Here is a 122,445-nt window from a genome sequence, read left to right on the forward strand (position 1 = left end):
GTTATAAAACACAAATCATTGCTTCAAAATCGTTAAACGATCCATTGGGCGAATAATCGCTCGTGTAAACGCAGCATAATAGGGCCCTAAATCAACGATCAACAACAAAAGAACGTTTTTTGATCGTTGTCTGCAATTACACAGAACGATTATCGTTTAAATTCGAACGATATAACGTTTTTTGGCACGATAATCGCCCCGTGTAATAGGGGCGCCATCATGAGGGGGCAAACGTGATATTTTTCTTTTATCATTTACTGAGGTAACAAAAAGCCAAAGTTATAAAACTGTGACTTATCGCCTGAGAGAGAAGAAGAGAACTTTCTCCTATCCGGCTGACACCTCAGTTACACACGGTGGAGGGTACAGCCTGCCCGGGCTCTCTCCTCACACACACTGAGCGGCCGCCATTCCCGGAGCTGCCGCCCGTCCTGCGCCCTCCCCGCCCCCTCAGCGCTCCCAGCATTCCCGGCCGCAGATCCCTCCCTTCCTGTTGATGCGCCAATCTGTGCGCCTCTATGGAGAGAACCTGGCAACGACCCCCTCCCAGTGTCTCCCCGAACAAGCACAACAACACGGCTTCCGACTGATCGAGCGCTGAGCACCGACTATTGCTGCGCAGCAGGGAAGATGGTGCGCGGGCCGGGCAGTGCAGCCGCCGAGCTGCCCGGGGAGCTGAGCTGAGGAGCGATGGACGCCTAGTGCAGGTGAGAGCGCTATCCGCTTTCTGTGTAATGTTTCCTCCTCCACGTGTGCCGTGTTGTGGTGACGCAGCATCCAGCGTCGTGTGAACGAGTTCCTGAGTCCGTGTACTTTGTTGTCTCTGATAGGAGGAGAGGCGCTGTAGGTGACCCCTTACTATATATATATATATATATATATATATATATATATATATATATATATATATATATATATATATATATATATAGCATAGGGCATAGAGCTCATCTATATACTGTATCTATCCTGCAGTATATGAGCAGCCTCCTCAGTCCATGGCTAGTACTAGTCCCATTGCTGGTATCACAATTCTATAAGGTCCGAAAGGTGACTGAGCATTGGTGCTTATTGCAGCGTGTAAAAGAGCCGCCGAGCCAGAAAACACTCGATCGCCTCTTATGTGCGACCGATAAAATAACGATCAGCCGCACACCCTCTTGTGTATGTGTGTAATGCCCCCAACAATGATGGCGTTTAGGGGCCACACACACACTATTCAGGTCACATGTCCGATCGATCCTTGTGAAATCTCAAAGTGACGATCAGCCATTGTAAAGGGGCCTATGTGTCCGCGCTGTATTGTAGCCGCCAATGTGACCCCATTCCTGTGCCACTGCTGCCGAAAGTAATTTTTTTTTAGCCATTTTAGCCACACGTGTTAAGGTTTAGGGAAGGGATGGGGAACCTTCGGCCCTCCAGCTGTTGCAAAACTACAATTCCCATCATGCCTGGACAGCCGAAGCTTTAGCTTCGGCTGTCCAGGCATGATGGGAATTGTAGTTTTGCAACAGCTGGAGGGACGAAGGTTCCCCATCCCTGGTTTAGGGGTTAAGTCATAGAAAATGGCCGATGCCGGGCAGATGTGGATCAGGTACAGAGGATTTCAGTCAGCCTGTCCCTTTTGTTCTCAGGAATAAGGACTCTGTTACACGGGGCTATTATTGTGCAAATTATCGTCATGTCGTTAGAATTTAAACACTAATCGTTTAGTGTAAATGCAGCCAGTGGTCAAACTGCCAATGGGACATCGTTCATCATTTGTTTGGTGCCGACACCAAAATCATTGTTAATCTTGGCTGTAATTCCACATTCGTTCTGTGTAATTTCACATCGTTCCTTCATTTGCTGGGATCAGATGGCGCGAACGTCCGAGGTAACGATCGTAACTAACGACTATTGTTCTGTGTAATACATTGAACTATTTCAAGTTAACGATAAACCATCCAGTTTGCGATCGTTAATCGTTAAAAGAACGTTAACCGTTTATCTAACCAGAAGCCACTCCAGAGGAGTTGGACAGCGGCTTACCAACCACCTTACTCATATTTAGGCTATGTTCCCACACAGTATTTTGCCATCAAAACCAGGAGTGGATTGAAGACACAGAAAGGCTATGTTCACACACTGTAGAAATGAAGTGAATGGCTGCCATTTAATGGCAATTAACGGCCGTTGTTTTAAAATAATGGCCGTTATTTGCCAATAAACAACCGCCATCCACTTAAAGGGGTTATCCAGTGCTACAAAAACATGACCACTTTCTTCCAGACACAGCATGACTCTTGTCTCCAGTTCAGGTGCGGTTTGCAATTTAGCTCCATTCACTTCAATGGAAATGAGTTACAAAACCCCACCCAATCTGGAGACAACAGTAGGGGGGAAGTGGCCATGTTTTTGTAGCGCTGGATAACCCCTTTACTTTCAACAGTGTGTGAACATAGCTTTTCTGTATTTTCAGTCCACTCCTGGTTTTGGTTGCAAAATACAGTGAGTGAACATAGCCTAAAAATGTCCGCATGCTCAGCTGATCAGCTGTGGTAGATCATGGTTGAGAGATATTTTAGGTGTATGGGCAGCTTTATGCTACGTTTACACGGAACGATAATTCGCCCGATCGTACGATTAACGATCTCGGGGTAAGGTTGTTTTTTTTTCATAACGATCAGCATTTAGACGGTACGAGATATCGTACGGAAATTCGTTTTGTGATCGCTTAAAGCCTATCTCACTGATTGCTTAAATCGGCGAACGACTGTTCACATGGAACGATCTGTGAATTTTTTGTGAACGCGTTTGCTGCGTTTACACGTACGATTATCGTTCGAATTCGACCGTTATCGTGCAAATTCACACGATAATCATTCCGTGTAAACGCAGCATTAGATATGCCAGAATAATAGAGCCAAGTGCAAGTTAATAGACTATTTTTCGACTATTTTTCATCGTTGCCATGCAGGGTACGACATGTAAACACTATAATTATTGCCATATGTGGAATTGTCCAAACTATTAATAATCATTTTTATTTGTATAGCGCCAACAAGTTCCGCAGCACTCTTATTTTAATTCTTGTAAAGCATTCTTGTTGATCCCGTGTGATGTGAACAAAAAAACAACAAACGCTACAATTGCTAAATTTTGGTTACGTCACATACAAGAGAAGAAAAATTAATAAAAAGTGATAAAAATTTCCCATCTACACAATAGTGTGGATAAAAACGTCAGATCGTGGCACACAAACGTGCCTTTACCCCGTACTTAATCATAAATGACTCCTCAACCCCACAAAAAAGTGTCGCATTTTCTTGCAAACTGCTGTCTACTGCGTGTTGTTTGGGGAATTCTGTCTCTAGCAGCAGAGAGACTAGGATAGATTACACAGAAAGATTACATGAAAAGATTACACGGAAAGATTACACGGAAAGATTATCGTCCATATTCGGCTGATAATCGTCCTGTGTAATAGAAGTTAACGATCAACTGACATGAATCATGTCGGCTGATCGATGTAGTTGTGTGTCTTTCAATATGTTGAAAGACAAACAACTCATATAGCAGTGATCTGCTACCGTCGCTCCGTGGAATAGGAGCGGCGGCACCAGACCGCTGCTATATGCTATGGGCTGCCCGGATGATCAAGCAATCACCCAGGCGGCTTTCCCCCGCCATGTGTAATAGCTGCGTGACAGTGCTCATTTGCTCCTCACAGTTGCCCCGTGTAATAGGGACTTAAGAGTAAGCCAGCCATTATGTTAAAGGGGTTATTCAACATTTGAAAAACGTCCACTTTCTTCCAGAGACAGCACCTCTCTTGTCTCCAGTTTGGCCGAGGTTTAGCAACTCCGTTTCATTGTAGTGAATAGAGCTCAATTGTAAACCGCACCTGAACTGGAAACAAGAGTCGTGTTGTCTCTGGAAGAAAGTGTCTATGTTTTTCTAATGCTGGGTGACTCCTTTATTGGATCCTGAGCATGTCTGCTGCCTCTGGAGAGCCCATGCTGTGCCTGGGAAGTAAATTAAGGGCTTCTCTTTGGTCTTTGACCACCTATAAAGTTCTGGGCAACTATCCCTGTAAATACATTTGCTTTTATCATGTACACAGTGTTGCCTCTTGAGTGTAACCACCCCCTCCCACTTTTCAGTGTCTAGTGACCATTTTTTGCAGCAGTTCACTGCTTGGACCAGGGCTGCATTTGTGATGTAACCCCTGCTTTGCTGTGATGTTGCTTCTTGTTTTCTTTTTGCTCACACAGTACCATGTCATGGGACAGAAAAAAGAAGTGGGTGCGGTCCTGTGATTAGTCAGAGTTGAGTTGAGTTACTGGCAAACAGCCAGTACTCTGGTCGCACCCCTTGAAATCTATAGAATGATGTGCACCATGAAGGCGGCTCTCATTGGCCTTAAAACAGCAGTGACAGCCCAAAGATGGCTTTTCTGAAGAATTACTATAAAGTAATCATAGTCTTTTAAAGTATTTTTCACTTTGCATTTACACTTTAAAGAGGCTCCCGACCCCCCGCTAGAGCCCCATATACTTACCTGATCGCGCCGGGTCCCGCTTCTTGAGATTTCGGGCCCCGGCGCGCGCACTCCTGAGATGAGTCCGACGCTCATAGACAATGAATGGTGAGTCCGACGCTCCATTCATTCTCTGAGCGTCGGACTCATCTTAGGAGCGCGTGCGCCGGGCTTCGGGCACTGAAATCTCCGTCACCGGACCTTATCAAGAAGCGGGACCCAGCGCGATCAGGTAAGTATAGGGGGGCTCTACCGGGGGGTCGGGAGCCCGTCACCCCCGCACGGGGGGTGACAGGTTCCCTTTAAGGGGTGACTTCATCAATGGTGTAGTCTTGGGGTTTTGTGTTGGTTGCAAATTTTTGCACAGTCATTTGCTCAAAAATATTTTTGTTCCTGGTCCACATTTATGGCTAGTCTTAGTCTTAGTTCACAGTACGTCCAGCACGTGGACTCTGTGCCAAATTCTGCCTTCTGTCTGTTTGAATGAGAGCCCTCATATTTTTGCACAAATCTATGAGCGGTCTTATTTTTTAAAGTTTTTAGCGCAACTTTAGATTGGGTACACTTATCACGCTGCAGGTGACTTCTTGTAAATTATGCACAAACTACACAAAAGTGTACGTTGGTAAAACACTACAGGTGATAAATTCCCTCTAAGTTTTTAGATGCTTTGCAGCAAAAAATAAAAAAATGGTTGTATGTTAAAGGGGTCTGTCCTTCACTATTCAAACTCTAGTCAAAATAATGGTCAGTCAGTCTGCACAGCACTTGCTTTTCAGAAGCTGCTGCCGTCCCCGGTTTCTTCTGTGGGTCACGTGATGGCTGCCGCAGTGTTTGTCCTCATTTGCTGATTCCCATACTTTGGTCCAGTGGTTAGTATCTCGCATTCCACTCCCACCAATATACAGGGCGTCAGCAGTGATGTAATTACAGGGGGGCTGGGAATTGTAGTGGCCACAACAAGCATATGCAGGTCAGGCGGTGCATGCATGTGTAATAGGCTTGTAGCTTTAGACAATGGGGGAAGGGGGTGCAAAGGACACTACTCCTGGTGTGTTGCATGCAGGGAATTTTCGTTTACTGCTTCTACTGACTGCAGAAGAAACCTGTTAGAGCAGTTTTTGGTTTTATTTAATTGTTTGACACCTCTTTAAATTGGTAATTATATTAACGACTAAATATCTTATCTATTCAACCATCTACAGAATGTACAGGTTACATATGCTATGGTGTCTGAGACATATCCAGTGAGAGGCAATCCAATCTTTACCTTACCCCCACTCCCTGTAACATGCATTAGACTTGTATAACATCTCCTTTTGAAGCGCAATGTGGAAGAAAACTTTAAAAAGTACAGAAAAATCTAAACAAGTGCATGAAACGCATTATTATATTGAAAATACAGCTTTACTTTTACCAAGAAATCGCTGCTTTATTTTATTGTATGTGAACACAGCCTAATAGTTGTCCTGAAATTATTGTTGATGACTCCATACAGCTCATTGGGAACCAGCCAGCACTGTGCAGATCGATCCTTTCCTGCTGCCTGTTCTGGTGCCAAGGTGGAGGAAGCGTAACGTTTTATTGAGGGCACAACAGGTGGCACAAGCCTGCTATAGCTGCTCTGCCTTCACTTATGCCAACAACTGCAACCAACAAAAATCTTACCAGATTGGTTTTTCTACAGTATATTTCTCCACCTTTGGTTGTCCTGTCATGAAAATGTGTTGACGGTCTTAAGTATACCCGAAGGGTCCTATTACATGGAGCGACTTTTAACGATGAACGATCGCAAACGAGATTGTTTGCCTACAAGTACACAGCACGATTATCATTTAAATTCGAACGATTTAACCATTTTTCCCACGATAATCGTCCCGTGTAATAGGGCCCTAAGACTCCATGGTATAGTCAAGGTGAAAATGCAGAAAACTGAGGCTGGATTCTCATGGCTTCCCTAGCCACAGGATAAGGGATGTGTCAGATGAGGTCACCATTTCTAAGATTGTGGGGGTCCCAGCAGTTAAACCCAATACAATCTCAAGAAACGTGATTAAAGCGGGTTGCTGCGGGAGAGAGGGCTCCCCGGATGAACTTTACATAGTCGCAGTCTGCCAATGCTCCTGTTACACGGAGTGATGGCAGTAGATCGTTGATGTATAGTCATTTGTCTTTCCACATGTTTAAAGACATAGATCAGCCAACATTATGCATGCCTTTTATTACACAAAACGATTATCAGCCATAATGGCTGATAATCGGCCAAATACGGCCAGTTATTGCCTTTACACTGGGTGTCTCCCATTGCTATGCAATCCACTATCGGAGACACATGCCGTTACCTTTTAGAGCACCTCGCAGTAGGCGTCTCATGATGTGTATATACATTGTATTAGGGTTCTATTACATAAAGTGTTTTGTTTTGTTTTTGTTCCCACCGATTAACAGTAAACAATTGAAAACGAGCGCGTTTAAGAGTGACCTGAAATCATTCACCATAATACACGGAACAATAGTCGTCCGTTACTATCGTCCACATAATTACGATCGTTATTGCGACGTGTACATACACCGAAAGATTTGCAAACGATTAAGGATGATTTTATGGTCGGCTCAAAAGATGCGATCGATGACATACAAACAAATTTTCCTTTGTCGTTTGATTGTTGCCTGCATACACACGGAAAGATTCGACTAATATAGCAGTTTTTTGCAATATTAAACTTTCCAGTTAATAGGACCCTTAGGCTGAGGTGTGAAGTCCACCCCAATGCTATCTTTAGAGCAAGCATTCCAAGCGGTATACAATGAACAATTTAAAAAAAAATAAACACTATTTGCAACAAAAAATCCACAAACGGATTGCCAGTACAAATGTTGTGTGGCTAGAAAACATGCCGTAATTTATTCTTTCTTTATTGCAAAGAAGTTTATAAAAAAAAAACAAAACAAAAAAACAACAATTTGGCGCTGTTCACATATGATTGGCATTACTTTTTTAGTTATCTTTTCACTTTTCTTGAATGTGTTATACCAAGTGCTCATCGTTTCCCTATAAAGATGGACAAAGGGTTGTTGGGTTTTCTTGTAAGATCACAGTGGTTAATCCCATTCATTTGAAGGAAGAGGTCAGGAAACAAAGGATCCTGGCAGAATAAGGGGGTGGGCACCAGAGGTGGACCTTTTGTTCTCTTGTAAATGACTTGGGGGGTGGATGCTGTACACTCATGTGATGCACATTTTATACATCTCATTTGGCTCTCAGCATGAATAGACAATAATCTAATAAATAGACGTAATGAATCTTTCTGCATGTGATCTCACACTACTGGTAGTCAGATCATCTGGAACTGGTCTGGGAGCACAAATGTGTACAGTGTTAGATACTCGGTGAGCAGATTTGATATAAGCCAAGATGCCGAGAATACTAACTTATATCTTTAAAAAAGTTCATTCGGTTCTTAAGCATTATTGATTGCCTTGCATCAATAAAAGTCTAAACCTGACCACAGGTAAAAAAACAGATTGATTGGCGATCATAATGATAACCTTCACAAAACGGATGACTGTATAGCTAAAAGGTACTCTATTACTGGATGTACCTAAATGATACATGTAAAGGGGGATATGAAGTGGTAAAAAAAACTGCAGCTGTTAGTTTTCTTTGGGCATCTTACTTTTAATACATCAGTGACATTTTAAAGGGGGTTGTCCCTGGAGAAATATTGTTTAATTTGAATATAAATATTTTCCATAGCAATTGAGTTAAAAAAAAAACAAAAAAAAAAAAACTCTTTTTGTTATTCAATATCTCATAGTGCTGTCAATGGTAGCCCAGTGGTGGACCGACAGTTTTTTGGCCTTTTTATCCGGTGCATTGATACTTTTGTACATTTGTATATTCTATACGTTCAGCAGGCACTTCTATAAGTTTGTATATGTAAACGTAGAGAAAATATTACTACACAGGAATATATAGATATCTTAAAGAGGGAATTGTTTGTGTAGCACTATTATGTAGTCTTTGCTACCAAATCCATCCAGCATGTTGTTGGATGACCACATGACATGCTAAGGGGCTTATTACACGGAGCGATTTTTAACGATTAACGTCTAACGATAAACAATCGCAATCTAGATTGTTTATCGTTAACCTGAAATTGTTCACCATATCACACAGAACGATGGTCGTTAGTTACGATCGTTATTGCGATCGTTACTATGATCGTTTATTCCTTCTGATCCCAGCAATACAATGGACAATGTGCAATTGCACTGAACGATTAGTGAACAAATGCCGAACTTGAGGGAACGAATGTGGAATTACAGCGGACGATTAACAATAATTTTAGGTTCAGATCTAAATCAACGACATATGAACAATTGTCCGATCGTTGCCTGTAATTACACAGAACAATTTAAATTTGAGCGATATAACTCTTTTTTGCACAATAATCCTGTGTAATAGGGCCCTTAGGCATTTAGGTATGTGGACCATATCATTGACACCTAATTGTTTAGACGGTAGAGGGCACTGATGCCGGACCACTCAGTCAGTACATCAAAGCGCTGTTCAGCATGATGGGGGTTGTACTAAACGAGCAAAGAGCCACTTCTAATACAATAACTATTGCAACATGGAGGCAGGGCTGGCAACTGTTTTGTTTGCATAGAATAGATCAGCACATAGGATAAGGGAATCCTTACATAGGAATCCTATGACTCGCGGGTGGAGTAGACAAGTAGGCCACATGCAAAGGCACCGCCACGTTGGCTGATGCATTCTGATTATATCTACATGATCATAGATACCGTATTTTCCAGTGTATAAGACGACCCCCAGCTTTTCCAGATATACTCGCTGTATAAGACTACCCCTCTTCCAACGCACACCAAATAAAGATTTATTAAAACACCAGACAGCAGTGAGATCTGGGAGACAGAAAAAGGTGTGTTGGGAGACGGGTGAAAGAGGTGTGTTTTTCTTGGCACAACGCCAGTTTACTATACCTCTTCTTTTTTTTTTTTTTTTTTCTCCCCCATACGCCGGACGCCTGCAACTTGCTCTGCCCTTCATATGGTCACCACATGAGGCGGGGATGCATTTTAAAGCTCCCCCCACTGTATGCAGCGACCGCAGATTCTCCAGTCTGGTTCTGATTTTTTTCAGCACCCGCCCTATAAGACGACACCCGCTGCATAAGACAAACTCATACTTTTCATACTTTTTTCCTGGGTTAAAAAGTAGTCTTATACGCAGGAAAATATAGTATTTTTGTTTATAGATTGCAGTTGCTGTCCTGGTATAGGAACTCTGCTCTTAAAAAGGGTTGTCCAGGCTTCCAAAAATATGGCTGCTTGCTTCCTAAAACAGCACCTCTCTTGTCCTCAAGTTTGGGGCAGGTTTTGCAGATTGTTCCATGTAGATGAATGGAGCTGAACTGTAGTACTGCACACAACATGTGGACATGTGTGGAGCTGATTTATTTATTTTCTTCTTCTTTTAAGTTGGTGCGTTTTCCATTGCAGTCACTGTCCTGGGGTGGCTTATCTACTAGTTTATGAATATTCAAGAATCAGGACAGAGAAGAGCAGACAAGTGGGTAGGGATTGCATTATAGTGGCGTAAAGCACTGGCGCGCTTTTTGGGATTTTTATGGAGAAATGCCAGTGATTTACAATTTAAATATTCAGTTGTGGCTATTTTTGTGGTTTGTGGGAGCAGAACAAGCTGACATATTTTCTTTCCAATTTCTGTATGGATGCAATGAGATGTGCGCTACAGACATTGCATTTGTATAACACCTATAGTTCCCACCCAAAAAGAATACACACAATACTATATTAATTCATAATTTGTGTTTAGTTGTTGCTATCCTCTTAAAACAAATTAAAATTGCCCCATAAAAACAAAAACAGCACGTTCACAAATGAGAATATCTTGTGGCTCCAGATTGTATATCACTAGTGTGTTTAAAGCCAATATCACAGAATAAATGCACTAATATAAACAAAGTGCAATGTTTACATGGGCGACTAGAGGAGCAAACGAGTGCTGTCAGCACTCATTTGCTCCTCAACCCCCACTCGCCGACGCTGCTACTATATGCGGCGGTGTCATGCTGGTAAGTGCAGGGGAGGTCGCAGGGGGCTGCCCGGGTGATCGCTAGAAGGTAGCCCCCCCCCCCTCCCTTATGGCGGTCTGCTGCTGCCGCTCCTGTTCCATGGAGCGACGGCAGCAGATCGTTGCTATCACAGTAGTTTGTCTTTCAAAATGTTGAAAGAAAAACAACTGCAACAATCAGCCGACATCGTTCATGTCCGCTGAACGTTGCCTTTTATTACACTGGACGATTATCGGCCGATAATCATTCCGTCTAATAGGGCCTGAAGTACAGTTGGTAATGCCAATTTAATATTACAGTACCTAGACTTTTGCATAACGTGCAATATATATGGCAGGGATAGTGCAATATTCAAATAATACTATAAGGTGCAATATACAGGGCAGGAAAAATACAGTACTGGATTGCCATTAAAATAAAGTGCCAAGTGTACATCAGTATATGCTCTCCTAGGGACTTCCCCTAAGTACATCCGTTGATGTTTATGCACCATCCCTATGCACCAACAATACCCCTGACACCATGGAGCTATGTACTGTGCAGCAGGACCCCACCTCTAACCTCAATGCACTTTTCGTCCGCAAAGCTTTCTCAAGTATGCACATAATATAATGTCCATCCAGTCATGTACATACCTTATGCACTTTTTATTGTTTTTATGGGGTGATTGTATGGGGTTTTAAGCGGATAGCAATAAGTAGAGAGAAATTATGAATTAATATGGTATTGTGTGTGGTTTGGTTGGAAACTATAGGCGGTATACATTTGAATTGTATTTGCACCCTAGTGGAAAAATTTATAAGAAAAAAAAAAATACCCTGAGAAGAATCGTCTACATATCTATATCTAGTATAGAAATATTACATATTGCAGCTTTTAAACTGGAAAGATTGTTTCCCTTTGTTTTAGACTCTAACTTTTTTTTTCTTTTTATGCAGAAAATCCGAAGAAAATACAATTTTCAAGATACAGTTCTAATGAAAATCACAACCTGCCTTATGCTTCCACCCTTCTAACTGGACAATGTCTCCCACAGCCACCAATTCGTCTGGTGTGTATCCAGAAGACACTCCAGGACTTGTGTGTTTGCCTCCCATTTCTGATGATCTTCAGTTGATTTGGACTCAGGCAGAGCTCACCAACGAGTTGGATGATCATCCACAGCTAATCCACACTTTTAGTTACTTTCCATACCCTACAATGCCAGAGATTGCTTTGCTTTGCTTACGATATGGACTACAAATGGAGAAAGTGAAAGCCTGGTTTATGGTACAGCGTATTCGCTGTGGTATCAGTTGGTCCTCAGAAGAAATTGAAGAGGCACGTTCCCATTTGCTCTACAATCAGGATCAGCTACACTTTAAGCCTCTCATTGCAGTAGCCAAGAAATCTAATATTTTAAGGAATTTAGAAAAGCCTCCAGTTGCTTCACCAAAGAGTGATGCAGAGCAAGCTATACTTCCACACTCTCCTTGTTCATCTTCAGATGAGATGGCTCCACATGCAAAGAAACCAAGGTTAAATGATAAAACACCTGAGACACATGGGCGAAGGACTACAGAGCTCACCAATGAACAAAAAAGAGAAAGCTCAGGCTATGACTCAGCAGGCACTTACAGACAATGTAAAACAGCTACTGACATGTCTTCTGAGCCAAAACAGGTACTTAGAAACCAGGTCAAGCATCCTTCAGCGAGTCATGTGTTTGCAGTAGATGACGCTGAAAAGAGCCCATCTGTGTCCTCTCCCCCGACAGATGAAGAAGCCCATAAAATGTCTTTATCCTGGAGTTTGGACAATGGCACCGAAATGCAAGCTCATGGGTCCAACGATACTAGTGGTGGAACTCCCAGAGAAGACTATTACACACGAGCTATACGGCGACAGCGAAAAACCAAAGAACAGTTGGCAGTACTAAAATCTTTTTTTCTGCAATGCCAGTGGGCTCGTCGCGAAGACTACAAACAATTGGAAGAAATAACTGGATTGCCAAGGTCAGACATCATCCAGTGGTTTGGAGATACGCGCTATGCACTTAAACATGGACAGCTAAGGTGGTTCCGTGATAGTGCCCATGAGCTCCCCAAGTGGTTGGACGAACCACAGCATCTTGTAAGTCAAAATGGAAGATCTGGCGGACATGATACAGTTGTAACTTTGGATCCTGATTTAGGAACCCCAGAAACAGAAAGCAAGCCTGTAGTTAAAGTGTTAGTAAAGTCATCAGAGCGCTCTACTGGCGTACCGCCAGTAGTAAAGTTAACAGAACCAATGAGTCCATGCTCAGGAAAAACTATGCAAAATGTTCCAGAAATAGATGTTGATAGATATGCAACTACTTCAGGAACACCAAAATCTGCACATAAATTAAAATCCGCTTCTCCAGTAGTAACCCCTTCACAGTCACAGCCTTCTCATCAGGACCGTTATCAGCCAGCTTCTCAAAAAAAGTATAATGTACTGGACAGCTACTGGTGTACTCGTCAGCACATCTCTGAGGAAGACATACAGTCACTTATAAGAAAATCTGGTTTGAGTCGGAGGGAGGTAATAGATTGGTTTTGTGAAAAATCTAAAGAACCTGCTGAAGTGGAGATATGCCTGGATGAAGAGGAAGATGAACTGGCAGAGGTGAAAAATGAGGAAGAAGAAGTCCTTATCATTCAGGAGTAGTGCAGTGATTACAAACATATTTTTCTTAGGAATGGTCTATTTGAATAAAAAAAAAAACAAGAAAGTTTATGTTCTACCTATAATATACCTTGTTACAACTTTTGTATTTATTACTTACCTGTAATTTAGTTTATTTTAGCCTACAAAGGACTATCTCACATAAATGGGCTGTGTTTCCCAAACCTTAAAGGTGTTCTTTGGGATATAACTGTTGATGGCCAATTTTTTTAGGATATGCATTGAAATGAATGGAACAATCTACAGTAGTGTGCACAGGTACGATAGAGCTGCTTTGTCGTGTATGGGCCCCTTCATTGTGGTGACTGACAAGAGTGCCAGATTTCACCTTGACACTGATTCCACATTGATGGTCTATTTTAAGGCCATCAACATTTGTGCCCCAGAGAAGCGCTTTAAAAGGTACCACTTATTTGCATCACGCGGCAGGATAATATTTCAAACTCCCAGCAGGTCTTTAGTCGGCTCCCAAAGCGAGTAATATATGGAATGCTGGAAGCCCCACAGTTTTGTATTGTAATACACTTATAAATGCAAGTCTATGAGGCTTCTTTTAGTTCTGTACATCACTTTCTAGTGGATGATAGACCTGCTGGGATTTTTGAAAGGGTATCCTTCTGTGAGATGAGAAGTACCCTTTAAGGCTGGGTAACCCCCACTTGTTTTTCTGTAGTTTGTTTGATTGAGTAAAAAGGAAAAATGCAGTCATGGTAGTGGGAAGGCAAAAGAAAGGACAAGTCATTTCATTTTGTTGGTGCAGTTTTATATTTTTTTAGTTTTTTTTTTTTTAACATACACTTCTGGGTTTTTTGTGCAGACAGTTTAAGGGTATGTTTACACTCAGCACATTTGGTGCGGAAATTTCTGCAACTGTAAGTCTCCTGTAATCCTAGTGTGCTTGTTTAAACATCATACACTTGGATTTTTGCTAATTGTTTAGATGGATGAGACCGTTGCAGACATTTTTGCGGCGAATTTACCATGTGTGACTATACCCTTATGCAAATTAACAAAAATAATTTAAAGTAGTACAGAGCCATTGTTAGTCAGTAGGGAGATCTACACATCTGCTTCATATCAGTGTTTTAATAGTCCACAGAACTTGGCACATGGCATGCACTATCACATAGTAGATCAGTTAGACGGATGCATAATTTTCAGTTGTGACATCCATGTTACAAGAAACTGCAGAGGTAGGTAGGTAAATTACACAGGCTCTGTACAAGTAAGGAAAATTCACAGCAGACTCTGCAGGAGCGGTGGAGAGAATATCCCCATCTACAGCACAGCTTTCAAATAGAGATGAGCCAACCAGGTTCGGGTTTGAGTCCATCCGAACCCGAACGTTCGGCATTTGATTAGCGGGGGCTGCTGAACTTGGATAAAGCTCTAAGGTTGTCTGGAAAACATGGATACAGCCAATGACTATATCCATGATTTCCGCATAGCCTTAGGGCTTTATCCAACTTCAGCAGCCCCCGCTAATCAAATGCCAAACCATCGGGTTTGGATCGACTCGAGCATGCTCGAGGTTCGCTCATCTCTAGTTTCAAACGCGCAGCTGTTACAAAACTACATATTCCATCATGCCTAGACAGTTTCATACCTGAGTTCTACAGCATCAGTGTCTATCAGCACAGAGGAGAAGATCTTCCTCATGGGCTGTAGAAGAGGAAACCAGTCCAGCACAGGAGATCAAGTGATGGCTAGATGTAGACAAAAGCATTAGCAGTTGATGTGCCATTTAGCTCTACATTTTGACTTATTTAACTAGAATTTTGTGCATTAGGCCCTGAGCAAAGCCCATGTTGTTCACTGCCATTAAGTGTATTCAGGGAAATTGTACAGCATACTTTGTAATATGATTCCAATGTGCAAATGGGAATGTAGACTAACCCAGATTGGCTCACTACTTAGAAATGAGCAAATTTACAATATTAACAAAGGGAAGTGCTATGTTAGCTCGGCAGTCGGCTTATCAGCCTGCTGCCCTTAAGCTCTGAGACGCTCCATTCCAGCTGTCTGGAAAAGCTTGATCCAGCCCTTTCCCAGGACTGGACCCAGCTTTTCCAGGCACGCAGAGCAGCACAGAGTTCAGAGACAGTCAGATGCTGAGCTAACAGCACTTCATAGCTTTATTAATATTGTAAAATCTCTCATTTCTACTCACTGCTTACTAGTAATCATTTGAATCCTTAAAATAGCCATGTTTGGAATATGCAATTTTTGCCTAACCACGTCTTCAATGGGTATTTCCATCTTCCGCTTACTGTTAACATTCCATTTAACATGTCATAAATTCCCCACCGAAAAAGCCAAAGATGCAGATGTGCTTGCTTGGAGGCCTCTCCATTGAATTCTGTGTTCTCCGCTGGTTTCCCCTACATTTAACATGTATGTTAGGAAAGCTCCTAACATATGCACTAAACGGCTTCATGTGGGTCTATTTATCAGATAGAAGCCAAAAGTGCGTCCTTTTTTTTTTTTGTCCCATTGCTAGTAATAGTCTGTATACTAGAAGTATGCAATAGAGTAGTAGACTACATTACTCTAATAGCATTCTATGGAATAAGGTATGCTTTATGCTAGGGCTACACAGAAATGTTGGCCATAACACAGGTTGCATGCTGCTTTGTAGTGCAGGAGTTGCACAGCGTTCCACCTAAGGTCACTGTCACTAGGACCTGACTGTTGCAAGAAATCCATCTTTACCCCACGATCTGACATTCGATGTGACAGTCCTAGCCTTCAACATCTGTCATAGTCTTCCTTTTAACAGATCCTACCATCATAACTTTCCAAGATGTATCAGTTAAAAGGATGCCATTATACCCATATGGGTAGGGATGCGATAAACAGATACCAGTGGCATCTGTCATCCAAGGGCTATAATTGCATCTGTTCAATAGATGACTCATGAAAAGTTTATAAGGTATCTAGTAGAGATCTCATATTAGTCTATAGGTGGCAGATGCCACTGTTCAATCATAATCCCTTTAATGAATTACGTTGGAGCCCCTGTATCGATAAATGAGTTTGACTGAGCTGCATATCCATCCTAAAGCTGTTTCATTAAGTATTAAAAAATGCATTTTATAGAAAATTTTCTACCATTTTTATTTAGCAGATATGCTCCAGTTTAGTTAGGGTAGGTTCACACTACGGAATCCGACGGACAGGCAGCTACTGGTATGGTGGGTCTTCTAATAGCAAGTTGCTTTAACTTTTCTTTATCTGGTTGTTCCCTTTATTTTGCCAATTTTGATAGTTGCTCTGAACCACTTTTGGATTTGTATTTGCTGACTACAGTTTTTACACTTGTGTATTGTCACATCACATGAAATGTGAACAGGTATTCTAGAAGGAGTTTGCTTGAGTGTACAAGATCACTTTGTTTTGATCACTGTTGTAATGAAGAGCTTTCAGTAAAGTGTCATGGAAATTTTCAACTGAATGATTTTTTTTTTTCTATAAGCTGGCTAATGTTATGTCTGATCTATTTACGTTTATGTTTATATCCAGGCTCTACAACATCCAACACTGAAGATCGTAGGTTAACCAAATGACAATGTATACACTGGGGTTGTTTTGCAATATCTTCATTAATACTGAGTGAAATCTAAGAGGATATTATATTTTATTAGCTTATATTAAAATAAGTTGTTTAGCAAACAACTGTGTGGAAAAGAAAAAAAGTTAATAAGATGAAAAGTCTTCTTGTTGACCCAGTACTACAGTCAATGATGTTGGTAAGGTTGCAATCTCCCTACTCCTGTCAGACCCCCTGAATAAAAAACATAAAGAATCATAAATAAGTACAAAAAATAGTAAAAATAAACCCTTTCCTTTTAATAGAAAAAGACACAGAAAACTGGTTAAAGGGGAACCCCAGAGACTAAAAATATATTTTCTAATACATTGCTTTAATAAAGTTATATTACTTTGAAATAGAACTTTATAAAAAAAAAGTATAGTTTTTTTTATTTACATATACAGGAAACTGGAACCTCTGTGACTAATGTACAGGTCTCAGAAATAAAGGACCATTCTGTGTATTTTGACGCTTTCTTTTTATGAGGGTGTTTATTCAGGTACCTTTTATTGGGTCTTCAAAGTAATTGAGGTGCCAAAACATTAGAAGCACCTACCAAAAGACTTTATTTTGGAATCTACACCACTCATGAAATATAGTGGTGCTAGTGAGCATTAGGTTTGACACCAACAGCCATTTTCATAATATTTTTATTTTCTTTTTACAGTTTGACTCTAAAATGAAAATAAAAACTAAAACTTTTGCCTTGGTATACTACTTTTTTTTTTTTTTTTTTTTTAAGGGCTTTAACAATTTTTAATTGTAAAGTACGTAACAAAAGTTCTCACACAGGCAATGAGTACTACGAGTCCAACGACGGGCAGTCTCCCGAGAGTCCATCAATAACATTGTAAAGTAGGATTAAGCATGTGCATCAAACAATAACACTAATGGTGCATTTACACAGACAGATTTATCTGACAGATTTGTGAAGTCAAAGCCAGGAACAGACTATAACCAGTGAACAGCTCAAAAAGGAATGACTGAGATTTCTCCTCTTTTGCAATCCATTCCTGGCTTTGGCTTCAAAAATCTGTCAGATAAATCTGTGTAAACGCACCCTAACTTGCATCCATACACTCATCCAGTCACACTAGCAGCTCTAGGCGCACAGAAACACTTCAGTCAGTGGTGACATCTAACATAAGACAGTGTATTCAAATTTTCTTGAATTTTTGTGGACATTTACGATTGTCATTATGAATTTGGTACAGAGGGACATACTTGTTAGAAAATTGTATCCTATCTATTCAGGGCCGATACATCATTACTTTTCTATTAATAGCTATTATGTAGCACAGAATGGAAGTAATCTTATAGGCGGTAGTATGAGCTGTTTGTTACTTTATTTATAATACTCAACAAACAAACAGATGGAGTACATAAAAAAAGGGAAATCAAAGTGATCGCATAGAAGTTTTATGACTGATCGCCAAAAGGGCTGTATTCTGAGGCAGTAAGGTCTCAACAGCTGTCTGGCACCTAAAACAAATATCAGAAGTGGAAACCTCCATTCTCCGCAGTCGCTCAGGAGTATGGTACGTCCTTTGCAGGAACCTAAACTGAATCACAGTCCCTAGCACTCCCAACCTCCTTCCACTGCTCTTTAGACAGCGAGGGAAAGTCTACCACCCTTTTCGTAAGGGAGAACCCTCTTTTGACTGTAATAGATAATTCTGAGTCACTGGTTTGAGAAGGTCTGTAGTGCCCAAGAGGTTTTTTTTAGCATGGGAGATGGTCCAGGGGGCATAAAGACTACCGAATTGGGCTTTAATGGCATGTCTTAGTTGGACATAAATTAACTCCCATGTTTACTCCACAAAACTTTTTAATGAAATAAAGAACAAGAGCTCTTTTACACTTAGGGGGAAACTTATCAAGGGTTTTGCACACATTTTCAGGTGAATATTTGGACATTTCACCCATTTTTGGGTTCTATTAAGTTCTATTTATGAACCAGTATTCGACCGGCGAATATTTTTTTAGATGCAACTTTTTTTAATCTGTTTTGAGTATTCACCCAAAAAATCACATAATCCGGGATTAGCGCCCAATTTATCATTTGCGACTTTTTAAAAAATCACAAAAACAGGTGCAGGCTTATGTTCCTTCAGTACCAGTTGAATATGCTTGTGCAATTTTTGCGACTTTTTACTTAGATACATTCACTATGGCAGTGCAACATTTAGTAAATCAGTCATAAGATATTGGTATAAAATATACACCGATCTTCATAATAATACTCACACACAATAGACTCCTTAGTAAATGTCCCCTTAGCGTTAAACCTGCGGACATTCCAGCTAAAGACTTTGAGAGGCCATCATGACAGCCAAGATGGAAGGAACAGTCACTCAGACTGTTGTACGCTAGGGGAGGAAGGCACCAACATACACATGCACACAAACCACACAAAAACAGCAGCAAGGAAAAACAACATAATTTAGAAACAGAATATGGCACCACCCTCACACTAAAGTAAGTTAAAACTAAGAAGTAAATTAATTGGCTCCTGCCAAGTCTCCCTGACCAAGTAAGAAAAAACTGGAACCCCAAAATAGAAAAAATAAAACATAGCATAATAACAATTAGCATCTGACTGGCACTAAGGGAACCCAAGCATTCAATTAAAGTCACCAGAGCATAGTCTGTCTTGAAGCAATCACTCAGGTGGGTGAGCCGGAGGAGAAGCTTCCACCCACCGCAGGGCATCAGCTGGAGAGGTGAAGAATTTTGTGGTGCCACCATGAATCACCCGCAGCCATGATGTTTCATTATGGAGTACTGGTAGTCTTTAGCATGTAGCTTAGTGTTGGTCTCTGAGAATTGAGTGCGTTGCTTACGAACTTCCACAGAAATGTCAGGGTAGAAGGAGACTCTTATTATCCACCATAACTTCCCCTTTAATTCTCACTGCTCTCAGGATTGCATCAAGGTCACAAATGTGCAAAAGTCTCACCAGAAAGGGACGGGGAGGGCCGCCAGGTTACAACGGTCTCATAGGTACTATATAAGCGCGTTATTTAACAGTGTATTCAGCCAGGGATCGTGGTAGCCACACTATGCACGTCTGCTCAGATGGCCATCCAGCCACGTCCCCTCATACTTTTCTGTTCCATGGATATTTGGCAATTACTGAGACATATAAGTGAGTCAGTAAATGAAGCATGTTTTGGTTCCTATGTGTTCTGTAATAGTGATGTTAATGAAAAAGAAAGAAGCAGCTCACAATCACCCAAATGGGGTGCAGCGAAAGACAACCTCATAATACACTACTCAAAAGAACATAGGGTCCGCCTGAGGTGTACGCCAGGGAGAAGGCGCAGATTTGCCCCTTCTCCCTGGTGCACGCCTGCCGTATCCCCTGCTTGCCCGATGGGTGGGCAGGAGGGGTGTGGAAAAGGGGGTGGGGCCTACTTCATGAGTACATCCGTTTTAATAAATGCGCCCCTCCCCCCCCCCCCCCCCCCCCCCCCCAAAATAAAAAAATTAAATGTTCAAAGCTGTAGGCATGTTCTTTTCATGAAATGATGCAAACTCTCAAAAAAATCCATTTTAAACCCAGGTTTTGAAATAGCAATACCAGAAAAATATCGAGGGGGAATATTTTTACAACTCACCGTATATACCGGTGTAGCTTCTGACAGGCCCACTTTAACACTTGAAATTCATCAGACCCAGGATACACCAGAATTAGTTTTTGGTTTAAACATGGAGTAAATAAGGGACCACTTACACACACACACACCAGATTTTTTAACCTAAAGCTAGGAACAGACTATAAGCAAAGAACAGGTCATAAGGGAAAGACTGGGATTTCTCTTTTCAAGTCCATTCCTGGCTTTAGCTTCAAAAATATGTCAGATAATCTGTCGGATATGTATGTGTGTAAAAAGACTTTAACCCCTTAGCGACCCATGACGTATCTGATACGTCATGGTGCTGCTCTGACATGTGCAGCCGGGCAGTGCCTCTATTAGCCGGCGCGGGTCCCGTTGCCGCGCCGGCTAATTAAGCCTCTAAGTGCAGCTGTCAGGTTTAGAGGCACTGCGCCGCACGTCCCTGGTGTCTAGTGGGACGGATCTCCCCCCCGCGATGCGATCGCGGGGGGGAGATCCGTTCTGCCCGTGCCGGGCCTCAGCGTCGGAATGACGCTGATCCCGGCTCGGCAATAGATTGCTATGGCCTGCAGCAGGCCATAGTAATCTATGACCGATCTAATCGATCGGTCATAGAATCGATTAGAATCTACACCACTCATGAAATATAGTGGTGCTAGTAAGCATTAGGTTTAACACCAACAGCCATTTTCATAATATTTTTATTTTCTTTTTACAGTTTGACTCTAAAATGAAAATTAAAAAAACTAAAACTTTTGCCTTGGTATACTACTTTTTTTTTTTTTTTTTTTTTTTTTTTTAAAGGGCTTTAACAATTTTTAATTGTAAAGTACATAAAAGTTCTCACACAGGCAATGAGTACTACGAGTCCAACGACGGGCAGTTCCCGGACTAAAGCTAGGAAATGCAGTCTCCCGAGAGTCCATCAATAACATTGTAAAGTAGGATTAAGCATGTGCATCAAACAATAACACTAATGGTGCATTTACACAGACAGATTTATCTGACAGATTTGTGAAGTCAAAGCCAGGAACAGACTATAACCAGTGAACAGCTCAAAAAGGAATGACTGAGATTTCTCCTCTTTTGCAATCCATTCCTGGCTTTGGCTTCAAAAATCTGTCTATGAGAGATCAGTGCTGTCTATATACAAGTCCCCCAGGGGGGCTTCTAGTTACAGTAAAAAAAAAAGTAAAAAAGTGTTTTTATTAATAAAAAATCCCCTCCCCTAATAAAAGTCCAAATCACCCCCCTTTTCCCATTTTATAAATATAAATTATAAATAAATAAACATATTTAGTATCGCCGCGCGCGTAATCGCCCGAACTATTAATTAATCACATTCCTGATCTCGCACGGTAAACGGCGTCAGCGCAATAAAATTCCAAAGTGCAAAATTGCGCATTTTTGGTTGCATCAAATCCAGAAAAAATTTAATAAAAAACGATCAAAAAGTCGTGTATGCGCAATCAAGGTACCGATAGAAAGAACACATCATGGCGCAAAAACTGACACCTCACACAGCCCCATAGACCAAAGGATAAAAGCGCTATAAGCCTGGGAATGGAGCGATTTTAAGGAACGTATATTTGTTAACAATGGTTTGAATCATATCATAGTAATCGTAACGACTTGAGGAACATGCATAACAAGTCAGTTTTACCATAGGACGGACGGCGTAAATGCAAAACTCCCCGAAATCAAAACAAATTCGTTTTTTTTTCAATTTGACAGCGCAAATGATTTTTTTCCGGTTTCGCAGCATATGTTATGGAAAAATAATGCCTGTCATTGCAAAGTACAATTGGTTTCGCAAAAAAATAAGCGCTCATATACGTCTCTAGGTGAAAAAATGCAAGCGCTATGGACTTTTAAACTTAAAATGGAAGAAGCAAAAGCGCAAAAACGAACATAGGCTTTGACCTTAAGGGGTTAATGTTTAGTATTTTTAATTTTAGTGCTGGATTCATCCACAACTCAAAGACTTGTCCAGCTGTCATGTCTAAGGCAGGATCCATGGATCAGTACCTACATTTCTTCTCAAAGGACTTTTCGTTTTATAATCCTGGTGAACTGTATTAAATATTTTTACCAAAGGAAAGTTCATTCTACCTCTCAGAGAGAAACATTTATGTAACAGCCTTGGGCGACAATCACACAGTTTTTTTGGCTGTTAGACAGCCATCATTTCTTGCAGACATAACAGTTGTTAATCTAAAAAAAAACAAAAACAAAACAAAGGCATGTTGTAATTCTTTAACCAATATGAGATACATATATACTTTTCTGCTGGACACAGGAATTTTTTTTATATATAATAGAGAAATGCATAGCTACATTACAGTCATATGTAACATTGGATTTGTTTCCTGGTACAGATTATCTTTTTTGGGCCGTTGTAGTGTTCGTGTAGGCACTAAAACACAAGTAGACATTAATCACTTTCAAACAAATAGTTGCAAAAATATTATGATTTATAGACTTTAAAATAAAAAGGATATGATTTACTAAAATAAGCAATTAGCCATCACTAACATCTGCATTTGGAGGTCTAAGTAAGGGTTTCATTAGGCCCACCACTTTAAATCAAGATAATAGAAACCTTGCCAAAATCTCATAAACCTATAATCCGTAAACCTATCTTTTTCACTATCTTTCCTAAACATTCTACCAAAATCTGATTGTACACATAAATGTGAACTAAAGCCACAGAATACGTTGCATTGGGAGGCACTCTATCTTTGTTCCATATGTAGGTGCAGGTTTCAACTAAAATAGTAAAAATGACTTTTTTTTTTTTTTTATACTTTAGTTATATTACTTAATATAAGGGCTAGTTATATTACTTAATATAAGGGCCAGTTCACATGGGAAGGCTTGCGCCCCTCCTCTCTCTGTTCGGAAGAATTGACATGTCCATTCTTCCGCGCGAAGAGAGATCACGCTAGCCCTCCCATAAACTGTCAGTATGACATGGAGGCTGGCGGAATTCCGCCAGTTTTACTCAGTGTGAACTGGCCTTAAATGTATACTTTTTATGTATACTCAACTTCCACTGAGTAGCAGCAATAAGGAAAGACACAGGCCCCTCTGCTGCCACCAATGTTTATGTTGGGAACTGCAAAGCTGCCTAAGCCCTGCATTTCCCTGAACATATACTTAAATCAAGCACTGCCACACAGGTGTACTGTATAGTCTTATTAAAATATGCAGTATTCAGGGACAGCCTGACCATCACTATCGCTGAGAGCGGCAGCCTCTTGCTATCAATAGTGCAGTGCTGAATCAAAGCAAAGGATCGGAAACACTGTTGGCAGCAGAGGGGCCAAAGTCACCCCTTACTGCTACCACTTAATGGAAGTTGAGTAGTAAAGCAAAAATTATACATTTATTTTAATTAAGTTACCTTACAAAGTAATATAACTTTATCAAAGCAATATAGTAATGGAAAAAAAAAATCTTCGGAGAACCCCTTTAACAATTTGACAAAATCAAACATCCTTTTCACTTTGGTCCCACAACACTAGGCCTCTCAACAGCCAGCACAGTGCTCTAGACTGACAAGGAGCAATATTCTTGAAACAGCTGTTTGCAGAACGGTATTCTTTCCTGCTGGAGAGAGTTCTGTTTTGTTCTATTCCTAGCTAGTGTGAGAGAATTACTGTGCAAAAAATGCATTATTTCATAGCTGCGGCCACTAGAGGTCATTATTCAACTATGTAATGTTTTGTTGTGAACGTCATATAAGAACATGTTAAGTCCTTGGGCTAGGTTCACATTGTGTTTGTGTTTACATTTATCATAGAAAGTTTTAATATTGTTGAAAAGTAAACACATTGTGTAAACCTAGGCGTTAAACACATTCAGTTGTATGCCACACAGAAGAATCCTATTGAATTACATTATTAATTGCTGTACATAATTGAACAAACTACAGTAAATAGAAAATAACATAAAATCAGTAAAACACAAATAGAAACAATTTGTTTATATTATACCATAAAAGTCAATGTTTACATTTACATACACATTTGTCTAAGTTTCAATGGGATAGAAATATGCCCGTTTAATGTGAGCACAGAACTCAGTATGAACCTGGACTTACTAGTACAAAAATAAGTAATCCTATATAAGGCCCGAATAGTGCGGTCTATGCGCACCCAAAACTGTCCAACATAAAAACCAAATGAAAAAACTATGAATGCAAGACCAATAAATATATAAATACTTTATTTTTTATTGTTATTAGAATATCAGAAAAAAATTATTTCAATTAAAAATATATAACAGGAGCTAATACAAATCCCCATAAAGACGGTGGATTAACTAGGTTCTTATACATAAGATATGGTATCACAAAATAGATAACAGTAGAAAAAGGGGGAACCTATATATACACATATATACTGGGCACTGGGTTGGTACTACATACAAGAAATAAATATAACTCACAGTGAGCACATAGAAAAAAATATACCATCCACATATAGTAAATATTACCCATACGTATCCTTAGTATACGAGTCCACCTCACCATACACCCGACGCGCGTTTCGCGTGTTGCTTTATCGAGGGTGATGTCCCAAGTACTGAGCCCAAACCTTATAAACCCCATGTAGCCAATCAAGCACATGCCCATCATGTGTATCACATGAGATAATCAGTAATGTCGGAAAACCGGAAATGATATCTCTCGGTCACATGATCTTGTTTCGTCACATGATAGGCAGACATTCATATATCTATGTTATTCCTATATGTAAATTCATTATACCCCTGTCTAACTTCCCCCTTCACCCATCATATTGCTATCCTATTCCTCTCGTTTGCAAATAATACTGAATACCTTAGTTGCTGCATCCGTGGACCGCATCGTAAGACCGGAATCCTGAGGCAGAGAGCACGACATCAGGCAAGTTCCCGAAGTCCCTTCTCACTAGATCGAAGAAATTTCCCCCCCTAAGTACGTGTCCCACAATAGATCTTTTTATTAAAATGGTGTCACAAGAAGTCGAAAAAATCCCTAAACATGTGACTAATGACAATTTAACACGACAGCAGAGACAGGCCTTACAAGATTTATCTAAGATGAAAGATGTGGTGATAAAACCCTCTGATAAAGGGGGCAATGTAGTAATATGGCCGACACAACTCTATGAAAAAGAGATGTATCGCCAATTAAGACATACTAATTGCTACAAAAAACTAACATTTAACCCCCTTTCTCGTTTCCAAGCAGAGTTATCACATCTTATGATGACAGCATGTGAAAGGGGAGCATTAACCAACAAACAGGTGGAAGCTCTTACAGTCAAAGAACCCATGATTGCAACAATATATCTTTTACCGAAAATTCACAAAGACATCACGAACCCACCAGGACGACCCATTGTCTCAGGTAATGGAAACTTTTGCGAACTATTATGCAAATATGTGGATCACATGTTACGCCCACTTGTGGAGATTTTACCTTCTTACATAAAAGATACTACAGATCTATTGACGAAAATAGACGGTATACAATTGGAAGAGGAAATGTACATTGTGACATGTGATGTCGAGTCATTATATACATCCATTCGGCATCATGATGGTATAACAGCGGTGCGTACATTCCTCCTGGCAAGTGGATATCCATCTGAACTACAGGCTTTTATTGTGGAAGCATTGTCATTCGTGCTGACACACAATTTCTTCCTTTTTAAAGGAGCATACTACCTACAGCTCCAGGGAACGGCTATGGGGGCGGCTTGTGCGCCCTCATATGCCAATTTATTCCTGGGGCTGTGGGAAAGGGAAATCTTCCAGGTTGATCCAGTATCTGGGACAGAACGAGTATACACATGGGGCCAGTATATAGATGATGTGATTTTCATATGGCAGGGAAATACATCAGAATTGGAAGAATTTATCCTCCGCTTGAATCAAAATAACCGTAACATCAAGCTTACTTACCATTACAGCCGTAAGGTAATAGAGTTTCTCGATGTTTCCCTGCAGGTCGACTATGACGGTTTTATACAAACCGACCTATATAGAAAGAAGACATCCGCGAATACGGTCCTTCATGCCAAGTCCTCTCACCCTGAACATCTCATAAAAAACATACCCGTTGGTCAATTTCTAAGGGCAAAGAGAATCTGCTCAAATGACGAACTCTTTGAAATACAATCACGAGATCTGATATCCCGCTTTCACGAACGAGGATACAGCAAAAGGTCAATAAAGAGAGCATACAATAGAGCGAAGAATTCAGAGAGAAGAATGTTGCTGCAATCTAAGAGTAAAGAACAAAATGACCCACAGGTAAGATTTATTACCAATTACAACTCCCGGAGTCGTGAACTCCATGCAGCCATTGATAAATACTGGCCAATTTTATTGACAGATGCTGCGCTAAGAAATGAAATCAGTGTGAAACCTTCAATTACATACCGAAGGTCCAGAAATCTACGAGACCACATGGTAAGAAGTTTTCACGATCCTGCCCCAATTAGAGATGTATTTGGTTCTAAAGGCCCCAGATGGGGATCGCGAGCATGTGGGAAATGTATTGCCTGTCCCAACATGGACCGTGAAGAAAAATTTTGCAGCTCAGATGGTAATAAGGAATATAGGATGTGTCACTCCATTACTTGTGAGACTAAGGGTGTCATATACTATGCCGTATGTCCCTGTTTGAAAATATATGTAGGTATGACTTCACGCCAACTTAAAAGAAGAGTAAGAGAACACGTCCTGGACATACGTGTCGCAAAAAATACTATAGACCCTGCTGGCCTGAAGACAATACCCAGACATTTTAAACAAATGCACAATTGTGATGAAAACCTGTTGAAAATTAGGGGCATTGATTGTGTCTATTTGAATGCCCGGGGAGGTGACCTTAAACAACGCCTGGCCCAAAAAGAAACTAAATGGATATATCTACTGAACACAATAGCCCCAAATGGATTAAATGAGGGCAACAGCTTTGCATCATTTTTGTGAATACTTTTTTCTACCAGACATATGGGCTTCCTCTCCGCTCTTTCTCTCTTTTCCTCAGATTCGACCATGATGATACGTAGTATCCATCCATATATGTATGGAGACTCTTAGGACAACATTCTAAATTATGATCCATTCTCTCCAAGTAACGAATCACCAAGCACAGTCCTTTGTGCTACTCTTATGTCAAAGTAAGGGGCTTTCCTTTATTTTATTTTATTTTATTTTAACTTCTTTCCCCTTTTCCCTGGTCTTAATCGATTTTAGTCTGTCTTTTTCGAGGCATTTTATATTCTAGTTTTCATTAAAAGTGTTTTTATGACTCCTTTTTTGTAGGTGCTCTATGGTTCAGGGATAGACCAATCTGCTATCCCCCTGCTCCTCCCTCCCCCTTTCATCCCTCTCATGCGGATTACATGGATTGGGACTTTATGCATCCATTCGACGCTTGGACTTACTTATCTCCCCGATGTATTATTTGATGACATATAGGATTGTGTGTGTAGTATTGTCTCTCTCTCTATATATATATATATATCTTGTATGTACAGCACTTGGCACTTTCGGATTATTCCGGATAGACGCAGTGTTCTATATTATTAGAACACTTTATTATTACAGATCTCTAGGGTACCTGGTGTACACCTTTAAGAACGGTTTTCATGTATTTGTGGTTTACCCTTTTGTACTGTGGCACTGGGTTGAACATGATATGTAATATCACTATTGTATGGACTATATGTATGCATTCAATTTTAATACTATGAATATATATCTATTATATTATTTTTCACTTGCATCGCTTTACATGACTCCCATGTTACACTTTCTCTTCATATATATATGGAGGGATATATTACAACAAATACGCATAACCTATTACATACGTATAACTTAATACATCTATAATCAAATATTATTTCTTAACGAATACATACTAACTACACCACTTGGATGCATCTCATCTTGATTTCAATTTTAATGTCAATGATCATGCAAGATGCATTTTCTCTAGTCGCAGAAGGTGTACTACCTCATATAGCGCATGTATATATCCTTGGGATATTATTAGTGGGCACATCAACGATTCACATACTCACATTTACTTTATTTGGGCACTTATATCTAATCATGTCACTCACACATTCATTCACACATTTACACGCTTTATTTATTAGGGCACCTATATTTAATTAATCATGTTATACACATACTATTTGGATATAGCTCACTAAGTGATGACACTTTTCACATATATTTTCTTACACAATTCATTCATTTTCACTCATCATCTACTTTTATTTCCATTATTCATTTTTATTTTTTGTCACTAATCTTCTCCGTCACCTACATTTCATATATTTACATGTTTACACATTTTTTATGGATATACATTTATAATAACAAATGATGCACTTTACCAAATATGTAATTAATTTATATATATATCTTTTTATTTTTTATTATATATATATCTATGTATATTTTATTTATTTGTATGGTTATATATTTTTATAGATATATATTACATTATTTATAGTACTTATATTTACAATGATGCACTTTACTAGACATGTAATTAATTATATGTGTATTTTTACTTAGCACATATATTTGTTTTGCCCTTATTAATATAATTAATTGCATGTGCATTTTTATTATATTTATTTATTTTGCTTTCATTTATATAATCGATTAGGTAAGTATGGTTTGGCACTTTCTCAGGCACGGCACGGTTTTGCACTAATGTTCACATTTCAGCACGAGTTGCACCTTTTTTCTGGCACTGCCACTTAAACCACTTCACATATGCCGATATAACATTACTGCGTCCATTATCTATTCTCTCCATCTATTTTTTATTGTGTATATATATGTTGTCTTTTTCTTGTAGTGCACACATGATGTAAAATTAAGACCGCAAACGCGTAATGTCCATTTGACATAGGGCCATGTTTACATTGTGTGCGGTCATGTGACTCCAGGCTGGTCAGGTGACCTGCGGGATGTCACATGGCCGCACATACAACCTCGCCCCGGATGACGCTCGTTGAGTGGCAGTTCCGGCGCCGGGTTTCCGGGAATGACGCGGTCACGTGTCGCGCGTCATTTCCGGTCTTACGATGCGGTCCACGGATGCAGCAACTAAGGTATTCAGTATTATTTGCAAACGAGAGGAATAGGATAGCAATATGATGGGTGAAGGGGGAAGTTAGACAGGGGTATAATGAATTTACATATAGGAATAACATAGATATATGAACGTCTGCCTATCATGTGACGAAACAAGATCATGTGACCGAGAGATATCATTTCCGGTTTTCCGACATTACTGATTATCTCATGTGATACACATGATGGGCATGTGCTTGATTGGCTACATGGGGTTTATAAGGTTTGGGCTCAGTACTTGGGACATCACCCTCGATAAAGCAACACGCGAAACGCGCGTCGGGTGTATGGTGAGGTGGACTCGTATACTAAGGACACGTATGGGTAATATTTACTATATGTGGATGGTATATTTTTTTCTATGTGCTCACTGTGAGTTATATTTATTTCTTGTATGTAGTACCAACCCAGTGCCCAGTATATATGTGTATATATAGGTTCCCCCTTTTCTACTGTTATCTATTTTGTGATACCATATCTTATGTATAAGAACCTAGTTAATCCACCGTCTTTATGGGGATTTGTATTAGCTCCAGCCCCCCTGTTATATATTTTTAATTGAAATAATTTTTTTCTGATATTCTAATAACAATAAAAAATAAAGTATTTATATATTTATTGGTCTTGCATTCATAGTTTTTTCATTTGGTTTTTATGTAGTACAAAAATAAGTAGCACACCAGTATGTAGTTTGAAAACTTATAACTAATGATAAGCAAACACCAGAAAAGTGCCCGGGTTTGGCTACGGGGCCGAACCCTTAGCAGTCATCTCCCGGGATCTAGAGTAATTGGATGCCGCCCTAGGGCCACCAAGAAAACATGGATATGGCCTATGTTGCTACACTCAGAGAACGAAAAGCTGCAAATATTAACTTTTTAATCTCCATGGTCCTTTCTAGAGCTGAGATATAAACCTTTTTGTTAATATGTAAAATAAGTCTCAGGTGCCCAGTGGGGTTTTTCCCAGCATGGCAGAAACCCAAGGTTAGCTAGTCTATTGGCTGTCAATCAAAAATGGTGTAGGCACTAGAGTGGCACAGAGGTGATGAATAAGAAGAGGTGGGATGGCTAAACCAAGGCTCTTGTAGTTATAGAATTACTCTGGGCATATCGTGCCTCATTTACATATTAACAAAAATTGTCCCTACACTAGAAAGAGGAGAAAAAAGTAAGGGGCCTATTCCACAGAGCAATAATCGGCCCGATTCGGCCGATTATCGCTCCGTGGAATAGAGAGAACGATCAGCCGATGATCGTGTCATCGGCTGATCGTTCATTTAGGTTCAGACCTAAAATCATCGTTCGTCACCAGCGCATCACTACGGTGGAATAGTGGTGCACTGTGGCGACATTTTCAGCAGCATCATACATTACCTGTCCGGGCTGTAGGTCTTTGTAACGCCTGGAGTAGTGGATCCACTGGACCGGCACCAGCGATGGCACAAACCTCACCAGGGAGCGGAGTCTAAGGGGCCGCTGGTTTTCACCAGAGCCCGCCGCAAAGCGGGATGGACTTGCTGCGGCAGACGACCCCCAGGTCGCTACCCCTGGCTTGGTTGCTGGTGACGGCAGGCGAGGCGTGGCAGGAGTAGGTACTGACAGTGGCGTGTAGGCGTACCGCAGGTGACAGGCTGAACACAGGAACAGCAGTGAGACGGGAAGCAGGAACCAGGGACTAGGAGTAGGGACTGGGTAGCGGGCAGGAAACAGGAACAAGGACTAGGGACCAGGTAGCGGACAGGTATCAGGAACAACAGGGAGCTGGGCCAAACGCTATGGGAAGCATGTAGAGGCTCCAACACCAGGGACATGCTGGGATTTATAGGGGAGTGATTGGGTGCAACTACCAATTAGGAGCGCACTGCCCCTTTAAATCTGAGACAGCCGGCGCGCGCGTGCCCTAGGAGGCGGGGACGCGCGCGCCGACCTGGCACAGCGAGAGACAGGAGCGTGGAGAGGTGAGGCGCCCCCCGGGGCCGAAGTAATAGCAGCGCCGGGTCCCTGACTATGGACACCGGCTGCTGCATGGGGCAGGAGGCGGTCGCGGCGGCGGCCCGGAACGCGGGACGCCGCTGCGGCCGTGATAGTACCCCCCCCCTTTGGCCTCCCCCTCTTTCTTGCCTGCAGATGGCACAGGAAGCCACAAAGTCTTTGACATCCTGGAACAGACTGGACCACCAGTAGTGGCGGGAGATCCGTTGGCCGGTCTTACGGACTTCAAAATCCCTCTTCGAAGCGCAGGGTGAACATGGGTCTTTCCGGGGGGTACTCTCCGAAGAGTAGAGGTGACGACTGGTACTAGACGATCAGGAGATATAACGTGGCAAGGGGATGTGGGTTTGTGGAAGAGATCCTTCTGTAAGTTCTCCCGGTGGTAAGAGGACATAGAGTGCTTGGTGAGGTGCTGAGGTGACTTGAGACACTGGCTGGAACAGTCCTGACCCCAACTGAGAATCTCTCCGGTTCTCCAGTCCAGCTTAGGGGCATGTAATTGCAGCCAAGGGAGTCCCAGGAGAACGGTGGGGGAAGAATGGGGCAGGACGTAGAAGGATATCTGTTCCTGATGTAAAGGACCCACCCGGAGGACTAAAGGTGCGGTCTGGTAGTACACACGGTCGGTAAGAATTTCGCCCGTGACCGAGGAGATAGTCAGGGGCCTGGCTAGGCGGGTCACGGGTAGCTGCCATCTTTGGACCAATGTAGCCGCAATAAAACTGCCTGCTGACCCAGAATCGAGAAAGGCAGTAGTCTGGTGATTTTGTCCTGAGGGAGTCCGGATGGAAACTGGCATAGACAGACTTGGAAGGGTGGCATTCACACCTAGGGACAGCTGTCCCACCGGACCTAGGTGCGAGCATTTTCCGGACGTTTGAGGACGTAGGGGACATCTCAGCCGAAAGTGATCTGAACCACCGCAATAGAGACAGAGATTCAACTCCAGACGACGGATTCTTTCATCAGGCGTCAGGTGAGCCCGTTCCACCTCCATAGGAATATCAGGAGAGGGCTGGGACATCGGAAAGTCAGGATTCTGGAAAACCGGCGCCAGCTGGGGATGGCGACAGGAACGGCTTAGTAGATGTTCATGCCGAACCTCCTCCTCCCTCTCCGAAAAACGAGTATCAACTCTGGCGGCCAGTAGGATGAGTTCGTTCAGGGAGGTAGGTAGGTCTCGGGCGGAAAGCACGTCTTTCACTTGACTGGATAGGCCCTTCTTGAAGGTGGCTATTAGAGCGGCTTCATTCCAGTCCAATTCAGCCGCCAGGGTACGGAACTGGATGGCGTAGTCACCAACAGAGGAGCTCCCTTGAGAGAGGTTGAGGAGAGCAGTCTCGGCTGAAGAAGCACGGGCAGGTTCCTCAAAGACAGAGCGAAACTCGAATAGGAAGGCCCGGAGATTGGCAGCAACAGGATCATCACAGTCCCACAGTGGCGTGGCCCAGGCCAGGGCTCTACCCTCCAATAGGCTGATGATGAAAGCCACTTTAGAGCGCTCGGTGGAAAACTGACTACTTAAAAGTTCAATATGCATGGTGCACTGAGTCAGGAATCCTCTGCACAACTTGGAATCACCAGAGTATTTGCTTGGGAGAGCAAGTCGGAGTGTAGAAACAGCGTCAGGAGGTGGTGTGCGCTGTAAGGCGGCAGTGAGTTGCTGGATCTGCTGCGACTGTTTCTGGATTTGTTGCGCCTGTTGAGCGACCACTCTGGCGACGTCACGGAGATCAGGCACCTCGCCGGGATCCAGGGTTGGAGCCTACTGTAACGCCTGGAGTAGTGGATCCACTGGACCGGCACCAGCGATGGCACAAACCTCACCAGGGAGCGGAGTCTAAGGGGCCGCTGGTTTTCACCAGAGCCCGCCGCAAAGCGGGATGGACTTGCTGCGGCAGACGACCCCCAGGTCGCTACCCCTGGCTTGGTTGCTGGTGACGGCAGGCGAGGCGTGGCAGGAGTAGGTACTGACAGTGGCGTGTAGGCGTACCGCAGGTGACAGGCTGAACACAGGAACAGCAGTGAGACGGGAAGCAGGAACCAGGGACTAGGAGTAGGGACTGGGTAGCGGGCAGGAAACAGGAACAAGGACTAGGGACCAGGTAGCGGACAGGTATCAGGAACAACAGGGAGCTGGGCCAAACGCTATGGGAAGCATGTAGAGGCTCCAACACCAGGGACAGGGCATGCTGGGATTTATAGGGGAGTGATTGGGTGCAACTACCAATTAGGAGCGCACTGCCCCTTTAAATCTGAGACAGCCGGCGCGCGCGCGCCCTAGGAGGCGGGGACGCGCGCGCCGGCCGGCACAGCGAGAGACAGGAGCGTGGAGAGGTGAGGCGCCCCCCGGGGCCGAAGTAATAGCAGCGCCGGGTCCCTGACTATGGACACCGGCTGCTGCATGGGGCAGGAGGCGGTCGCGGCGGCGGCCCGGAACGCGGGACGCCGCTGCGGCCGTGACAGTCTTCTCCTGGTCCTGTGCCGCAGCAGCTTCGGAGCGGCCTGTCTGAACTGACAGACAGCTCAGCCAATCACTGGCCGGAACAGCCGCGGCCAGTGATTGGCTGAGCGGTCTGTCAGTTCAGACAGGCCGCTCTGAAGCTGCTGCGGCGCGGGACAGGGAGAAAGAAGGAGAAGACCTGCAGCCCGGAAAGGTAATGTATAAAACAAGGGCTGCAAGTACATGGGTAACAATGTCCCTGCAGCCCTCGCTTAACGATCATCAGGGCCGTTTCATCAGGGCCGATCGGCGCTCATTTACATTGTTGATCGGTCCCCGCTCAGCCTGTGGAATAGGACCCTAAGCCTGGAATCCTGATGTGAAGCCCTAGCTAGCCATAGGATTTTTTTTTAATCCATGTTTAGTTAGTGAAAGGTCTACATTATGGCTCTTTTCACATTATGCTGATCACCCTTGTCCATATGCCAAATTAAGGCATGGAAATTGAATTTTTTGTTTCAGAATGGAGAGGTGCACATGAAATGTATAACACAATATGGTTAAAGTGTCACTGTCATTTTCTTTTTTTTTTTTGCAGAAATCAGTAGTCCAGGCGATTTTAAGAAACTTTGTAATTGGTTTTATTAGGCAAACATGCCATTATCTGCATTCAAAAAGGCTTTCCCCAGGTCCCCCCCCCTTCTCTCTCATTCACTGCTCATTATCAGGAAATCTCGACTCTTTTACATCAGTTGAGCCCTGTGTAACCTATGGAGGGGGGAGGAGGGAGATTATTTGCCAGCAGAGAACAGAGAAAGATTACACTTTGGGAGCTGTGTGAAAACCGGTATTCAGAGGTCAGAGAGATCAGTGCTGACTTAAGAGGCATTTTTAGGCTAATAAACCCAATTACAATTAACAATTAATTAAAATTGCCTGTACTATTGATTTCTGCAAAAAAAATTTAAACAACAGTGACACTTTAACCTTGGTGATAATTGCTATTCCCCTGTATGTATAGACAGTCACTTACCTACTTATTTTCTCAGGTTGAGTGATCCTGTTATTTTAGGAGTAAATTTAAGCTGCAAAACAATGTAACCAATCTTAATCATGATACTGGTCATATACTTGTCTTAAAAATAATATATAACATGTAGTTGATTCTATTCAACTTTTTCCATTCATTCATTTAATTCCTCAGGCCTGACAAATAATATAAAATTAGCTTAATCTACTCTATTTGCTTCTAAGCAATCTATACACATGCTACCGATTGCTATCAAATGTTTACAGGAGTGGAGACCACTGGATCTTATTTGGTTTGAACTGTAGTGTGGTCTCTATGGTATTTCTATAAAGTTTCGTCTTATATCGACTAATAACCTATTGTCACGGCTGCGGCGGCGTCCCGTGCTCCGGGCCGCCGCCGCAACCCCCCTCTGTCCCATGCAGCCTCCGGGGTCCATGTGCAGGGACCCGCCGCTGCTACTAGTTCGGCCCTGGGGGACGCCTTACCGCGCCCCGCTCCTGTCTCCGTCTGTCCCGGCCGGCGCGCCGGCTGTCTCAGATTTAAAGGGCCAGTCCGCCCCTAATTGGAAGTTGCACTAATCACTCCCTATAAATCCCAGCATGCCCTGTCCCTCGTGTTGGAGCCTCTACATGCTTCCCATAGCGTTTGGCCCAGCTCCCTGTTGTTCCTGACCTCTGTCCTTGTTCCTAGTTCCTGTCCGCTGTTCCTGTCCTTAGTCCCCGTCCGCTGCCTAGTCCATTGTTCCTGTGTTTTGCCTGTCATGCGCGGTGACGCCTATCTACCACTGCCAGCACTATCACCTGCCTACTACTCCTGCCACACCTCGCCCGCCGTCACTAGCAACCAAGCCAGGGGTAGCGACCTGGGGGTCGCCTGCCGCAGCAAGTCCTTCCCGCCACGGCGGGCTCTGGTGAAAACCAGCGGCCCCTTAGACTCCGCTCCCTGGTGCGGTTTGTGCCATCGCTAGTGACGGTACAGAGGGTCCACTACACCAGGCGTTACACCTATTAATACCTTATCTATTTCCATTGTTCCATTGTTACTAACCATGTTTAATTATTTATTTTGTTGATTTTTTTTTTTAATGGTAAAGGGTGGGTGTTTTACAGTTATATTATTTTTGTAAAGAAAAAAAATATAAATATTTTTTTAATATACACTTTTAGTCACCCTAGGAGTTTTGATTATGCAGGGGGTGGATGTGAGACCCATCTGTCAGACCACCTGGATGTTAAGCTCCTTAACCCATTCCATACTACCTTAAAGCAAACCGGTCAGTAGCTTTTTGCTGACTAAAGTAAAGGCAAAGTACAATAGGGCGTGAATTAGAATATTTAGGAGTTTTTGTAACTAAAATGATAAAGCACACAGGGCATCTCCCTGTGTTGCATGGGCCCAATTACATTTGGCCTGCCAATCTAAACAAGGTGGGAGTTTGCTTGTGGGCATAGAGGCATCAGGAGAGAAGGAGACAAACATTGCTGGGCACTGGCGGCCAAGGGGAAGGCCCTGTGGGCGGCCTTATGACCTAATTTCCATACAACTTCTTAACGTGACACTGTCATCCCCATTTTGCATTCTGACTTCTTCAAGTAAAAAGTGATCTTTTATCAACTGCAGATTGTGCTAAGTGGGCTGGGCTTCACGGCAACAGCGCCACTTAGCCCTGCCCACAGCACCACTGTTGGCCCCACCGCTCTATGATGTCATAGGCAGATAGCCCCCCCCCCATCTAGGTCGGTCCATACCAATGGGTGTCGAGGGGGTGGGGCCTATGTACTGATGACGTCACGGAGGGGGTAAGACCAATGGTGGCACTGTAGGCGGGGCTAAGTGATGCAATTGTTGGGAAGCCCCGCCCACTTATAACAAGATCACTTTTTACTTGAACAAGCAGCATGACGTATGATATAAAATAAGGTATGGAAACTGCTAAATTTACCTTTTACACATGTGTAGAGAAGTCAGAATGAAAAAAGGGGTGACAGCGTCACTTTAAGCTTATTTAGATCACAGCACTGGAGCAACAAATTGAAATAAGAGTTACGTCTCCTAATTCAGGATACAGGTCCTTTTACACATAACAGTCTTCGGCCGCCCGTGGCGCTGATTAGTGAGATTGTTTACAGTGCCTTAACATGGCACAATTAATAGGGAGGCTAGGCCGCACAAATGATTGTATCATTCATGTGGCCATTTAATAAAGGAAAACTGACAACAAAGATATGCATATATCTGTGGTGCCAGCTTCCAGATAACTAGGACAGAAGCAATGCATAGATACTATCAGGTGAAGATGCCAGATCACATAGTGGCACTGATGGTATGTATGAACAGCTTGTCTGCTAGGCATCTGGAAACTAGCAGCTTGGATATATGCATATCCGTGCTGTCAATTTCCCTTCTGCTATCGGACACATATTTCCTATTTATACAAGAAGATGTGCGGCCAGTAAACAATAATTTTAAGGGTGCGTTCACACCTACCGCATCCGCAGCTTATTTTTCCGCGGAAATCCGCAGGTCGGGTAGTGCAGATTTCAACCTGCGAGAAATCCGCGTATGTGTGCGTTTTGCTGTTTTTCTGCAGCAAGTTTATCGCAACTGAAATGTCCGTTTAGAATGAGAGACATTTTAAACGGACATTTCAGTTGCGATAAACTTGCTGCAGAAAAACCGCAAAACGCACACATACGCGGATTTCTCGCAGGTTGAAATCTGCACTACCCGACCTGCGGATTTCCGCGGAAAAATAAGCTGCGGATGCGGTAGGTGTGAACGCACCCTAAGGGCTGCACAAAAGATGCGATCAGGCGAGGATCAGGCATTTCCCCGCCCCTTGGTTGATCGCTGTGACTAGGAAGTTTCTTGGCCCTAAAAGGCCCTTAAGAAGTCATATTACTGCCTTTACTTTAGTCAGCAAAAAGCTTCTCGTTAACATCTCGTTAACATCTCCATGACATGTAATGGTATTATTTAATGTTAAGTGGTTAAAAGTAAGATGCAAGACGGCTGTGTCAGTACACTCCCGCAAAAATGTAAACACTTTTGGCGCTCCCGCCATCAGAATGATATATGATATGGGGGGGAAGTTGTTATTCATTCAACTGCGCAGCTTCACCATCAGTGGTTCTGTGTTTCACGTGTAAATGCCCCCTAAGAGCCGCATGTGCCTTGTTTTGCGCACTCACTAATGCAGTTATTTTTCTGTAGCTGAGCTTGTCATTAGCTGCTTACAAAGGGTCTAGCTGAGTAAACCATATTGGTGAGCCGAATATATTTATTAATGATTTTCTTTAATCCATATACCCACTGCAGCACAAAATCTAATTTCTGTATCATAGAAAGCATGCCTGTCAAACATAAAACATATACCTGAATGGCCCTTAGGCGGTCTATGTTGTTACATGGGGTATTGAAGGAATCTCTTACAAATGCTGTAAAAAGAAAAATGTTGTAAGTCTCATTTATTTTTACTTACATACTGCAGAGATCACAACTAGCCTTTTCTTGAATGTTTTTTACAGGTAGGTACAAAAATATGTAAAAAATAGAGGTTAAAGGAGAAGTACAGCTAAATATTTTATTAAAATATTGTATTGTCCCCCAAAAGGTATACAAATCACCAATATACACTTATTACAGGAAATGCACATAAAGGTTTTTTTTCCCTGCACTTACTACTGCATCAAGGCTTCACTTCCTGGATAACATGGTGATGTCACGACCCGACTCCCAGAGCTGGGCGGGCTGTGGCTGCTGGAGAGGATGATGGCAGGGGGACACTGATGGACACAGGGCACTGGAAGGACACTGAGCATCCCTCTGCCATCATCCTCTCCAGCAGCCACAGCCCACACAGCTCTAGGAGTCTGGTCGTTACATCACCATGTGATCCAGGAAGTGACATCACCATGTTATCCAGGAAGTGAAGCCTTGATGCAGTAGTAAGTGCATTTCCCATAATAGGTGCATATTGGTGATTTGTATAACTCTGGGGTGCAATACAACATTTTCGCTGGACTTCCCCTTTAATTTATAAAACATAATGCATACATGTCCTTTATAGGGAGTGTCTGGTCACAGACATTAGTGGTATTTCCCTGTCCAATGCCAACAGTAAGCTCGGACACTAATGTCTGTGACAACATAGCCCATTTAAGATATTTCATAAAATTGTATGTATTTTTCTTTCCTAAAAATACATTTCAACAACTGTATTTTATTACCTGAATTTCTGAAAATGTTGTTGGTTTCATTAGGAGTCTGTGACTGATCACTCAACACGTCAGTTCTGTCACTAGGATAAAAAAAAAAAAAAAAAACTATAAAGCACACTAAGTTCACAGACCCACCTTGTGCTTAAAATCAAATAATTCTAAACTTAAAAAATTTCGCATTAATATATTCTACAGCTTTGTACAGAAAATCCACCCACAAAAGCCCTGTACTCGGTAAGGGTATGTCATACACTTAATTTCAATGGAAGATAACTGTTCCATTTTTGCAGTGTGGGAGGACATGCAAAGTCTAAGAGGATGCTGACCTTGTTAAAGTAATGTAAGATCAGGTAATATGAAGAGAGAAGCTTGGTCGGCACTTAGCTATTATGTATATGCTTCTTTATCTGGTAAATAGAGCATGAAGGAGATGCCCCTGGATTCCAGGGTGAACAGGGTGAACATATAGAAGAAAAGACTGGATTCCTTCAGCTCATAAAATTCATTCAAACTTTATTGAAAATCTTTAAATAACCAACGCATTTCGAACCTGCCCAGTTCTTAGTCATGGTATGGGCTCATGCACACTGAGCGATAGACAAGGAATTGAAGAGGAAAAATTTCTGCTTGAAATTTTCTCTTTTATTTTGCTCTGTCAGGATAGGAGCTGAATTTAAGCGTAATTCGAGTGGAATGCAAGCAGAATTTTAAGCTGAATTCAAGCCCCATTGACTTCTATAGGATTCCTCTAGCAGAATTTGCCCAAAGAAGTGACATGTTACTTCTTTTGGTCCATTCACACTGAGCAAGAACGTCGGAATTTGGAGGCAGAGCGCTCCGCCGCGGAATCCCGCCTTGCTCAGTGTCTCACTGTGAGTGAATAAGAGGGCGCGCGCTCCTCCGCTGCCGCCGCTCTCCGCTCAAAGAAGTGACATGTCACAGAATTCCGACATTCTTGCTCAGTGTGAACGGGCCCTTTGGGCGGAAATCAGATCTGCGGCAGAAAAATCTGCTCGGAAATTCTGCAGTGTGAACAACAGTGTGGAAATCCCTTTAAAAACAATGGGACATTGCTCTGTTCATATTTTACGGGAAGAATTCCAAGCAGAATTTAGGGGCCATAGCGTTGAGAGGGTCTAAAGAAGTGTGCGGATTCGGGTTGCAAGGGGATAATGAGAAGATCCTGCTTTATGCAGATGATATCCTGCTTTTTCTTAGGGGAGGTGAAGATGCAGTTCGCAAAGTAATAGATATTGTGTCCTTGTTTGGGAATGTCTCTGGCCTGAGGGTGAATTGGTCGAAATCTTTTCTGCTTCCAGTTGGCGATTAATCTGTTATAACTAGCTCCCTCGTGCGGGTGTTGGGCGTGGATGATTCAGTCGACTACCTCGGGATAAAGCTCTCGACCAAGGTTGATAGTTTTGTGTCGCTTAATTTGTTACCGTTATATTCTAAAATTAAGAAAAGCATGGAATTTTGGGGACGTCTACCGCTATCAATGGCTGATCGTATGAGCATTATTAAGATGGTTATTTTGCCCCAATTTTTATATATTTTTTTTTCATCTACAGTTTGGATCCCTGAGGCTTGGTTCAGCAGGATAGAGATCTTGCTGAACGCATTCATTTGGGGGAAACAGAAACCAAGAATAAAGTATCACTGTTGGACCCAGAGGTGTACTGAGGGGGAGGATGGCTTTGCCTGATTTCCGTATGTATTTTCTTGCTATGTGGGATCAACTATTTAGAAAATGGGAATGCTCCTCTATTATCCAGTTTTTGGCTGCATTTACACTACGTATATTTCAGTCAGTATATGTATATTTCAGTTAGTATATTTCAGTCAGTATTGCAACCAAAACCAGGAGTGGATTAAAACACAGAGAGGATCTGTTCACACAATGTTGAAATTGAGTGGATGGCTGCCATATAATGGCAAATATTTGCTGTTATTTTAGAACAACGGCTGTTATATTGAAATAATGGCAGTTATTTACTGTTATATGGCGGCCATCCACTCAATTTCACCATTGTGTGAACAGATCCTTTCTGTGTTTTTAATCCACTCCTGGTTTTGGTTGCAATACTGACTGAAATATACTTACTGAAATATACGCAGTGTGAACGCAGCCCCCAATGGGAAATAAGGTAAATAAGTTTGAATATGAGAATTTCTTTGATTGTTTATAGGGGGGTTTTGGGGGCACAAAGATTTTGTCCCAGGTGGACTTGTATATTAGGACTTGGAAGACACTCAAAAGGTTGTTTAACCCATAGCTGCACCAGGACGTTATTTAACGTCCTCGTGCCGCTATGGGAGTTCAGAGGGGGGTCGCGCGGCGACCACCCTCTGAACTGCCGCGATCCCGGGTGCCGCGAGTAGCCCGGGCTCGCGGCTATTAGCGGGCACGGTCCGATCGCCGTGCCCGCTAATTAAGTACTTAGAAGCAGCTGTCAAAGTTGACAGCTGCTTCTAAATACTTGCGGTTACACATCCCTGGTGGTCTAGTGGGGGGATCGCCCCCCTGCGGCGCGATTGCGGGGGGGCGATCCCTGCATCCATACCAGGCCGGGGTCTGCTCCGTAATGGCGCTGATCCCGGCTCGGCATTCTATTGCTTTTGGCTGCAGCAGCCAAAAGTAATAGAACACCGATCTCATGGATTCATGCAGTATAACTATACTGCATGGATCTCTATGAGAGATCAGAGTGCATATACTAGAAGCCCCCCAGGGGGGCTTCTAGTATATGTCTAAAGTAAAAGAAAAAAGTATTTTTAATAACACAAAACCCCCTCCCCTAATAAAAGTCTGAATCACCCCCCTTTCCCCATTTTATAAATAAAAATAAATAAATTAATTAATAAACAAACATGTTTGCTATCGCCGCGTGCGTAATCGCCCGAACTATTAATTAATCACATTCCTGATCTCACACGGTAAACGGCGTCAGCGCAAAAAAATCCCAAAGTGCAAAATTGCGCATTTTTGGTCGCATCAAATCCAGAATAATTGTAATAAAAAGCGATCAAAAAGTCATATATGCGCAATCAAGGTACCGATAGAAAGATCACATCATGGCGCAAAAAATGACACCTCACACAGACCCATAGACCAAAGGATAAAAGCGCTATAAGCCCGGGAATGGAGCGATTTTAAGGAACGTATATTGGTTAACAACGGTTTGAATTTTATACAGGCCATCAGATACAATATAAGTTATACATGTTACATATCGTTTTAATCGTAACGACTTGAGGAACATGCATAACAAGTCAGTTTTACCCCAGGGCGAATGGCGTAAAAACACATTTCCCCCAAATAAAAGAAATGCGTTTTTTTTTTTCAATTTCACCACACATATAATTTTTTTCTGGTTTCCCGGCACATTTTAGGCAAAAATTACATCTGCCTTAGCAAAGTACAATTAGTTGCGCAAAAAATAAGGGCTCATTTGGGTCTCTAGGTGGAAAAATGCAGGCGCTATGGCCTTATATACACGAGGAGGGAAAAACGAAAACGCAAAAATGAAAACTGGCTGTGTCCCCTAAGGGTTAAAATTAATGGGGTGTTTCAGTTTTCACCATTGTGGGGTAATATTCATGTAGTAGAGAATTTGAGACTCTTCAAGACCCTTTTTTTTGGATCGAGAAGGGGATAAAATACATTTCACAGATTAAAAGCAATGGGGAGTTGTTATCTGATTTACTCTGGTTTAAGTATAGACAGATGCGACACGCATATGGGGCTACTTTAAATAAAGAGGTGTGGTGTGTTCAGACAAATGAGTTTTTTGAATATTTAAGGTCACCTTGGGTGGGAAAGAAGTGTCTCACTGAAATCTATCGTTGGTTGATCACTGTGAGGGGAACGGGATATTTACGGAGGGCGAGGGAGAAATGGGAATGGAGAATTGGAATTATTACAGATGATATGTGGACAGATATTGTTGAAGGTATTCATCAGGTGTCGCTTAACCTCCTCTCACAGGCTAATTTAGCTTAAGATCCTGTATGGTCTCTATCTCACTCCAAAGGACCTCCGTAGAAGAGGACACAGATTAGACTCTAGATGCCCCAAATGTTCAGCGGAAGATGCAGATTTTTTTCATCTTATATGGGATTGTCCCAAATTGCAAGATTTTTGGACTTTAGTCAAGAACTATATTGAGGGGGTGATGGGACCAGTGGTGGGTACTGAGGCCCCGAGTTTACTTCTGGGAGGATATAATAACGATGGTCTGAGGGGATCCTTGTTAAATAAGTTGGGTGCTTTGGCGAAAATTGTTATTGCTAGAGGATGGTTTAGGGATAAGACCCCCTCGCGTGAGGAATGGGTAAATTTGGTTATGAGGGTACATAAATATGAGGAATATTGGGCTAAGCAACTTTCCCGGAAAGCCTCTGTAAGGTGCAGTAAATTATGGGCCCCATGGATTGATGGATTAGTGGATGGATAAAATTCCCCTATTTTCATTTGCTATGTTGTTTTACAAAAATTTTATTTTATTATTTTATTATTTAATATTATTTTTTTATTTTTTTCTCCTCTCCTCTCTCTCAAGGGTTGGTGGGTGGGTATTTGGGGGATTAAAAAGGCTTTATTGTTATTAAGATGTATTACTATAATTGACAAGGGGTTGCCCAATGTTTGTTTTTTTTTTTTTTTACTTGTCATTTGTATAAATTTTTTTATGTGAATAAAAAATCTGTTAAAATAAAAAAAGCAGAATTTAGGAGTGGATTCCTCTTCAATTCCTTGCTTTTTGCTCAGTGTGCATGAGCCCTTTCTGTGTAATATACATCCATGCACAAAGTGTTAGTGTACAAAATTCATAGACATACATATTAGTAACAAAAAATAAAAAAAGTAAAAAATATGCATATGTAGACACTGCAGTATAAATACATCAAAAAGGACAATAAGACATTATCCGTAATCCAGCATGACATATACTATTAAGGGAAGCACACCGCATATCGCAAACATGAACCTATCCCAGTGGAATAACATATGAAATACCAAATTATCTATTATTCATATCAGGATGCCGATTATGTGCATAAACACGCACAAAAAAGGTGCCTTAGTCAAACCCCAGTCATAAGTATCATGTATAATATAATCATTATGGGTTGAACTTGGAGCAAAAGAAAAAGAGAGGAAAAAAGGTCTGGAAAAACAAGTCCTATGTACCTGAGTAATGTAGGGTAATAATAAAATGAATAAGGAGACAGATGCAGGGAGAGAATAAAAACCTCTGCAAACTTCCCAGACACTCCCGCTTGAATCTCCACCCTTGCCATAGACTCCATTCTATACTTAGGCGGATTCCGCCGTCCACCCAAAGAATTGACATGGTAATGTAGTGTGAAAACACCCTTAGATAATAATGAATGAAATATCATAAATGGACTAGGTCAGGGGAGTTAGACTGTAGCCCTCCAGCTTTTGTGAAACTACAGTTCCCACCATCAGCTTTGGCTGTTCAGGCATTATTATTATTATAGTGTAGCTGTAAGGCCAACAGTTTGACACCCCTGGGCTAGGTGGTCTGAACCACTGTACCATTTGAAATGTTCTGGCCTAACGTTCAGCCTGGATGTGATAGCACTTCATGGCAATGTTCACACTACGTAAGAGTACAGCCGTTGTTGCCGATGGCAACAACGGCCGTACTTTTGGCGCGGTGGAACAATGCCTGTTTCTTTATGGGATCCCGGCCGGAGCGTATACACATTGTATACGCTCCGGCCGGGATCCCATACGGGGCCGCAAATAACTGACATGTCAGTTTTCTGCGGCCGGAATTCAGTGAATTCCGGCCGCAGAAAGCCCTGTCAGTTCACACAGTGAAGCGAGCGGCCACTTGCTTCACTGTGTGCCTAGGAAGCTCTGATGCGGGCGCGCGCTGACTTAAGTACCAGCCGCGATGATCCGGGCACAGCCCGGCCGTTCTGTGACTAGGCCGGGGTCACGGAACGGCCGGTCTGATACGTAGTGTGAACATAGCCTATAAATGGTGTGATGCACTAACTGGTTTCAATAACCAAAACTTCTGCTACAGCCTTTTTGTTTCTAAAACTGTATATATGAATACCCTGTAAGCCTTTTTTTAATAATCTTTTTTCACATTACCGTTTAAGGACCCTGGAAAATTCAGATTTAGCTTTTATTTTTTCCTTCTCATAAAGCCCATAACTCAGGGCTTTGCATTAAGTTCCCAGCGTTCAGGCTGCCAATCCAGCCTGGAAGAGGATGGAGGCAGTGTGACTACATGCTGCTGCGGCTCCACCCTCATGTCTACTTACCGTTTGCCGGGGCAGACAATTAAGGTTGAAGATTTTGCCGCCCCTCTGGCAGCTGTAAGGTACTGGGTTAACTCATTCTGCCTCAGGAAGGTGACTAGTCCCTTTAAGTCCAAGTATCCAGAATATGTATCTTTTTTTTCTTTATAGCATTTACTATGTAGGATACATAACCTATGAATTTTACAGGCACTTACATATAATAAAAGATTGTGTAGGGGAAAAATGTCAGTTTCTGTAAAATCTGTCAGGTACTGCAGCTAGCATTCTGAATTGTGGATTGTGGAGTCAAACAACAAAAATATACATAGAGAGAAAATCTGCCCCTCGCTCATCCCAGTGTCATCTTATACCATACAGGGACAAAAAGTTCACAGAGCTTCTTCCTTTCCCTGGACAGTGCCAGCACACCTCCCCCTTCCCCTCCTGCTCTAAACACAGGCTGAAGGGAGAGCTGGAAGTACTGTATATGCAGCTACTACTGAAACCTGCTCTAATTCAGGCCTAATTGCCAGATTCTTTGCTTTAAAAGGCACATATTAGGCTCACATGGTGGGATAACCTTTTAAAACTCAGGCAGGTACGTAGTCTTCTCCTAAAACAAGTGGTGTATGGAACTGCGGGAGGCGCCATAGTCTTGTATTGCACATGCCGGAGTTGAGAAATGGTAACCTGCTATGTAAGCGAGATTGATAGGTACCTTTTACAACAACACCAAACTCATGTCTCTAGGTGCAATCTAGCCTAAGCCAGCGCCTTAAGAAAGGGTTCTCTTTGTGCTCCAGCTGCTGCCAGAGCATAGCACGGGAAACAACATTCCTCTCTAGTTGCTGGACTCAGAATAAGCAGTAAAAGAAAGTAAATGCAGCCGCTGTCAGCTTGGAAAGCAGAAGGAAGTATTCAGACCTTGAATTTATGATTTATTCAAATCATATTATTATTTATTTTTAAAGTGCCCTTGATTCCAGCTATACAAGCGATAGGGAGCAACAAACAGAACATTACAAAATCAAAAAACACATTACATGAATATGGTAAGTGGCAGTCTGGTAAATAAAGATAGAGGACCCTGCCTGCGAGGGCTTACAATCTACAAGATCATTGTCATGTCAGAGTGATGGAGTGAGCCCTGATCTGACACACAGCCTCTGTCCCAACCTACTTGCTGCTCTTGCACTAGGCTGCAAGCGACAACTGGTCGGCGGTCCCTACACTGCTAAGTGCTGGGGCGGACGGGGTGAGAGAAGTCAAACAGCCTCAGGTCAAAACACAGTACAGGAACGTCTAGTGGTCTCACTAGAGATCTATACAACGGGATCCCAATCTCCCTCTCTCTTCTGGTTATACAGCCCAGCAAACAATTTGCTTTTCCTACCACCTGGTTGCACTGGTGGCTCATTTTACCCCTAAATCCTTCTCTTCTGAGGTCTTCACTAACGAAGAAATGCTTATATAATACGCACACTTTTGCGTCAACAGCAAACAAATCTTGCTTCCTAAACCCTCTCTGTGTTACTTACAAACATATAAAAAAAATAGGACCCAGAACAGACCCTTGTGGCACACCACTTGTAACCAGTCTCTGCTCAGAATACACACCATTAACAACAGCCTATCTATTCTTCAGCCAACAACAAATCCAGTAAACTATCCAGGGATTAAAGGGGTATTCCACTCAAACATAACTTTTCATATGTTGCTGCCTATGGTTAGGCTAACAATTAATTCCACACTTATTATCTATTCAGTCACCTTCCCCCAGTTCTGAGCTGCTGCTTTCTGCAGAAGACACAAAAGAATGTGAGTGAGCTTTTCCCTCCGTCTCCCCCTCCCTTCCAAGATGGCTGTTGTAAACAAGTCCCTATCTGCAACCTTGTAATGCCGGGAGGAATAATCACAGTAAGTTTATCAGCAACTTGACCTCAGATTAACCCTCTCAGCATTACAAAAAAAGCTAAAAGCAAAAAAAGCCAGTCAGGGACTTGTATACATCAGTTGTCCCGTAAGGGAGGGGGTGGAGAGGGAGACAGAGAGAAAAGCTCACACACAGTTTTTTATGTCTTCAGTAGAAAGCAGCAGCTCGGAACTGGAGGAGGAAGACTGAATAGATAACAACAAGTATGGAATGGATTGTTAGTCTCACCATGGGCAGCAACATATGAAAAGTTATGTGTGAGTGGAATACCCCTTTAAGTCCAATTTTTACTAATTTCTCTGAGCAATTTATGGGGGAATCCAATGAAATCAGAAGTAATCTTTCAGGGGTTTTTTAGGCTCTGTCACAATCTTTTGAAAAGAAATTAACAGGAGTTGTTATTGCACGCAGTTTTTCAATATAATGGGGGAGAACTATTAAAGGGTGTAAAATATACACTGGTGGGAACTGCCCACAGCAACCAATCACAGCTCAGCTTTCAGCTCTGGTAAAATCAAAGAGGAGCTGTGACTGGTTGCTGTGGGCAGTTCACACCAGTGGATATTTTATACCCTTTGATAAACCTGGGTCACTCTTTATTTTTTTAAGTTTATTTTCATTTAAATCATCGTTATACATATGGCCACTAGGTGTCTCTCGTCCTGTCAAGCCGCAGTCTATGCTCCCACTGTATCGATATTTGGTCTCTTTTGTTGAAAGAAGAGACCAAACACCGACATGGCTTGGTATTGATTGACAGCCATTCCTGAGCACACACGGAGCAGGGACAAGCCTTCTCTGTGCATGTGTACAGCTGCTGTGCCTCTTCATTTAGTAGCAGAGATTCCTGGGGGTGCTTGCATTGTAAGGTCAACTCTCCTGTCACACAGCACTAAAACCTCTGTAATCACACAGTGGCATTATACGGACAGAATTGTTGCATAACAAAAAGCATTATATCCTGGTAAGCATGTAGAGTTGTCTTTTCTTGCGTGAGTGTGCAAAGGGCATGGACCACATGTATAATGTTGATTTAAACAGAAAACTTTTTAAAAAATAAAGCAAATATTGCAAAACTGGTTGCGATCACAACCCGTTGAGGAACACCTTAAAGTAGAGGTCCAATGAGCACAACCCTCTTTTAATAATGTAACCCACCCCCATGATCAGCTGATTGCACTTTGCACAGTCTCAGTGATAAAACCAATGATGGTCAGCTCAGCTGTTATTGTGATGGTATTGTAAACTGCTCATTTCAGTTAATTTCTCTTTCAAGTGTATGGTTGACCTTACAGTATATAAAGTAAACTTTTTGCACCAAATCATCAGTGCAGCTATTCCTGGTTGGTGAAGTTGGGCATATTGACAAAGATTGACCTCCAAAGACAGACTATTTAATAACATCTATATTTTGGCATATGTTGTCCACCATTAGTGACAGAAAGCTTATTAGAATATTACTTACCGATAGTACATGCTGCGCCCAGATGAAGGTGAACCTGAAAAAAATCCAATTAGCTATTAAAAAACAAAAAAGCCTCCAGTCCCATCCTTCATGACCCAAAACTTTATGATGACAAAATGACGATATTGAGAGAAGGAACCAATTTTAAATTATATGTTTATGGCACTTTTAAAATAAAAAAAAACATAAAAAAACCTGACTTTTAATTTAATCTTACATTTTCCTTAATAGTACCCCAAAAATTGTAATATGAAAATAACTAAAATAAACCTGAATGCTGGGCATTTGATTATCCAATGTTAGGGCTAGCAGACACCGGAGCCCACATGCAGAGGCCTGGCGTTGCTGTTGCTTCAGGCCCCACCCCCGATGCCTCACCTATCCACGCTCCTGCTCTGTCTTGCTCACGCGTCCCCACCTCTTAGGGCGCACATGCCGGCTCTTGCAGATTTAAAGGGACAGTACGTCGAGCAGAACTGGTGAAAACCAGCGGTCTCTTAGACTCCGCTCCCTGGTGGGCCTTTGTCACTGTTAGCAGAGGTACAGCGGATCCACGGCTCCTGTTGTCACACCCAAGAATTTGGATGCAGCCCTATACTAAAGTGTCCTTTTTAAAAAGTAGCTGAAGGACAACCAAATAAGAAGTCTAAAAAAAGGTCCCATGGGTCCCAAGGCCTGGGGGCAGACAGACAGCACACAGGTTTTTTTATTTTTTAAATAGATGTCTGTGATATTCTTACCCAGGCTGGAACCTATTGGAGTGTTTCTTCCTTGTAGTCTACTTGCTGATGGTGATGGCTTAAAACAACAAATTACATCAGTTTATTGAATTACATAAATTTTCCTTAAAGATGATAAATACTTACAATATTTATTGAAAAACAATGATTTGGTTGCTTCAATAGATATCCTTTGTTTATTTCCCAAGACATGAGCCGAAGATATACACAAATTGAACTGGACCAGATCCCAAACTTGTTTTTTTTTTAAACTCCTACTATTCCCCAGCACTGTTTTCTGGTCTGTAGTCTATAGCCTGCAAAAATGTTTGAGTTGGTTGTACATATCAAAATAACAACCATGTTAATGCCAGGTCCTATGTTTTCCCAGCAGAACATTGCTCAAAGCATCACACTGACTCCTCCAACTTGCCTTCTTCCCATAGTGCACCCTAGTGCACAACAATTTGCCATGTACTATCGTTCTGTGTGGATACAAACTAGTCAGTGTCCATACTGACTCCCTATCCACCTCTAGTGTCTACTAGGCATGTGAGCATCAGCACTGGACATTGGAATAAAAGAAGAAGGTGACCTGGTCTGATGAATCATGTTTTCTTTTACATGTGGACAGCCAGGACTGTGTGCATTATTTACCTGGGGAAGAGATAGCACTGGGGTGCACTATGGGAAGAAGGCAAGTTGGAGGAGGCAGTGTGATGCTTTGAGCAATGTTCTGCTGGAAAAACATAGGACCTGGTATTCAACATTTTTGCAGACTATAGACTACATACTGGAAAACATTGCTGGGGAAAAGTAGGATATAAAAAAACTAATAAATCTGCTACATTCTTTGTCGTAGAAAAGGCACAATAAGCACTATTGCAATAAAATTCCAGGAATTCATTTGTATCACAATCCTACCTACACTTCTACAAACTGCACTTACACTGCCTGTTACTGAGTGAGACCTCACGTATAGTAGAGACTCCGCAGATGATGAATGGCTGAAAATAAACACAAAAAAAACAATCAATTATAAACCAGATACCAATTTATATACAGTGGTCCCTCAACATAAAACATTAATTGGTTCCAGGACGACCACTGTATGTTGACGCCATTGTATGTTGAGACCAAAATTCTATGGAAAACTGGTAATTGGTTCTGAATCCCCCAAAATGTCATCCCAAAATGAGAAGGAAAATAAGCAGCTAACTAATATGGATAAAGCAAATCCTTACATACAACAGTCAGAAAGAGCTACAAGAGACTCTAAATTACTTTCTAAGTAGAAGACGGGAACATTTTCATTATCCTGTACAGGTCACACAGGGTCGCAGAAGTAGAAAATAAAGCCGCCCTCACCTGGTGCCCAAAGGTGCAACTCATCCTGGCCCAGGTAAGGAGCAGCACAGGACATGTAGTATCACACTGTACTCTGGAGAATCACTACTAGAGAGCCAACCAGTGCAGGCACTTCACTAATACTGGGGTTTAACCAGTAAAATGGCCAGTTTCATGGGTTGATCGTCTAGTTATTCACATGTGCCGCAGATCCTGACTGTCCATAGCATTGTATGTTGAGTCTGGTCTCAAGTTACGATGTTCAAGAAAGGACCATTGTATGTTGAAAATATTGTATCTTGAGGCCATTGTAAGTCAAGGGATAACTGTATATGAATTAAAAGTTTGTTTTTCAGAAGTGTAACATTGCCAGGCAGCAGAAAACAATTGAATACGGTATACAAATTTCAGCAGGACACCAGAACTAGTGTCCTTATCAATAATAGAGATGTATCATTTTTTTTATAATCCTGACAGCAGAATGCAATTTGAGGCATGTAACAGCTTCTTCATTAGATATGTGCAAGGTATATCCCATATATCTGATGAAAAGCCTGTTGTGCAACTCAAAATGCTTAATATTTTCGGTATTAAAATAAAGTATGCTTTACCATTGAAATGCAGGTCTATGGGGCTTCCACAGTCCCGTATACCACTCACTTTAGCTTTTGCTGAGATACTTTTGCTGAGATACTGCTGTGGGCCTCAAATGAGAGGCACCCTTTAATGATAGACTCCAGTTTAAGAGATTTGTGCATCATATCCTGGGTTTTTTCCCCACCACCTGGCATCTACATATTCTCAATAGCCAGTTTCTCAGTGATAACCTTCCCTGGGATGGCTTTATTATCCTGAATCTCCCACATGCTGTAACAGTTGTTGTGTCTGACAAAACAATGTTAGGTGATCGCGTTTCCTATAGGATATCCCGTATACCTCCATTTGCTGGCATGCTGTCCTATAAGAGTTCTCATCTTTTTCTTTCTAGTATACAGCAGTGTAAAGCTAACCTGGTACATATTGGGGCATATTCACACAGCCAAAAAACAGAATGTGCCATCTGGATTTCTGAGCTGATTTTGATGTGGTTTTCCAGCGCTCTTTTTATTTTAAGGGTTTTCCAGGCTGAGACAATTGATGGACATAATACAGCTTATCCTAGGATCACTTTGGCAACCTGCATATATATATGCATTTACATTTATAGGAGTTGAGCTACAGTTACCTGGCAGCCCCACTTTACAATGAACAGCAAGTGATTCCAGTCATGTTCATTGTCTCACTGTGAAAATTTTGGCCACTAAGTTCCTGCTTTAGTCGCTGACTGGCTGGGCAAGCCTGCAAGGTCACGGCCCCAGGACCCAGAAGCGGCTGAACATCAGGATGGAGCTGCAAAATAGTGCCAGAGGTGCTGTAGCCAGGGAAGTAAGTGTGATGTATTATTTTAAAACCCATCCCCAGGGATATGTTAAAAAATGTCCCTTGCCCAGAGTACCTCTTTACCCTGATGTGTATCTGTCATGTCTGATTTTGTCTATACACTGTATGTGAATTCAAAATTATAAGAATATGTTAGCGCTAAAATAAAATCTGATAAATATTATCAGATTTAATAAGTTTATAGCTCAATATGTACACGTGGATCAAGTACGGCTTATCCTCGATCGCCAGATGTCAGATAATAATTTGTTAGGCGAGCTAAAGGCATGGGGGGGAATTATTTCCTTACATCTGTGGAATCATGTATTGTCACAATTGTCACAATTTGTCACAGAAAAAATATTATTGCAGCAGTCCTCGCAGCATTTATATCAACAAAGCCAAGCCGTTCTGAATCACACCTGAATGGCCACATCTTTTAGCTTGGTGGAACACTAGTCTTCATTGGCTTCTCAGGGGAGTGTTGCCATTTTAATAAATTTGGTACAAAACCCACACTCATAACTAGAAAGAACTCATATGCACTTTATTCCATCCTGACTAGAGATGAGCCAACCTCCAGCGTGCAGCATTTGAATATCGCTGGCTGCAGAAATTGGAAGCAGCTGTCATGCTGCCTGAAAAACATGGATACAGCCATAGGAGGTGGAAATAGCAGTTTCTGTGTCAAAAACCATTCAAGTTTTACCAAAGTAAACATGCTTTAAAGGTATGCTGAGCTGGAGAATACATGCTTGCAAAAAAAAGTTTCAGGGAGTAATTTAAAATCAACATTATTATTCATATAAAAACTTACATGCACACTCTATAAATGAGTGTGCAGCAATTGCCGCCTATCACGATAAGAAAATCACTGATCTCAGGGAGACCAGCTAAAGAAGACACTGTGGGCTGCTGGTTAAAGCGCTCAATACAGTGAAATCCTAGATGCATTGCCCCCTGGGAATCATCTAAATGCAAAAAAGTTATGAGTCTCAAAAAACGGGACTAGCCAGAAATGGAATTGAGCTGCAATACCACACGAAAACTGGTAACAGGAGTGGTGCTGTCACTGGAAGGAAACTGGAAGCTATGTAATTCTAATCCTGGATAATCCCTTTAATGTTCTTATCCTGTTTTCTTACCCTCGTGGTGACCACTGGGCAACAAGCATCAAACACTCAAGGGGAAGTATGTTTGTAATCCTATCAAATAAGGATTTTCTTGAGCATGATGATATGTTTTATGTGTGAAAAATGTTGGAAATACAAATGAGAGAAACTTAAGCAAACTGTAAAAGAATGCAACCACCAGTCTACCAGCCTCTAATTGAACCTTCTCTTATATGCCTCTTAAACACGCTGCAAAAAAAATCTGCAGAGCCTCAGTTACGAGTCTCAAAACACAGGACTAGCCAGATATCCCTCCAGGGAAGGACCTAGCAAAGGGATGGCTTCTGTAATTAATTCTGTATTAAGTGCCCCCTTCAGTCAATATCCAACTCAATTACAGTCTAATGATATGACAAGGAAAACACCAAAGCCAGATATCCATCCACAGACAGCTGTTTCAGGGTGTTGCCCCTCATCAGTGTGAGTAGGATTGTGGCTAATGCTGCATTTACACGGAGCGATAATTCGCCCGAACGTACGATTAACGATTTCGAAGTAACAATTTTTTTTATACTGATCAGCGATTAGACGGAACGAGATATCGTATGGAAAAGTCGTTTTGCGATCGCTTAAGCCTATCTCGCACATAGGTAAAATCGGTGAACGACTCTTTACACGGAACGATCTGTGAATTTTTTGCGAGCGATGGAAGACGATTTAAGAACATGTTGTAAGATCAAAATGAACGATTTCTCGCTCATCGTTTGGTCGTACCCTGTGTTTACACGTACGATTATCGTTTGAATTCGATCGTTATAGTGCAAATTCGAACAATAATCGTTCCGTGTAAACTCAGCATAAGTGAGAGAAATGCCTAGTGGACCAATACTCAGGGAGACCAGCTAAAGAAGACACTTTTGGTTGCAGGTTAAAGCAATGTGCCCAGAATTTCACTGTATTGAATGCTTTAACCAGCAGCCGACAGTATCTTTTTTAGCTGGTGTCCCTGAGATCAGTGATCTGGTTTGCCATATTGGTCCACTAGGCACTGCTCCCACTTAGCCACAATCCTACTCACACTGATGAGGGGCAACACCCTGAAACAGCTGTCTGTGGATGGATATCTGGCTTTGGTGTTTTCCTTGTCATAGTAGACTCGGAATTGAGTTGGATATTGACTGAAAGGGCCACACTTAATATGGTGGTTTTGGTGGTCTCCTTACTTGAGCCATCCCTTTGCTAGGTGGTTTTGGTGGTCTCCTTACATGAGCCATCCCTTTGCTAGGTCCTTCCCTCGAGGGATATCTGGCTAGTCCCATGTTTTGAGATTTGTAACTGAGGCTCTGCAGACTTTTTTGCAGCGTATTTAAGAGGCATATAAGAGAAGGTTCAATTAGAGGCTGGTAGACTGGTTGCCTCTTACATTCTTTTACATTTTGCTTGAGTCTCTTATTTGTGTTTCTTTTAAACAATTTTCTAGATTTTCACCCATAAAACATCATCATGCTCTTCAAGAAATTTGATAGGATTACAAGGCATACTTCCTCTACAGGGTATGAAGCTTTTTGCCCAGTGGTCACCATGAGGGTAAGAAAACAAGATAAGACCATTAAAGGGATTATCCAGGATAAGAAATACATAGCTGTTTCCTTCCAGTAAAAGCACCACTACTGTTATCAGTTTTTGTGTGGTATTACAACTCAATTCCATTGAAATAAATAATACCACACAGGTGTAGTGCTACTTTTGGAAGAAAGCAGCAATGTTTTTCTTATCCCTGATAACCCATTTAAGTTGAATTTAACATTGTTTTCCAATATGTGTAGTATAAAATTATACATGACCAGAATTTGATTAATAACTATTATATTTTCTATCTTTAGAGATGGATGCCCCAAATGCAGTTACCTCCAGCATCTATGCTGCTTGATACAGAAACAATGTTTTTCATTGATGTGGATGCACAGCTCAGTTTTCAAACGATGACTCATTTTTCCTTCCTTTACAAGTCAATTCTTTAACATCCACTTTACGTACCTGGTTATCTGTCCATACTGCTGAAAGTTGTGTCGAGGAGTAACTGAAATACAAAAATGCTATATATACAGCATTTACACAAAACATATATATATATATATATATATATATATATATATATATACCAATTAGCCATACCAATAAAACCACTGGCAAATACAGTTAACATACATTTCAGATACAGCCTATTTTGCCTTCTGGCCAATTTTTTTATCTTTGCATTTTTGTATTTCCCTCTTTGCCTTCCAAGAGCCATAACTCTTAATTTTTACTGTATGAGGACAGGGCTGTATAAGGGGCTTATTTAGGGCAGACTCCAATGTATTTTGTAACGAAACCTTTCATTCCACCATAAAAACAAAATACTTTCAGGCAGCACAGAATATAGGAAGTACTTTGGCTGCTACAGAAACTGATCATTACTGCGGGGGGGGGGGGGGGTCCCAGATAGGGGAGTTATCAGTGAAATTGCAGACGCAGCACCTGCCAGTGAAACTTTTAAGTGCAGCGATTGCTATTGTGTCGCTCAGGGGGTTAAATGACGGACAATAGCATGATTGCTAATGTCAATCATTGACTGTAGTATATGTAAACTGTACAATGTTGCTTACAGGTTACAGGTACACATACATGTTTTTGAAATATAATACAAGTGGATTTTTTTCCTCCTCTTAAGGAAATGCAAGTTTTTTGGTAGGCAGAGGGATTTTTAAAAGTACATATTTGGCAAGTACTCTACCTGTCTGGGATGGAGGAGTAATGGCAATTGGCCGCGATGTGCAAGACCTAACAGGAAAGAAGCATAATTCATCAACCAAACGCACTATTAACAAAGCAAAAAACAAAGAGGTTCTCTAAGCTTACACCCAGAGCTCCAGGCAGCAGCTAGCACTTGCAATAAAGATAACTAAAGGTAGACCGGGACTTGCTGCTTTAAACACTGGCAAGTTGATGTGTAGAAAGCGCTGGTAGCTATGACAAGCGTGCGCTATTTAACAATTTTTAAAGATATCCTCCCCAGGGAGAATGAGTGTTTTTAGGGACTGAATACCATGGCTATTCTGCTGAGTGGCTCCAGCTCTATGCCTACAATTAGCTAATCTAAATAAAACACATACAGTATGATGATGAAAGTCCATCTTTTACACAAGGCAGGTATGTATAGGTTTATATTTATATTTTTACACTGTAAGTGACTGCTTGATTACAGCTCTGAGAGAGAGCAGAAATGTAGCTGTCACCATTTTTTGGATGGAATATATGCACAAGTTTTTTCTTGAGTTCACTGTAGTGCTGCAGTTTTCTACTGTTTAGACCATGTTCACATGGCGTATATCATCGGCCGTTCTGTGACCAGGCCGGATCACAGAACGGCTGGTGTTTCTGAAGATCATTCTGGCCGGTATTGCAGTACCAGCCGGATGATCTTCATTTCTGCTGAATTCGGATGCCACACGCTCCATTGTGTGAACTGACAGGTTTTCTGTGGCCGCTATTCAACGAATAGTGGCCACAGAAAACTAACATGTCAGTTTTTTGCGGCGCCTCTAGGGATCCCAGCCGGAGTGTATACTATGGGAGACATTTATGAACGGTCCGCCCGAAGTGTATGCCAGGGAGAAGGTGCAGATTCGCCACTTCTCCCTGCCGTATGCCTGCCGTATGCCCCGCTTGCCCGATGGGTGGGCTGGGGGAGCTTGGGGGGGAGTGATTTACGCTTGCTCGCAGGTTCAGGTGCCTGGCTGGCCGGATTCACTTAGAGGCGTGTGCCTCCTGGTGAATCCTGACAGGGAAAAGGGTGTGGGGCCTAATATAAGACCGACTTACTTGTACGCTGGTCTTCATGAATCCCCCCCTATGTGTATACACTCCAGCCAGGATTCCCTCAGCTGCAGCACAATGTAAGTAAAGTATTAATCACGGCTGTGTTGCAAATCGGCAAGAACGTCCGTGATTAATACTTTACTTACGTTGTGTGAACATGGCCTTACACTGTACTTCTGAGCTTTCTGTCACTTTTAAAAGTTACTTTGTCAAGATGCAGGAAATGCAGTATATGAAGCTTACCTGCTGCTACTTTGTGACCTGCTTAACGAACTCTGAAAAGTATAACAAGCAATTAATTTTATATATATATATATATATATATATATATATATATATATATATATATATACATATATATACCAAAATGTTAATAAGGCTATGTTTACACAGTCATTTACCAATTTTAAAATTTGATTTAAAAGAATTCTTTAATGCTTCCCATTGAAGTTTATGGAAACAACGTCCGTCAGCTCACACAATACATTGAATAATGGCCATCAAATTCATGTTCATGACATTTATTCATGGCCGTTACTTAGCGAACAATGGCTGTAATTTTAAATTGTTCACACAGATTTATTTTTTGGTGCCTTCTTTTTAATAATATTCAACGGACCTTTAAAAATAGCCACACCCAAAAGGGTGTAAAACGTGGCCATCATTAAAGAGAACCTGTCACCGGGGACGCGGGCACAGAGCCCGCTCGACCCTCCGGTGCAGCCCCCGGATACTTACCCTTTCCGGCGAGTCCCGCTCCTGGAGCCGATCCCGGGACGAAGATATCAGCGCCCAAAGTCGTGCGTGTGCTGCAGAGATGAGTCCGATGCCAATAGAGAATGACGGCTCCATTCATTCTCTATGGGCATCAGACTCATATCTTCAGGCGCTGATATCTTTGTCCTGGGAACGGCTCGAGGAGTGTGACTCGCCGGAAAGGGTAAGTATCCGGGGACTCCACCACTGTCCCGGTGACAGGTTCCCTTTAAAACTGGAATAATGTAACAACAGCCTTCAATTCAATGACGGCCGCCAAAGTATGCTAAAGAAAAGCCGTTATTGTTAACTCAAAACAGCAGCTGTTGCCAAGTTTAAAATAACACACGTAGAAAAAAATCATTGTGTGAACATGGCCTAAGTGTGTTTTGTTAAAATATCCTTCATCGCTTCATTCCCCAGCTGTCGGTCAAATCCAACTTGTTTGATCTATTAGAGTCTAGGAGCAAACAAGTCAGGTTTCCCTGCCAGCCTGGGTGTGACGCATACTTCCCTCTCATATGTCTCATAAATTAACATATAGATATAAGTCTAATCAGTTAAAAACACAGAAAACATTACAGCAGGATATAGTAGGAGAAAAGGTGGAAAAACAGGGAAAAGTGACTGCTGAATGATCTTTCGGCTGTCAGTTATTTAAGGTGTACTCTTACACCTATTTTAGTGTACCCTTACACCTATTTTAGTGTACTCTTACACCTATGCGTTCAGAATCTGGTAGAAACTATTCATCCATTTCTCCCCCAACAACAGTGATGCTGCCTTACACAGTGCAGTTCAGCTCAGCTACTGTGATGCAATTTTCAAGCCCAACTTAGGTGGAAATCTGTAAAGAACTGCGATAAGGGCACCCTGAAAGCTCATTCCCAGATGCCTATTAATGTCTGCACCCAAAGGCACGCCCTATGTGTTCATCAATGGCTGTGCAATGTTCCCGGAATAATCAGGAACATCGCAGGGCCCCTGGTGTAAGCATGGGGGGGGGGGGGGGGTTCTGTCACATGCGTTCATCAGCATATGGCAACACGGTCTAATGGATAAAAATCCTCTCAAATAGTCCATCTTTGTTGATAGTAATGTTATATTAGGGAAGTCAGATTAGTTTTTTTTTTTAGTTTAAAAAAATAAAGGACACCAAGGGGGACATTTACTAAGGAGTCTAATGCGTGTGACTATTCTAATGAGGATTGGTGTGTATTTTGTGTATTATGTGTATATTGACTGATTCATTAAAATGTAGCACTGCTATATGTATCTAATTAAAAAGTCGCAAAATTTGTGCAAGCATATTCACCTGGTACTGACCAGACGTAGGCCTGCCCCAGTTTGTGCAACTTTTTAAAAAGTTGCAAATTATAAATTGGGCGCTAATCCCGGATTATGGGAACTTTTGGGTGAATACTCAAAACAGGCAGATTAAAAAAAAAAAAGTTGCATCTAAAAAATATTCACCCATCGAATACAGATTCATAAATGGGTAAGAAATCCAATTATTCACCAAAAAATAGGCGCAAAGCCCTTGATAATTTTTTTTTAAAGTCTTAAAAAGAATATTCCCCCTTTATTCAGGGGTGACATATGGTTAAGGTGCCCTCAAGAGAGCCTTGTGTAAGTAGTGGTTAGCTATAAAACAGGAAAGTTTGCTTTAGAACTTAAACAATTTTTCAGCACCCAGTCTTGAAGTCTTCTGTAAAACTGCTCTGTAATACACCACATATCGCACCAAGAGACACCGAATGCAGGTGCTGTTGGCATTACTGTGTGGCTGCACAGTGTTCCCTGTTGTTTGCCATCTGCTTGAACCTTCCCCTCCAGTGCTCCCTTCTACTGCTGACACCATGCACCTACACTATAAAGAATGAGGTGTGAGGGTCCATTTACCACACTACTTACAGGAAAAAACTGCTCGGATCTCAACCAGCCTGCCAGAATGGATTTTTGTTGAGGACAGAGGTACCACTGTTTTTGCAAACTTTTGTGCATTTAAAATACTCAGAAAAATGTTAATGTACATATGTAAATCAAACGGCTCCTACCTGTAACATACTTAGTACATATGCTGCAACTATCTGAAACATTTTTATACATTGGCGCACATTTATCAGTTCGTCTAAGAAAATAAAATGGACACATTCTTGTCTCATACAGATAGCAAGAAATGTGTCCAATTTTTGTCTCAGATAGATTGATACACCTGGGCCATCATTTCTAAATGTATACTTGTTCCTCACCTTTAATTGAGTGATTATAGTTTTAAGCTCAACATTTTCTCTCTTTATGGCTTTTAACTCACTATAGAAGGAGATACTTGTTAACCACAGTTTTAAGCAATTTTATATATTTTTGAAAATCAAAAGCACGACAGACAAGGGTAAAACACATGATTAATACTTCTCTTGTTTTTCTATCTTCTGTAGCGCCTCCTGGTAAGAATTCTGGAGCTTAGTAATGTATTGTTTATAGAAGGTCACACGATGTTCATGCTGCTGCTTTTGAAAACTCCATGCCTGAGAAAAGCATCATGAACAGAGATCACTGCCATTGCATTCATCCACAGCAATTTCTATTGTAAACTAAAAAAAATGTAAACCTCAACATAACACTGCCTTACAGGAATATCTATTCCATAATTTTGGATGTAGATCAAAGAAAGGATCACACAGGTTATATTTTACACATCTGATACTTTGGGACATGCTGAAAACCAATTGTGTGCTTCCTCACTATTGACTGACAGCCCGTGTGTTTCTACCTTTATAGAGAGTGGCCATCAGTCAATAATGATAGGGTGGAGGATCTCCTCTGACCAATGTTAAATGATGATAGAGTCTTTAGGCACAGGTACAAAAATGTTAACAATGTTTTGTTTCCTATGACACACCTGACTGAAGAATGTTTATCGTTTACAACTGTTTTTTTTTTTTAAACTGCAATAGCCAATCACAGTTAAATGCTAAATAATCCATGTTAAAGGGGAACTATCAGGAGGTTAGACAAATCTAACCTGCCGAAAGCTCCCTAGTGAGCACAGGGTGCTGAGGAAGAAGGTATGTCTGTTACTTCATCCTCTGTGGCATACCTGTGCTGTTAGTTGTGTAGTTGTGAAATCCTCTTGGGTGGAATACTCCTTTGAGGGTGCGTTCACATATACAGGATCTGCAGCAGATCCGCAGCAGATTTGATGGCCTTGATTTGCTTTGCATTGAATCTGCAACTTGAAATCTGCGCCATCAAATCTGCTGCAGATCCTGTACATGTGAACACAGCCTTTAAAGGGAACCAATCAGCCCTTGAGCATTGTATAAAGCACCTGGAGCGGCCCCGGCACGTACCGGCCGCAGCAGGTGCTTTTTAATGGAGAAAATGACTTTTATTCCCCGGCTAGTGACTAGATACGAGCGGGGAAGTAGTCATGGTGGGCGGCTCCCCGCTCGTATCTAGTCACTGCGCTCTGCCTGTCAGCGCGCTCGGTGGGATGATTGACAGGCAGAGAGGCCAGTAACGGACCTCTTTGCCTGTCAATCATCCCCTCTGAGCGCGCTGACAGGCAGAGCGCAGTGACTAGATACAAGCGGGGAGCCGCCCACCATGACTACTTCCCCGCTCGTATCTAGTCACGAGCCGGGGAATAAAAGTCATTTTCTCCGTTATAAAGCATCTGCTGCGGCCGGTACGTGCCGGGGCCGCTCCAGGTGCTTTATACAATGCTCAAGGGAACTATATCAGCTCAAACGGGCTTATTTGTTCCCTTTAATATACAAATTATAAATGCACACAGGATACCTTCTAAGCAATTTAAACTGAAGAAAGCTCATTAGGATCAAAGGCCATAATACTGTGCACATTCCTGACCAGTTTTTCTTTTCCCCAAAGAAATAAATCATAAGATGACGTAATTTTGCAAACAATGTTGATTTAAAAAAAATTATAGTGTTTATTTGCAACTGGTTCATAGTTACAGCCTTTATACAGACTTTGTGACATGAACTACACTGCTAAACATAATTTAAAATAGTCTTATGATTCAATATATCATTATTCTGTTAGATCAGGGTTGCAAAACTACAACTCCCATCATGCAAGGAAAGCTAAAGCTTTGGGTGTCCAGGCTTGATGGGAGTTGTAGTAATGCAACAGCTAGAGAGCCAAGATTCCCAATCCCTGTGTTCGATCATAAGTAACTTAAAAGGGTTCTTCAATTCAAATGTACTTGTCCCCTATCCACAGGTCGGCATGTGACCCGCAGCTCTATTCATTCTCTATGGAGCCGCCAGAAAGAGCCGGGTGCTGTACTCGGCCGGCTCCTGTGTCTCCATAGAGAATGAATAAAGCCGCGGATCACATGCCAACCCCAGGCTGTATTCAAAACAAAGGAGCCAGGGGCCAATCTGGAGATTGTGGGGAAACACATAGGTCGTACCCCCTTGATCTCTTACTTCCCATATCTTTCACTGCTCATGAAAGTGTCCTTTCATTTCCCCTCAGCTCTCCACACTTTTCTTGTAAAGTGTGCCAAGTAAAGATTTATAGGAAGTCTACCAGATGGACCCCCACTGTTCAGAACTTCTGAAGTCACCATGACATGTCATAAGTTTGTGAATGTGATACTTACAAAAAATGCTTGTATGTGTGCAGCATAGGATATTATTAAATAATAATGCACAGCTGCTTGTGAGTGCCTTGTGTATATGGCTATTTTAGATGATGTGGTATGCATGGCTTATCTGAAATCTAAATTCCTATTTCCCCATTGATATGGTTTCCTAATGTTACCTAAAGAGGTTATCTAGCACTACAAAAACAGAGACAGCACCATTCTTGTCTCCAGTTCAGGTGTGGTTTGCAATTAAGCTCCATTTACTTCAATGGAACTGAGTTACAAACTCTAAACGGGAGACGGGAGAGTGGTGCAGTCTCTGAAGAAAATGGCCATGTTTTTGTAGCACTGGATAACCTCTTAACGCCTCTGGCTTTGCAGAGAGAGGGTGGAGTCTTATCTGAACTTGCTGAGTACCATCTAAGTGCATTAACTGAGAGATCTGTGACATAAAACGTTTGTTCCACCCCCCCAAGTACTGTATTTTTTACCCATAGGAGACCAGTGTCAGGCTACACTGAAGATCTACTCACAGCACACAAAAGAGGCCACAGTTTGATCAGGTGAAGTATATAATTGTATAATCAGTTTATGGACTCATCTACTACCCTACTTCTCATAGAGATACCAACAGTAGCATTCTATAGCTAGAGAGACATAAAGGCAGGGCCGTCAGGAGAGGGAAGGGGTCCTAGAGCTGCCCAGAGGGATCTGGTAGGCGACACGGGACAGACCCCTTGCTGTGACACATAAAACCATGAAATTTTATGGTGGTCAAACTAGTGGTCACATGACCCAGCTGTAGTAATGAAATGTATTAAAAATTCTTATACTACTATTATAACTGTTCATTATTCTTCTACATACTCACATGTGAGATACTGTTATAATGTTTCTCTACAGTCTCTTTAAGACTTTTAAAATATAACTTCTCTTGTGGCTTAAGCTGTGTAAAAATCCAAGGGAAATTAAAATTATGCATGTGCATTTTAAGCATGTTCACATACGTATTCGACATTCAGTTCTGGGTTCCCTCAAAGTAATTTCACATGCCAAGAAGACTTTCCTGTTGGGGACCGTTGCAAAACTTAACATATGTGAGTTAACAAGGGCACAACCTTGCGGCTGACCTAACTAGCAAAGTATTAGGATTAGAGATGAGCACAACTCGAACATGCTTGAGTCCGATCAACATTCGAATACCAGTGGCTGAAAAAGTTGAAAGCACAAATACTGATGGCTGAAGAAGCCAGACTCCATAGAGCTGCATCCATCTTCAGTCACTGGTATTCTCAAGTGTTCTCGGCATGCTCCAGTTGCGCTTATTTCTAATTTAGATAACTACTACATTTTCAAGCTAAAATAAAACAAGTTAATGTGCCATTTACTTGATTGACAGTTCTAGGGATATCAGACAGCTTAGGTGCTTACAAAACGGCTATAGGGTCCTAGCTTGTAGGAATTTTTTTGGAACTATCAGAAATCCTCTTTAACCCCTTCATATCAGCCATATGTATATTTACGTTCCTGCTGCACATGCCCCATGCAGCAGGAGCGTATATATATGCATTCCTGACATCAGGGGCTTCCGATGTGTGCGGGACCACTGCAGTGAGAGTGGTCCAGCACACATCAAAGTGTCCAGAGCCAGGGATAATGAAAGGCAGCTGCAATTCCTAAGCTGCTTGTCAATAACCTCTTAAACGCCAAGATCTATCGCAATCGCGGTGTTTAAGGAATTCAGTGACAGGTTAGGCACCTGTCACTGACTGATCGGGACCCCCGCAGCCATGCTGTGCTGTACCGATGGGCGGGGGTAAGCCACTTACCTCTGTCCTGTCGGATTGGCCATCTGTAGATAGAGTTTTCTGTCAGGCAGGCTCTATGTGCAGATTGCCGATAACACTGATCTATGTTATGCTATGGCATAGCATAGATCAGTATATGCAATCTAATAATTGCATGTTTTACAGTTAATAAAAGTGTAAAAGAAACCTTATATAACCCCCAATAAAAGTTTAAAATACCTCTTTGCCCATTATAAAAATAAAAATATGTTAAAATAAATATATTACATATCATAGCGTGCAGAATTGTCTGATCTATTAAAATATTACATTATTGTTTCTGCAGGGTGAACAGCATAAACGGAATAAAAAAAAACAAACACCAAGATTGCTGATTTTTTTAAAAACTATATATATATATATCAGAAATTTTTTTATAAAAAGCAATAAAAAATTTTCTTTTACATCAGTTTGATATTAGGACAAAACTAGAGATCATGGCACAAAAAATGACTCCCCAACCAGCCCTGTAGGTTGCAAAATAAAAGCGCTAAGGCGATGAGGAACATTGCACTAATTTGACCCGGACATCCGAGCATCAATGACCTCAGTCATGAAGGGGTTAAAGAGAAACTGACAGCAGGTAGAAGAATCTAACCTGATATTATGTTCTTATAGAGCAGGAAATGCTGAGGAAGATTTCCTTACATTCATCCTCAGCGCTATTTTCCTGAAATCCTGCATTTCAGTAATATGTTACCAAGTCTGTTCTGTGCACTGGGGAAAGGACCACAGCCCTTAGTGCACCATTCAGCTTACCCATCTTCATGAAAATTCAGGCGGCGCTCTGTAGTGACATCATTCCAGTTGGTAATCACTGCAGAACACCAGATGAGTTTTCATGAAGATGGGTGAGTGGATGGGAGCACCAAGGGCTGTGGTCCTGTCCCTAGTGCACCTAACTGCTTAATTAACATAATAAGAACATGCAGGATTTCAGCAGTTAAGAATGAAGGTAAGAAAACTATTGTCTTCCTAAGCTTCTCTTCCCTTATTGGAAGATAACAGCAGGTTAGATTCTACTGCACTTCCGGCTCAATACTTCCTGTTGCTTGAGCCAGAACCAGAAGAGCCAGTCCTGAGCCAGAAGAGGTTGGAAACATTAGGGTACTGTTACACGGAACGATAATCGTCCCTATCCGGACGATTATCGTTCCGTGTAATAAACACAACGATCAGCCGAAGACAGTGATCATCGGCTGATCGTTGATATAGGTTTGGACCTATAATTGTCGGGCACCGACCGCGCATCGCTATGTGTAACAGCGGTGTGTGGCCCGGCGGCTGACAATTAGCAAAGTGCATCCATTACCCATCCATGGTCCTGGGCTCCTCCTGCGCTCTGCTTCTCCCTGGGTCCCGTGCGCTGCAGCTTCAGAGAAGCGGACCGCAAGAGGAGCCCTGGACCATGGATAGGTAATTTATGCCGTTTAAAGCAAGGGCTGCAAGGACACAATCGGTAACAATGTCCATGCAGCCCTTAGTAAATGATTATCGGGCCGTATAATAGGCCCAGGAAACGAGTGCCGATCTAGCAGATTAGCGCTTATTTACAGTTATTATTGGGCCATGTAATAGTACCCTTAGGGGTACAAACCTGTCAACAGGCTATAGATGGTTTCCATGATATTATACAGACAACACTAACTCTAGAAGTTCCCCTTCAAATAAAAAAGGATTTAGGCAGGTAGATCAGTTATGAGATAGCTGTTGTGCAGCCAATGGCGGATTATAATGTGGGCGGTTTGGGCGGCCGCCTGGGGCCCATGCCACGCCGCCCACATTATAATGCCGCCCGGGAGGCCCCCTTCCCCTCGCCACTGCACTCTTGTGACCGTAAGCATTGTTTCGCTTGCGGTCACAAGAGTCTCCGGCTGATGCGCGGTTGCCGGGGGTGTCCCGTCCTCTCTTCGGCAGCGCGCGCATCACACAGCTCCCTGTACGCCTGGGGCCCTGACTTCCGGTACTGGGAGCGCACGTTAGAGACGCTCTGTGTACCGGAAGTCAGGGCCCAGGCGGCACTAGGAGCTGTGTGATGCGCGCACTGACGGGGAGAGGACGGGACACCCCCGGCAGCTGCACATCAGCCGGAGATTGCAGAAGGAGAGAGGATCGCAGGGTAGGTAAGTTGTATTTTGTTATTTTTGTGTTATTTACTGACTGGGGGGCATCTATAAAGGGGGGAAGAGGGGGACCATCTATAAAGAGGAAAAGAGGGGGACCATCTATAGAGGGGGAAAGAGGGGAGACCATCTATAAGGGGGAAAGAGGGGGACCATCTATAAGGGGCGAAAGAGGGGAGACCATCTATAAGGGGGGAAAGAGGGGGACAATCTATAGAGGGGGAAAGAGGGGGACCATCTATAGAGGGGGAAAGAGGGGGACCATCTATAGAGGGGGAAAGAGGGGGACCATCTATAAAGGGGGACCATCTCCTATAGGATTAGCAGCCTCCTCTCCTGACATCCTCTGTGCTGCTGGGCGCTGCGACCTCCCCTATAAGACCAGCACCCTCCTCCCCTGACATCCTCTGTGCTGCTGTGACCTCTCCTATAGATCAGCACCCTCCTCTCCTGACATCCTCTGTGCTGCTGTGACCTCCCCTATAGATCAGCACCCTCTTCTCCTGACATCCTCTGTGCTGCTGGGACCTCCCCTATAGATCAGCACCCTCCTCTCCTGACATCCTCTGTGCTGTGGGAACCTGCGACCTCCCCTATAAGATCAGCACCCTCCTCTCCTGACATCCTCTGTGCTGCTCGGACCTCCCCTATAGATCAGCACCCTCCTCTCCTGACATCCTCTGTGCTGCTGTGACCTCCCCTATAGATCAGCACCCTCTTCTCCTGACATCCTCTGTGCTGCTCGGACCTCTCCTATAGATCAGCACCCTCCTCTCCTGACATCCTCTGTGCTGCTGACCTCCCCTATAGACCAGCACCCTCCTCTCTTGACATGCTCTGTGCTGCTGTGACCTCTCCTATAAGATCAGCACCCTCCTCTCCTGACATCCTCTGTGCTGTGGGAACCTGCGACCTCCCCTATAAGATCAGCACCCTGCTCTCCTGACATCCTCTGTGCTGCTGTGACCTTGGGGGGGGGGCAACATCAGGGGACCAGGTGAGGTGGCAATATGTTTATTGGGGGCAGTGGAGGTGGGGTGGGCAATGCTTACTGGGGGTAGCAGCAAGGGACCGAACATTATGTTTATTGGGGCCAGCAGGGAGGGGAGGCAGGCAGTGTTTATTGGGGACGGGGGGGGGGGGGGGCGCAGTAGTGGATTATAATGTGGGCGAATTGACTGGGGGGGCAGGTTGGGTGGACAGCCTGGGGCCCAGGGTACATTTAATCCGCCACTGTGTGCAGCTATACAACTAGGTTAATGTGATTCTTCTTTTTTACATGTAATCCAAGCAGATTAAGATAACTAATGCAGAAAAAGCTTGCATCTTTAATGTTTATACACATTTAATAGTTTAAGATGTGTCAGAACATAAACAACTGATAAGAACATGAGCTGCAATATAAAGCTGTAATAAAGTACAAGTACTATTAAAACTAATAATATCAAAACTAATATTTGTGTACTGGGTTACTATGAAATTATTGGCATTTGACCTTGGCCATGTATGCACATTAAAATTCCTCTAGCAGGGAACTTGATAACCTGGAAAACCCATTCATAAAAAAGTCTCAAAGTACATTTGAATATGTAATCATTCCAAAGAGAATTGGAAGGTGGAAATCAGCAAATTCTAGCTGCAAGGAAGAAGGCGGCAGTGATCTGTGAAGATAAAATTCTGTAAAGAAAAAGTGTATAGATCTACTGGACAGCTAAAATCAGACTCGCATCAGGAGGATCCACCACAGAATCCCCTTTAAAAACCCTTCTGTACATGTAGCAGTATGAAGGCTTGCTTTATTGTTAAAAGATTTGAATACTACAAAGCATACTTCATCCTATCCTAAGGAACATGCCCAGATGAGAATACCCCTTTAATCACTCACACAGTAACTTGCAAATGTTGTGAGGATGCCAATGGGGGTTCATGTTCCCATCAGACCCCTTAGCTATCACTGTCACTACACATAGAGGAAGATTTATCAACAGGTGTAAGGTAGAATTATCTCAGATGTCCCTAGCAACTAATCAGACTCCACCTTTCCTTTTTCAAAGAACCGGTAAGGAATGAAAAGTGGAATCTGATTGGTTGCACCAGTTTGATAAATCTCCCCCATAGTTTTTATATTGTTGGTTTGTAAAAAGCATGATTAAAAAAATTTTTACTACTCAATTTTCTATTTAATTAGTTATTTTAAAGGCATTTTTCTAATCTTGTTGCACCAACTTTAACATTAGGCTGCATTGCAGGGACAAACTGCAACATCATATGGTTTTACTGTGTATCAGCATTTTTGTGGTGTAATTTTTTTCTTTTGCTATGTGGTTTCTACAAATGTTTACTGTTAAAACATCCTACTCAGCTGTTTAAAAGCTGTGATAAATTCAGACTCCAAGGTTTTCTTAGTCCAAAAAGATTGTATTTATTAAAATGCCACATATGAACATAGCCCTATACTAATCAATGCTATAACATAGCACTGATCAGTTAGATCGGTTTTCTGTCGATAGAGTGACTATGGCTGGTACGGAGGTCTAATATAGACCTTCGGTTGACAAGGTAACAGATTGGCTTCCCATGATTGCGTTGTAAGGGTATGTTTACACTGAGCAAATACGGCGGAATTCCGCCTCGGAATCCCGCCACGCACAGTGTCCCTCTGTGAGTGAATGAGAGGGCGCACGCTCCTCCGCTGCTGCCACCCTCTGCTCCAATTGGAGAGCAGCATCTGTGGAGCAGTGCATGCTCTCCCATTGGGATGATATGACACACTGAGGCAGGCGTAATTCCGCAGCAGAGAGTTCCGATCCCCACCACATAAAGCACTAGGTCAGCTCCAGAGCCTACTCTATATGCAATGACTGTTAAGCCACTGTAAAAATTTGTATTCAAAGGTGTTAAAAGGTTGAACAATATTTATAATGGCTCAAAGTGTATCTGTCGTTTCAGGTGGCTTTTCAGTATAAGCTCCCGTGGGTGCATGTAAGGATTAGCACTATTTTTGGCCATGGTATATGTTATATGTGCCATTTCCTTTTCAGAATTCTGTGCTGCAAGCTGAAACTGTAGTCTTCAGTTCTCCCAGAGCTTATGTCTGCACATAGAGGAGGAGATCCTGCACTTGTCTGTGCACAGCATAAAAAGCAGCAGCAGCATAGGAACCATAATAAAGCAGTAGTGAAGAGTCTACTTACAGAGCTGTCTCTTTATCTGCTTGTGTACCTAGGCACTCTGCCCCCATCTTCCTCCTCCCCCCTCTTTAGATTTGCCTTGCTTGATCCTTGAGCTAGTTGTAGAACAGTACTGAGCTGATTTTTCAGAGTGGACGTTTAAAACCAGGGAGTGGGCACATTTGTTTAATAAGATATCACAATTTTTTTCTTGTCACTTGTACTATTTAAAATAGAGAACCATTTCTGTTTTGCAAGTTAATAACTGATTTTACAATAAGTGTGTGTATATGTGACATATAAAACAGAGGGCACAGTATGCAGAAAATAGTAAATTTACAATGATCATTTGCTTAAAGAGGATGTTCCATCAGGTACACTCTCTTTAACATTACACATGATTCGAACTGTGCCGCCACGGGGAAGCCGGTGCCACGGTCCTTTTTTTGAACCGCGGCCCGGTTCCTGTGCACGGCGCCGTTCTATTCATGGTGACCGGGGGGAAGCACTGGAAGCGGGCCGGGAGGAAATCCCCGCCCCTCCATGAAGGATTAGATTAGATTCGATTAGAATCAATGTTTCACCCGGCCCGGTAACCATGAATAGAATGGCGCCATACCCGGGAGCCGCGGTTCAAGAAATGGACCGTGGCACCAGCTTCCCCGTGTCGGCGCCATTCGATTCATGTGTAATTTTAAAGAGAGTGTACCTGATGGTACATCCTCTTTAAAGTTCAGTTTACTATGGACAGTATGAAGATTATTGGTTTACAATAATCGAAAGCAGTCCAGGTTTAGGTCACAATCACACAAGCAATTTTATGCTGTTTGTGAGGAAAGAGGATACAAAAATACCGAAAAAGCCAAATGACAAAGCCTCATACACGGCCACTCGCATTCATACTTACACTTTCTGAAACAGGCAGATATTTGCAGGCAGTTCTGCATACGCTGCAATAATCTGTGCAATGGGGGAGAAGGGACCATGTTAGATATTAACTAAAAATACATGCTGGCTCAGAGTGATAGGTGCAGGGTTCAAATACAATTCAGCAACATCCACAACTACACAGGAGACAGGTGTGAAAGTCTAGGGGCAGGAAGAAAACTTATTATTACTTATTATTTTTAACCGATTAGACACTAATAATAACTTTTTTTCAGGTGTATATAATTTTTTTTTTTTTGCTGATTTTTGCAAAATACTTGCAAACCATCTGAAAACTGCAGCAATTGCAATGTGTATATACACTGTTTAAGAAGAAATTGCTATTTCCTACTCTTAGTGGTGTCCATAGCATTGGCATGTAATACTGCCTTTTGGCTAGGTTCACACTATGTTCTGAGCCTCTGTTGCAGTTACCGTTCGTCATTGACAAACAGAGCCAGACGGACCTCTGCACCATTGGAAACAAACACATGAATGCATGCAGTATTTTTTTACACATGATTTGACACAGACTCTGCCATGGAGGCTTTAAATGAATGAATTCTCTGACACCGTTTGAACTTACTGAAGAAAAAACAAACAAACACCTCAAAGCAATGTCTGGAGTTTCATAGAAAGCATCAGAGTAACCTAGCTTAAAATGTATATGGGTTGGACAAATTAACTATAACACCCCTATATTTACAGCCAAGTTGAACTCTTCCTGGCACACCTGTCCTCAACGATTATGCCTCTGTTTTTTCTTAGTTCAGCACACAGTTTATGTTATAGTTAATAAACTTTATTACTTGTGCTGTTAGAGGTGTGATATGTCAAACTTAATGGAGTTTCAGGCTATGTTCACACTACGTAAGTTCAGTGGAAATCATGGCTGTTGTTTCAACTGCTGTGATATTCACGGAACTTACATAGTGCTGCAGGCTGAAGGGATCCCAGCCGGAGTGTATACACATGGGGGGACATTTATGAAGTCTGGCGTTTTTTACGCCGGGCTTACAAATGTCCCCGCAGCTTCGGCGCTCAGGGGATTTATGTGAAGGCGCATTGCCTCTACATAAATCCCGACTGCACAGGATTTTTAAAACCTATGCCGGCTCAGAGCCGAGCCCCCTCTCTGCAGAAAACACTGTCAGTGTACACTGTGGAGCGAGGGGCTTAAGATCATCTGGCCGCTACTGCAGTACCACCGGGATGATCCGTTCAGAGGCGGAACGGACAGTCTCATACTGTGTATGAACATAGCCTCAAAGGAGAATGATAGCTGGTACGGGCCTGGTAGTACTGTTACCCTGATCACATCTCAGTATGGAAAGACTTTAAAATGAATTTGCAATTTATATGTTGGTTTTCATATTAAATTATTGTACTTCTAAACGCTAATATTTTTCTTTAGTGTGTTCATGTAATTTTTCAATTCAGGTGAATATGCTAAAATGCCACTGTGCCCTAACCATGTCATAACCACATAGCATGGACAGCTCAATCTTTCATATAATACCTAGAAGATGGTCGGCATCCATACATAAAGATAACCATGTAAAGACTACTGGGGCAGAGGACAGCACAATTCAGCGTTGAATCACTGCCAACATAACTGCAGTCTTCAGCAGCATTTAATCAACCCTGAGCTTACTCTGCTCAGCAATTATTCAGGTTCCTTTTAACTCTCACCCTACCCGGAGCAGGATGAAACCAGAACTGAAAAGATAAGAGTTGAAGTTTAGTCTAGAAGGAAACGTCAATGTCATCACAGACTTTGTGCATTAAAATAGTTGCACAGGTTACAATTAACATTGGCACAGTGTGTGCTAGTACATAAAGAAGAGCAACCTACCCCCTACCACTACAGAAACTTGTCCAAGAGCATGGAGATTAGAGAAACTGAGCAGCTTTGAAGTGCGGCAGAGGCTGATAGTCAGCTGATCACCGGATTAGCAGAAATACACTGAAGTGGGTCAAGTAGGAAGACTATAATACTATGCACATGAGACTTTAACCACAGGAAACAAATTTCAGCTCCCCTACACGGGAACCTGTCATCGAGCCCTCATCACATGCGCCACTGCCTGTGTAGGCTTTACTGAGAAATCACTTAGGTCTCAAGTTAGGTCTCAAGTACACAGGCTGAATGGCCCCTTCGTATGGAGCTGCATGATCTCCATTCAGTACTGTCCAGGCTCCACTGAGCGCTCCATGCACAGAAATATTCTTCCCTAGTACAAGCAATGCTTCTAGGCAGAATACCTCCACACTTAAGGCCATATTACATGGCCCGATAATCTGGGCAGGGAGCAGCGGGAGGGGCCGCTTGAACAATCCTTAGATTGTTCGGGTGGCCTATTGAAGTCAGCGGCGGTCTGCTACTGCCCCTCCTATTACGCGGAGCGACACACATAAGCCTAGCTTGAAAGCCTGCTAAAACCATAGGTTTTCAGTAAACATCAACAGAAGTGAATGCTGTAACAAAGCATCTTTTCCACTCACCCTGGAGAACACTAGCCATGTTGACTTTTTTACCTGTTTAAACTTTGTTGACTCAGTTGGCTAGCCTTGTGGATCGGTTGCACTTGCACTTTATTTGTTATTAATGCACTTTAGGCTTGGCCATGTACTTTACCTTTTTTGTATATGGTTATGCATTTACAGATATTTATGTATGTAAATTATTGGCAGACATCTGTAATAATGATACTGCTATATGTTCCCCTTTGTACCAGTAGGGAGGGAGTGGTAACACACTGTGCTGTATTTGAGCCAGGAATGGAGTTCTGATATATGTTTTAAGTTTTTTAAGCTTTTGTAGTTTTTTTTGTCTAACCATATTTCTTAAGAAAGCAGGGGGGAAAGGGCTTTTTATATTTCCACAACAGGGCACAGCAGAAACACATAGCAGTAAGAAGGTGGCATAATTAAACTATTAAAGTGTGATTATTTATTTTAACAAACTGTTTTAATCAGTTTTACTGTGCTGTAGATGTTCAAGGCCCTTGAACATGTTCAATCTTTGAATGGAGAGCAGAGGCGCACAAGAAATCCCACTGAAGCAATAGGACAGGCAGAATCGCAAGCGGAATCCGCTGCACTGACTACACTTGTAAATTCAGCCTCTTTTGCTCAATGGGAGCGGGCCCTTAGGGCACCTTTGCTCAAACTCTGCTCAGTTATATATCACTTTCTTCATACTACAGGAACTGGGACTACTGTAAAACTCCATACATGCGTATGTTTCTTCCATATATACCACAGATTTCACTTAATAAAATGCAAAGTAACACCTCCAAATTTTGCAGCAGTTTCTAGGTAATTTTGCAAGGTTTTTCTTTTTACACCATACACGTTTATCAGCTTTATTTATCAGTAGGGATGGTCCGAATCTGCCGAGGTTTGGGTTCGTATGAACCCGAACGCTCGGCATCGGAAAACTGGGATACAGCCTATGGTTATGGCTGTATCCCAGTTTTTCAGGCGGTTCTCCCGCTGTATCCACCCTCTCCACGGAGCGGGCAGACAGCCGGAATCATTTCCGAGAGTTTGGGTTCGTACGAACCCGAACCGAACCAGGTTCGGACCATCCCTATTCATCAGTTTACACTGCATTTTGATTGTCTAGCCAAAAAATATTGGTAATAGATGCAAGAAAAAAGTATTAGCCCTGAAACAATTATATAAAACTCTCCAGGCAGAACTGATAACCAGTGATATGTCTGGTGCAGGGCCTTAGGAGGGCAATCCATGACACAGAGACACTCCCCTTAGTATTCTTTAAATTCTTTTGTGCACCACCTTCTGAAAGCAAATCTGTTGCCCCACTAAAACAAGAGAACCTTATGATAGAGAGTAATGAAACATTGCATGTCATACCTGACAAAGCTGCGTGCATGCATTTTTTCAACCCGGGAGAGTGCCTAAGCAGCTCTGCAACCTAGGCCCACAAGGCACTGTTTTATTATGCAAGCCCCTCTGAGATTGACAATAAGGGCTCCACTTATGTTGCCCAGCTCTGCTCTATTCTCTCACGTGAGCATGACTGCCAATGGCCGTGTAGCCTGTCTTGCATTTATGGCAGCTGCACCAAGAGAGACAGAAGATGCAGTGTATCTGCGGTGTCAATCAGCTAGTGCTAGCTCAGTGAATATGAGAATGCAGGCTGTGGCTTGGAACCAAGGCCATGGGGCAGCATAGGCCTTACTAGACAATCTCCCGCACCAAATAAATGCATTATGTACACAAATAAACACACGCACAAAGCTCCTGCAGGTATGAATGGAAATGTTTTATTACCATCTATCATAAGGTGCTGGTTGTTTAGTATGGCAAATTTTCTTGCAGCCCTGCACTAGCCACAAATAAGGTTCCTTATACTTGTGTTTGATTGATTGCTACTCATATTGGTAATGTGTCTGCCAAAGGGTCCGTTTACACAGAAAGATTATCTGACAGATTATCTGCCAAAGATTTGAAGCCAAAGCCAGGAATGGATTTGAAAAGAGGAGAAATCTCAGGCTTTCCTTTATGACCTGATCTCTGTTTATAGTCTGTTACGGGCTTTGGCTTCAAATCTTTGGCAGATAATCTGTCAGATAATATTTCTGTGTAAATGAACCCTAAATCAATGGGCACTTGTTAAAAGGAACCTTAAGGGTCCGTTTACACAGAATGATTATCTGACAGATAATCTGCCAAAGATTTGAAGCCAAAGCCAGAAACAGACTATAAAAAGATACTAGGTCATTAAGCCTGAGATTTCTTTTTTGAAATCCATTCCTGGCTTTGGCTTCAAATCTTTGGCAGATAATCTGTCAAATAATCTTTCTGTGTAAATGGACCCTAAGGCAGGCCAGTTATTAGCAGTAAACAGCTGCAGAAACAACATAACTACATATAAAAGAGTCTTAAAGGGGTTGTCCGGGGAAGACAGCTGAAGCCTTCTGCTCAATTTCACTTAACTCCTCTAATCCACAAGCGATGTCTAATGGCTGCAAAGTGTCTACAATGTTCTGGCCCTTTCAGCACCAGGGAGAGGAAGGCTTTAGCGGTCTTCTGCTCTCTAGACAACCCCTTTGAGACTATGGGGACTAGCAACCAATGAGATTCCACCTTTCATTCCTCACAGACTCTTTGGAAAATGAAAGGTGGGATCTGATTGGTTGCTAGGGGCAACTGAGCCAGTTTCACTTTACACCATGTTCGATAAATCTCCCCCTATATCTTTAGGCTAAGCAGGAATATATAAAATACACCTTGTGTGATGCATGTCTTGCAAAGAATATGTCCACAGCTTGTGACGTAAAAAGTTGTCTCCTGATGCATATGGCACACATTACAGTGGAACCAGTCCATACCTGAAAAAGAGAATTTTAGAGTCATCATATATGCAAAAGTTGACATATTTTTTAAAAATGCTGAATTTACGCCAGAATTAACACAGCCAAACCAGCAGATAAGCTTCTAGACACTCATATTTGTCACTGATATTTGAGAAGCACCAAATAGAAATTTTAAAGGGAAAGTCCGGTGAAATTTTTATTAAAGTATTGTATTGCCCCCAAAAGTTATACTAATCTCCAATATACACTTATTACAGGAAATGGAAAAGTGTTTTTTTTCCCTGCACTTACTACTGTATCAAGGCTTCACTTCCTGGATAAAATGGGGATGTCACGACCCGACTCCCAGAGCTGTGCGGGCTGTGGCTGCTGGAGAGGATGATGGCAGGGGGACACTGAGGGCACTGGAGGGACACTGAGCATCCCTCTGCCATCATCCTCTCCAGCAGCCACAGCCCACACAGCTCTGGGAGTCGGGTCAAGACATCACCATTTTATCCAGGAAGTGAAACCTTGATGCAGGAGTAAGTGCAAGGAAAAAAGCACTTTATGAGCATTTCCCGTAATAAGTGTATATTGGTAATTTGTATAACTTTGGGGGGCAATACAATACTTTAATAAAATTTTTGCCAGACTTCTCCTTTAGGTACAAGTTAAAAAAAACAGGGGCCTGTATAAAAGGACTCTTAGATTTACCTGCCGCATTACTCAATCTGAGAGATAAATATACATTAGAGAAGTAATGTTAACACAGCTTGCTAGACTGTACCTTACTAATATATCGTTATCACTAGCTTCAGCTTGTTTTTACTTCATTTACTCCTGACAGGAAGTAAATGAGAGAACGACCCAATGTGCGTTGTCTCCAGCTCCGTGGCTCCTCCCTCTCAAGGATGACACATCATTCTCTGACGGATTGCGGATTGCGGCAAATTCCGCAGCTCTCCCCCACTCACAGCCGTGCACATTTCCGCCCATGTCATAGACTCCATTCTATAGAATGGAGTCTATGGCATAGGCGGAAATGCGCGTGGCCATGAGTGGGGCGAACTGTGGAATCCGCCGTGGGTGATCCGTGGGGATTCCGTAGTGTGCACTTACTGGTTTCACACACAGCACACAGGTTTTTTTTCAAAGCCAGAAGTAGATTTAATGGGATGGAAAATATAAAGTGAGGGCTTGTACTTTTCTTTCCTGTTAGATATACTTCTGGTTTTGGCAAAAAACAAAAAAAACTGCCATTTGTGAAACCAGCAGTAGGAAGCTTGGCTGGATCTTGTCTCTGAGCTTCAGCCCCACCCCCTGAGTGATGGAATCAAAGCTGACCAGCCCCTTACAGTCTACATGACTATCTCCTATGCCATATACATACATATCTTTTTTGAGACATTTTGGCATGCTGCCTTAAGCTCAACCATGCCTCAGCCAAGGGAGCAGACATGTAATGACACTGCAGCTTTTGCAAACTTGCTTTGATTAAAGAGAATCTGCTATGTAGAGCAATTTCTGCAGTAACTTTGGGTGGGAAACTCGCTGGAGTGCAGTGGGAGGGGGTAGGCAGGGTGGGAGGACTGTAAAGGAGAGCTGAGGTAAAGAAATGCATTCTGGGAATTGTAGTGTCAGTAATAAAAAGGCATCAGTAATAAAAAGGTGTCAGTAACATGGAAAATGATTTAATTTTGCTAAATAAGTTTTTTGGGTGGTTTCAGAACTGGGGCAGACAGGTAAGTAACACTATGTGGGTCTGTAGGTGAAAAAATTCAAGCACTATGGCCTTTTAAACATGAGGAGGAAAAACCGAAAAATGTCCTGGTCATCAAAGTTAAACTAAATTTACAGAGTTATATGGCCAGAATCAGCGTTATCTGCAATCCTGGAGTACGGATGTCAGACTTTTGTGTTTCACAGATTCTACAGGTGGAACAAGATGTAAGACCTTGTTTCATCTGTAGAAGTGGTTAACGCGAATGTACCATCAGGCACGGCGCCAGCAGGGAAAAGCTAGTGCCGCGGTCCTTTTCCCGTGTATGGCACCGGTCTCTTACCGGGCCCCGGCTGAAGCCCCTAGGCAGGCCGGCCTGCCCCCAGTGGGAGGACACCCCCGCCCCTCTGTGACGCAGCTCCATTGGAATCAATGGAGCCACGTCACAGAGGGGAGGGGGTTTCCTTCCACTGGGGGCAGGCTGGCCCAGTCAAGTGCTTCAGCCCCCCCCCCCCCCCCCCCCCCCCCCCGAATGTATGGTACATTCGCTTAAAAAGTGCTAAATCTTTTTGAAAACGCATGTGGTGTTTCTGTGCACCAAAAAGATGATGGTATTTGGCACCTGTGGAAGTATGTGTGCATGCAATAGAGCAGTGTGATCAGAGCTTCTACAGCAAAGCATGATGGTGGCTGTGTATCTTACATACAATGTCTATCTAGAGCTGTATGTAGGGAGTTATTCCCCCTTTGGGCCATGTTCTTTTAGTATTTTTCCTTTTCTTATAGGTGTGCATATGGATTTGCCCCATTTTTGATTGGTTTCCCACATTTTAGGAAAGAGAAAAATTGAGCCACATTTTCACATTATGCTGAACAAATAAATGCTGATTATGCTAATAAATAATACCAATAATGCTATATTTTGAGATGGCAACTTAAAGGGAACCAATCATGCCAATCGGGCTGATATGGTTCCCTAAACCACTGTATACAGCTCCTGCGGCACATACTGTCTGCGGCTGCAGCAGTAGCTGTATACCCGAAAAACTGTTTAATCCCCCGGGCGCTTGACAGGTAGCGGGGGGAGGTAGTCATCTGGGCGGTTTCGCTTTGGCTGTCCAGGCATGATGGAAATTGTAGTTTTGCCACAGCTGGAGGGCCAAAGGTTCCCCATCCATGATTTAAAGTAAACAATTAATGAAAAAAAAAGGAAGCAAAAAGAGATACAATCTGTTTGGATCCATTTTTCCATTGACTTCCATTATAAAATAATGGATCAAAACGGATGTGTACACAAAAACGTGGTTGACCACATTTTGTGTACTTTAAAAATAAACACTTAAAATGGATACATTAACGGACTGAAAAAACAGCCTAACATGGTCGTAGATCCTTGTGGCGTTGTCCACTTGTCAAATCGATGCTCGCTTCCCGCTATCAGCAGCGGTTTGGTGACAGCCCCACTATTCTTGAGGACTGGATTCGCCTGTGTGTGGTGAGCAGTGGCTGGGTGTCAGTACAGCTCTCCGCCATGTATACTGTACCCCTGAATGTAACAGGACTATGTATACTGTACCCCCTAATTGTATCAGGACCATGTATACTGTACCCCTGACTGTAACAGGGCCATGTATACTGTACCCCCTGAATGTAACAGGACCATGTATACTGTACCCCCTGAATGTAACAGGACCATGTATACCGTACCCCCTGAATGTAACAGGACCATGTTTACTGTACCCCCCTGAATGTAACAGGACCATGTATACTGTACCCCCTAATTGTATCAGGACCATGTATACTGTACCCCCTGAATGTAACAGGACCATGTATACTGTACCCCCTAATTGTATCAGGACCATGTACACTGTACCCCCTAAATGTAACAGGACCGTGTATACTGTACCCCCTAATTGTAACAGGACCATGTATACTGTACCCCCTGAATGTAACAGGACCGTGTATACTGTACCCCCTGAATGTAACAGGACAATGTATACTGTACCCCCTGAATGTAACAGGACCATGTATACTGTACCCCCTAATTGTATCAGGACCATATATACTGTACCCCTGAATGTAACATGACCGTGTATACTGTACCCCCTGAATGTAACAGGACCATGTATACTGTACCCCCTAATTGTAACAGGACCATGTATACTGTACCCCCTGAATGTAACAGGACCATGTATACTGTACCCCCTGACTGTAACAGGACCATGTATACTGTACCCCCTAATTGTATCAGGACCATGTATACTGTACCCCTGAATGTAACAGGACCATGTATACTGTACCCCCTGACTGTAACAGGACCATGTATACTGTACCCCCTGAATGTAACAGGACCATGTATACTGTACCCCCTGTATGTAACAGGACCATGTATACTGTACCCCCTGAATGTAACAGGACCATGTATACTGTACCCCCTGAATGTAACAGGACCATGTATACTGTACCCCCTAATTGTATCAGGACCATGTATACTGTACCCCCTGAATGTAACAGGACCATGTATACTGTACCCCCTAATTGTATCAGGACCATGTACACTGTACCCCCTAAATGTAACAGGACCGTGAATACTGTACCCCCTGAATGTAAAAGGACCATGTATACTGTACCCCCTAATTGTAACAGGACCATGTATACTGTACCCCCTGAATGTAACAGAACCATGTATACTGTACCCCCTGAATGTAACAGGACCATGTATACTGTACCCCCTAATTGTATCAGGACCATGTATACTGTACCCCTGAATGTAACAGGACCATGTATACTGTACCCCCTGAATGTAACAGGACCATGTATACTGTACCCCCTGAATGTAACAGGACCATGTATACTGTACCCCCTAATTGTATCAGGACCATGTATACTGTACCCCTGAATGTAACAGTACCATGTATACTGTACCCTCTGAATGTAACAGGACCATGTATACTGTACCCCCTAAATGTAACAGGACCATGTATACTGTACCCCTGAATGTAACAGGACCATGTATACTGTACCCCCTGACTGTAACAGGACCGTGTATACTGTACCCCCTGACTGTAACAGGACCATGTATACTGTACCCCCTGAATGTAACAGAACCATGTATACTGTACCCCCTGAATGTAACAGGACCATGTATACTGTACCCCCTAATTGTATCAGGACCATGTATACTGTACCCCTGAATGTAACAGGACCATGTATACTGTACCCCCTGACTGTAACAGGACCATGTATACTGTACCCCCTGAATGTAACAGGACCATGTATACTGTACCCCCTGACTGTAACAGGACCATGTATACTGTACCCCCTAATTGTATCAGGACCATGTATACTGTACCCCCTAATTGTATCAGGACCATGTATACTGTACTCCCTGAATGTAACAGGACCATGTATACTGTACCCCCTAAATGTAACAGGACCATGTATACTGTACCCCCTAATTGTATCAGGACCATGTATACTGTACCCCCTGAATGTAACAGGACCGTGTATACTGTACTCCCTGAATGTAACAGGACCATGTATACTGTACCCCCTAATTGTATCAGGACCATGTATACTGTACCCCCTAATTGTATCAGGACCGTGTATACTGTACTCCCTGAATGTAACAGGACCATGTATACTGTACCCCCTGAATGTAACAGGACCATGTATACTATACCCCCTGAATGTAACAGGACCATGTATACTGTACCCCCTGAATGTAACAGGACCCTGTATACTGTACTCCCTGAATGTAACAGGACCATGTATACTGTACCCCCTGACTGTAACAGGACCATGTATACTGTACCCCCTAATTGTATCAGGACCGTGTATACTGTACCCCCTGAATGTAACAGGACCCTGTATACTGTACCCCCTGAATGTAACAGGACCATGTATACTGTACCCCCTGAATGTAACAGGACCCTGTATACTGTACCCCCTGAATGTAACAGGACCATGTATACTGTACCCCCTGAATGTAACAGGACCATGTATACTGTACCCCCTAATTGTATCAGGACCATGTATACTGTACCCCCTGTATCCCCACTATTCTTGAGGACTGGGTTTGCCTGTGTGTGGTGAGCAGTGGCTGGGTGTCAGTACAGCCCTCCGCCATCTTCAGCCATCCCTGTGACTGAATGAAGCAACAGTATGTGCTCCCCCCCTCATAACTGATAGGAGTCTCAGTGTTGTGGGACACCCCCCTAAAAACAAAATCTGACAGAAAACAAGCTGTATCCGACCTTATGAAATCAGCTGTGTAATACTGAGGAACAATACACTGGCATGAGGGGAATGGAGCCGCTGCATTGACCTATAGACATATACGTTGTCTCTCACACATGTACCTCGCGGGGGGCTGCACAGATACCGCACTTATGAATTACCACAGAGCCTAACTCCCCCACCCAGCAGGTTAGCTCACTGGTCAGGGCCGCCCGCCTGCCCTAGTCACATGTTCACCTGCCGTCCTCTCAGGTCAAGCAGAAATGGTAATGTCTAAATCCCATACTGTAAAAGGACCTGCTGACATCACAAGGTCACATGACTTCCTCAAGTCACCTGATTGTACAGCAGGCATGGCTTATTCAGGTTAGCCTGGCTGGTCTTTCTGGGGTGAAAATACGTCCGTATTTTTATAATTACAGCAGTAAATAATATACAAGCTAATTATTTACTGACTGCTTTTGCAAAATACGGACTATTTTCCATCTTTTCACACATCTCTTTTATTCTCACTCAAAAGTACAGACATATATAGCTTTTAATTTGAACCTAGTAAGGGACAAATGTATGCTACCACTATGAACGCACCAATATAATCAATACTGCCATACAGTGACCATAGTGTGGACTGATACTTTGTCTACACAGGCTCTGCAGAGTATTTTCACACTGCAGACTATATGCATACCTCCCAAGGGACAGTCCCTACTTTTGACCCATGTCCCTCTTTGTCCCTTACATGTCCTTTTTGAATTAGATTAGCATTATTTAAATTTCTATGTTGCTCTAGAAAGTGTCTGCTTTCTTACTTTATAATAGACCCAAACTTGCATATTATTCTATCATGTGGTGCAAAAATTATTAAGCCATTGTGCGCCCGTGTCACCTATTTGACGGTGGATCCCTGTGCCAGTCACTGACACCCATTCCTAATCCTGTCCGCAGCTGCGGGTCTGCAATCACAGACAGGGTTACTGATGTGTGAATGGGACCTAAGGATGCAGTCACACATACAGGGTCTGTTGCAGATTTGCTGATATCAGTGTAACTAAATGCATCCATCTGCAGCAGAACCTGTGTGATTGCATCCTTGAATTAAAAAGTATAGAAATGTCTGCAAAACTTTCCTAGAGTGACCCACAAGTGTCCCTCTTTGGCCGTCCAAAAAGTTGTGAGGTATGTATATGGGAGAGTTCAGTATATATAATGTACCCCCTAAATGTAACAGGACCGTGTATACTGTACCCCCTGAATGTAACAGGACTGTGTATACTGTACCCCCTGAATGTTACAGGGCCATGTATACTGTACCCCCTTAATGTAAAAGGATCATATATACAGTACCCCCCGAATGTAACAGGACCATGTATACTGTACCCCCTGAATGTAACAGGACCATGTATACTGTACCCCCTGAATGTAACAGGATCATGTATACAGTACCCCCTGAATGTAACAGGACCATGTATACTGTTCCCCCTAAATGTAATAGGACTGTGTATACTGTACCCCCTGAATGTAACAGGACTGTGTATACTGTACCCCCTGAATGTAACAGGACCATGTATACTGTTCCCCCTGAATGTAACAGGACTGTGTATACTGTACCCCCTGAATGTAAAAGGACCATGTATACTGTACCCCCTGAATATAACAGGACCATGTATACTGTACCCCCTGAATGTAACAGGACCATGTATACTGTACCCCCTGACTGTAACAGGACCATGTATACTGTACCCCCTGAATGTAACAGGACCATGTATACTGTACCCCCTGACTGTAACAGGACCATGTATACTGTACCCCCTGAATGAATCGCACAGCATTATGCTGTGCCACCTGCATGTAGTAGTGTCACACATGGCATCCTGAGAATATAAGCGTCACACACCATGCCCCTCGGGTATAATGATGGTGCACATTGTGCTATAGGTAACAGGAATATACAGCGCTACAGACTTCAGGAACACAGAAAGTGATGCAGCAGAGGAGCCGCCATATATTGATCCTGCCACATACGCCTCCCCTGTCACAGCGCCATATACTGATCCTGCCACATACGCCTCCCCTGTCACAGCGCCATATACTGATCCTGCCACATACGCCTCCCCTGTCACAGCGCCATATACTGATCCTGCCACATACGCCTCCCCTGTCACAGCGCCATATACTGATCCTGCCACATACGCCTCCCCTGTAACAGTGCCATATACTGATCCTGCCACATACGCCTCCCCTGTAACAGCGCCATATACTGATCCTGCCACATACACCTCCCCTGTCACAGCGCCATATATTGATCCTGCCACATACGCCTCCCCTGTCACAGCGCCATATACTGATCCTGCCACATACGCCTCCCCTGTCACAGCGCCATATACTGATCCTGCCACATACGCCTCCCCTGTCACAGCGCCATATACTGATCCTGCCTCATACGCCTCCCCTGTCACAGCGCCATATACTGATCCTGCCACATACGCCTCCCCTGTAACAGCGCCATATACTGATTCTGCCATATGCGCCCCTCCTAAACCATGACAGCAACAGTCACTGCGCCATATATAAATCATTACTACTGACATGACCCAGTACAATAATCCAGTACAATAAGGATGCAAAGCACCGGTGTCAGGAGGATTAGTCTGTACATAATGAATAGCTTATAAGTGTTCACCAACCTGTGGGCCCAAAGCTGTGGCAGGACTACAACTCCCATCATGCTCTGACTGTTGTAGTTTTGAAGCAGCTGGTGACTCACAGGTTGGGGAACAATAGCCTATGGGAAGTGCAGAGAAGCAATGCAGGAATATGGGGCAGTGTTATATGGTGCAGACCTCTGACCCAGGTGACCTCCCTCTCCCAGCAATCCCAGCACTCCCAGCCTTTCTACAATTACAAGATGATCAGAGTCAGTCAGTGAACTCACCAGCGGAGGAGGGGGCGGAGCCTCTGTAGTCCACGTGCAGGGTCCTCATCAGGTAAGCTTTAGCGCCTAGTCTGCCCCTATCAGGCCTGCACCCTGCACCAACTCCACTGTCCTGCTGACCACACACTCTGCTACTTTGTCAGGCAGCTACTGTACAGCAGGGCCGGCAGCTCTCTGCACAGTGAGGAGTCTGTGGCAGGTTAGTGGAGTTGTGTATGGGGGAGGCTGGCGCCCCCCCTGCTCCCCCCTTGCTACACCCCTGGGAGGGGGTGCAGTAGTACATGGGGGAGGGGGTACAAGGAGGCATAATGGTGAGTGTAGTAGTACATGGGGGATGTGGTGTGATGTTATGCCTCCTTGCACCCCCCCTCCCCCCCAATGTACTAATGCACCCACCATTTTTCCTCCTTGCACCCCCTCCCCCATGTACTACTGCTCGGGGAAGGAACAGTCTCTTGTAACCTTAGGCATAATGATGCTCTGTCAATCAAAGCCCTTTTTTTTACTGCCAGCGCTCATCATTCCCAGGTAGGGTCCACACACAATCCGGATTCTGCGAGTCACGCAGGCGCACAGACCCCCCTTTAGCTCAGGGCCCATTGGGTCTGAGTCTGGTGGGCATTCCAGGTAGAGCAATAAAAGTGCTGTCACTAATTAAAATTTTGTGGAATTATTTTGGACATAGTGAAAGTCTGTACATATACTACTAAGGTAATTGTAATAACAAAAGTATAGTTTGTACTGAACAGCCTAGGATTCAGTCACATAGAAACATAGACGATTGTCGGCAGAAAAAGACCACTTGGTCCATCTATTCTTCCCTTTTAGTAATTACTTTCTTATCATGTTAGGCTAGATATATGTTTATCTCATATTTAAATTCAGTTACTGTAGATTTACCAACCACATCACTGACTCATTATAAGAGCCAAACAATTATGCTAATACTAACTGTAATGCAAAGCTATTAAGAAATAGGCAAGTGATGTTACAAAAGCAGAAGGAATAACTGCTCTCTCAGTGGTTTTTCTTGCTCTGAAATGACCCCTTGCTGTAATGTAAATTACTTGGCTGTAATGTAAAATGAGTAATAGGGTTAAATGTTAACTTTTTTTAAAATGGAGAAACTAAAATGGTTTAGAAAGATGTCATTACGAGGGTCTTACTGGACATATTGGTATAATTGATATAGCGTTATTTACACTGCCATCTGAATATGAATAAGTGCCTGTTAAATTTTGTTTACATAGTCTATTTTGTATTTTTTTTTTTTATATTTCTTCATTGTAACGTACCCTGGCCATTATAACGTACCCTGTTTTTTTTTTTTTTCATTTTGGCTTATGTGTTGTATATGTGCACGTGTTTTAATGGGACAACTGATTATTGTCTGAAATAAATAAATAATATTACTCTATTGGAATTAAATGGTAGTTATATTTTTTTTGGTAGGGTCTGGGTAGTTTATATGGGTTTAGAAAGATGCTAATAGCTAGGGATGGGTGAATTTATGGTAGGAAGAAGTGAAATTGTTCGTTAGGATTGGCTAGCAGCTTGTCTGGCTGCGGGCTTTGAAGTGTGTGCCGCTCCTCTCTGGGTACAGGGAAAAGTTTGATCCAGTCATGGAAAACTGGGAGGATTTTCCCAGGACTGGATCCAGCTTTTCCTAGCACCCAACTTGACTTAAAGGGAACCAATCAGCAGGATTGTGCTGATATTGTTCCCAGCAGCACAGTATAGATCTACTGTGCAGCTCACCGAGCATACAGCCGCGGCTGCAGCAGTAGCTTTACATAGGAGAAAAAGACCCATTAGCAGCCTGTCTGTAAATTATCCTGGCACTGAGCACTGACAGAGAGCTGTGACTAGTCATAGGCGGCTCCCCGCTCAGATGACTATGGTAAAACTGAAATCTTCTTCAAGTCTGCATGATATGCAACTTGTATAACTTTTATTTTATTTAGCTGCTATTAAAACTTTTAAAACCTATTGAAACCTTTAAAAATAAAGAAAAACTAAATTTGTTCAAAATTGGCCTATTACCATCCTCAAAATGGGAAAAGATTTAAACTTTTATTGTGGGATGGGATTTTTTATTAATGAAAAACTTTTTTTTACATAATCAAAAATGGAAACTATGAAAGTCAGCTCACCTCCAAGAACTTGATGGATCTCGGCCAATATCAGAGGGTGCACGGGTCCAGCATCTGCCTTACACCCATTCAGCAGTAGAAAGGAGATAGGTGGTGGTCCCAGCACCCCGAAGGTAAAATTTCCAAAACTTTATTTCATATAAAAAATGGATAAAATGAGAGCTAATGTAGAGGCTGCCAAAAGAACCAACGTGTTTCGCGCGCATGCGTGCCTAATCATGATTAAGTGTGCATGCGCTTCTTTTAGCAGCCTCTACATGAGCTCTCATTTTATCCATTTTTTATATGAAATAAAGTTTTGGAAATTTTACCTTCGGGGTGCTGGGACCACCACCTATCTATTTTTTTTTCAGTAAATTGAAGTCCCTGAGAGACTATGATAACTGAATTGATTTCTCCATCTTCCATTTTACTATCTATATTATAAAATAATCCTGAAATCTTGCAGAGGCTTTCTGTTGTATACAGGTAATTTCCCTGCAGTGTTCTTCCTATCAACATAGACAGGAGCACAGTGACAGGTGACATCAGTATATAACAGAGCACACAATAGCTGTCGCTCACAACGCCCCCTTCCCCTGTGAATTGACCCCACAGAGTATGCTCTATATCCCATACAAAGAATAGGGTTTATAGAAGTTCAATGTGTCTATGTTTATGAGGCTTGCCATAAAGCATGTCACTAAGCTTTTAAAACAGCTTAGGCACAATGGTAGCCCCTATAATAATGTGCTACAAATAAAAGAAGGAGTTTTTGACCTACTTGTTGGTAAAGCAGAAGATAGGGACTCTATATCTGTGATTTATTCTTCTATGAAAAAATATGTACTGACAAAAGAAGAGGAGAGTTTATTTAACAAATGGAAGATGACTCTAGACGACAGTGACATATCTTCTAAGATTCTGGTGGGATTACGATGTGTCCGGGACAGTATACTGTCAGAACAGTGGAGAGAGACGCACCTAAAATTAATTCATAAAGCCATATATGCCTTTAATTTTGCCCGTGATGAAGCTCCTAGTCATTATTTAAGAGCCTGTCCAAAATGTGCACTGTCACGTGCGGATCTCTTCCACTGCATGTGGACCTGTCTGGAAGTACAAAAAGGCTGGTCTGAATGTTTATCATTCATACAATGCGTTTGGGAACGAGATATTCAACTTTCCCCAACGAGTTGTTTGTTTCACTATATACCGACATCAAATATGGCAAACTCTCGTCCAATGATAGGTGCTAAAGGAATTCATATCACACTTCTAGCTTTTAAAAAATGCTTGTTGCGGCACTGGCTTACAGATTCTATCCCAACACAATCTGAATTATCAGATCAATTAAAGGATTTACTTTATATTGATAGATTGGATACCCTGCGTACTCCGGACAGATACACAACTCATTTTTTCAAAGTATGGCGTAAGTTTATTGAGAAACAACTGTCGCAACCAGAGCGAACTAATTTAATGACACAATTTCGTAACTCTGACTGGTATATTAGAGAAAATCTTAGAGGAACACTAGGGATTCTGGAAATTTCTTAGTGGGAGGAGGTGATTGGCTGGTACAATTGGGTCATCAGGCCCGATTTATTTAATACGATACTTCTTTAAAGGCTGAAGTTATTAGTTGTTTGGTTTTTTTAGGTTGTTAGATTTGTTCAATATATATTAAAAGACATGCCATATCTTTGGCATCCATACATGCTAGGTACTTTTAATTTTTAATTTTTTAGCCAAGTATATCTTGGAACTTATCACATATTGTAAAATATACCTACTTCAGGAACCTTCCTTAGTTGATACTTATTACTTTACTAAATTTGCATGCCAATAGACATGTTTTTTGAAAGTCTTTACTTAAGTAGTGCCTGATAAATTATTTATATGATTATATATAGTGTATGCATGTAGTCACCTATTCCTGTCTATAAGATAGATTTCTTTCAATGTATATATCTAGGAGGTCTTTGTTTTTTGTTTTCAGAGAATCTAGATGTCACATCTTCTTTGTGGACAAGCTATATTTTGACAATGATTTACTACTACTGTTTTATTATTATATAGATAAAAATTCACAGGCAAAAGTCAGAGAAAAATGTATGTACTGAATGTATAGAATTTATCTGTAATTCATTTTACTGATATACATATTATGTTAACTGAAATTGTGCCTAATAAAATATTGTTAATAATGTGCTACAAATAAAATTAAAAAATTGCAATTAGAAAATTGAAACATATTAGAAGTGTTCCAGTGTCTGGTTCTAATCCCTAAAAACTTGTTTAAGCGATGCTTTCTCTTTAAAGTGTGTTAGTGCAAAAACCTAATTTAAGTATAACAAATTATGATTTTTTTTGCTTTTTGAGCATCTTATAAACGGTTGAAACTGGTTTTAGCCTGTGATGTATGGTAGATAGTATTCCAAGGGAGTTTATATGGCTTCATCTTCAGGATTAGACCTGCTGCCCAATGTTTACAGGGCTCCTCTAATGTGTCATCCTGGTTATATTACAAGGTTTTAACAGGAATATGTCTGCAGGCCATCATAACTTTGGCATCTACCTAAAGTCTGCACCATAGATACAGGTATGTATACTGACCTTACTCTGTATGTATGGCGCCTGGTGTGTCATCCTGGTAAAGTTACAAGGTATTAACTTAGAAGCACAAATATGACTCCAGGGCAGAATAGCTATGGAGATCATCTTCCTGGAAATCCCATCCATACATATATTTAAGAATTTTTACAAGTGTGTGTCTGGCCCTCAAGAAAACACCCTTACTGCAGGCACCGTTTTTTAAAGTGGTACTCTGGAGACTTTTTTTTTTCCTTTTTTGCTAAAACATTGCTTTAATAAAGGTATATTACTTTGTAATATAACATTTTACAAAATATATCGTTTTTTTTTGCATACATATATACTTCCATTAACTGGCAGCAGTAACAGGCGATACATCCCCCTTCTGCTGCCACCAACGTTTTTGTTAGGAACTAAACAGCTGAACAGCGCTATTCAGAGTAGGGTCCCGTTCCCTCTGTGCACTGTGTATTGTTATATATATATATATATATATGTATAGTACTCAGGGAAGGGGTGGGGGGTGCTGCTTGATATGGTCTCTGTGTCCCGCAGCCTCTGCAGAGACTCAAAGTTCCCGACACAAACGTTGGTGGCAGCAGAGGGGTCCATGTCGCTCCTTACTGCTGCCAGTCAACAAAAGCACATATGTATATGAAAAAACTACACAATTAAGATAAAGGCAGGCAGAACTATAGATTGTAAGCCCTCGTGGGCATTATCCTCTTCCCCCATGTACCAGTCTGCCATTTGCCGTCATTTAATTTGTTTTTGATCTTGTAATGTTCCTGTTTGTTACCCTTATCGCTTGTATAGCGCTCTGGAATTAAGGGTGCTTTATAAATAAATAATAAGAAGAAATCCAAAAAAATGGCTTGTTTATTCACCCATGATGTGCACAAAAATGCCTTATTTATTCACCCATGATGTGCACATGATGGGTGAATAAACGAACCATTTTTTTTACCACACTGGAGTGCCGCTTGCTTTTATCTTGATTGTGTACTTTGGAGAGAAGCTAAGAGCCTGGCTTCCCAGAGGTAGTGTGCCCAAGAAAGCTATAATCTATTTGGCTACAAGCTGTCACCATGCCATTTAGTAGATTTCTTTGTATATTAAAAATTTTAACCCCTTCATGACCAAGGTCATTGATGTCTAGGTCAAATTAGTGCAATGTTCTTCCCCGCCTTCTAAGAGCCATAACGCTTTTATTTTTCCAAATCCAGGGCTGGTTGGGGTGTCATTTTTTGCATCATAATCTCTAGTTTTTATCAGTATCTTATTGGTATAAAATATAAAATATAAAATATAATTTTTGATCGCTTTTTATAATTTTTTTTCTTGATATATTATTTTTAAAAATCTGCAATCTTGTTTTACGTCGTTTAACATGCAGTAACAATATTGTTATATTTTAATAGATCAGCGAGGCTGCTATTCTCACTCGTCTGTTGGATTGGTCGCATGCTGACCGGGCGAAGATGTGGGTGGAGGTGGAAAGGTCCCTCGCACCATCTGACCTTCTTATGGCTCCGTGGCTTTCTCCAGGCGATCGGGGTGCCCCGACCTCCTAGCCGTTTCTGGTTCCCCACGTTTTCTGTATCTGGAATAAGTGGGTGTCTAGGCATGACATCTCCTCTCAACCTGGCCTAATGTCTCCGCTGTTTGAGAATCCTGGGTTCCAGCCTGGGATGTCGAGACGCACCTTTTTGGTATTGGACAACACCTTGAGAGTGCATCTGTGTCAGGTGTTTCCTCAGGGGGTTTTGCCCACTGTGGAGTTACTCAGATCCGCGCATCCTGGTGTCTCGATTTCCTGGCTGGAATACAGCCAACTCCAGTCCTTTTCTCAGGCTCTGGTATCCAGAGCGGCTCTCCCCAAGGCACTCTCCGAATTCGACAATTGGGTTCTTTCTGATGCCTCGGGGTCACAGGCTCTCTCTAGACTTTACCAGTTACTCCAATCACTCAGTAATGCAGGCCAAGCTCACTTCTTTAGTAAGTGGGAAACTGATTGCATACCTGTGGAACAGCTTAATGGGGGCGTATGCCGGATGCTACTTTGCCTGAAACAATAGGATGGCCGTTTTGCTAAACATAGTCATGATACTGGATTGCAGAACATGTCTTTGTTTGCTATGACTGGATGTAAGTTAGCACTTGTCACTATATACACTATACTGTACTTGTTATTATACCTTGTCTTTTATAAAACCTTTAATAAAATCAGATTCAACATATTTTAATAGATCAGACAATACTGCATACTATGATATATAATATGTTCATTTATTCATTTTACATATTGTTATAATGGGCAAGGAGGTATTTTAAACTTTAATTTTTTTTAAAATACTTTTTAAGCACTTTTTTTACACTTTTAATTTACTGTTATATATGTAATCATTAGCTTGCACATACTGATCTATGCTATGACTTACTTAAACACTGTCATCACTATGCATTGTGGCATTTAAGGGGTCAATGACAGGCAACTGCGGGATCGCAGCTGCCTGTCATTATCCTCGGCTCCAGGGACACTGATGTGTGCAGGGCCACTTTCACTGCAGCGGTCCCGTACACATCAAAACCTTCTGACAGTCAGGAATGTATATATACGTTCCTGCTGCATGGGGCATCGGGCAGAAAGGTATCTATATTAGAGATGAGCGGACTTTTCGGATTTCTGGTTCGTGAGAAGCGGGAATCCGACGCCGATCGTTCTGGTTCTCACGAACCAGAAATCCGAAAAGTCTGCTCATCTCTAATCTATATATATTGCTGACGCGAAGGGGTTAACAAAGTTATATTACAGAGTAATATAACTTTATTAAAGCAATGTATCAAACTTTTTTTCTCTGGAGTATCCATTTAAGAGTATGTAATAATTATGTAAGGCTAGGTTCATACTACTCATACATTTATGCCCTTTGTTTACTTCTGATGTACACATTAAGGCCATGTTCACACAACCTAAGTTAAGTATTAATCACGGCCGTTGTTGCTGATTTGCAACACGGCCGTGATTAATACTTAACTTACATTGTGCTGCAGCTAGAGGGAAACCTGCCTGGAGTGTATACACATAGTATATGTTCCAGCTGGGATCGCTAGGGGCCAAGCAAAAAACTGATATGTCAGTTTTTTGTAACTGCTATTCATTGAATAGCGGCCGCAGAGAACCTGTCAGTTCACACAATAGAGCAGGCGGCTCCGGCCACACGCTCCATTGGGTGCAGCGGGGGAATTTGGATGCCGGCGCATGATTCATCAAAATTAAGATAATCTGGCCGGTACTGCAGTAGATGATCTTTTCTGACACCGACCGGGTTAGAACAGATGATTTCTTACGCCATATGAACATGGCCTAAATGTGTTTATAGGCTTCGTCACTTATTTATTCTAAACAGGGAGAGAAGAAGCCGGACTTCTGCCTCTATATGGGTCAATGTAAGGGGGGATAATGGTCTTGTGGTTTTAGTCACTATAAGGAGGTAATGTCAGAAGTGAAGGTGCAGTGATAATATTTGTTCCTTTTATTAATCTACTTATGAGTTTTGCAACATTTTCTGTTGAAAAAAATCTGCTGTGTATGGCGCTACAATATGATTATTTAAACAGCAATGGGAGTGTTTGGGCATGGCTGTGGGGATGTGCTATAAAGAATGGTATGCTATGGGGACATGGCACATAGCATTGAAAGTCACTCTTTTTGCTCAGCAAATGTTGGGAAGAATGCAAAAACCAAGGGGGTGTTACCCTAGATGCAAAAACCCAGCTATTTACATCCCACAGTTTACCTGCAATGTCCCTGTGCTCACCTTTATAAGCTACTTGATTAACTTTTAATAGACTTTACTTTCAACTTCACCTACTGAGAACTGAGCTTCTCCCAGCAGCCTCAATGACCAGTCTGCTCTTGAGCTTTTGACACCCATGGGCTTTTGGAGCTCATTTCCATAATACTTAAAAAAAACTGCTATCTAAGTGCTGAAAGGCTCAGCTGTAAAAGCAAGGTACAGTATGCATGAAATCAAACTGAGAAGCCCTATACAACCAATGCCTTTAGTTTAAAGGAGAAGTCCCTCCTGGGCCCCGTTGACAGCCGCCGGTGACCTGCAGCTCTGCTAGCTGCAATGTTATGTACCCGACTGAGTAATTGCCCGCTCAGCCAATCAGTGACTGGGGCGGAAGACTGGTGGCTGTCCACAGGAACCAGGAGTGGGGCTACAGGGTACAAGGATAGGTAAGTTAACTATGTTAGTTGATATGAGAATACTCCTTTCAGTTTTTTTCACACAGAAGCAAGCATTGTAGTGTATATATTTTGTATTTAATAGTCTGAGCATACAATTCCCTGCACACAGTATTGCATATAGGTAGATAGATTATATATCAGTATTGCTGACATGTTTATAAATACTTATTTAGACACAACTTGACATACTTCATGTTATTTCCATGTTATTTTATTTTCAAAGTAATACAATTATTTCAACAATTTAAAAAAATTTTTTTTTTTTCAGAGTCAGGTGTATTACCTTTTGAAGAGAGAGCAGAGTGTGACTGCCCCAATATTATTAAGAAGTTTTAAGTGTCATGTTTATGTCTCCTGTGGTAGAATATGGAACCTCTGTTCCCCAGAGAAAACTCTCACGCTGATGATCTGCCAGATCCAGTTAGCTGGAAAAGAACAGCATTAATTCCAGAAGCATGGAACTGGAAGAGAGGAGTGGCTGGTACCCGTTGGATCAGATTAGAAAAAGCCTCCCATGAACTTGACTGAACTTTTAAAACTTTTCAAGAATTATTGAGAATACAATGCCTCGGGCTTTTGAATGAAGTATGCATATTGTTTTTCTGACTGTGCGCTGTTTGTGTAATATGAAAATTAAATATCGTGATTGCCTGAATGCTGATATTATTATTAAGGGTTCGTTCACACGTATAGGATCCGCAGCAGATCTGCAGCAAATTTGTTGGTGCCGATTTGATGCTGTGTTCAGTTATTCAATTACATTGATATCAAATCTGCTGCGAATCCTGTACGTGTGAACACATCCTAAGGGATCTACAGGATTCGCAGCAATTAGTTTTACATGTTATTCAGAATAATAAATCATTATTTTTGGGGTGTGGAACCAATTGTCTGCATTTCTATGATTTCTTATGGGAAAATTTGCTTTGGTTTAAGAGTGGATTTGGATTACAAGCACAGTACCGGAAAGGAATTATGCTCATAATCCAAGACGCCACTGTTTTTTAAATACACAATTTATCTACATTGTACAATTAGGACTTACACCCCTTCTCTGTTACCCATGTTGGCTTTGTCACCAAGGGTGAAATACCTCACCTGGATCCCTGGAGACATGTAGGTCTGTATTGTACCAGACAGCAAACCCTGTATAGTCTTCTAACTGTCCTTTACCTCTCGCAACCTCACAAATTGCTGTAGTACAAAACAGATGGCAGATGGAACGGAACATGACTGCGGGATCATGTTCTATATACTTTGCTGTGTGTTACCATAGATCTATATAGGACCTACGGGAACGGTATGGTATTACATTTTTAATTAAAATCTACTTTAACCCCTTCCCCTGTACAAGATTTTTGGTAAATTTGTAACTTCTAACACTCAAAGAATCATAACATAACTATTTTTCCATATAAAGAGCTGAAAAACTGCAGTTCTGCACCTATTAGGGGATTTTGCTCCTACGTTCAATGCAATAAAACTTTTTGTGCTGTTTTACTATTTTTAAAAATTTTAAACTTTCTAGGGAAAAATATGGTTTGAATTGCCATATTCTGACTTCTATAACCTCGTAATTTTTTTGTCTAAAGACATGAGGGCTTATTTTTGCGCTAGGATCTGTAGTTTTTATTGCACCAGACCTGGCTGGATAGGACATTTTACTAGCTTTTTATTCCATTTTATCTAATAGATAATCTCACCAAAAATCAGTAAGTATTTCTGGCGTTTGGGGTTATTTTTCGTTCACGCTAATCACCGTGCAGGATGAATAATGGTTTGTTTTAATAATTCAGACAATTTTGCACACAGCAATATTAACCCTTTGAGGACCAAGCCCAAAATGACCCATTTTTGCGTTTTCGTTTTTCCTCCTCCCCTTCTAAGAGCTCTAACACTTTCAGTTTTCTGTCTTCAGGGCCAAGTAAAGGATTGTTTTTTTTCAGGAATAGGTGTACTATGTAATGGCATCTTTCATTCTACCATAGCATGTATGAAGATATAAATTGGTGAAATCCTAAAAAAGAATGCAATATGGTAACGTTTGGGGAGTTCCTGTGTCTACGTAATGCACTATATGTTAAAAGCGCCGTGATACCACTATTCTATAGGTCAGTCCGAACACAACCATCTGCAGGTTTACACAGATTGTCTAATATTATATATATTTTTTTTTAATGAAATCCTTTTTTTTTTGCAATTAATTATTAATAAAATGGGCCTATTATGACGCTTATAACAATTTTAGTTTTTCACCTACGGGGCTGTAAGGGGTGTCATTTTTTCCACCATGATCTCTAGTTTTTTATTAATACCATATTTGTGAAGATCGGATGTTTTGATCAATTTTTATTAATTTTTTTTTTATATATATATATATATATATATAATGTAACAGTAATCCTGGCACTTTTTCCCATCTTTTCGTCTACGCCGTTCCCCGTTAGTGATGACGCTTTTTATATTTTAACAGATCGGACAGTTACGCACGCTACGCTATATTATATGTTTATTTATTTATTTTTATATGTTTTATAGCATTGATCAGTGTGATAGGCGCTCTGCAGATTAAGCCTGCCTGTGGCAGACTTAATCATCAGAGTTCCGATCAGACTGCACGGAGGAAGGTGAGAGACCTCCGGCGGTCCGTTAAAGTCACACTGCGGGGGTCCCGATCGGTAAGTGACAGGGGACTGCCCCTGTTACTTACACTTAAACGCTGCGGTGTTTAAGGAGTTAATGACATGCTGCAGCGCCATTTCTGCAGCCTGTCATTAACTGTGAGGGCTGCAGCCAGCCCTCACCTGCTATGAAACGGGCTCGGCGCGCTTTATAGCCCTGGACCTACCGGTACGCCCAGGGTCGTCTGGGGACAGTGACGCATGGCGTACCGGTACGTCCTGGGTCGTCTAGGGGTTAAACATGAGTTGTTGTTTTTTTTGTTTATGTTTTTAATTTAAAAAATGGAAAACCTGTAGCTGATTTAAATTTTTAATAGGAAAGGCTTTGTGTACTTTTAAAAACTTTTTTTTTTTTTTTACACTTTTTAAGTCCCCCTAGGAACTATATTGTGCAATCACTAGATTCTGCATAGCATTGATCAGTCAGATCGGAGCTCTGCTGGTTAAGTCTGCCAAAGGTGCACGAGCAAGGGAGCCCCACCTCCCAAAACGTGACGGCAGAGGAAGGAACGCAAGCCAAGCCACCTCCAGCCAGAAGATGTACTATTGCTAAAGTAATAAAAGTCTACACTGAGGACAACTGAAAGTGAGTGAGTCATCAATTTTTATACTCGCATGTTGTGGCTTGGCTACTGTAAGATATAAATGTTATGAGCCAAGAAGAGTGGTTATCGACAGTCTCCTTGAGTATAGTGAAGAATTGGTGTAATGGTGCACTATACCAGCAACTTTCTGGTTTAAAAGCCCTAGCAACTGATTGGCACCCCCATTCTTTTCTGCAAGGGTGCTGATTGGATCTTTGACAGATCCGGTACCTGTCAGAGCTCTATGTGCATGCTTCAATCAATACTGCATGAAACAACCACCAGGCTGCAATAAAAAGACGTATCTGCACTCTTTAGTTTATTTAAAAAAATATTAAGACAACAACAAAAGTTGCTTGCAAAGTTACGTCGGCCTTATTCCCATTGCTGATTGGTTTGCTACCATAAAACACCAAAAAATAATGGTTTACATGTTTAAATATTTCTTAATATGCTTAGTTGTTTCAGAGTTAGGTTTATCGTCTGTTATTTTTATATATACGGCTTCTTTCATGCTTTGTTTCACTTAGCATTCGTGGTCATGAAGTGTACAATGCCTTAAAGCCCTTTAATTGTAATGTCAGGGCACTGGGTCATTTTCTTTATGACTCTGCCTGTTTGTGCTTCACTGACCTTCAGAGGACTGAAACCGGGGTATGTTTTTTATGTGTGTTGTTGCCATTAGAGAGACATTCCTCTGTCTACTAACAGTCTGTTTACCATCTCAGGTTTCAGCATAGCCTGCTATGTGTGTTGATCTTCTAGGAACGGTGTCCAGGTTGTCCCTGCTGAAACAACAAGTTTTAAGGGTGAAGCCAACCAACTTCATATGAGAGCTATACTTGTAAGAACTCGCCAGCACGAAAATAAATGATTTCCCAATGTTCCATAATAAGAATGTAACAAGTATTAGTACTTGGTGTACACATGCATAAGAACGTTACATATGCTGCAGGGTTCCACAGTGGAAAATTCTGAAATATAGTCCCAGTTTTGCAAATGTGTTATATTTCTTACATGCCTGTTACCATGTCATCAAGTGCATAATATTTCTTATCTATATATGTCTCTGCTCTTTTCAGATGCCAAGAAGCCTGGATTCAGTCTCCTGGGTCACACAAGTCATACTACTTAGTATGAGATGGGACTGGTCACCAGGCGACAATTCACGGGTGAATATGAATGAGCATAGAAACCCTAGAGCTTATTGGTACAGGCAGTACTTACTTTGTATAGATTTCCCTCATATTTCTGGTTTAAGTTATTGTTTGACAAGTGTCTCATATGTATATGCACTGGGATACTTTTTGTACTAAGCCTCTTAAAGACTTTTTCAGTTTACCCTATAAAATACAGGAATTACATTCAAGAGCTTAACAGATTGTGTCCCTGTATGCCAAGTCACATCATTGTATCCTGCTTCTGTGTTAAATATTCCTTCATTGGCTCACAAATATATCCTGTTGAGTTTGTCATCTGCCTTAATACACCACCTACATAACTCCTGTGACTATACTACATTACCCAGCCTCCTGCAATACACCTGCGTTCTGCCGCACACAAGGACATGGGACCAGTGGGGGTATGGAGCTGCATAATCCAGTATTCCTAAAGAGAGGTACTAAATATCAGCAGCCTCAACCACACAATGTCTTTTTGGCCATTTAAAGGCCGTTTTTTTTTTAATGGCCATCATTTCATGACCAAACCACGCCTGTTATTTCAAAATAGCAGACATAAGTTTAAAATAATGGACGTTAGTTTGAAATAATGGACGTTATTTGTCCACAAAATGATGGCCATCTAAAAAAACAGCCGCCAAATGGCCAAAAAAGATGTGTAGTCATGGCCAGTAACGGATAGGATAGTTCCTACTTTAAACATATGGAATATATTGGACAAAAGCGTCTGTCTCATTCTATAGGTGATCTTGATCTTTATTAGCGGCCGTCTATATAATGAGTAGGCCGCCTTTGCCCGATATATTCTCGAAGTGGGAACATAGTCCAACAGTGTATTTCTAAAAAAATAATAAAAAAAAACACTAAAAGGTGGCCAACCCTGTTTAAGTTCTCACTGCAGTCTTATAGGTTATTCCTCGGTTTAGTTCATGAGGTCAGTTTCACACAGAACGGGATCGCTGCGGATTTCACGCTTGTGAGTTCGCAGTGAAATCCGCTGCAATTCCCGTACTGTCAGTTTCAATAGGTTCACATACTCAGGGTGCATGCACACTACGGAATTCCCAAGTATGACCCGTGGCAGATTCTGTCGCATGTACCCGCACGCGGCGGCGCGCATCACCGCCCATGCCATAGACACTATTCTATGCAGGGGCGGATTCCACATTCCGCCGAAAGAAGTGACATGTTAATTCTTTCAGCGGAATGCGCAATCCACCCCTGCATAGAATAGTGTCTATGGCACGGGCGGAGATGCGCGCTGCTGCGTGCGGGTACGAGCGACTGAATCCGCTTTGGATCATACGCGGGAATTCCATAGTTTGCACGCACCCTGAGGCTATGTTCACACTGCGTATGAGTCCGGCCGCATTTCGTACGCCACCGTTCATGTGCGGCTGAAACTACAGGGGTGGGAAAAATAGACATGCGGCCGGATGAGTACGAACCGCGAACATACGCCGTAGTACAGTTATGGTTCCCTAGCTTGTTTCGAAGCGATCTGAAACAGGTCATTTACTTGGAAATCTTCACCCAGCCCCGTAAACCACACAGAACCTTTTGGATCGAAAAATCAAGTTCAATATGGCTAAAATAAGTACTCCGTACGTGACCGCACTGAAATCCACGGGCGTGAGTTTCAACATTTCCGTCCTCAAACAATGGTCTTGTTCATTTTTCACGGAGCCGCATACGATCCGGCCGTAAGCTCATACGTAGTGTGCATTGTGCGGGCGCATATTGTATACTTTCAAGCGAACGCATCAACCTCAAAACTACGTGCGTATATTAGCGGTTCGCACTACGGCCGGAAACATATGCAGTGTGAACATAGCCTCACAGTGGAATTTTCATCCCTTTGTGAGTATGTAAGCGGCAGCCTCCTTAACCTGAGGAGGCCTGGTGCATACATTACCAGTCCGCACTCCGGCTTGCTTCTAGGGCTCCCAACTCCCTGATGTCCCACTCAGCCAATTAGTGCCTGCGGAGAGTCCACAAACTGATTGGCTGAGTGGGACATCAGGATGCCGGGAGCTCTAGAAGCAAGCGTGGATCGGTAATGTATTCACCAGGCCACCACAGGTTAAGGGGACGGCGTTTATGTACTTTCAGAAGGATGAAAAATTGTAATACTATGTATGTAAACCTATTGAAATTGACAGTGCCGGGAATCACAGCTGATTTCTCTGCAAACTCACAAGCGAGAAATCCGCTGCAATTCCATTCTGTGTGAAACTGGCCTGATGGGGTATGAATTTGCGTAAGGACATGTATTACTACTCTATCTTGGATGGAGCCATAGTAAAGCTACTAAAGAGCCCTCTTCTATACCTACAATTTAATTGATATTAATGTTTAATTAACATGACATTGGAGACCGTGTATAAAAGTATTCTCCACTAGAAACATTGGTAAGGATCCATATAGATTCTGTACACAGTGTTATGTGTAGCTGAATTTCTAATTTTTCTTGTTAAGCCTTTGCATATCCCCTATATACAGTAGTAATTTATATGCTCTCCTTTCTGAGCAAATTGTGAGATAGAACCATTATTTCCCTCAGTACAAAGTACAGCTGACCTACACATAAGAAGATGATGGTTTTATTTAGTTAGGGCTGTGAAAGTACACATCCACAGAAGTCACTTGGAAGCCTAGGACAAGCATTGTAGTTCCTGTTTTATCTTCAAAGAGATATAATGGATACACTACTATTTTCTGAAGGATTACTTGCAGATATCTACAAAGTGTTTATATGTGCATTGACCTTTTGTTGTAGTAGTTTAGTTAACTCTAGGCTACGCTCACACTAATGTTTGATTTCCATTTTTGTCTGATCGAAATAAAAAGCTTAAAGTATCGCTGTCGTTTAAATTTTATTAGTTTTTTTGTTTTTTTTTGCAGAAATCAATAGTACAGGCGATTTCAAGAAACTTTGTTATTGGGTTTGTGGGTTTATTAGCCGAAAAATGTTTTTTTTTTTTTTTATCATGAAAAAGCAGTTTGAAGCTCTCCCCCCTGTCTTCATTGTTCTCTATGGAGAGGGGAGGGGTGGAGGGAGACGAGGCACCAAAACAGGACAACAAAGAGTTAAATTACAGCTACATCACCGGGCTATCTCCCCTTAGGTCAGCACTGACCTCTCTGACCTCTGAATACCTCTTACACACAGTTCCCGCTGTGTAATCCTTTGTTCTCTGCTCTCTGCTGCCGACTAATCTCCCTTATTCCTCCTCCCCCCTTCCCTCTCCATAGAACAGACAGGGCCCGACTGATGTAAACCAGTTGAGTTTTTCTCATAATGAGTAGTGGATGAGAGGGGGGGGGGGCTGGAGAAGGTCTTTTTGAATGCACATAATGGCGCATTTGCCTAATAAACCCAATTACAAAGGTTCTTAAAATCGCCCGGACTATTGATTTCTGCAAAAAAAAAAATTAAACAACAGTAACACTTTAGGTGATTGCCAAACTGATGGCATTTGATGGGATTTAAATAATTTTTATTAAAAAAAACTAAACAAGATAGTACCTCTATGTACACAAATCATGTGTGGTTCTTACCTAGAAAAAGGATCCAAGGAAAGATGACTGGGAAACAAGTAACAGGGGGCCCAAAGCTCATTGATGTGTGAGGGGAGCAAAGGCTACTCACAAAACAACTACTGTAGTGTAAATTGCTGAAAACTTACTGCTGGATATTATAAAGTGTTCAGACCACACTGTGCATTTTGGCTTGCTGCATATGCGACTGCATAGGTCCAGATGACTATGGAATGAATACGCTGACCTCTTCCCTCACCAGAACTACAATTGACACATGAGAGTCTAACAAAACCATGCAGATATTTAAAAAATCTTTTGAAACAACAGGTATTCTTTAACGGGTTCCCTTAACTTACTAATACATTATTATCACTAACAGTACTCACTTCAGCATGCTTTAACCCTAACGGGAAGTTGAAAATAGAAGAACTGCAAAATGTGTTTTGTCTACAGCTACTGGGCTTCTCCCTCAGGCTATGTTCACACGGCGTATCAGACCGGCCGTTCCGTAAACCTGACCTGTCAGTTTTGTTCCGGCGCCGCATGGGCTCCCGGCCGGAGCGTGTACGATGTGTGTACGCTCCGGCCGGGATCCCATTCAACATAAACCTATGTCACACACCGCAAAACTACGGCCGTAGTTTTACGTAGTGTGAACATAGCCTCATTCTGTAAACAATGCATCTTCCAATGTCACAGGAGGCTTGGCTGTATCTTATCTCTAAGCTTTAATGCCCTTTTACACGCACAGATTATCTGACAGATGTTTAAAGCCAAAGCCAGGGATGGATTTTAAAAAAGGAGAAAACTCAGTCTTTCCTTTATGACCTTTTCTCGGTTTATAGTCTGTTCCTGGCTTTAGCTTCAATGATCTGTCAGAAATTTGAGAATTACAATTAACAACAAAGCAGAAGCAGTTGTACAAAATCATGTCCATAAATACAGAACGGCTCTTGGCATCATGGAGAGTTAGGGTGGTATTACTCGGGCCGATGGGGGCTCGATAATACCTGTAAACGAGCAGCGAGCTGCTAGATCGTTGCTTGTTTACTGGACCTATTACAAGGCCCGATAATCGTTAAACAAGGGCTGCAGGGACATCGTTACCGATGTCCCTGCAGCCCTTGCTTAACTATATACATTACCTATCCACGTTTCAGGGCTGCTGCTGCGGTCTTCTTCTCCCTGGGTCCTGATTGCTCTAACTTCAGCGTGGCCTGTCAGCTGACAGGCCACTCTGAAGCTAGAGCGCGCAGGACCCGGGGAGAAGAAGACCACAGCAGCAGCCCTGGAACGTGGATAGGTAATGTATATCGTCAGTCGCCGGCCGTGCACCGCTATTACATGTAGCGGTGCGCAGTCGGCGCCCGACGAAAATAGATCCAGACCTATATCAACGATCAACCGATGATCGTTGTCATCGGCTGATCGTTTTATTTATTACATGGAGCGATAAGTCACCTTTGGCCAACCAGGCCAAGCAAAAAAAAGAAATAAAAGGAGAAAGAGGAGTATAAGTGGATAGAGAAGGCAGAGAGTAAGAGGGGAGGGGGCAGGGGGTGAACTTAAATAGTGAGGGGGAGGCCCAGTCAATATTAAGCAGAAAAATGCCTGTATCCATCAGATCCCCAAAATGCTGACCAGGAGTACCAGGTGGTAGTATAACGGCCTCTGGGATGATGGACAGGAGGTCTTCCGTATATTGGGTATGGGTGACTTCTGCTTACCAATCACCTAAAGTGGGAGCTTCTATGAATTTTCACCATCAGGGTATGGCAGTCTTAACCACTTGTAAACACATATAAACAAAATAAACACCATGGGGGGCATTTATTAAGTCCGGCGTTTTTTACGCCGTACTTAAAAATGCCCCCGCAGCTCCGGCGCTACGGAGATTTATGTAGAGGCGGACTGCCTCTACATAAATCCCGTGCGCACCGGTGCGCACCGCTGAAAACCTACGCCAGCTGAGGACTGGAGTAGGTTTTCGGCGTATATTTGGGCGGAACGGATGGTAAATCGCGCGGACTCTGAGTCCGCGCCCTCCGTTCCGCCCACTACACGCCCCCTTTCCGCCCCCCTGGTGTACTCGGCGGAAAGTGCCGATTTGCAAATATTTTATTCGCAAATCCGCCATTTGCGTATAAAATAATACTCAAATCGGCACTTTCCGCCGAAAATCATCCGTTCGCCGGATGATACATGTGGCCCCATGTGTCAACACAGCCTTAACCTGCTCATCTCTTCTGGCTCTATAGTATAATGCCAATTAGATTCAGCAGTAAAAGGTTCCATTGTATGTGCTTGATGTATGAATTTAGTTGAATAGAATTATTAATTACCAGACTGTATAAATTAGGGTACTGGATAACTACATTGTATAATACAGTGCATTTTTTTTTTTTTTTTTTTTGCTGACTGACTTTTGTGCCAGGCCAAATATTTGTTATTTCTGGTCTCTGGCCTGAGGTCAAACTATTTTCTGCTGCCTAGTGTCAGTGTTATCAGTAGACTGTCCAGTTTATCTATTATATGATGTGACCTGTTGTTTGGTGAAGCAGAATGCCATATGCTGCTGTGAAGGTAAATATCATACACTATGTCATATGCACGTCAGCTAAGCAGCAGATGTATATGAGAAATTCTGTCTGATTTTTTTAGACCAAAAAAGAAATGAATGTCTTCTGCACTGTGATGTCCTTCCTCTTGTAAGGTGTATTTCTACTTTTTTATGCAGTTTGTGAAATCAAAGGCAAAGATTAATTTAAATAGAGGATTTTATACCAGTATGTCAGCATTTGTTTAATCTTCAATTAAAAGAAAAAATCATTGTTTAAACACAGTAGTCCAGATTTATTAAGGTATGTAAAACAAAAATGGTGTACACTGCCCACAGCAACCAATCAGAGCTCAGCTTTTAGCTCTGGTTAAATGAAAGCTAAGGTGTGATTGGTCATAAAGAAGACTCATATTTTAGATATAAAGCAAGGAGGATTGTGGGAAGGTGTGCACATTTTTGCATGACAACAGTAGGATCACAGTTCTGAGAGGAAACCAGGACGTGATTAAATCCGTGTGAGGGAATAAATGGTACAGTGGTGATCTGATTTTTACCAACATTGCTACATGACACAATTCTGGTGTCCCACTGTGGGTGTTGCTATTCTTTACACCCCTCGTAAAAGTCTGTACTGTTTGTGATTTCACTATAGCTGTTGTATTACTGAAGATGACCAATAGATGTCGCTATAGTGTGTAACTAAGGTCTAGAAACTGCACGGCTGAAGTAAACTAAAGGGTAATTGTGTATGTACCAAATTCTGTTGTCCAGTAGGATTTCTCCTTTCTTCTGCCCTATTCTTTCTTTTCTATCCCGTTTACCCATTGCACTCTTTCCACCCAACCACAATACAGCACACGCGCTGGTTAGGAAGTTAGTCCCTTGGGTGAGGAAGAGTCTTAGCTGAGCTTTGGAGGAGAAAGGACACAGCTCAGATAGCTCTTCTCCGTGGTCCTACCTGGGCCTTGGCCCTCTGCCAGGTCCCCTCTACAAGTTAGTTCTTAGTCAGTGCCCCGCATGGGTAGGACACAGAACAGACAGCTCACACAACCCTTTTTCTTGAAACACCAAACACGCTGTGTGATGCGCTGCTAAGCCCTTCAGGAGAGGGCTAGCCTACAGATAACCTCAACCCATGGACTAGGAGTCAGTACAGTGCAGGACAGTCTCCGCAGAAAAGCCAAAGAGCTAGGAACTGATCCGGGTGGAGCAAAGTTACTAGAAAGTCGAAGAACTCTATCTCGCAGTGCGGGCGTACTTAGGAACTCTAACCATTCTGCTAATCCAAGGTAACAGGGTCTGGGGCCTGTGTCACCCATCAGTACGGTTCAGCCAAAGCTAGTTTGCAGAAGGCCATGTGAAGACTATAGGAAAGGTCAAAACGCAGGCACAGGTTGTTTCTTCTTCTTCTTCTTCTTCTTATTCTACAAGTATTCTAAGCACTCCAACCTCCCGGCACTGGTGTCACGTGACAAAACCCTAAAGGTCCGGCTGGATCTCGGCCATCCACCTCAAGAAGTGGTGTCACACTTTCACCTACTAAGTGACCGTCCGTCCCACCGCTATAACATTATTCGGGGGCTCATCACACAATTCCTTTAAACACAGTGGTCCATATCAATCAAAGTGTGTAGAACAGATATAGTGTAAAATGCCCACAGAAACCAATCACAGCTCAGCTTTTAGCTCTGGTAAAATGAAAGCTAAGGTGTGATTGTGCAGGTGGTCTAAGTTATGGAGTAGTTATGGGTAGTTTTACACATTATGATAAATCAGGCCAGTGGGTTTTCTAGAATACACAGTAAATAGTCATAAACAGCACTTATGTTTAACTACTGCTTCCCCAAATCCCAAACCACAACTAACTCAAGCAGTTCATATTAACATAACAGGCTAATGGCTCCTACCTGACCCGATCCTAACTTTCAAATAATCCTGCACAATATTTTCCATTACAACAACTTCATTTTTTTCATAGAGGTCCGCCCAGCAGGTACGTTCTGGCTCCAGAGAACCCACTTTCAAAACCAAGAAACCCTTCTTTTAGGTCCCAGCAACTGTTCTTAGCAGTTTTCAGCCTGCAGTAAACAAACTCTAAGGTTTTACATATTAGGACATAAGACCTGGTTCCTAGAAGGTCTTTAAATAAGGTAAATACAACCTCAGATGCACATGAACACATGACAAATGAAATTATTTATTTAACAAAAACTGTGCCAAAATGCCTAGAGAGAATGTATCAGCTCCCTGTTAGCATGGGGACTTGGAAGACAAATAGACGGTGCAGTCCCTATCGCTGACACCCGTCTCAGCTGTCGCTACCTGCTTGCCACACTCTGCCCTAGGCGGCAGCGGACAACTTGGCGGCGTTCTCTCACTTGTGGTAAGGTGTAACACTCAAGACAAGACAAATACACACAATAAAGGGGAGTTAGCAGTCCAAGTCGGCAATGTTCGGTATACTCAGTTACAAAATCAGGGTCTAATAAGAATCATCAAAGTCCAAAAGCCAGAGGTCAGGAAAACAGGATAAACAGGTCAGAGGAATGCTAGATCAAGATACACTAGGGTTACTAGGCTTCTTGTTTTATTCTGGCCACCACGCTTAAAGGGGTTATCTAGCGCTACAAGAACATGGCCACTTCCTCCCTCTCTTGACTCCAGATTGGGTGGGGTTTTGAAACTGAGTTCCATTGAAGTAAATGGAGCTTAATTGCAAACCACAACTGAACTGGAGGCAACAGTAGGGGAAAAGTGGCCATGTTTTTGTAGTGCTGGATAACCCCTTTAAAACTAAGCTGAGACTTCCAGTTTGGTCTGTGATGATAAATAGAGGGCTGCTGGAAAGTGATCTGTATAGCATTACAGGAAAAGATGAGTCCAAGTAGGTCGTAAAACCAATATCAGCCCCTCTCTGTGGAATGACCTTTGAACAGGTCACAGATAGATACTTATGTTTTTGGTTTTTTTTTACAATTAGAACAAAATGGTGTATATTAAAGCACAGGAAGGCATTTCTTCTAGGCAAAAATAGCTCTCTACATATGGCACTCAAAGGAGCATTTCTAAAGGTGACCATTCACCTTCAATAACTGTCATCTGAACGATTGTTTGGCCGACAGTTATCTCCTTCAGCCTCCCCATACACATGAACTTTTAGCACAGCTGAACGAACCTGGGTTCCCAAGAAGTTAAGATGGAGTCTAAAGGTGGCCAGCCTTTTTATCACTTTATATACCTGTAAAAATTATAAACAGCAGTAAAAAGTATAAGTAAAAGTATTATGAAATCAGCTTGTAATTATACTTCAAGAACAAATACACAAGTCAAAAATACAACTTAGGGCCCTATTACATGGAGAAATATTCAGCCCAATTTGGCCGATTATCGCTCTGTGTAAGGGTGCGTTCACACCTACAGGATCTGCAGCAGATTTGATGCTGTGTTCAGTTATTTAAATGAAATCTGCTGCAGAAAATCAGCTGCAGATCCGCACCATAATAGAAACAACGATCAGCCGATAAAACGATCATCGGCCGATCGTTTCTTTAGGCCCAGACCTAAAATCATTGGCCGCCGACCGTGCATCGCTATGTGTAATATCAATGCGTGGCCGACAGCTGATGATTTACAAACAGTTTACATCACCTGTCTACGCTCCCGGTCTCCTCCTGCATTCTGTTTCTCTACCGATCTTGGTCAGGTGATGTAAACTGTTTGGCAAGGGCTGCATGGACATTGCTAACGATGTCCATGCAGCCCTTGCTAATGTATTATGGGGCCATGTAATAGGTCCAGTAAACGAGCACTGATTGGCACTAATTTACAGTATTGATCAGGCCACCATGTAATAGGACCCATAGTCTGCAAATAAAAAGGAAAAAATTTACAGACCTTACAGAGCTATTGGATTTGGGGGGAAAAATACAACCAGTCACCTGTTACATTATATTGAAACAATGGAAAGGATTAGAAGACTCCTTCAAGACAGTAATTTAACATGGGATGTGGGTTGTTCCCATTCCGCTGTGTGTACAATTGGTGCAATTAAACTACTCACAAAAAGTTAGGTATATTTGGCTTGCAGGTAAAATTTATTGAAAACTTAAAAAGTTCATGCTACAGTGGTATGATATCATAAAAGTAGGGCATATGAGTAGAAGCATGCAATGGTCATTTTCTCATCTTAACCTATTGAAACAAAAGCCAAGTACAGTGGTAGGCATACCCCAACAAAAGATATCAATGTCTTTATAATTTGTCCTTGGGCAACAATTTAAGCTTGACAACAGCGTTTCATGCTGTTCATATGTTGACTTATTGTCTGCTGAGACATAGCATCCCAACGCTTCTTGAAAGGCTCCCTTCAGGTCACCTAGGTTCTGTAGGTAGAGTTACAAGCCTCTACCCTACGCATAGGTTTTCTGAAGGATTCAGGTCTGGAGAAAGTGCAGGCCATGCTAGAGAAAACATTTCCCTACTTATTTATGATAAGGAAATGAGTAGAAAAGAACATAATTGATCACCTAAGAATCAACAATTTCATGGATCCATGGTTTTACTGCCTATTCTCTAAGACTAATAGATTTCTTTGATTTTCTCAATAAAGTGTTGGATGAAGGTGGTGCTGTGGATATCACCTATCTGGATTTCAGCAAAGACTTTGACACAGTTCCCCATAAAGTAGTCAATCCCTGGATAGTTCAGTGGATTTGTGGTTGGCTGAAGGATAGATATCAGAGGGTTGTTGGTAATATTGTATATTATGAGCAGAGACTGGTTACAAGTGGTGGCCACAAGGGTCTGTTCTGGGTCCTATTCTTTTTAATATGTTTGTATGTTTGTACTGTAGGAGAAGGTTTGTTAAGTAAGGTGTGTCTGTTTGCTGATGATACAAAAGTGTTTAATAGTTCAATAAGGTTGATATTTCTGCAGGTGTCAGTAATATGGAACATGTTTTACCATGACTAAAATGGAAACATGGAAACTGCAGTTCAATGTTACAAAATATAAAATAATGCATAAAATTTCTGCAGTGAAATGCACTGCGATTCCTGGTTCTGTCATGTTTTGTGGGTTTACAGACTTAGGCTATGTTCACATTTTCGTAAAATCACGGCTGTTGTACAACGGCCGTCATTATTACGGAAATATACCTTACATAGCTGTCTATGGGATCCCGGCCAGAGCGTACACACATAGTATACTCTTCGGCCCGAATCCCTTGTGGCGCAGCATAGAAATGACATGTCAGTTTTCTGCGGCAGCTATTCAGTGAATAGCGGCCGCAGAAAACCCTGTCAGTGCACACTATGGAGCGAGCGGATGCGCCCGCATCAGAACACTGCTGCCCGAAAGATCTTCTTTGATGATCTTTTTAGAGACCGGCCGTTCTGTGACCCGGCCAGTCTCTTACGCTATGTGAAAATAGCCTTACAGTGGATTTTTCATTCCGCTATATTTAAAGGCCCTTCCCACTTAACCCAGGGCTGCCTGGCTAATACATTACCTTGCAGAGCTCCTTCTTGATTCTCCCCGCTCCATGGGATCCCACTCAGCCAATCAGTGTGCTGCCCCGCCACAGACACTGATTGGCTGAGGAGTATGTCAAGAAGCCAGGATCTGGTACGTGTCAAACCTAGGAAAACAATGAGAAAAGCAATGCAATGAATTTACATTTCTTCACAAAATTAAAAAATATACACATACCAAATTAAAAGTATCATCGGCTTCTGTTCTGTAATTTAGAAATACATTCTAGCTAGTGATGCATCCCATCCGACCCTTCATGTTACACTGCACTTATGCAGATTCGAAAACCATTAAAGGGGTTGTCCGGCGAAAAAAAATTATTCACAGAATAACACATATTACAAAGTTATACAACTTTGTAATGTATGTTATGTCTGTGAATGGCCCCCTTCCCCGTGTTTCCCCCCACCCACGCTAGACCCGGAAGTGTGGTGCATTATACTCACCGCATGTCGTGTCGTCCACGGTCTCCGATCCTCAGCAGTGACGTCTTCTTCGGGAGCTTGGCGGATCTTCCCGAGTGCCGGCCGCCCTCTGCAGCGTCATCCGAAGCTCAGCCGCGATTGGCTGAGCATAACTGTGCTCAGCCAATCGCGGCTGAGCGGCTGATGACGCGGCCACGTCATCAGCTGCTCAGCCGCGATTGGCTGAGCACAGTTATGCTCAGCCAATCGCGGCTGAGCTTCGGATGACGCTGCAGAGGGCGGCCGGCACTCGGGAAGATCCGCCAAGCTCCCGAAGAAGACGTCACTGCTGACGATCGGAGACCGTGGTCGGCACGCGACAGGTAATGTATAGCGCACCACACTTCCGGGTACACGGGTGGGGGTGGTGGGACACGGGGAAGGGGGCCATTCACAGACATAACATACATTACAAAGTTGTATAACTTTGTAATGTGTGTTATTCTGTGAATAATTTTTTTTCGCCGGACAACCCCTTTAATGTAATATATCTATACATCATAGTGAACAAAAAAGAAGAATAAAAATGACTGCACTTAGCTAAATTAGTTTAGAACTAGAAAAAATATACTAAGTGGATTAACCCAAGGGAGCAAAAAGGAATCCATTGGCAAGTGTGAAAATTATTCAATGATCGTCATGTGATATAACAATTATGCTTCATCTAATCTAAGCAACTGCTTAAAAAGAAATAATAAAAAAAGAAAGGCATCCCACATACACTCGCATTACAGTTTCTAGTACAGAGCTATAATATGGCACCTCTATGTGTTTATGGGTCCATAATGTACATTCAAATACCTCTGATTTCATATAGAAGTTTTCTCTTGAATTTTTTAGAATTTGTCAGAAAAAAAAGGTTTTCTTTGTTCCATCAGCTGCCAGATTTTGGAGATCTTTCACACATCATAAATCAGCACACAGAATGCCTATCACTTTATAGCACTTCACAGTTCATAGCGTTGAATTGTGGGTAGTCCATCACTGCACAAGATGCATTTGAAATGCTTACTGTTGTTTCAACAAACTTGACATAAATCAATAGATCAAGGGACTATAAGAAATTTTGCACTATATCTTACCAGAGAAAAGCACACAAGAACACAAGAGCGAAAAAGAAACATTAGCAATGCAAGTCTGGCCTCTGCAGTGTACTGTATATCACCGCTCCTTCTGCTTCTAGCACAGTAAGCGGTGATAATAATATGTGCAGAGACTGCCAGACACTGCGATCGTCAGGAACATCCCTGCTATTTCCGACACAAAGGTTGGTGGCAGCAGAGAGGCTGTGTCGTCCCTTACTGCTGCCACTAAACAGAAGTACAAATGTATATAAAAAAATAGAATAGAAAAAAAATTATATTACAAACTAATATAACTTTCGTAAAGCAATTTATTGGCAAAACAAAAAACACCTGCAACAGAATTCCTTGCTGCACACAATCGTGTGTGCGGTCAGAGCCACACGTTCATTGTGTGAACTGACAGGTTCTCTGCGGCCGCTACTGAATGAGCTAGCGATCCCCGCCGGAGTGTATACTATGTGGTGCTGCCGCACTACTGCTGTAAGGCTTAACAGGTCACTCACTTGCCAAATGGTGAGGTGTCACTCCACTACAATGGTGGTTGGTAGAGGGATAGCTCAGCCAGATGTTAGGTTGTCGTAATATCAGTGCCGGTTGGGCACACAGGTATGATGGAACACCTGCTTATATATTAGTGAGGCTGGCTATACCCTTTCCCCTGTGGTTGGTGACCTGCCGGGATGTGAGGGGGTCCCCTGGGCGCTTATCACGGTGGTCCAGAATGGAGTTTTGACCCACCCGGACTATTGGTACCGCCACCCACAGAAAGGGGAGATGACCTAAGGAAGATGCTATTACTGTGTAGGTGCCAAGAAAAGAATCACTTTAAGGGTGCCTTCACACCTACCGTATCGCAGCAGAAAATCCGCTGCGGATCTGCAGCAGATTTTAAGTAATTGAATGAACACAGCATTAAATACGCACTGTCAAATCCGCTGCGGATCCGCAGCAGATTTGTAAGTGCGGATTTGATGCTGTGTTCATTCATTTAGTTAAATCTGCTGCGGATCCGCAGCGGATTTTCTACTGCGATACAGTAGGTGTGAAGGCACCCTAAGAGTCCCATTACAATAAATAAACCATATTTAGTACCATTAGTACCATATTTGTGTAGATCAGAGGTTTTGATAATTTTTTTAAAAATTTTAAATATAAAGTGTTACTGCGTTTTTTACTGCTTTGTTTATGCTGTTCCCCGTGTGGGAATAATATTGTTTTATTTTAATAGATCCCCCTCTCCCCCCTCCCTTTATAGATGGTCCCCCTCTCCCCCCTCCCTTTATAGATGGTCCCCCTCTCCCCCCCTCCCTTTATAGATGGTCCCCCTCTTCCCCCCTTTATAGATGGTCCCCCTCTCCCCCCTCCCTTTATAGATGGTCCCCCTCTCCCCCCCTCCCTTTATAGATGGTCCCCCTCTTCCCCCCTTTATAGATGGTCCCCCTCTCCCCCCTCCCTTATAGATGGTCCCCCTCTCCTGCCTCCCTTATTGATGGTCCCCCTCTGCCCCCCCTTATAGATGGTCCCCCTCTTCCCCTCCCTTATAGATGGTCCCCCTCTGCCCCTCCCTTATAGATGGTCCCCCTCTTTCCCCCCTTTATAGATGGTCCCCCTCTGCCCCTCCCTTATAGATGGTCCCCCTCTTTCCCCCTTTATAGATGGTCCCCCTCTTTCCCCCCTTTATAGATGGTCCCCCTCTCCCCCCCTCCCTTATAGATGGTCCCCCTCTCCTGCCTCCCTTATTGATGGTCCCCCTCTGCCCCCCCTTATAGATGGTCCCCCTCTCCCCCCTCCCTTATAGATGGTTCCCCTCTCCCCCCTCCCTTATAGATGGTCCCCCTCTCCCCCCTCCCTTATAGATGGTCCCCCTCTCCCCCCTCCCTTATAGATGGTCCCCCTCTCCCCCCTCCCTTTATAGATGACCCCCCTCTTTCCCCCCTTTATAGATGGTCCCCCTCTCCCCCCTCCCTTTATAGATGGTCCCCCTCTCCCCCCCTTATAGATGGTCCCCCTCTCCCCCTCTCCCCCCTCCCTTTATAGATGGTCCCCCTCTCCCTCCTCCCTTTATAGATGGTCCCCCTCTCCCCCCTCCCTTATAGATGGTCCCCCTCTCCCCCCTCCCTTGTAGATGGTCCCCCTCTCCCCCCTCCCTTATAGATGGTCCGTCTCTTTCCCCCCTTTATAGATGGTCCCCCTCTCCCCCCCCTCCCTTTACAGATGGTCCCCCTCTCCCCCCTCCCTTATAGATGGTCCCCCTCTTTCCCCCTTTTTATAGATGGTCCCCCTCTCCCCCCTCCCATTATAGATGGTCCCCCTCTCCCCCCTCCCTTTATAGATGGACCCCCTCTCCCCCCTCCCTTTATAGATGGTCCCCCTCTTTCCCTCTTTATAGATGATCCCCCTCTTTCCCTCTTTATAGATGATCCCCCTCTTTCCCCCCTTTATAGATGGTCCCCCTCTTTCCCCCCCTTTATAGATGCCCCCCCAGTCAGTAAATAACACAAAAATAACAAAATACAACTCACCTACCCTGCGTTCCCCCGTCGATCCTCTCTTCTTCTGCAGTCTCCGGCTGAGCGCGGCTGCTGGGGGTGTCCCGTCCTCTCCCCGGCAGCGCGCGCGTCACACAGCTCCTAGTGCCGCCTGGGCCCTGACTTCCGGTACAGAGAGCGTCAGTACCGGAAGTCAGGGCCCCAGGCGTACAGGGAGCTGTGTGATGCGCGCGCTGCCGGGGAGAGGACGGGACACCCCCGTCAGCCGCGCTCAGCCGGAGACTCTTGTGACCGCAAGCGAAACAATGCTTACGGTCACAAGAGTGCATTATAATGTGGGCGGCGTGGCATGGGCCCCCTGGAGCCTCGGGCCCCGGGCGGCCGCCCAAACCGCCCACATTATAATCCGCCACTGTTTGTACTGACCTATTTTACTATAAAGTGGCCAACCCCTTTAAGAGACAGGCTCCCATGACATACCGGTACAGCAAGGGTCCTTAAGGGTTTGAATTGTATAGAAATCATGGCACTTTTAACAAGCCAAGAAAACACCACAGAAAAACTGAGCTTTTTTTGTTTACATGTGCCCATAATCATAGTGATAACAGTGACCTCAAATGTCTTTCAGAACTCTGTTTTGATTTGGTGTTCCTGGCGAGCAATCGAATTGAAATAGGCGAGCAATTGAAGAGGAAACGCGCAGAGATGCAAGCAGCAGCACATGGGGGCAAGCAGCGGAATCTGTGGCAGAAAATTCTGCTCAAAAATTCTGCTGTGTGAACAACAGAGCGGAAATCCAATTAAACACAATGGGACATTGTTCTGTTCATATTTTACGGGCGAAATTCCAAGCAGAAATTAAGAGCCGATTCTGCTTCAAATTCGTCGCCTATTCCTCAGTGTGCACATACCCTAAAAGGGTTGTCTGGGCAAAACTGGGACTAATGATCATAGCATAGCTATCAGTAACAGCATAGCTGAGAAACATAGAAGTTGTTGCCAGGAAAAGACCACTTAATACATCTAGTCTGCCCTTTAAGTATTTATTTATTTATTTACTTTATTATTATCTTAGGATAGCTATATGTCTATCCCAAGCATCTACTATGTGGTGTACAGGCCCCGGGTTGCCACTTGCAAGGTGGTGTGGTCACGGTTATGGCACAAGGGTACGTGGCTAGTCCACGGGAGCCTGAACACGTGGCCCAATTCTTCGTTGTCCCTAGTCAAGGCACCAATGACGAGACCAATGCCAGGGTTGGAAACAACAGGAGTTGTATGTTTATTTGAACAGCAACTCTATTAGCAACAGTCTCTGGATGCAACCAGGAATAATTGACTTGGCAATAGGCAGAAGTAGTTATAACTGAAGAGATAGGTGGGGTTGCAATAGGCCGTGATACATAAGTGTCCCTTTAGTTAGGAAGAATCTTTACTGAGGATGGGAGTAGTAGTTCCCTTGAAAAATTTTTTCTACAAACATTCCCCTCCTGAACCTTATTTAGCCCTTTACTATACTTAATGATTTTGGTCATGCCCCCCCCCCCCCCTTCTCTTCTTTCCTCCAGACTATACAGATTTAGATCCTTAAGTCCTTCTACTATGGTTTATGCCTTATACCCTCCACCATTTTTGTAGCCCGTCTTTGGGCCCGTTCTATTTTATTACTGTCCTTTTGTAGGTGAGGTCTCCAGAACTGGGCACAGTATTCCAGATGTGGTCTCCAGATGTAGTCCCTCTATAGCATACTTTGCCTTTATTCATTGTATTATCTACCATGCTGCATTCTGCCTTTTCTTTTTTACATATTATTCTCAGGGAAGATACTGTAAGCCATCACCAGAAGTGTCTGGGAATGACTTATTCCAAACTCCATGTGGAAACACCCAAAGTGTCAAAATGTTTCTAATATAGTTCACTTCTTAGTTTTAGTGTTAAACATCTACTTATGCCTCTATGTGTCCCTTTGCTTATAAATTTAGTTGACATGGGTAACGTCAGCTGCTGTCACTTACCCTGTCTAACAGTGACACTACACTTTCAATAACTCTTGGCCAACAGTTACCTTTCCTGTCCTCCCCCTCGTCCACCTCATTCACAGGAACGATTAGCACTGAGTGTTCGTATGTTCTCTAGGGGGAGGGGTAAGCAGCAGCCAGATGGCTGCGGTGGCGGCTTATCTCTCTGAGAACAAAGGGTCAGTAAGTGATTTTCCATCACTTCCTACCCCTATCTTCATTGTGTTATCTGTGGGTGGAGTGATAAGAAGGGCATTTATTCTATACTGATGACTGATCCCCCCTCGAGCGGCAGGTTTGGCCAACATAAAGTGTATGGGGACCTTTAACCCCTAGGCGACCCTGGACGTACCGGTACGTCCAGGGCCGCCTCCACGCGTTCAGAGTGGGGCCACGCGGCGGCCGCGCTCTTAACCGACGCAGTCGCAGAAAGAAATGCTGTTTTTTTTTCAATTTTACCACACTTTGAATTTTTTTCTGGCTTCGCAGTGTACTTTATGAATAAATTCAGCCTGTCATTGCAAAGTACAATTAGTGGCGCAAAAAATAAAGGCTCCTGTGGGTCTCTAGATGAAAAAATGCAAGTGCTATGGCCTTTTAAGCACATGGAGGAAAAAACGAAAATGCAAAAATTTAAATTGGCCGGGTCCTCTAAGGGTTAAAGTGTCACTGTCATTATAATTTTCAAAATTTAAATCAACAGTAGATGTTAAATAAAGCAAGTTTGCAATTTTCTGAAATTTTCTGACTTGTGCTGATTAAATAAAACAGACTTAGGCTGGGTTCACACTACGTATATTTCAGTCAGTATATGTATATTTGTCAGTATATTTCAGTCAGTATTGCAACCAAAACCAGGAGTGGATTAAAAACACAGAAAGTATCTGTTCACACAATGTTGAAATTGAGTGGATGGCCGCCATTTAATGGCAAATATTTGCTGTTATTTTAGAACAATGGCTGTTGTATTGAAATAATGGCCGTTATTTACTGTTATATGACGGCCATCCACTCAATTTCATCATTGTGTGAACAGATCCTTTCTGTGTTTTTAATGCACTCGTGGTTTTGGTTGCAATACTGACTGAAATATACTGACTGAAATATACGTAGTGTGAACGCAGCCTTAGCCTGGGTTCACACACAGTATATTTCAGGCAGTATTTGGTCCTCATGTCAGGTCCTCATATTGCAACCAAAACCAGGAGTGGATTAAAAACACAGAAAGGCTCTGTTCACACAATGTTGAAATTGAGTAGATGGCCGCCATATAACGGTAAATAACTGCCATTATTTCAATACAACGGCCGTTGTTTTAAGATAACAGCAAATATTTGCCATTAAATGACGGCCATCCACTCAATTACAACATTATGTGAGCAGAGCCTTTCTGTGCTTTCAATCCACTCCTGGTTTTGGTTGCTATGAGGACCTGACATGAGGACCAAATACTGCTTGAAATATACTGTGTGTGAACCCAGCCTAAACACAGAAATTCTGGCCGATATAGAGAGTCACAGCTCAATGTGTCCATCAGTCACATGACTGCCTTCTCTCTGTCCGCGCTCAGATGGCCGGGGAAACACTGGACTTCCTGTTTTCTGACTGTTTCCTGTTTTTTTTTTTTTTTTTGAGAAAAAAAAAGAGTCAGAAAACAGGAAGTGCCAGTGTCAGCATCAGGTATGGCAAAAGGCAGTCAGACAGGACACAGACAGTGAGCCCTAGCTGAACCCGCCCACTGTCTCTGCCTACTTGCCATTGAGAGCACTAGGCGGCTGCGGACAACCATGATGGCAGTCCCTACACTGAAGTGTAAACAGAACGGTGACAGACAAAACAAACACAATGGGCCAGAGTAAACAATCCAGGTCAGCAACGTCGGAAAGTATGAAATGAAGATCCAAAAGAGTAGTCAAAGTCAGGCGGTAAGGTCAGGGCAGGCTGCAAAACAGGGAAGTCAGGAAACAAAGCCAAAGTACGGAAATACACAGACAATAGCAGAGGTAAAAGCTGTAGCAGAGTATAATTCAATAGCCAGCATCAAACTGCTGGAGTGTCAAGTAAACTCTGGCTGGCAGAGGCATCTGTCAGTCAAGAGAGCACAATACTGAGCAGCTGAAGGAATCCTGTGTAGCAAAGAATCAGCAGAATATTTTGCCGATGGGAGCCTGATAATACCTGTAAACGAGCGCTGATCTGCTAAATCGGCGCTCGTTTACTGGGCCTATTACATGGCCCGATAATCGTTTAACAAGGGCTGCAAGGGCATTGTTACCGATGTCCTTGAAACCCTTGCTTAAATGATATACTCTACCTATCCACGCTCCAGGGCTGCTCCTGCCGTCCGCTTCTCCCCGGGATCGCCGCGGCCTCTGATTGGCTGAGCGGCCTGTCAGCTGACAGGCCCCTCTGAAGCTAGAGCACGCGGGACCCGGGGAGAAGTGGACCGCAGGACCAGCCCTGGAGCATGGATAGGTAATGTATATCGTCAGTCGCCGTCCGTGCATTGCTATTACACGTAGCAGTGCGTGGTCGGCGCCCGACAAATATAGGTTCTAACCTATATCAACTATTATCGTTCCGTGTAATAGTACCCAAACTCCTTCACTGCCAGAACTCTGACAGACAAAATGGGTGGGGCTGAACAAACAAGACAGATCCCTGTTCAGACTAGGTTCAGGAATCAACGCCTTCTTCGCTGCACAGCCTGAACTGACGAGCCAAAAGGCACAATCCTGACAGCCGTGCTTTCCATGATAACTAAAAAAAAAAATAATGAATGTAAATGGCAAACTTGCTTTATATCACATCTACTGTTGATTTAGATTGTGAAAGTTATAACGACAGGAACACTTTAAAAGCCTTGAAGATATCAGTAGATGCACCTTTGGTAATGGTAACTTCATTGTGATTCTACTCTTCATGATAGCTCCTCCTGAAGTTTGCATATCCTGTGTAACAAATCAGATGCCTCTAGAATGTGACTATTTGTATATTAAACAGATCCCAGGAATCTGGAGAGACAGCGAAACATTCACACTTACATAGTAAATAGGTGTTTATCTCAGCCCCATAGACGTGGTGCTGTAACATTAAATATAGATTGCCTCGTATTGTTTTATATGTGTAATGACACTTCTATGGGCTAGCTGTTATAGTAGGTGAAACGTTTACACTTTACAGGTGCATTACGTACAGGATTCAGAAATAAACTCCCTTGTGATTATTATAGCCCAGGTAGGACTAGAATAGACCCATGTCCTGAGAACAGATCAGACAATGGTCTGTCTCACAGTCTAATGCGCTTCCGTAATTAAAGGCGAAAGAAACACTTCATGTTTTCTGATGTGCAACTCAAAGATACTATCTTGGGAGCCATATGGGTTCTGTGAAAAGCTTTATTCTTCGTGATATGTGATCACTATACGTGGGCCAAGGAAAATATACATGGCTTCATGGAGTTGCCAAAAAAGGATTCATAATCGTTATTAAAAAAGCAAATAACCTGCCCAGACCAAGAGAGTCAGACAAAGGGCGGAACAATATCAGACCCAAAAGTCCATATCCAGGAAAATGGTGACCCACCAATGCTCCCAGTATCCCGGAGATGCTGGTGCTCCTGTAGAGAGGTTCCTCCTTTTGTTCCATTGCTTTGTTTAGTTCTGTGCTTTGAGTTATTTTCGTGTCCTATGTGTGATTTACAAGCCTCAGTAAGGAGGGCAGCTATTCTTTCACACAGGGTTGATACAGTCATATGTATGAGTATACACTTAGGAAGGGTTGTTTTAACCCATTGGTCAGCCTGGTGCAAGGGCTTCAGGTTTCTCCCAGTCTATTCTAATCTATTTAGAGGCAATAGCAGTAGATTGCTATTATATGTTGTGTTTTGTTATGTGTTTTTAACCTATAAAAGCTCATTTGGATAACTGCATGGAAAAATTGTCCTTTTTTGGAAAAAATATATTTGTTGTGTATTTATGATCAGTCGTGAGTTCTCTGATCAGAAGTCGATCTTTGCCTCTTCTCTATTCACCACCATGATGACTTCTCCCAGCCACGATTCCTGGCTGTAGAATTTGTTGGACAAACATCTTAAGCTCCTCACTTTTCCAGCACCCTCCCCATCTTTCTACAAACTTCCCACCCATAGTACATGAAACAGTAATAACCCCCCCCCCCCTTACTGTCCAGGAGAGTAATAATGACACTCTTTTTGACCCCACACAGTAAACATTAAAACAGTAATAGTGCTCCATACTGAAAGTGCCTCCTTTTGTGTTTCCTACACAGTTAAACCCCCTTTGAGCCCCATAGAGTAATGTTCTCCCTTTGTGCTCCTGTAGTTGTAGTCTTTTTTTTTTTTTTTAGATATGAGTGCAACTTGAGCATGCTCACGTCCAATCATTTGGCATTGGATTACCGGTGGCTGAAGAAGTTGGATGCAGCCCTAAGGGACCTATTACGCATGACTACGGCCCAATCATTTTAGTAAACGCTAGATCGGCGCTCGTTTACTGGACCTATTAGACAGCCTGATAATCGGGCAGTAAGGGCTGCATGGACATTGTTAGTGATGTCCATGCAGCCCTTGGCCAAACACTTGACACCTTACCTCTCCCACTCCTGGTGTTCTCTCCTGTGCTCTGCAGTTTCCCGTTCCCGTCAGTTGACAGGCCACTCAGATCCTGCAGCGGCCAGGATCAGGAAGCTGTGGAGCACAGGAAAGAAGAACGGGAGTGGGGAGAGGTAAGGTGTCAGGTGTTTGGGGACTCGTCAGCCGTCGGCCACACTAAAACACGTAGCAATGCGCAGCCGGCAGATGACAATTTTAGGTCCAAACCTAAAACAATGATCAGCCAATGATCGTTGTCATTGGCTGATCATTGTACATTCGCTCATCTCTAGATACAGCCTATGGCTGTATCCCTGTTTTTCAGGCAGCCTTAGGGCCCTATTACATGGAGCGATAATTGTCCAAATCGGGCCAATTATTACTCTGTGTAATAATGTTCACAAAACGTTTTTCTCAGCTCTGTTTAAGATGACGTCCGTCATTTTGAGTCTAAAATACTGGACGTCATTTAGTAGCCTGGCTTCCCCCTGTGCAGTGACTGGTTATTCTAGTTTGGGGTTATTAATTGGCCTTTGGCTTAATTGAAAAGTCCATTGAATTTAATAGTAAAAACGGAGAAAGAACGGTGACAAAAGAAAAACTGTGTGTGAACAACTAGTAAAAAAACCTCAGCTGTTTGCAAAAAGACGTCTAAAAATAAAATGATTGTGTTTATTATTTTGACGTCCGCGATAAAAACGTCCGTTATTCATTGTGTGCATTGGACATCCGTCTTTCCATTTCAATGCATTGTCATAGCAGTCAGTAAAATCGCGGCCATAACAGACGTTATTTTACATTTCAAAATCGGACGCCTTTTCTCTATTTTTGATGTTGTGTGAACATAGCCCTAGACTGTATCGAGAGATGAGCCAATGTACAGTAATAAAGTGATTTGCTTCATTATCTCGGCAATCTGCTTATCTGCCTGTGGCCTTTTATCTCACTGCCGCTCTGTGCTCCTCCGTTCACCTGGAAAACTGGAAGAAGTTTCCCAGGACTGGATTCAGTTTTTCCAGGAGTGGTAGTGAGGTAAAAGGCAGCCGGTTGATGAGCGGATTGCCAAGATAATGAAGCAATTTGCTTTGTTATTACTGTAAATTCGCTTATATCTTCACTGTATCCATGTTTCCAGGACTTCCTAGAGCTGCATCCAACTTCTTCAAATGCCGAACATTGGGACTTGAGCATACACATCTTTAGTAAGTATAGAGTAAATAGATAAAACCATTATAACAGATAGACCCTTCCCCACCATTAGGTAGGCAATTCCCCATTACAGCCCCCTTTGCACCAATAATCTACTCATTAAAATGCCATTGTCTTGATCATGCAAAGTGCATTACAGGGAGCATAGGTAAGTAAGTATAAGGTAATTGACTTAAAATCAAATGGTAATATCCATGGTAAGCACATAGCTCATGGCTGATAATCCCCTGAAGACTCAATGAGATGCGGCTACACCATACCATTACCATATAATATGCAGTGTTTGCATTG

At 42.5% G+C, this 122,445-nt stretch overlaps 2 protein-coding genes across 8 annotated transcripts; one reads left to right on the forward strand and one right to left on the reverse strand.

The window, feature by feature from the left end:
- The first annotated feature begins 402 nt into the window (after positions 1-402).
- Positions 403-16,787, forward strand: HOMEZ (homeobox and leucine zipper encoding). Its single transcript, XM_069961646.1, has 2 exons — positions 403-707; positions 11,586-16,787. Exon 2 carries the CDS (start codon positions 11,671-11,673, stop codon positions 13,318-13,320), a length of 1,650 nt encoding a protein of 549 aa, XP_069817747.1. The 5' UTR covers positions 403-707; positions 11,586-11,670; the 3' UTR covers positions 13,321-16,787.
- A 175-nt stretch (positions 16,788-16,962) lies between these two features.
- On the reverse strand, positions 16,963-82,595 carry RNF212B (ring finger protein 212B). Of its 7 annotated transcripts, none has more exons than XM_069961651.1 (16): positions 82,399-82,506; positions 76,249-76,350; positions 70,968-71,020; positions 63,792-63,866; positions 60,715-60,830; positions 60,555-60,615; positions 57,790-57,821; positions 56,462-56,508; positions 55,723-55,765; positions 50,757-50,814; positions 49,829-49,886; positions 49,089-49,122; positions 39,412-39,482; positions 38,558-38,619; positions 35,183-35,234; positions 16,963-17,122 (listed from the first exon to the last, which is right to left on the reverse strand). In XM_069961651.1, the coding sequence occupies exons 2-15, from the start codon at positions 76,346-76,348 to the stop codon at positions 35,187-35,189; spliced, it is 858 nt and encodes a 285-aa protein (XP_069817752.1). In that variant the 5' UTR covers positions 76,349-76,350; positions 82,399-82,506; the 3' UTR covers positions 16,963-17,122; positions 35,183-35,186. The 7 variants fall into 7 exon arrangements, with proteins under 7 accessions (XP_069817752.1, XP_069817749.1, XP_069817750.1 ...); XM_069961648.1 differs by lacking the exons at positions 16,963-17,122; positions 82,399-82,506 and adding exons at positions 22,663-22,966; positions 82,514-82,595; XM_069961649.1 differs by lacking the exon at positions 16,963-17,122 and adding an exon at positions 22,663-22,966 and having other exon boundaries at positions 82,476-82,551.
- Positions 82,596-122,445: the final 39,850 nt, after the last annotated feature.

This window comes from Dendropsophus ebraccatus, chromosome 3, assembly GCF_027789765.1.
Source record: "Dendropsophus ebraccatus isolate aDenEbr1 chromosome 3, aDenEbr1.pat, whole genome shotgun sequence".
Taxonomy (NCBI): Eukaryota; Metazoa; Chordata; class Amphibia; order Anura; family Hylidae; genus Dendropsophus; species Dendropsophus ebraccatus.

Coding starts and splice junctions, on each gene's coding strand:
- RNF212B (XM_069961651.1), bottom strand. CDS start 76,348: ATGGACTGGTTCCACTGTAATGTGTGCCATATGCATCAGGAGACAACT. Junction 56,509..57,789: donor AGGTCACAAAGTAGCAGCAG/GTAAGCTTCATA, acceptor CTTTCCTGTTAG/GTCTTGCACATCGCGGCCAA. Junction 49,887..50,756: donor CTCACTCAGTAACAGGCAGT/GTAAGTGCAGTT, acceptor TGTTGTTTTAAG/CCATCACCATCAGCAAGTAG.
- HOMEZ (XM_069961646.1), top strand. CDS start 11,671: ATGTCTCCCACAGCCACCAATTCGTCTGGTGTGTATCCAGAAGACACT.